The sequence below is a fragment of the Mesoplodon densirostris genome, chromosome 1 (assembly GCF_025265405.1).
Source record: "Mesoplodon densirostris isolate mMesDen1 chromosome 1, mMesDen1 primary haplotype, whole genome shotgun sequence".
Lineage (NCBI taxonomy): Eukaryota > Metazoa > Chordata > Mammalia > Artiodactyla > Ziphiidae > Mesoplodon > Mesoplodon densirostris.
The window spans coordinates 79,308,577-79,452,755 of record NC_082661.1 but is presented as its reverse complement, the minus strand read 5'-3'; the positions used below and the strand labels follow the sequence as shown (position 1 = coordinate 79,452,755).

The window sequence follows — 144,179 nt, the reverse complement described above, 5'->3', positions numbered from 1 at the left end:
TCAGCCTAACACATTAGTTTTTAGCACTAGGATATTTTGGAACCTTTCAGCGTTCAAAATTGAAGTTAAAGAAGAAATGAATTTAAGGTGCCCTTATTACAAGTCTGAGATAACTCAGAGAGGGGTACATATCAATAATCTTTTAACAGTTAGTAACTGTTTTAATTCTCAAAAAATTAATTTTGTGTCTAGCAGTAAAAAAAACAACAAGAAAATCCCTTGCATCGATGGAGCTTACATTCTAGCCGGGGGATAGGAGGGTAGATAGATGTTACAAATGAATATGTATTATTTCAGGTGGTTAAAGGGGCTATGAAGAAAAACAAAGCAGAGTAAAGGCACAGAGAATGACAGGAGAGTGATGGATGGAAACGGTGCTATTTTTAGTAGGAGAATCTGGGAAGTCCTCTTTCATATGTTGACATTTACACAGGGGTCTAAATGAAGTGATGCAAGCTTTGCAGTTATTTTGGGGAAAGAATGCCAGGCAGAGGGAAAGGCAGGGGCAAAGGACCTAAGGAAGGAGCCAAAAGCTAATATGGCCAGAACTGAGTGAACAAGGGTAGATCATAAGGTTAGAGAGATGTGGAGTGGGGGCAGATGCAGAGTCTGCGAGGTCTCTGTGAGGACTTTTGACTTCATTTTGATTGACACTGAAAGTCATTGGAGGTTTTAGAGCAGAAGAGTGAGAAATTCTGAGTCACACTCTTACTGCTTTATGGAGAATAGATTGTAGGCAGCAAAAATGAAAGTAGGGGTGTCCGTTAAGAGGCTATTGCAATTGCCCAGTTGTGCAAGTTTGGTAGCTTAAACTAGGATGGTACCAGTGTAGGTGATGAAAAAGGTCAGATGTGGGTTATTTATGGAGGTAAGGCCGACAAAATCTGGTTGGATGTGAGATGTGGGGAAAAGATAGCAGTTAAACTGGCCTGAATGCATAGGACTTTGTTTTCTTTCATTCATTCATTCACTCATCCTTTCATAGGCTCTGAACTCTGCCACTTGTCCTGTGCCCAAACCCAAAATCGTGCTCATACAGAGTAACCCCTCTTGCTCTTGGGGTTTTTTTGTTTGTTTGTTTTGTTTTGTTTTTTTATTTATTTTTGGCTGCATTGGGTCTTCATGGCTGCGCCCGGGCTTTCTCTAGTTGCAGCGAGCGGGGGCTACTCTTCCTCACGGTGCGCGGGCTTCTCATTGCGGTGGCTTCTCTTGTTGCGGAGCACGGGCTCTAGGCACACGGGCTTCAGTAGTTGTGGCTCGTGGGCTCTAGAGTGCAGGCTCAGTAGTTGTGGCGCACAGGCTTAGTTGCTCCGCGGCATGTGGGATCTTCCCGGACCAGGGCTTGAACCCGTGTACCCTGCATTGGCAGGCGGATTCTTAACCACTGTGCCACCAGGGAAGCCCTCTTGGGTTGTTTTTTGAGTGTTTTGGGTTTTTTTAAGATAATTTTTCCCTTTTAAAAGCAAACTACATCTATAAAAAAAAAATTTTTTTTTGAAGAATATAGGGGGAAAATCAACCTAATTTCATCTCCTTAAATCTAATTTTAATATTTTGTATATTCTTTTCCTAGTACTTTTGCAAAATGCACACATATTTTTACATAATGACATTATTGGGAATAACCTATCATCTGTATTGCGTATTCAACTTTGCCTTTTGTGTACATGATATTCAAAAGTAGCATTTATAATTGTTGTATAATGCAGAGTATATATATTACTATTTCAGTCACTATTTCACTTACAGCTTCTTCTAATTCTTCCTTATTATAAATAGCCCTGAAGGAACGTTCCTATTTTGGGATTATAATATTAGGTCAAATTTTCAGATTTGGATTGCTGGGTCAAAAATAATGAATATTTTGTCTAATATATTAAAATTCATTTAAAATATATCTCTCTATTCAGTAACTGTATAAGACCAAAATTAAACTGAACTTGAACATAAAAATTTTAAAAAGCTTCTAAATTTTCAGTGAAAAATCCCAATATTTCTCAAATTGTTTAATTAATATATGAAAAGGAGTTACTTTTAAATTTTTATTACCATGGCTTTACTGTTTATTTCAAATGTAACACACTTACTTAAAAATTTTTAGAAATGCTGAAAGACAGAAGTAGGAAAAACATGTTACTCATGTCCCATCCTCAAAGTCACTGATAGACTATTAGTGGATTTCCTTCTAATCTTTTTTTAATGCTTAGATTATTTTTATTTTTTAAAAACCTTATTTGTATTCCTACTATAAATACAATTTCACATTCCAACTTATTCATTTAACATTTTTCCACATAATTAAACAGTTTTCATAAATATACTTTTTTTTAAATGTTTATTTATTTATTTATTTTGGCCATGAGGCTTGTGGGATCTTAGTTTCCTGACTAGGGATTGAACCTGGGCCCCAGCAGTGAAAGCACCAAGTCCTAACCACTGGACCACCAGGGAATTCCCATCGCAACATACTTTTTTTTTTTTTTTGCGGTACGCGGGCCTCTCAACTGTTGTGGCCTCTCCCGTTGCGGAGCACAGGCTCCGGACGCGCAGGCTCAGCGGCCATGGCTCACGGGCCCAGCCGCTCCACGTGATGTGGGATCTTCCCGGACCGGGGCACGAACCTGCGTCCCCTGCATCGGCAGGCAGACTCTCAACCACTGCGCCACCAGGGAAGCCCGCAACATACTTTTTTAATGACTGTAATGTTCTGTGGAATTTACTTGGATATTAGTACAATCTATCTTTGACTATTGTTAACCCATCCATCAGAGTTTAATCAGGTTGACCCGTCAAGCTAAGTGGTGGTTTTAGCCCTTCCTTAGTACACCATTAGGGTCCACTGAACAAATTTTCCCAAAAGTTGGTTTATAGACGTCTCCATGCTAGACCCTCTACAGATTTTCCTTAACTCTTCACCTATTATTTTTAGTTTCTTTAATTCTATCTTGGTGCTACATCTGTCCTTATATAGCCTTTCCAATTTATATATTGTTTTCCACTTTTAAATATATTGGTAAGTCATCATATATGCATATTTTAAAATGAAATGTAATCTTCATCTTCTTTATTAAAGAAGCAATACCTGTTTACTAAAGAACATCATAAAATATACAAGGAAAAAAAAGGAAAAAGAAATCCAAGAGATGTATTCCAAGCAACAATGTTAATTCCTGGCATACACCGTACTACATCTTTTTTTTTTAATGTATGTATATATACCCCTTGCACTTCACCTGCACTTGTCTGTGTTATTTATCATCAACAATGGAGAATAACCTAATTTTTCATCTTGGAGGAATAAAAGCTGCCTCCTTGAGCTGAAGTTTCATATTGTTGTAATGTTTTTCTCAGAGGGATTTAGGAAGCCTCACCTATTCATTTCAGGGAACGGAAAACACAAAGTGAGAGAAGGTTGATGCTGGATATAAAAGAAAGTGGAAAAAATAAGTCAAGGTCAAAGAGGAAGGATGGGTTTCAGAGGCCCTGGATCCTCAGCTGCTGTTGCTTCTCATCTTGCACCTGGCCTCCTGCCGGACACCAGTGCCTGCCCTTAACCCCCCTCCTCCATCCTGACCTTGAGGAGACACACATTAAGACATGGTAAGCCTAAACTCCCACTCTCCTGTTCTAACTGCACAATGCAAATGGCCATGACATTTAGGCTGGTACTGTGTGATCCCTTAGGGTTCCTAATGATCAGCATTGCTTTAGGCAACTTCCTTGGGTTTGGGCAACATTCCCACCTCAATAAAAGATCAAAGAGATCTGTCTTGCCATAGGGATACACAATTTAAAGAGTTTACTTATGTTTAATGTTCCACGAAATAATGAAACTATATATGGACTGTATGCTTGATATTTATATTGTATTTTACAAAATGTTATCATTTGTGCTGGTAAAACGTGGGCTTTGATGTCAGATAAACTTGAAATCTTACTCCTGACTTTGCCACTTATTAACTGTGGGAACTTCATTAAGCAATTTTTAATTCTCTAAAGTTCAATTTGTTTAGACGAAATGGAGCTAATAGTACCCAACTGCAAATTTAAGTGCTAAATGAAATAATATATTGAAAAAGACTAATAAAATGCCAGGCAGATAGTTTTTTTAAACCTTTATTTCTTAGCACAGCTAGAATGGTGTCTCATGTGTATTCGTTGCAACTGAATTAAATAGATGAGCACATAAATACATGAGTTTAATTCTTTGCCGGCATAGGCATCTGAGAAGTTTTGCAAGGGAGAGAGAAATTTCCTTGGCCCTTCAATGTCACAAAATGGTGCCCAGCACTGCCACTCACATGTACATACCCCAGGTTATGAAGTCTACTTTGTTCCGTGTCAAAGAAAAGGAAGAGGTTGAGAATTTAAGAGTGGCCAGTAGGACACAGATCCAGGAATTTTCTGCTGTGTTGCCATAGAGCCTGCACTACTGAATTGACAGCAGAGCCACACAGGACTTTGCATTAGCCATCAACTTCAGGGACTCTCAATATAAATCTGGTTCAGGCAGAGAATTTAGAAAAGGAAGAGGAGAGAAATAATGGTCCTGCCTCATCCTAGAAAGAACTTAGGATCCAACAGGAGAGAGAATATGAAATGCTAAGAGTTGGTCAGCATATTTTTATGATGAGGTAGCAATGATGGGTCCCCATCTAATGATGGGTTTATAGTAAGAATAATATTTCTGGAACAATGTAATTTGAAACTTTTCTCTTTATTTCTTATTTTACCTCTTGTCACTAAAAGAAGACCTTCATTCTCACATCGCTACCAAAATTCAGGGTACTACCTTGCTGGTCCTGTCTATAGATAAGGGAAGAGAGAAAATGAGGTGATTTCAGAAAGAAGATATCCCTTGCCCAAAAATATCTTCCTACCCCTGAAATTCTATTTCAGAATCTCCTTGTAAAATGCCTATCACAGTGCCAGCACATATTTATTAATTGTTGAATATATGATGGCTATTTCTATTACCATATAATATATATAATATTACATATTATCTTTAATTTTTTGTGGGGGTCCATGTTGCGTGGCATGTGGGAATCTTAGTTCCCTGACCAGGGATCCAACCTGGGCCCCTTCAGTAGAAGCGCAGACTCCTAACCACTGAACCACCAGGGAATTCCCTATTTTTACTTTATCTCTACAGTTTTGTAGTCTTGGAAGGGACAGTACTCTAAGATGTTTTAGATCACATCATTCTCCTCAAAACCCTCCAGTGGCTTCTCATCTCCCTTTGAATCAAAATAAAAAATTTTTACAGTGACCACACCCCCAAGGCCCTACATCATCTGATCTCCAGCTCCATGCTTACCCTCATATTCTACCACTGTTACCTACTCTGCAGCTGCTCTGCTGACCTTCTTTTTTTTTTTTTTTTTTTTTTTGCGGTATGTGGGCCTCTCACTGTTGTGGCCTCCCCCGTTGCGGAGCACAGGCTCCGGACGCGCAGGCCCAGCGGCCATGGCTCACGGGCCCAGCCGCTCCGCGGCATATGGGATCCTCCCAGACCGGGGCACGAACCCGTATCCCCTGCATCAGCAGGCGGACTCTCAACCACTGCGCCACCAGGGAGGCCCTGCTGACCTTCTTTTTGTACCTCAATATCCAAGGCACACTCCCACTTCAGCGACTTTACATTTGATGTTCCTGGACTTAAAACCTAGATTCCCCCTATCTCACACCCTTCAGGTTCTTTGCTCAGATATCACCTTCTCAATGAGACCAATCCTTCCTGGCTTTATTTTTCTCCATAGATGTCTCATAATCCAAAATAGCACATATGCATTTATACATTGATTGCTATCTCTGTCCACTAGAGCATAGGCTCAACAAGGTCAGATATATATTTTATTGCTGAGGCTTAGCCATTAATAGCTACACAATAAATATTTGCTGAAAGAATAAGTGAATAAATCATATACCTTGCCATTTGAAATGGATTATCTAAGAAAATATTTTCTAAAAGTACAATCATGAGAGGAAGCATGAGAATCAGATGGGACACACATGGAGGTAAAGGGCATGGAACGGGACAGTCTTGGAAGTCTGAAAATAAACTCATCTACCTGATCATTTTGCAGAAAGCCAAGCCTTTTTGGTGGGCCAGAAACAATATTGCATTAATCCAGGCAATTGAAGAAAACCCAAACCTCATCTCAGAAATTCCACTGTATTAAAACTCTTTTGTGGCCATTTCTCATTCATGTTAATAGATCTCTCTTTTTCCTCTAAGAGCAGTAGAGGAAAAAAAAATTTACTTCAAGGGCCCGGAAGGGAATGACTTAACTAAATACAGCCACATCGTACTGTAAGAAATAAAGACTAGGTTCTGCCAAAATTAGATCCTATCAACAAGGAACACATTATGTTATTCCTGGTTGCAACCTTGAGATAGGAAAGTTTAGGAAACTAAGATTTGCAATTCTCTATTTTCATATAATAATTAGAAATTTAAATGGTCTGGTATTTGGACCATCTTTTCCAAGCGCAAACTGGATATTTAAAGGCAGGGGCTACGTGACTCCAGACAAAAATACACTGTATCATATTGGAAGCCATGTATGCCTTCCCAGCAGCTGCAAGAACATTTGTCATGTGGTGACAGCATTCTTCTCACTCCTGATAGCACGCACACTCTCAAACCAGTACCCAGGGCCTCTTCTAGTCTTTGTGAAATCAATTTTCAATAACTCTTTAAGATTAGAACAACGTAAGAAAGGTCTTAAGTCCCCTCCTACTTTTTCAAACCGTTTCAAAATTAAGAATGAGATCAGTAGAGACTACATTTCAATGATATGCAGTTTGGGGCCAGAGGTGTAGTGAAACCAAACACTTCTTCGGCCCTGTGCAGGGTCTCACAACTCTAGGATTAAACATCAGCTTTGGATGCCAACTAAAGCAGAGTCATCCAAAACTTGCTCTGGAAAACTTTTAATTATAGCTCTTTCTTTCTTGGCATAGGTAAGTTAGGAAGCAGTGATGGAAAGAAATGCTATTTAGAGGATGGTAGTCTTTTTTACTTAGAGGGTTTAGGGGAAGAAAAATTAAGTATAAATGAAGAGGGGTTATGTTGGAAGCAGACAATAAGTTACCTCACAAGGGAATACGATGTGGGGTTTAAGCAAGTAGAAGAGCCAAGTGATATGCAAAAATGTATTGTATGGGATAGTAATACACTTCCATGTATAATCATGAGATAATCTCAAGAACAGTGGTCCTAAATTGTGGTCCCTGGACCAGCTGCATCAGCATCACCTGGGAACTTGTTCAAGATGCAAAGTGTCAGTCCCACCCCAGACTTACTGAATTAGAAACCCTGCGGGTAGAGTGCAGCAAGCTTACCCAGCCCCCCAAGGATTCTGCTACACAGTAACGTTTGAGAACCATTGAACTAGTGAATCTCAAGCCCTGGTGCAGTAGTTCTGCAACCTTAATGAACATTAGGATCATCACCTGGTGATAGATCACAGCCTCTAATGCCCTGCCCAGAATAGGCTCTTCATCAATTCTTGTGGGCTTGTGGACAAAAGGAAAGGTGGGAAGGGAGGAACATATTCATAATATATCAAAGAAGCAGAACTTATCAACTTCCATCACTCATCTTTCATGTTTTGATTTTTGTTATACTCAAGCAAAGTTACAAAGAGATCCAAACTACTATGTATAATAAATAAGTAACAAGGACATATTGTACAGCACAGGGAAATATGGCCATTAGTTTACAGTGACTTTAAATGGAGTATAGTCTATACAAATATTGAATATGTTGTATATCTGAAACTAATAAAATATTATAAGTCAACTATACCTCAATTAAAAAAAAACAAATTTACAGAAAATATTAATCTCTAACGCTGTTTACATTGTATGAAGTACACACAATATTTTACCTGAGTTGAAATCAGTGTATATGTACTATTTTTGCAATATGATTTTAATTTTTTTATTTCTGCTTTACCTTTATCTATTAAGGATTTGAGGCTACTGCTTCTTTTTCACTTGTTTTATGTACACACTTCCATGTATCAGTTTAGCCAATATGCTTTTTATTGTTATGCTTTACAGTCTTTCTGTGTGTTTCCTTTTCAGTGGCTTAAAAATAGAAAATAACTAACTCTGATTTTTATGACAAACAGTGGCAATAGCATTTGAATCTCCTGCAGAAAACAGCATTGAATCCTGCCATGTGCTAAATTCAACTCAAGTAACAGAGAAACAAACAATCAGTCCCTGTTCTGTTGAGACAACAGTCAGTGAAGTAACTTAAGGAAATAAGTAAGAAGCACCACAGTACTTAAGTGATTAGAGAATTCGCAGTAAAGAAGTGATCAGAATGGGAAGGCTTCCAGAAGAAAGTTAAGTTTTGGATCCGCACAGAGAGGAAGTGATAGATATGATTGGCAGAGAGTGGGAAAGCCATTCCAGGTTTAAAGAATGGCCTTTCCAAGGGCCAAAAGAGAGGAACTAGCAAGTCATATGCTGGGTGCTATCTGCCAATTAACTTGGCTCAAGAAGAAGGTCATGTTAGGGAATAACAAAAGTTGAGGTTGGAGAGTTGACAGTGAGCCCAGAATGCTAAACTGAGAGATACGGTAACCAGTAAACAGAGAATTTTGATAGATTTACAATGAGGTAGTGATGTGATAAAAACAATAAAAAAAGGTTCACAACCAAAATGAATACTGATATAGAAGTAAAATCCATGGGTTTATATTGTTGGCAATATAAGCCACTTAAAGCAAGAATTGTTGTGAATAAGACACATAATAATTATTTGCACTATTATGTCTTTCTCCTTTTTGTATACTTAATCTGCTTTAACAAGTCCCTGCCCTATTCCCCCCCATCCAAGCATCAAAACAATGTAAAATAATTCTAATGTAAATTTGTGCTGGAAAAAAATAACCTCTAATACACCAAATTTTTATCATGCAAAAGGAGTTCAGGTTTTTTTGAACCAATCCTAACACTGTATTTCTGAACTACATTTCTGAACCTCCACTTGCCTTGAGCTGTAAAGGCTGTACCACTTAACCTTGATCAAACCAGTGAAGTCTCTGCTTGCTATATCATTTGCATACAATGTCAGCTTCATTTAAGGCAACTGCATCTAGACTTGAATTTCACCATCTTTAACTGGAGCAGTAACAAGGCTGAAAATAGCTCTTAAAAACCTTGATATTTTAAATATGTCAAAGATATTAAATAAAAGGGAAAATGTGGTGCTATACTGTCTAGTACTAATCCTGAGTTTTACTGTTCTTTTTAATTTTGATATTCTACATGCATAAGAAGTCATCTATAATTCAGCTCTAATTGTTCACTCTGGGGTCCACATAACTCAAGGATACTGTGGAGAATTTAAATCAAGAGCAGATTTGATGAATAACAAATCAGTGTAGGAATTTTGCCAAGACTTGATAGCCTGGAAGTGATGACGTCAAAGGGAAACTTTCCAAACCTGTCTAGGACTCTAAGAGCTAGGGAGAGCAAAGTATTGAAAAGCAGAACCTGTAGATTTCATTCAACATGTGTTAAGGGTCAACACTAACTTTTGGCCAAAAGTATAGAGAAATGAGTATTGCATTTTGGGAGAGTAAGTCATTGGGATGGCAAGAAAAAACGTGTAAGGATTTCCTACTTGATATAAACCAAAGAAAATCACTGGGTAGTTTCCTCACCAGCAGATGCACATCATTCTTGTATTTTCTTCTCTGTTCCCACTATTTCAGTTCCTCTTGTGGTTCTATGGGCCCATCAACTATGGTAGAGTCAGAAAATATGTACATTGACCTTAAATAGCAAACCATACACACTCAGAAAGAAGATAGGGAGAAAATGAGGGAGAGAGTGAAGAAAAGGAAGGAGAGGGAGAGAATTGAGAGTGTGACCACGATGTAATTAAGTCTCCTTAATTGGGAAATGGGAATATGCTCTTCCCTGACTTTTTAAAAATAAATTTATTTTATTTCTAGCTCAGTTAGTTCCTTGTTGCTGCATGTGGTCTTTCTCTAGTTGTGGGGAGTGGGGGCTACTCTACTGCGGTGTGCGGGCTTCTCATTGCGGTGGTTTCTCTTGTTACGGAGCACGGACTCTAGGTGCATGGGCTTCAGTAGTTGTTGTGCCTGGGATCAGTAGTTGTGGCTCATGGAGTATAGAGTGCAGGCTCAGTAGTTGTGGCACATGGGCTTAGTTGCTCTGCAGCATGTGGGATCTTCCTGGACCAGGGCTCGAACCCATGTCCCCTGCATTGGCAGGTGGATTCTTACCCACTGCACCACCAGGGGATCCTGTTCCCTGACATTTTTTTTTCTCTTTTCCTCACATTCCTCTATGAGTGTGGGCATAAAGCTACACTTAGCATTTAAAGATTCATTTGTTGAGAGGGCAGACAACAGAAGGAAGAAGAACTACAATCCTGCAGCCTGTGGAACAAAAACCGCATTCACAGAAAGATAGACAAGAATGAAAAGGCAGAGGTCTATGTACCAGATGAAGGAACAAGATAAAACCTCCCCAAAACAACTAAATGAAGTGGAGATAGGCAACCTTCCAGAAAAAGAATTCAGAATAATGATAGTGAAGATGATCCAGGACCTCGGATAAAGAATGGAGGCAAAGATCGAGAAGATGCACGAAATGTTTAACAAAGACCTAGAAGAATTAAAGAACAAACAAACAGAGATGCACAATACAATAACTGAAATGAAAACTGCACTAGGAGGAATCAATAGCAGAATAACTGAGGCAGAAGAACGGAAAAGTGACCTGGAAGACAGAATGGTGGAATTCACTGCTGCAGAACAGAATAAAGAAAAAAGAATGAAAAAGAAATGAAGACAGTCTAAGAGACCTCTGGGACAATATTAAATGCAACAACATTCGCATTATAGGGGTCCCAGAAGGAGAAAAGAGAGAGAAAGGACCCAAGAAAATATTTGAAGAGATTATAGTCGAAAACTTCCCTAACATGGGAAAGGAAATAGCCACCCAAGTGCAGGAAGTACAGAGAGTCCCAGGCAGAATAAACCCAAGGAGAAACACGCCGAGACACATAGTAATCAAATTGGCAAAAATTAAAGACAAAGAAAAATTCTTGAAAGCAGCAAGGGGGGGCTTCCCTGGTGGTGCAGTGGTTGAGGGTCCGCCTGCCGATGCAGGGGACGCGGGTTCATGCCCCGGTCTGGGAGGATCCCACATGCCGCAGAGCGGCTGGGCCTGTGAGCCATGGCCACTGAGCCTGCGCGTCTGGAGCCTGTGCTCCGCAGCGGGAGAGGCCACAGCAGTGAGAGGCCCGCGTATTGCAAAAAAAAAAAAAAAAAAAAAAAAGAAAGCAGCAAGGGGAAAACGACAAATAACATACAAGGGAACTCCCATAAGGTTAACAGCTGATTTCTCAGCAGAAACTCTACAAGCCAGAAGGGAGTGGCATGATATATTTAAAGTGATGAAAGGGAAGAACTTACAACCAAGATTACTCTACCCGGCAAGAATCTCATTCAGATTCCATGGAGAAGTCAAAAGCTTTACAGACAAGTAAAAGCTAAGGGAATTCAGTACCACCAAACCAGCTCTACAACACATGCTAAAGGAACTTCTCTAAGTGGGAAACAAAAGAGAAGAAAAGGACCTACAAAAACAAACTCAAAACAATTAAGAAAATGGTCATAGGAACATGCATATCGATAATTACCTTAAACGCGAATGGATTAAATGCTCCAACCAAAAGACACAGGCTCGCTGAATGGATACAAAAACAAGACCCATATATATGCTGTCTACAAGAGACCCACTTCAAACCTAGGGACACATACAGACTGATAGGGGATGGAAAAAGATATTCCATGCATATGGAAATCAAAAGAAAGCTGGAGTAGCAATACTCATATCAGATAAAATAGACTTTAAAATAAAGAATGTTACAAGAGACAAGGAAGGACACTACATAATGATCAAGGGATCAATCCAAGAAGAAGATATAACAATTATAAATATATATGCATCCAACATAGGAGCACCTCAATACCTAAGGCAACTGCTAACAGCTATAAAAGAGGAAATCGACAGCAACACAATAATAGTGGGGGACTTTAGCACCTCACTTACACCAATGGACAGATCATCCAAACAGAAAATTAATAAGGAAACACAAGCTTTAAATGACACAATAGACCAGATAGATTGAATTGATATTTATAGGACATTCCATCCAAAACCAGCAGATTACACTTTCTTCTCAAGTGCGCACAGAACATTCTCCAGGATAGATCACATCTTGGGTCACAAATCAAGCCTTGGTAAATTTAAGAAAATTGAATAAATAAAGATTCATTTGTCATATGACATGACCCACATGTTCACTGGTGTCCACCTTAAGGAACAGGGACTGCTTCTAATAGTGGCAGAAAATTGGCTCTGTTGAGTTTCTTTTGTTTTGTGTTGTTTCATTTTGTTTTGTTTGCTTTTGGTCGCACCACGTTGCACGTGGGATCTTAGTTCCCCAACCAGGGATCGAAACTGTGCCCCCTGCAGTGGAAAGTGCTGAGTCCTAAGCCCTGTCCAGCCAGGGAATTCCCTGTTGAGCTTAAAGAACAAGTTTTTCAGGCTTCCCTGGTGGCACAGTGGTTGAGAGTCCACCTGCCGATGCAGGGGACACGGGTTCGTGCCCCGGTCTGGGAAAATCACACATGCCGCGGAGTGGCTGGGCCCGTGAGCCATGGCCGCTGAGGCTGCGTGTCCGGAGCCTGTGCTCCGCAACGGGAGAGGCCACAACAGTGAGAGGCCCGCGTACCACAACAAAACCAAAATTTTTTTTCCACTGAGGCATATTCGTGGGGGATTTTTTTCCCTAGGATAAATTTGATTATTAGTGGTGTTTCTCCTTTATTATGTTGATATACATTCTTCTATACCTAATTTGTTGAGAGTTTTATAGTGAAAGGATGTTGAATTTTGGTAAATTCTTTTTCTGCATATATTGAGATGACCAACATATTTTTCTTGATGCTTCCTATGCAGCAGGCACAGATCTAGGCACTGAAGAGATCTGGTTTGAAATCCCAGCTCTGCCATTTACTAGTTGTGCAGCCTTGGACAAGTTTCTTAATTTCTCTGATCCTCAGTTTCCTCAAAGGTAAAATGTATCTATCTCATAGGATTGTTATGAGTGAATAAATGCATGTGCTTGTAACAGTGCCTGGCACAGTAAGCAGCTGTGAATATTCTTTTATTGTTAATTAATACAGAAATGTATAATGTAAAAGGTGAAAATCCATACCTATCCCAAAATGCATATATAACCAGTGTTAACAGTTTGGTTTATATGTGTCCTATTTTTATACACATATACAAATTTTACATCTGAATGTATGTGCATAATTGTCTTACATGAGTGGGCCTATTCTGCTCTTGAACTTGTTTTTTCACTTAAATATATTTATTTTATAATCAGAAAGAAATATGTATATATATGTATGTATGTATATATATAGTAGAATTAAATTCACTATACATAAATTAAGCCCCTCCCATACATACTCATAATCAAATTTGGACAGGGTACTGACTTCCAGGCTGCTTTGAACCAAGCTGTGTAGTTTCTGGTTAGAGAGGATAAATGTGTAATAGAGAATATGGTCCTTTGGTAAGCTGGTAAATCTATTTATTCATTGACAATGATTGAGGTCAGCCTTTCTTCTTTAAAAATAATCTAAGAAATCTTGATATGTGATATATTAAACCTGAGACTTATGCTAGATCCAACCAAACCAAAATATGCCCATAGAAGCAGAAAACAGTCCTGAGGGCTGATCTTAGGATCAGTGGGGAATGCACGTGAATAGCGTAATGTGATCAGAAAGTTGCAGACAACTTATTCTTAGAAAAGCAGTGTTTTTAATCAGATTACTAAAACCCTGAACACACAATTGGGAAGAAGGAGCATGTCTGAGTATTCATGCTGGCATCGACAGTGAGCAACAGTTCAGCTGGTGCTCAGAAACAGGACAGGCATACTCAGAGCTAAGAAAAATGTATAGTGTCTTAGAAATTTCTAATTAGGTGTTCCATTCTTCCAGTTTCTCTTATTTCATTTTTTTTTTTTTTTTTTTTTTTTGCGTTATGCGGGCCTCTCACTGTTGTGGCCTCTCCCCCTGCGGAGCACAGGCTCCGGACGCACAGGCCCAGCGGCCATGGCTCACGGGCCCAGCCGCTCCACGGCATGTGGGATCTTCCCGGACCGGGGCATGAACCCGTGTCCCCTGCATCGGCAGGCAGACTCTCAACCACTGCGCCACCAGGGAAGCCCCTCTTATTTCATTTTGAAGATGGAAAGTTAGATTCTTTAAAGTGGTAGGAGAGAGACATGCCCAGATTACTTCAGAATATGACACATATGTCAACTCATCAGGCATTCCAGTCAAGCCTGTGATGAAAGCAGTCCTGCTGGAGAGCCACCCAGGAGCTCAGCTTACTCTGCAGCGACCTATCACCCAAGAGAGAGGATGATGCTGCGTCCAGTGGTACACCGACTGGAGGGACTGGATTCCATCAGGTCAGCACACACGTGTGCCTGTGGCTCTGGTCTAGTCAGTCATGGTCACAGTAGCGAAGTAGGTTCTTGACATGCATGGCACAAACCATATTAACTTTTAGAAATATTTAGCAGGCCCTTACTTAGGACTGCATGGCCCAACCTCCTCCGTACTCCACCAGCTACCTGCCATCAACACTTCCAGGAATTTATCCTAAGCATATACAAACACTTATAATAATCCAAAAATAGAAAACTAAATGTCAAGTAATGATGGGTTGATTAATAAATTATGGCAGATGACATAATGGCACACCAGATAGCTATTAAAAATAAGGATGCTATTTTTAAGAGATTTGATGAATGTTTACCATATGCCATGTATGTGCTAGATGGTAGATAATATTACTATTTCTATTTTGCAGATTAAAAACCTGACTTGAAGGTAATATTTATTGACAGAAAAATCTTTACACTATACTACTCAGTAAACATAGGAAGTTATGAAACAGTGTAATATGTATAGAATTCTGATGACTTCCTTTTCTTTTTTCCACATATATTTTCTAATATTTTTCCTCAGAATTTGTGTTATTTATGTATTTGAATTATAATAACAGGGGAAGAACTTTTTAATAAAAAATTTAAAGTTATTTTCAGTACTTGAGATAATTTAAAAATAAATATATATTCATTCCTATATTTAGTCTTCCTTCCTTACCCTTTATCAAACATTTTTGCTTTTTTTTTTTTTAAATCTAGAGAAAGGGCAAATAAAGTTGGTTTCCTTAGTAATAGCAGCTAAAGCTTCCAAACATTCTTTCTTTTTGTTTTTCCCATTACTTTCTTTTAAAACTGTTTGGATTTCCTGAGTAATAGATATGCATACTAATTATCAGTCTGATTTTATTCTAGGGGTTTGAAAATGATGACTGTGAAAATGGCCTGATTCAAAGTTTAAACCAACAATTGTAACAGTTTAAATAAACAATTTTAAGTGGGTCACCATTTCCTCCTAGAATTTTCAGACACTTTCCAACACTACAATTTAAGTTCAAGGGCCAACGTCTTATTGCACAGATGGCAAGAAGGGTTCTCATATTAAATGTAAGGATTGTAGTCAGAGGATTTTTCAACTTTCTATTCATATTTTTAAAATTAAATACAAGTAATGCATGTTTATTAAAATATGGAAACAGGACAGAAAGACATAAAAATTAAAGTCTTTGTCATTACTTCAGCTCTTCTTCACCAAAGGTATCACTATTATCAAATTTCCTGTGTATTATTCTAAAATGTGTTTAATGTATATAATAGTACATATATGATACATGCTTTTCTAAAGGAGATATATTCTCTTTAATATGTTTACCCAGATGGGCTCGTATAATATTATTGGTTTGTAACATCTTTTCTCCACTTCAATCTTAACTGCTACAGAGCATTCAATTGTATAAATTGTACCATAATGTAAACAACCAGTCTCTTTTTGATGACTTAGGATTTTTCTTTTAGAAACGATCCTGGAATGAGCAAACCAGTGACCTAAAAAGAACATCTAAATGTTTGATTCTGTTTGGATAAAGCACAAAATCATCTGAAACTAATCTACGCTGAGTCCTCCCTTGGTGAAGGGAGTGGGAGTGCCTGGAAGCAGGGGTTTTTCTAGGGTGCTTATCTGTTTCTCGATTGGGGTGCTCTGCTCACCCAAGTGTAGTCCTTTTGTAAAATTTCATTGATCTTTACTAAGCTTTAACATACAGTTTTCAGTATACATATTATACTTCAATAAGTTGAAAAGAGAGTTGTTACTGTAATTGCTATTTATAAGACTTAAACACTGGTGCTTTTTGCAGCACAGCGATTACTTAGGTTACTTTTAAGTTTTAGCTCTGTGCTTTTGCATATTTAAATGACTAAGTATATAATAATTACAAATAAATGATTGACATGTGATCTTATACCCTCTTTTCCAAAATACTGCTCTAGCATCACAGCCTCAATAGCACAGCTGTGTGGGAGAAAACCAAGTCCCTGTATTTGGCCTCTTGCTATTATCTGATCGTGGTTCCTATTTGTCCAACAAACTGTAGGATATTTCCACTTAGAATTCTACCCCCAGATTAGTACATATTAAAAAGCTAGGGCTTCCCTGGTGGGAAGAGAGTCTGCCTGCCGATGCAGGGGATGCAGGTTCGTGCCCCGGTCTGGGAAGATCCCACATGCCACAGAGCGGCTGGGCTGGTGAGCCATATGGCCGCTGAGCCTGCGTGTCTGGAGCCTGTGCTCCGCAATGGGAGAGGCCACAACAGTGAGAGGCCCGCGTACCACAAAAAAAAAAAAAAAAAAAAAAAAAAAAAAAATGCTAACAGTCACACCTCCACGTCACTGGTCTACCTCTTGAAAAATCAACTCTCATCTTAACCTTTTTTTTTTTTTTTTTTTAAATCAACTGCTGTGTTCCGCCATCCAGCCTAAAATCTCAGGCTTTGGCTCTTCAACTTCCATCAACATTTATATCTGATCAGTCACCAATGATTGTCAGCTCTTCCTCAATAATACCCTTTCCATTTTCACTGAACTCCACTTCTTCATGACACAGATATTCTAGTGGCTTTCTAATCTAGTTTCACTGATATCTGTTCTTTCCTTCATCACTTCAAAGAGTTACATATTGATGTTGGTTTTATTAGACTGATATTTTATGATATCTTTCCCGTGTTTAGAATCTTCAGTTGCCTACAGGTCATACCCCTGAGTCTGACATTCAAAAAATTTCTATAGACTGATCCTTATCAACTTATCCCATTCTTTATCTTTCCTACTTTCTTTTTATCAGTCTTTTCAGCTGCTGAGATTCTTTGTTGTGTCCCAAACATGCCAGACAAGTTCCAAATTTATTAATTTTACATATGCTGTTCTCTCAACTTTACTACTATAATAGAATTAGTTAGGTAAATATTCAACTAACAACCTTTGCCCTCTTTAAGAAATACTTCCAAACCTGTAATCAATCCTAGTGTGACTATTCAGAAAATCTACTCCTCTGGCCACAGCTGATTGATCTAAGAATGCACCTGACCTGGGCTTGGTCTGTCAGAGTCTGTCTTCTGGGAATTGGAAATTTGGAATTGAGAGTTACAAGCCTGGAGAGCACTGCTACTGAGTCAAGTGAACAGTTGAAGTAGGCTGTCTAAAAACTCCTATTGTCAAGAGGTCCAGAGCTGCCCAGGGTCCTGCACTTCTTGAGGCTTTATTATTTATCTATCTCTTCCACAGAGTTCATGTGCCTCCCTTGTATTCTGACAATAATTTTTTTCCTTTGCTCAATTTAATGGAGTTATTTTCTGTTTCTTGCAACCAAAAAAACTGTAAATAATAAAATTTCTTTCTCACTCATTCTTGCACACTTATTCTGTAAATATGTTGCTGGGCCCCGTATTGACCTATTCTTACTCTGATTGACAGGTGAAGAAAATCAACAATCACTGAGTATTTATTTCATGAGCTGGGCAAGTTCCAGCACAGCACAAAAGCTCTGGAGTTATTCTTGTGTCCTATGCATGGCCCAGAAGTACCATGAGAACTATTGAGCCAAGTATACAAGAATACCTTTGCAGCTGGAGTGAATTCAAGACTTGTAACTTCATAACTGGAACAGTGGCCTTCTCAGATATATTTCTGGAGATAAATGGTCCCCTCAAACTTCATATTGCATAGCCTTGAGAATTTTGACTCAACATTAAGTGAAAGGGAGAGAACCCTAAATTGACTGAGATTAAGAACATTTGTGGGTGTATCAATTTACATTCCCACCAATAGCGCAGGAGTGTTCCCTTTTCACTACACTCTTTCCAGCATTTATTGTTTCTAGATTTTTTGATAATAGCCATTCTGACTGGTGTGAGATGATACATCATTGTAGTTTTGATTTGCATTTCTCTAATAATTAGTGATGTTGAGTATCTTTTCATGTGCCTCTTGACCATCCGTATGTCTTCCTCAGTGAAATGTCTATTTAGATCTTCCACCCATTTTTTAATTGGATTGGTTGTTTTTTTGATATTGAACTCCATGAGCTGTTTATATATTTTGGAGATTAATACTTTGTCTGTTGTTTCATTTGCAAATAAGTCACAAAGAGAAAAACAAATACCGTATTGTAACACACATACATGGAATCCAAAAAAAAAAAAAAAAAGGTACTGATGAACCTAGTTGCAGGGCAGGAATAAAAATGTAGACATAGAGAATGGACTTGAGGACACAGGGTGGGAGGGGGAAACTGGGGCGAAGTGAGAGTAGAATCGACATATATACACTACCGAATGTAAAACAGTTAGCTAGTGAGAAGCAGCAGCATGGCACAGGGAGATCAGCTCGGTGCTTTGTGATGATCTAGAGGGGTGGGGTAGGGAGGGTGGGAGGGAGGCTCAAGAGGGAGGGGATATGGGGACATATGTATGCATATGGCTGATTCACTTTGGTGTACAACAGAAACTAACACAGTATTGTGAAGCAATTGTACTCCAATAAAGATCTATTAAAAAATATATTTGTGGGATATGGGGCTTGAAATAAAATTGTATTATGGGAAAATAAAGTTATATTTCTTGCATACCTTCGTTTGTGGGCTGATTTCTATTGCAACAGAAATAATGGTTTTGTAATATTTTAGGTAAAGATGTACATTATTATTTTCCATACACATTGGTTCAGAATGTAATTTATCAATTAAATAATGAATTCACTAGTTAACCCACAAGGTATGAAGATTAATTTTTAAACAGCCATCCTATTTTTGTACACTACACTTTATATTAAAATAAGGATTTGGCAGGGGTTTGTTTGAAAGGTTACTTCATAAGTAATTCCATGAAATAAATGTTCTTTAAGTACAGGAAAATAAACTCCTTAAATTGCGACAATTTTTATTTACTCATGCCACTAAAGACTCTTGGAAATACAAATTCAGATCTATTCTAGTTAAAAGATAACAGAGCAAGAGGCTTATCAAATGGACTCAAGGCACAAAAAAGCCTCTTTTTTTTCCTGGCATCAGCTAAGCCTATTGTAGGGATATAAGGATGCTGATATTGTCAGTTGATTCTTTCAAACTGTTCATTGGTATAAGCTATTATTCTAAATACTACCGTGGATTCCAGTTGCATGGTGGTAAAGTTCTATCAATTCACAATACAGTATATAATATTACCCCTTTACCCTTATCCCTGACCATACAGGATAATACTAATACTAATCTTTTTTTTTTTTTTAATTTTATTTATTTATTTATTTTTGGTTGCATTGGGTCTTCGTTGCTACCCACAGGCTTCCTCTAGTTGCAGTGCACGGGCTTCTCAATGCGGTGGCTTCTCGTTGCAGAGCACGGGCTCTAGGAGCATGGGCTTTGGTAGTTGTGGCACACGCCTCAGTAGTTGTGGCTCCCTGGCTTAGTTGCTCTGCAGCGTGTGGGATCTTCCTGGACTACGGCTCGAACCCATGTCCCCTGCATTGGCAGGCGGGTTCTTAACCACCAGGGAAGCCCTAATCTTTTTTATTTTGTCAATCTAATCGACCCATAAAAGGGCAGGGTGCCTCATTTTATTTTCATTTTCATTTTCTTGATTACTAATGAGTTCATGGGTCTGTTCATTATGTTTACTGGCCATTTATACTTCCTAATCCTCATCCATTTTTCTACTAAGTTGTTTAATCTTTCCTCATTGGTTTGTAGGATTAAAAATAAAAACACAACACTTAAGACCAAGCCTTGTTTAGTCAAGATAAAACAAATCTAAAACCTTCCAGTAACATAAATTATATTCCATACCCTTGGAATATAGTTATGATTATAGCTCTAAGTATTGGCTACAGAAAGAATAATAATGAAAAACTAATATTGTCCTATAGTAGGTCAAAATCTCAGGGCAATGGACCACCTTTAGAGATCACTATTTTAATTCCTGTCCCTGAAGTCTCTACTTAGATGATGATTTGGTCTATATTACAAATCATGCCTCTAGGTTTGGATCACCCCAGACCTGGACTACTTGAAATGATTTATAAGAATGTTAGTTTTTTGTTCTGTTTCCTTCAGCAGTGGAAGAATATTCTCAAGTACAAAAAGCTGAACATCCTTGTGCACTGGGCTGCCACGTATGGTGGGCAGATTGTGCACTGCACAAATCCAAGAACACCAAATCCAAGAACATAGGTTCACATTGTAACCTATGCAAATGCTGCCATCAGTGCATGACCTGTGCCTCAATATGAAAAAGGCAGCCTTGTTTGTGTGGTATCATTAAGAAGGTCAACAGACAAGTGAGGACTAAGTACAAGTCATAGCGTTGACTCTTTGCTAGTGTGACTCCTTTCTAGTTTTTCATTCCAAATGCTTTTCTGTATTATAAACTTCCTAAGGCATTTTCAAAAACGTGTGATTTAAAACCAACGGGGACCTACTGTATAGCACAGAGAACTATATTCAATATCTTGTAATAACCTATAATGGAAAAGAATGTGAAAAAGAATATATATATGTACATATAAATCACTTTGCTGTACACCTGAAACTAACACAACATTGTAAATTAACTATACTTCAATTTTAAAAAAATGGTTAAAAAAAAAACTATGGAAATTTTGGGGAAAAATTTTAGATGAATAGTATAACTTGGTCACAGCAGCTCTCTTAAATCCAGAGAGAGGTAAGGAGGCAAGATAGCACAGAAATATGTCTTTAAAAAGACCAAGGATGTGGTTATTAGCATGTGGAATTCTCTGGAATCAAGGAAGTCTACTGAGTTCTTGAGAAATTACTGCCTAAAAACTCATGAACCTAGACAAAAAAAAGTAATTTATTTTTGAAAGAATGATATTCCTTTTAATTAAGGTTATACTGGCTGCAAAGGATGGACTCACTCATGCTAACTCAAGAAAGATCTCTGCTTATGTCTCTATCTTCTGGATATCAAAATCAAACAATGAGGTAAAGACAGGATTCACAGGTTTCAGACTGGGAAATCATGTTCTGTTAACAGCAGATTAAAAGATATGGCTCTGGGAATTCCCTGTCGGTCCAGTAGTTAAGGTCCAGTAGTTAAGACTCGGGTGCTTTCACTGCCACGGGCCTGGGTTCCCTGGTGGGGGAACTAAGATCCCACAAACCATGTGGTGTAGATAAAACAAAGACATCACTCTGTAAAAATATAAAATATCCGTAAAATAAATGTTCTATAAACCAAGTTGAAAGGCAAGAGATTGAATGAGAAAATATTTACAAGAATGTAGTTAACTGTTGCTGGCAGTGAAAATTTGTACAGCGTTTTTGGACTAATTCAGTCATGCTATGTAAAATATATTTCTGCTCTGGCAATTCCTATTCTAGAAATCTATACTGCAGACACACACACGTCAACAAAGGTGGACACACAGCATTGCTTTTGGTAGTAAAATAAAGCAGATAACTACAAGAAATTGCAGTACATCTCTACTATGAGAGGCAAAGCGTTGGTTGAAAAAAAGGAAATAAGAAAGGAAAAAAAGTGGGAAGAGGTCAGGAGAAAGGGAGGTGTTCTAATCATTTAAATATGTGATCTTTAGAGTAGGAGAAACTGAGTTTAAATCCTAGACTGGCTAACTATTTTGACCTTGGGCAAGTGCTTCAGTTTCATTTTTGAAGTGATGATAATAGTGGCACTTACTTCACTGAAGTAACACAGTAAACAGGTTAACAAAAGACAATGACCATGGAGGTTTTCTTTGTGACAGTGGTATTGAGCTACTGCAAGGTGCTTAAATAAAATTAGCATCGCAGTTAAGGAAGGAAACCCCACTGACACGCACAAAGACAGGTATGTAGTAGGCCCTTAAAAAAAAAAAAGGAACATGAGTACTGAGAATCAGCAACTTGAAAGAGAAAACATCCTTTATGCAACTAAATCAGCATCTGATCTTGGGGAACATCCTGAAGCACACATTCAATTCAATTCAACAAATACTTACTAAGCAATTACTAAGTGTTGGATAATGAAGGGAATACACTTACCCAAAGGATCAAAGCTTAGAGACCTTGAAAGGTCATGAAGAATTATGACTTTGCTTTCAGGAACCCATCCCATATCTGGAGTAACTTGTCCTGTCACTTACAGTGTATCACAACTTTATGTTGACTTGCCTGTCTTCCCCAAGGCTGTAAATTCCTCAAGGGTAGGGGACCTTCCTTACCTCTTCTTTGTATCTCTAATGTCTATAGTGTCAGTGTCTGATATATATCACGGGCTAAATAAGTATTCCTTTACTTAAGTGAATTAAAGAATAAATGAAAGAATGAATGAATACGGTTTTCTCCTCCTCCACCTTTTTCCATCTGTCCCTAGGACTTATCTAACCAACTGTGTGATTTTTACTTATTTTTGTTTCTTTTCTCTATCTACTGCTGAAACATAAGCACCACGAGGGCAAGAGTGTCTAAACACAAATATTTGTTGAATGATTGCCTCTCTTGTTTTAAAGACTGCCAAGAGGAGATTTGAAATTTTATCTGATAACCTCTTTGAAGTCACCTTATGACAGTCCTACTTGAGATTAACTCAATTCTTGAGACATACACCTACTTTTGATTATTCTAGATCAACTGGGGCATATTTAGTCACAATCCTCACAAGAGGGTTTAGCAACTATTCACTGACCATTCTTTTCCTTCACAAGTGTGTACGCCAGCTTTCCTTCATGGGGACAGAAAAACTAGTGAGTCAGTGGCAACCTGTCAGTATACCTTTTTTTTTTTTTAAATATATTTATTTATTTGTTTGTCTTTATTTTTGGCTGCGTTGGGTCTCTGTTGCTGCGTGCGGGGTTTCTCTAGTTGTGGCGAGCAGGGGCTACTCTTCGTTGCAGTGTGCGGGCTTCTCATTGTCGTGGCTTCTCTTGTTGCAGAGCACAGGCTCCAGGCACGCAGGCTTCAGCAGTTGTGGTGCATGGGCTCAGTAGTTGTGGCTTGCGGGCTCTAGAGCACAGGCTCAGTAGTTGTGGCGCACGGGCTTAGTTGCTCCATGGCATGTGGAATCTTCCCGGACCAGGGCTTGAACCACTGTCCCCTGCATTGGCAGGCGGATTCTTAACCACTGCGCCACCAGGGAAGCCCGAGCATACCTATTTTTGGTACTGATAAGCTGTTGCCATCCCAACCAGTGATGCAGCCAATCTCCTCAAATTTTTGGCCCATAGGAGTGAATAGATTCTTGATCCTTTGCTTCCCACAATGCATAGAAGGGACAGCCAAATTAGTCCCTCACTGCTGGACAGCGCTGATGGAACTAAAAATGGGTTTGTAGCCCAAGAAAATGAACCCCAGGGCTGTCCAGAGTACTTTCCTGATACCTGGTGAGAGATTAAGATGCCAGTCACGTACATGCCCTGCAGGTTCAGTTCTGGGAAGGCCTTCAACATACCATTCTGTGATTTTCCCGAATAAAATGACAGACTTTGGTTATGCCTAAGGCTGATTCCTAGATTTTTTTTTTTCTGTGTTCACAGCATCTGGTACATTTTATTTTGTCTAACCAAAATAAAATGTTTATTAGCTTCATTTATGAAAACAAACTCACTTAACATTTTAATTGGAAACAGTTCATATGGTATGTTCAGTGGAAGCTCAGATAGGCAAAGTGCAATAAGCAGAATGAAATATCACACATACGTCTCTGCATAAATCAACATGAAAAAGTATTTAAGATGTTTCAAATGGAAAAAGCAAGCTACAAAATAATAAGTACAGTGACAGTTCTCTGTTAAACATTTTTTCCTAAACTATTTATGTATTATTATTTTTGCAAAAATGTCATTGTTTTTGTAATACAAAACAGCAAAATCAATGATGTTTGGAAAAAAAGATAATATTCAAAACACATTTATTTTCTAAAACACTTTGAGGTTGATTTATATCAGATAATTTCAACAAGTACAATATTTAATGAAAAAACAGTAATATAGTGTAATTGTCTCTGGTCAAAAGTCTTGTTTACAAGTTAAGGAACAAAACTATTTCTTTTAATTAAATGTAGGCTTTAGAAAAACATTCATTACACATTACTACCGTTAAAAAAAAAAAAAAAAAAAAAAAAAGAATTCCCTAAGAATAGCTCTAGCATCCAGTGAAATCTTAAGAGGTGAACCAAAATGTTTTTTTCAATCATATTCAGAAAATCTAATGTGTTTACTTGCTTGTTGAGTCTTTTCGAGTCTGATCTTTTCGGCTTTGGTGATTAACTACAGAGAAAGAAATCAGAAATTAGAATGTACTGGATACCTAAAAAGAGAAAGATAATTATGACTAGAAAAATCTCGTAACTATTAGCTTGAATAAAACTTCTTAAAAAGGGGAAGAAGAAAACAAATGAGATAATTAAGCTTAGATCAAATCAGTTACAGAGAGAACTGTCTAGATTATGGCTTATTAAATAGATATTAAATCTCTGAACTACCTAAGATCCTCTCATTTTAGTTCCAGATTACTAAAAAAATTTTCAATTAAAAATAACAATTCCAGGGCTTCCCTGGTGGCGCAGTGGTTGAGGGTCCACCTGCTGATGCAGGGGACACGGGTTTGTGCCCTGGTCCGGGAGGATCCCACATGCCGCAGAGCAGCTGGGCCCATGATCCATGGCCGCTGAGCCTGCGCGTCCGGAGCCTGTGCTCCGTAACGGGAGAGGCCACAGCAGTGAGAGGCCCGCGTACCGTAAAAAAAATAAATAAATAAAAACAACCATTCCACCAACAAGGACCTACTATACAGCACAGGGAACACTCCTCAATATTCTGTAATAAACTAAATGGGAAAAGAATTTGAAAATGAATAGATACATGTATATGTATAACTGAATCACTGTGCTGTACACCTGAAAGTAACACAACACTGTTAATCAATTATGCTCCAATATAAAATTAGGAAAAAAAAAACATTCCACGCTGGTAATTTTTTTGACATTTTAGGAGGCTTAAGGACCAACCTTTGTTGTTTCATAGCCCTTTGGGCCTGAGTATTATTTATCAAGACACTTCTTAAATGATGTGTGGTCTTTAATAATTATATTGTGCTTGAAAATTCATATATTATTTGAATGAGACAGCATATTTTGGGCTGAGTGCTACACAAAGGTTTGCTTACAAATTTAAAAAATATTCCAAATAAGAAACTGCTATTAAGAGTACTTATTAATTACACCCTTATATAAATACTTGAAAATTGTAAAGAAGGCAAATGAAATTATGTGGAATGCAGAAGAACATTTAAAATATCTATATATTCCAGAAGCTTTCTTGATAAAAAAAACTTAAGGTATCTTATTTAGCTTTGGAGGAAATGAAAATTTTATTCTCTTAAAAACACAGATTCTAATGAGTATTCATTAAAATAGCTTATTTAAACTGGTGATAAGTGGCCACTGGCAGGAAATCACTTTCAGATTAAACTAAAAGCCTTTTTATCAGTGAAGTGAGTCAAAATATAAGTGTTTAAAACTGTCACACCGATATGCTCTTCACAAATTTTATGAATTCTACCTATACCTGCTTAATATCTGACCTATCAGTACTTTGTAAAGGAAAGACCATTTTGATAAAAACATTAAAAAATTCAAATATGTTTTAAAAGCTAAAGAGAAATGAGAAAAGCCTTACTGTGTCTCCAGTACCTGTTATCTAATTTTACCAACGTGCTCAAAGTGATAGGGTACACTACAAAGATTTGGTCTAGGTAGAATGAATCAGACCCCTTTTGGCAGATCTTTCCTTCACCTTACTGATCTTTTGTCAGAGGTCTTAATTTAACTTATCTGTACTTGATTTTTATGGGTAAAAGTATCATACATAGAAAATAAAATATTTCTACCAATTCTTTTGTCTTTTAATTCTGTGTAAACTGACCAGAGCTCAGGAAAGTGTCCCCAGTAGCCTTCTCCTCCACAATGTGAAAATAAGAACCAGGATTTTTTTTTTTTTTTTTAATATTTATTTTATTTACTTATTTGGTTGTGTGGGGTCTTAGCTGCGGCAGGTGGGCTCCTTAGTTGCCGCTCATGGGCTGCTTAGTTGAGGCACGTGGGCTCCTTAGTTGCAGCACATGGGCTCCTTAGTTGAGGCATGTGAACACTTAGCTGCAGCATGCATGTGGGATCTAGTTCCCTAACCAGGGATTGAACCCAGGCCCCCTGCATTGGGAGCATGGAGTCTTATCCACTGTGCCACCAGGGGAAGTCCCAACCAGGATTTTTTATTAGTGCTTTTCTTTCACTCAATTATGGACCAAGTATAATGTTAACTGTGGAAACAGTAGGCTGGCATGTCAGTGAGGTATTTATGCTACATTTTTGGCTGCTAATTTTTTCTAAAATACTTAATTTCCATTACTAACATGCTTGCTTCCAGTACTTCAGCTACACTGTCCTCCTAGTCTCACAATCTCCTTTCAAGGCCTCTGCACTTTCTTCTTTTTCTTTTAAAATATTTTTATTTATTTATTTATATTTTTGGCTGCGTCGGTTTTTAGTTGCAGCACGCGGGCTTCTCTCTTGTTGTGGCATGCGGTTATTTTTCTCTCTAGTTGTGGCATGTGGGTATTTTTCTCTCTAGTTGTGGCATGCAGGCTCCAGAGCGCATGGGCTCTGTAGTTTGTGGTACTCGGGCCCTCTAGTTGAAGCGGCGGGCTCGGTAGTTGTGGCACACTGGCTTGTGGTTGCCCCATGGCATGTGGGATCTTAGCTCTCCGACAAGGGATCAAACCCTTGGTCCCCTGCATTGGAAGGCAGATTCTTTACCACTGGACAACCAGGGAAGTCCCAAGGCCTCTGCACTTTCTGTTGCCTCCGACTGGAAAGCTGTGCATCTAAATTTTTTTTTGTGTGTGTGTGTGGTACGCGGGCCTCTCACTGTTGTGGCCTCTCCCATTGCGGAGCACAGGCTCCGGACACGCAGGCTCAGCGGCCATGGCTCACGGGCCTAGCCACTCCGCGGCATGTGGGATCTTGCCAGACCGGGGCATGAACCTGTGTCCCCTGCATCGGCAGGCGGACTCTCAACCACTGCACCACCAGGGAAGCCCTGTGCATCTAAATTTTCCTGGCTTGCTTGCTCACTTCCCTAAGGTCTCCTCTACTGTCACCTTTGCAGAGAGAACTTCCCAGACAATCTCATCTCATGTATCCCATTATACTTTTGAGTTTTCTGTACAGCACATGTCATCATCTGACCTATTAATATATTAGCTCTAAGACTCAACAAAGAAGGGGATTTTGTTACTCACAGCTATATACTCAGTTTCTAGAACAGTGGCTAACACAAACTGGCACCAAAAATATTAATTAAATAAATTAACAAAGAAGTAAACTAAATTATGGTCTAACCCCCTCTCCTCTGAGAAGCTTCTCTGTGTGGTACCTTTTTTTCATTTCATGATATGAGCAAACTAGTTACATCCATAGCTTTAGCTAGGATTCTATACTTTCAGAGGTTTATCACACAAATCATGTGTATGATAAACCTGATGGTGTAACAGGTAAAGGAGAACTCTCCCAATGATAGAACTACTCACTGCTTTCCAACCCAATTTATAAAATTCCCTAAGTCAACGTTTATTTCCTTGTCTCAAATTTAATTTGCGGAGATGGAATCTTTCTGAAAAACAAGCTTTCTGATTTCTAGTTTTAAAAATATATACAATTTAAATGAAATTTCACACCAATTAGAAGGATAAGTATTATTTAACAAAATGATTTCATTTCAGTTGTCAGTTCTGGATTAATGATTTTAACATTTAAATACTCTCAAGCAGGCTTTGAAATTAACACCTCATGGACCTGAAAAAGTCCTTAAGAAGGGAGGCCTCCCCATCTCAGCAAATTCAGTCCACATTCACAGAAACAGAATTAACAAAGACCAGTAGAAAACCTCCTCCTAAATCATCTTAAATTCCAATGAATCCTAGGCTATCTAACGCTGATGAAAAAAACTTAATTTTCCAATTTAAAAAAACCAAAGAATTTTATAAATAGGACCCTAAAGCAACAAACCTAGAACACAGGAGGTATGACCTTTCAAGTGCTAATCAATCATAAAAGGATGTATGTATATCTTTCCATATTTTACCTATTTTCACAATATACATTAAAAAATTGATATTAGTAATATTACTATTATTATGTGCACATAATAGGGCACAGTTATTATGTGCCCTATTTTATTCTTCTAAGCACTTTAAGATGTTCTAACCTTTACATGTATAATAATGTTTTAAAAGAATAAACTAGACAGCTTACTAGCAACAATATCTGATAAATTTAGTGTCATTTAAAATAAAATTATTGAAAGAGAGGCTTGCTTTCAATTATTTAGTGTACTTATTTAAGCTTGTTTCTTTCACTTGTCAGCTAGTCTAGAGAAAAAGGAATAAAGCTTACCATTGCTACAGGGAATGTTATGCATAGTCTCTCAATCTTATCTGTGGAGGCTCATATTTTAAAAAGTACAATCTAAATACATTGTGTTTTTTACCATTAAGACAATCTTTGAATAATCATTCACCACAAAGCCATAAATGAAAGCAGCCAGAAATTTAAATTACATCACTATTTTCTTTTTAAAAAAAGATCAAATTATGTACCCTTGTGTGGAAAATAATTCTAATTTCATATATTTCAAAAGCTAGAGAAATAAAAAAAACAAATATGAATTGATTACCTTCTCAGTGCCTCTTTTCTTTTCACGAGGCTGATTAAGTTTGGCCTGCCTATCTACCAAAATCTTCTGCCAATACCTCTGTTCATGGTCACCTTAAAAAAAACAGAACAAAAAACCCCACAAAAATGCTGATCATAAGGATACAGATGAGGAAACATATTCAAGGCTTTGTATTGTCAACAACAGAACCAGAATAGTCTGATTTTATTTAATGCTACTTTATACATATTAAAGTACCAAAAAACCCCAACAACGTAGTTTCATTAGCCAAACTCAGAAATTATAAAACAATCACCCCACAATAAGAATTGTTAAAAAAGAATGTTCTATAAAGTTTTACCAGAAAGAATCTCTAGTTTCCAGCAGTGTTTCTTTTTAATTTCCGTATATGCATTTATTACTGCTTGAGCATCCTCAGGAGTTTTAAATCTAGCATGGCATTCTGTGTCTCCTTCCAGCAAATCGACATAAACAACTTCTGAGATTACTGCCAAAGTATCCTGCGTTAGAGTTAAGAAAGGCTTAAAATAAATAATAAAAATGTTTCAATATAATTCTAAAATTATTCCAATGGTTGTACTAGAATCTATTATAAAATTGAGCTATATGTCATTTAAAATGAGGAGAAACTATCCTATATCAAACATTTCTTCTAAAATATATACAAATGGGGAATTTCCTGGTGGTCCAGTGGTTAGGACTCTGTGCTCTCTCTGCTGAGGGCCCAGGTTCAATCCCTGGTCGGAGAACTAAGTTCCCATAAGCCACATGGTGCAGCCAAAAACCAAAAAAAAAAAAAAAAAAAAAAAAAAAAAACCGGAAAAGAAAAAGAGAAAGAAACCACCCCCCCCCAAAAATGAATGGTCTTAAAAAGTGACTTGGACAAAGTTGAGAGCCAATTTAACATCAACTCTAATAATAACTTTCCTTCCTTCAACAGCATCCTTAAAATCTTAACTGGAATGGTAATATTGCATAAGGAAAAGAGATTTGTAGAGCAGAATGTAGAAATACAACCCCAAATTCAGAAGAAGGTTTCCAAGTCTGGGTGTAGTTAAAGAGTAAAATTAAAAACAAACAAAATTGAAAAGGGATTAAGGAAGAAGGTGTGTTTCCACTCACCTGTACCAAATCACTTATGACTTAAAATATAGGTAAACTTTTTATAACCACTTGTGAAAAAAGTTTCAAGGAATATACAAAGTAGTTCCCAAGTAGTCTATGGAAATACAGATAGCTCAAGAGCTTTTATTCTCTGATAAAAATACCTAAGCAACCTCTTCTAAACAAGTTGAGTCACACAGCAAGGAAAAGTTTTACCTATACGGCCTGCTGTGAGGGCAAATTAACAAGATTCCTGCATTCCTAGTCTTTTTTTTTTCACAGCAGGTTCTACAGTGTATGCAATGCAATTATGCAGGAATGTTACACTAATTCTTAATTCATCAACTTCCATTCATAAAGCTAAAGAAATAACTGAAGGTTCCCAACTGGGGGAAAAAAGTCTTACCCACCTCACCTCCTTTAGTTTTAACCCCAAATTTCAAGGCACAACTAATTTAGATTACTTTTATTTATTTATTTTAAAACATTTATTATTTTCTTTGGCCCCGCCATGCAGCTTGTGGGATCTTAGTTCCCCAACCAGGGATTGAACCCGGGCCCTCTGCAGTGAGAGCGCGGAGTCCTAACTAGTGAACCGCCAGAGAACTCCCTAGATTACTTTTAGACATTGGATTTTTAAAGTATGACTTACAAAAAGAACTGAGCAAAACCTGGAAATATTTTTTCGTAAGAAAAGTTTATAAAGTAGTAAAAACCTGTGTTTATGTACAAGCCAGGGACTAAATCTTAATTCATCCCAACACTTAAAACACTGCCTATCACAAAATAGGCTCTTAATAAATGTATGCTAATTCAATGAAAAAAAATTAAGAGAACTGGAGAGAAATATACCTGCTGATTCTTACCATTTCTCTATCTAATCAGTATTAAATTTAGACACAAAGCAAGAAACTATGGTTTGAAGTGATGAAATTTTAATGTATTCATTGGTAGTAGTGAGAGTTTTATAATTAATTTATCAGACAGATTAGATTACTACAATTCAAAAGATATTTACTAAATATCCATTATAATGTCAGGCTAATCTCCGGATTTAAAACCCTTCTTAGAATGACAAATTAACCTGGTAATCACATGGGCAAGTCACAGACAGCAGTAACAATCGTAGCTCAGTTTTTGTTACAGCAAAATGTAAGTAATTACTAACTTGGTTAATGCAGTTATTTTACGATTTTGGTGATCATAAATGAAGAATCTGTAATTGACATAATTACTATTTAGATAATAAAAGCTATTTGATAAATATATTTAAACCTATGTCAGTCATTCCAAATAACAAACTTTGTGTAATTTTTCTGTTAAATCTTTTTCAATCTGACTAACCACAACAGCGTTTACATCCTCAATTTTTTATCCTTCTTATTTGAAAGTCTATACTGTGACCAAACGTTGAAATGCAAGCTGGTAATACCAATTTGGGATTGACCAGGTTCTTCATTAATACTGTAATGAGAATCTAAATTTATGTGTTAGTGACAGTTACAGGATTTTAGGGGATAGGGTTTGAGATGAAGAGTGCTTACAGATGGTTACAGTGAGCAACCTTAATGGTTATGCAAGTCAAGAAATGTGACTGCTAAGAGTCTATGCAAAAGCAAAACAATATACTACATGGTGCTGATGTCAGTATAAGAATTTTAAATATATTTCCTATGTTACAGAACATGTTATATAGTTTAAAAAGAAAGCGTCTTACCTAAATGGGTGACAAGGTTTAAAGTAAATAAAATAGGGTACTCCCACTCAAAGGAATATGTGAATAAGAAAGAAATATTGCTGTGCTGGTACAAAATGCTGTAGAAGATAACTTTATAAAGTGAAAAAAGAAGACTAGTACTGTATGAATAGCAATTTAAAGTGTAAATTGTGTAGAAATAAAGATTTATTTGCATATGCATGTAAAATTTTTGGAGCTTTGCAAAATAGTTTACACTTTTCTGTAGTTGTTGCAAATTTTTAAAATAGCATGGATTAAAAATACCAAAATTTTTTAAAAATAAAAATTTTAAAGGTTCTTTTCTCCAAAAAAAACCCCTGCCTTTCTTTCAGGAAAAAAAATTCAATTCCCAAGAGGATTCACTAACAGACAAAAATAAACTAAGCCCATGGTAAGTGAAAAATATGCATATTATCCCTTTTATTCCAAAATAGTTCTGACTTGTTTTAAGTCACAAAATCTTTTAGGAATCTATTGAAAGCTAAGAGCTCTAATGAAAACAAATTACAAATTCTCTAGTTTGCTCCAAACCAGACAATGGCAGATAATTACAATTTTATTTTAAAAATAATTTCAAACCAACTCTAATGTTGATTAAATATTTTTAAAAGTTTTAGCACTAAGTATTTTCCTAAAATCTAGTTTCTCTAGATTTTTCTGAAAACAGAGGAAGTCCCGTAAAAAATGAATACTGGGAAACATTTTACTTTATCTACCCTATTAGTTATAATAACTATATAGTATGGTTTACTCATCCAACTATACAACCACCATTAAGGGCACCAATAAAAATAAGCACAAATTGCACTTTTCCTATAAATGGATTAAACTATGTTCACTGTAAATATGATCCAGTGAGGAATTTCAGTCTTTAGAATTTGCTTCAAGTCAAACTTAAGGGTTATTATGGAATCAAAACCAGTAAGCAGTTTACCACAAGAGAACAAATTCTAATTTGATTTGCTTCATTTTCCACATTCAAAACACCTTCACATGGGGGAGTTTTTTAGAGGAAAGAGAAAAAACTATCCTGGGGATTCAAAAGCATTACCCTGACTTGTTTCCTGCCAGGTAAAGGCTCAGTGCTAAGGATCTTCACAATCACACCACTCACAAACTGTGGTCCTGCTGCATTAACCTTCTCCTGGGGACCACCCTCTTCACTGTCTGCTGTTTGAAAAGAAAAAGACCAGAAATAAATCTTACACTTAATAATTTAACCCATAGGAGGCCCACTTTAGAATAACAATAATGATTTCTCTGCCTGATTTAAATAATTAATTTAAATTTACTCAAAGTCATTATGTTGTAAGTTATACTATTTATTGCAGATTACCATGAAGTAAAATAGAAAAACCTTTATTATTGTAAATGCAAACTTTTACCATTAGAAGAGCACTTGTAAAACCTTAAAAAAAAAAAAAAAGCTCCTTTTCAATGAACCAAGTAACAAAGTGCTTTACTCAGTGAAGAAATAAACAGGCACAGGATAATATATAAGAATATTGTATATAAATTACAATTCAAATGTGAAATTTATATTTTCAACTTACAGGAATTTAAAATATATCCTAATATTGAAGATTTCACAAAAATCTTGTTTTAATTTGTTCCTGCTTGTGGTTAATACCAAGGAATAACATGTCAGGTGAGAAATTATCTTCTTTGTTTCTACAAACCTGCTCAACTCAAACTAGGCACTCAATTACTAAATTTGATTAATAATGAAAACTGTAGAGAAAACTTATATGATTAAAAAAGATTCTGTTTAAAATGAACCCTTCAAATATTCTTATGTTAAGAATAAATCACACGTCTGGACAACTTGACAAATCAGTAATTGTTCTAATAACAATCACTGTATAATCAAGTTTTTAAAACTAAAGTTTATCATATAATAACTCAGAAAGTACATTTAGTGTAAGTACAATATAATGCTACAAAAACTATCATAGTGATGCTTACTTTTTTCATTTTTCATTTCGGACTTAGTAGGTACTCCATGGTTTGTTTCTATTTCTGACTCTGATTTTATTTGGGATATTGTTTTTTTTAAAGAAGCCATGCTAGCTTTCTGCAGTGCTAAATACTCTTTTTTCAAATCCAGCCATTCGGTCCTGTAATGAAAAAAACACTGTACTTTTAAAATAGTGACAACAGATCATTAAATAAAAAGTAAGTTATCTAATACAGACATTCAGTGACTTACAATCACTCCTCCTCCCAACCTTTCTTCCTTTAAACACTTACACTCAAATTATTTCCTGAGTTCTAAGTCCATCTGGCAAACAAGCAAAGGGGAGTTCCCTTTGCCCCAACATTCAGATTAAATGTTTTATATTTGCTGATTCAATTCTTGAGTATGTTTAAAATATTTGAATTGATGAAACTAAAAGTATTGAATTAATTAACTAGTAACATTTACTAGAAAAGTCAGTCAACTCTGGGGAAAAAATGAGAAATTAAAATTTAAAGATTTGTTAAACTGCTTCCAATTTGAGACAACATTCCTTAGTATTTACTTGAATCAAAAGGAATTTCTAAGAAGAAAAAAACACCCCATGGAAGCAATTTATTTATTTACATACATTTAACGTGTAAGATGTTTCTTCAAACAGCTAGAGCTCCTCCAGATAGAAACACAATGCCTCGCCAGGCTCTGCAGGAGCACTCATTGTTACCCTAATCTATGCCATCAAACAAGCAGATAGGGGATTTTTTTTTTTTTTTTTTTTGTTAAAGAGGAGAATATCTGTGGTAATGGTTTTAGCTGTTAACATTGACATCTGTATACTTCAAAAAAAAAAAAGTATCCAGACCCACCCAGGACCCTACATTCCCTGAGAGCTGATACATTAGAATAACAAAGGGCTCTTGTAATGATTCTCTGAGATAAAAAGGCAAAAGGAATTCAGGAGTTAAGAATAGTATAAATAGAAGTACCCAAAGTCCTTGCCTTTTAACCCTCCAAGAGGAAAACTGGATTCTTTGGAAAGTAATCCAGGAAGGTTAAGAAAAACTCTCTTCTAAAAGGTATGCCATTTGCTTTCTTCTACTTATCTCTCATCCCTCGAGTAGATGGACTCCCTTTAACTTTAACATGGAAGTACTTTCTGTGACTTTTAAAATAGTAAGTGCTTCCATGTTTTAGTAGAAGTGAATCCAAATTATGCCTCCGGATTTGAGATGGCAACCTTTCTAATTTACAGAAGCCAAGGGGATCCCCTTTGCTTTAACATGGGGGTACCTGCTGTGTAAAACAAAAGTAAGTGCTTCCATGTTTCAGTGGAGGTGTCCCCAAACCGACACTTTCAAGGATTCAGATCTATTTTTATAGGATAAATTGTCGAAACTGGCTGCTAATGAAGCTCTGAAAATAAAATAATGAAAATACAGCATTGCTTGTTTAATTTTGAATAAAGGATAAAAATATATAATCCTTACGATGAAATTTTACTTAACTTAATAGACCTTTGTCGGACAGGTCCAAACTGACGCGTTTGTTCTGATCCCAGATTATTTTCTAAATTTCCTTTACAGGTCAAAGGACATTCATGATTTTTATTTTTCTTCCCAAGACTGGGCTCCCCACCACTTAAACGTGGATGTACTTGCTTTGAAACTAAAAAAGTAAGTGCTTCCATGTTTTAGTGATGGTAAGTCTTCCTTTTTCATTTTAACTTCAAGAAAACTTCAGGAGTACTTAACTGAATGGCCGGTCTATGGTAATTAAAGCTGTACTTCTAAATCTATTAAGGAACACCCTCTACTTTAACATGGAGGCACTTGCTGTGACTTGATAAAAAATAAGTGCTTCCATGTTTTAGTGCGGTGGTTCCTTTTTAAACCCCAATCGTGTTATAGCAACTTGTCTGCAGATTATGGCTTCAGGCCATTACTGTTGCTAACATGCAACTCTGTTCAATACAAATTGGAATTGCACTTTAGCAATGGTGATGGAGTGTGTCAACTGCCAACAATATAATTTGTACCGCTGACTTACTTTGATAGTACTCGTAATGGTATAACCTCTTCTCCCATTTTATGCCTCTCTTTATGTTTTTTCTTATGCTTTCTTTTTGCTTTCAAGAGGGATCCATCTTTTATATCTCCAGTGTCTTTTTCCTCTTCGGTAGAGACTTCTAATTCTAAATTAAATAACAATAAAGATGTGAGTTAAGAAAAAAAGAAAACCTTATTTATCGAATCGTAAGCTGAAAGTTAGAAATACCTTTGTTTTCTTTACAAACTTCTGAAGCTTCTTTTTTAATGTTGTCTTTCTGAGCTACTTTTCTAAGTTTTGATTTGGGAGTTAGGTAATCGGCATCTTCAGAGCTACTTCTCTTTCTCTTCCCTGTTTTGCCTGAAGGTAAGCTGGATACTTCAGTTCTTTCTCGTTTTTTCTTCTTCTTTGTGGGTGGCTTTTGGGGTTCAGTAACCTCTACCTCAGAGCCCTCAGATGTGGTCCTCGATCTTTTTTTACAGACGCTTTCCTTGCTTGTGTCCATATTTGACTCTTTGGTCTGGATACTGTCGTCTTTCTTCATTCGGCCTTTCTTTTTCTTTTTCTTTTTCTTTTCTTCTGTAACAATTTTATCTTTTTATTATTTATTATTTTACTTCAACTACATCTACTTTAAAGATATTTAATAACTCACCAGCTACCCTAAGGGCAGGAATGGGCTTGTTTTTCACTGTCTTGGGAAATATACCAGGTTTTCTTGGAGCTTCCTCTGGTGGGTTATTAAGAAACTGAAATGAAATAAAATTTTGTTACTATTTAAAACAGTTGGTAATTTTCTTTTCCTTTCTTTTAGGTTCTGGACCTACCTCAATAGCTTTTGCTGCTTGTTCTTTTGTTTCAAATTCCACAAAGGCAAATCCCTTTGGATCTCCAGTAGACTTATAATGTGGTATACTTATATAAACAACATTGCCACATTTCCCAAATACTCTTTCAATCCAGCTGTGATTAACATTTTTGGGAAGTAATTCCTATGATAAATTAGAAGCAATATTAAATAAAATGTTAAATCTAAATAAATTTTTACTTAACTGAATATTAAAATGTTTTTGTTTTTTGGGGACGACACTTCTGAGCTTTTCCAGAAAAATGGCTTACCACATATACAGTCCGCTCATCCTCATCCTTTGGTCTTTCACCCAGAGGCTTTTTTCTCCTGATTCTGGTGCCTTCTAAATCCAGCTTTAAAACAGTGCATACGGTTATTACACTAATACAATATTATGTGACATAATAAGTTGTAACAATTCTTACCTCTACAACAGCTGAATTTTTCAGTGCTCTGGCTATTAACTTTCCATCAGTGGTCAATTTTTTCATTTTGTTGAATGACACAAGAAGTGATATATCAACATCTAATGAAAACAAGTTAAAGTGAATAAATATAATTAAAAAGAAAACATTAAAAAATAAACCAGCAGGATAAATGGTACTTGGGATGAATTTAATCTTCCCCTTAAGTTAGGCACAGTCCTACTGGTCACGGTTATACATTCATAACAGAAAACTGATACAACTTCCCTTCAAAACTAGTCAAAGGTTTTGAAATGCGGACTAGGTAAAATGCCTTTCTGTCTGAATCCTGCACATACCTCCATGCATTCTCAAATAAACATACGTGGTAAATGTTCATCTGCTTTGAAGTTGCTAGAGGCCTAGTGAGTCTTTAAAAATATAAAGGCTATAAAAAGTGATCTACAATAGTTCTCGTAAAATTATACACATTACACAAGTGTAGTGTATTTGATGCTATATACACTATATTATAGAATTACATACACTATCTTAGAAGTAGATACATCTCTTAAAACTAGTTCAATTATACACTGAAGCAAACTTACATCCATCTCTAGATTTTTCTATCTGCTCTCGAAGAAACCTATCCTTGTGAAGATTTGCATCTCCAAACCAGAAGTCCACCTGCTTTGCAATATCTGCAAGCACCTGTTTTACCCGAGACCTTTTCTTTTTTTCTACTTCTTTTTTCTTTTCAGTGTTTTCCTCTTCCAGTGCCTTTTCTTGATTTCCACTTTCAGTTTCCATTCCTGTCAACTGGGAAAAGGTAAATATCAACTCAGTACAAGTAATTAGTAATACAGAAAAAATGTTTAGTTTAGCCTTTGTCTGAAAGGAAATGGACTCAAATTTGACTGCCAGAGAACAAACTTCAGGGGAACACTTCAGACATTTTCACCATCAGCTCAGGAGACTTTCATTGGCCTTCAGTGTTTAATTTTTTTTTTTTTAGTTCTTTCTCGTTCACTTCTCATTTGGCCTTGTTTTTACTTTTAAAATAATTTACCTCCTGTGTTATGGAGCATAGCTTCAGTATTTTATGTCTTAAACTGCAGAACCAGATTAGCCTAGTATAATTTATGTCTACATTTATATCTCAAAGTATAACATTAGGAACTGAAACATTCTTCGTTTTGAGAAACCTCAAAAAAGTTATTCGCATTTTAAAATACAACTTCTAATGAAATAAAAATTGATTCTTGATTTTTAAAAATGTTAATTTGTTTACTAGAAGCAGAATTCAACTGGTAAGTCACAGAATCCACCATCTCTTTTTCAGGTGACCTTCCTGTCCCAGTGTTTATTTCTTGGGCAGCAACTTTCAACCCCCTCATTCCGCAAGTCACTGTGCATGCCTCTCTGCTCCCTCCGCTCCAGCCATGCTGCTTTTCTAGCTGTAGGTACAACCCATCTGGCAAACTCAACTGAGGGATTTTTGATCTTGCTACTCTCTCTAAAATTATCCCCTAGATAACATGGCTTGCTTCCTCACTTGCTGAAGTCTTGTTCAAATGTCACCTCAGTGAGATCTCCCATAACCCTATTTAAAACTGCAAAGTTCTGGACAGATTCTGTATCTCTTCAGTCTTTTTTCTATTGCACTTACAACCTTCGAATATTACTATACATTTGTTTATTCTTTATCCTTCCTAGAATGTAAGATTGATGAAATCAGATTTTTGTCTCTTGGTTACTGGTGAACCCCCAGTCCCTGGTACACAGTACTCATTCAAAAATTCGTTGAATGAATTGTGTCATCTTAGTTGAATCACTAAAGGTATGCACACAAAAATGAGTAGATGAGCAAAGGCTTAACATGAGGCCTGGGGTGATGCAGCCTTGCAAAAGAATAACCTCAGTCTCCCATAACATGTTTTTTTTTTTGAAACAGGAGCATTAAGACAAATGGGGAGAGTTTCATCTGTCTCCTCTGTCACACTGGGTTGGGAGCTGCTTTAGTTGGTATGCAGTCCTTAAGGCTGTGACCAGAATGACACAATAGATTGGTGGGCAAAAGGGCTAAAGCTTTTACATATCAAGGTGACCCAAAACACCGTTTGCCTTTATCTGTGGAAGCCATACTTGTCTACTGTAGATGGGGGGGGGGGGCTGGGGGCAGCGGAAGCAGTGGACTTGGGTAAATGCTGGGGCTAGGCCTCCAGATGAGTTGAAGATTCTGTCCCTACTGTATCTTCTGCCTTGTATCCTTTAAAGCTCAGTAAACACAGTATTAGATTAAAGCCTATTTGTGTCTCCTGAGTCTGACTGTCAGCTAAAATCTGTCACTGCAGCAGTGATGCTGCAGACAGTAACAGAAATAGTGGTTCAAAGTGACATCCAGTAAGAGGGTACAAAGCCATTAATGCTTTCACTTCAATCTCCAAGTAAATGTGCATTCTCACCAAAGTCAATAGAAGAGTATTCTGGTATTTTTAGAATAGGCTTCTGCTGATTGGCTAAGCACCAATTTTTTAAATATACAAGTAATGAAGTATTTATTTAGATGATGCTAGCATAACTCATAAAATGGAGGAATGTGTCAGAATTAATCATTAGAAAGACAATCAGTTGTCATTCAGTGCTGCATAACCACAGTCCTCACCTTGTACTCCCACTCCAACCCATCCTGTCAGGCTTTCCTTTCCACCTTTCTAATAAAACTGAAAACAATTATCTCCGCTGTCTACCAGACCTCTCAGCAGCATCCGCAGTTGGTAACTCCCTCACTGAAAACATTTTCTTCCTTTAGCTTCCAGGCGTATTCTTCTCAATTTCCTTTTCTGGACCCTCCTACTCTGCTCTACCTTTACATGCTGCCTAGGATTGCATTCAGTCCTGAGCCCCCTCCTTATCTACACAGACCTCCTTTCAGAGGGCGTCTGGTTTTAAGCTCCTTGGCTCTATGCTGATGTTTCACAAATCTATCTTCTCCCTGACTTTTCCCATTAGCTCCCCCTTCCAACATGGAACTGTCCATTTGACCTCTTCACTTGTTTACTTCTTGTGTATCTCAAGCTTAAATTGGCAGAAATTGAACTCTAATTTTAACAAACCTATTTTTTGCCTAGTTTTCCCCACCTCAGAAAACACATGTGACAAAATTGCTGAGAGGGCAAAAACACTGAAATCCTTAATTCTTCTTTCCTCACTCCCCACAGCCAATTAATTAGCATTTGTTAGCTCTACTTTTTCGAAATACATACTGAATATGAATCTTTCTTATTTCTTCCATCACAACCACCTGTTCCAAGCTATCATGGTGTCTTGCCTGAACTTCTGCAAACACACCCTAACATTTGCTTGCTTCTACTCTTCTTCCATTATCATCAATTCTCCAGATAGCAGCTGGAATAATCATCTAAATATGTAAATAAAATGTCAGTCTCTTGAACAAAATCCTCTACAGGTTTCTTATCACACTCAGAATAGAATCCGAAATCCTTACTGTGGCCTATAGGCCCTATTTCATCTGGCCTGGGGATCTCGCTCTAACTTCATCACTCGCAACTTCTTCCAGGGTGCTCATTCCAACCACAACACACCATCTTTTTGCTCCTTTTTAAACAAGCTAAGGCCATTCCCATATCAAGGCTCCTGTTGCTCTCTAACTTCCCTGCCACACCTGCAAGGATTACTTCCTGGTTCATTCAGGTCTCTGCAAATGACACTTTCTCAAAGAGGCTTTCTCTTTCACCCAATCTAAAATATCCTCTCCCGGCCAACCTTAACCCTACCCGCCCCCTCAGTCACCACTTACTACACTTGTATCCTCCTAGCCCTACCTGGAATTATAATTCTATTGCCTGTCTGCCTCACTAGAATATAAACACTATGAAGGTAGAGACTTCAGTCTGATCACAACCTCAGCATTTGTTGAATAGTTAAATAATATATCTAAAAGGATCTAATAAACTGTAAAGTGTTAAGCATTTCAAGTTATTTTGTTAGGGGGTAGAATTATAAACAAAATACAAATGAAGGGTATGACTGTCACTACAGCAGGATCCACGCTAACTTTCCCTTCTGAAAAAACTACAAATTATAGAGGGCAGCTCTCCCATTTCTTTGCATTGTCAAAGCCACCATCTAAGGAAATAGTGGACAGAACTGCATAAGCACAGAAAGTCACAATTCTCCCAGAAATCAGACTCTTCCCATCATTCTCATATCTCAGCCCAGATACTCTCCTTCTTTCTTTCTCCTAAAGATTTTTTTGTGGCTTGGAGAATTTACTTCAGAAAATCTTGCCTAGTGTGAATAACACTCATCTGCAATTTTCGATCTTAAAAATATATTCTATAGATAATCAAATATACCTTCACTTTAGGGGAAGACATGAATTAAACAGGAAATAACAAGCCATGGTACAAGTTAGCTTCCCTACACAATGGTTGCAGAAGATCAGGAAGTTACATGGCAGTACTTCTGTTACAATTTTGATCTTCATAGTTTACTTTCTCAATGTCCTATGATAACCTATGATAACAAATATGTGTGCTGTCATTCCATACATTCCAAATCAAACTTATTATCTTTCCTACCCATGACTGTTCTTCTCACCATCCTCATTTTATTTAAGGATGACATATTCCACTTAGTTAACCAATCAAGCTATTTACTAGCTGTATGGATTTTGAGCAAGTTACCTCATCTTTCTATGGTCTATAAAATGTGAATAAAAATTATACCTGCATAATAAGAGTTGTAAGAATTAATCAAAATAAATAAACCACTTCCCATTGCTGCTATATAGCACACACTCAATAATATGTAAGCATTATTATTTATTATCATTTTATCATTTACCAATCTGTTATTAAGTCCTATCAATTCAACCTTTGGAATGGCTCTTATCTCCATCCAGTGTTGTCCACAACTACTGTCACTACAATATGGAACTAGTTTATAAATTGTTCTAGAAGTCATCCATCTTTCACAGAAGCTGTGTAACTTGTCTAAAACACAGATCTAATTTTCTGACTGTGACATTAAAACTTTCAACATTAGAAACTCCTCAGTACCTTCTAGTAACATAATCTGTAGTTTTAAAAAATTGTTAAATGAATGAACTGGTTTCATGGGCTTTAAACAAATAAAAGTTACTGTGTAACAATGCCAGTTACTTTACATACATTGTTTTAAACCCTCATAATCCTTCTAGGTTCTTTTAACTTATTTTTACAAAGGTTCAAAGATTAAGTGACTTGGCTAAAGCTAGCTGGGTAAGTAAGCTCAGGTATTGCTTGACTCCCACACTGCCTACCTTTTAGTAGACCTTCTTGCAACCTGTTACCATGCACTCTATGTTCTGACTCAGAAATCCTTAATCTGAAGTCCATGGAATTTGCGATGGATTTCAAGAATTCATGTGAATCCCATGAAATTTTCAAAAGATAAATTTTAAAGAAAAGGTGAAATCATGACTCTTCTACATATATAAAATGAACACGTGTCCAAGATTTTATTTAAGCAATCAACCAGGGAACTAGCCAAGTGTTAAAAACCAGGAGTTTTTAACTCCTGGTTAAAAGGAGTTACTCAAAAACTCCTTTTCAAAGGAGAACTCAAAAATTAGACACGCACAAGTACAAGCAATCAGGAATGTTGAAATGAATTTGTTAAAATAGATTGCAATACTAATCAAGGCAATAATTGCAAGACTGATTTCCATTATTGTTTTCTACAACTTACACAATTGTAAAATAGCTCAATGACGATGAAAGGCAGAGATAACCTGGAACAGTGAGCTAGACAAGACACCACATATATGTGTGTGTGAATATATATATAGGCCATTTCAACGTCTTCCACAATTTTTCTTAGAAAAAGTTGTAGCAAAATGTTTTGACACGTACATGCATTTTCCTGGGATGCTCATCCACAGCTTTAAAATAATGTTTTAAAAGGAAATGGTGTGCCCCAAAAGGTTAAGAACCATTGTTCTAGTCACTGCTGACTATTCAGCAGTACCCAAACACTTTCTTGTCTCTTGAGCCTTGGCTTTAAATGAGTCTTCTCGTCTTCCTTGCCTTATAAACTCCTATACAATTTTCAAGGCCCAGGTTAAATGGCATCTTACTCTTTCTAGCCTTCCACTACCACATCTCCCGTAATCCCTCCTCATCTGTTTTCCCTTAAGTAAGTCTATTAACGTACTCGGTACACTATTTAACGCTTATTATTTGTTCCTTCCATAACTGGATTTTCAGCTCTCTGAATGACAAGGACTAGAGTTCTGAGAAAGAAAATGACTTAATTTTAAAATACAAGTCCTCACATTCGCTTTTAGCCAGCAAAACTCGAACCTGTGAAGTAAAGCAATTTCACTTTTGACTACTGCCCCTCTCGGTACCCGTCCTTCCGCACGGAAGCCGCCAAACGCTGGACGGCCCCGAACCTTCCAACACCGGACAACACGCGCCCCCAATCACTGAAAATTGGGAACTACAAGGGCTGCCGGAGGACTTTTGCGCGTGCGCACAGAACACTAGGTAGGACAAGCGAACTGATGGGTTGATGGGAGGGGGCGGGGTGAGGACAGATGATAGAATGGGCTGCATAAAAAAGAACTGAGAGGATTCAGACCTCACCCAACCTGGGCGACCCTATAGTCCACTTAGAACTTACTCCGTCCAATTCCCAAAATACAGGGCCAGAGACTGCGTCCTTCAGTCCTTCCCGTCTCCCGATCCTTAAAGTCGTAGTTGTTTTCGCGTCATAGGAGGAGCGACAGCGTTCTTCCGTACGCCTCGGAAAAGACAGGCCCAGCGACTGTGCGTCCGTCGTTTACGTCACAGGCGTGGGCTGCCTCAGCCTGCGGGGCGGGACATCGGAGAAGGCGGCCGCTACGGAGGCTCGCAGACGATAAAGAATTTGATTGGCGGTTTGAAAACGGCGGTTTGAAAACGGCGGTTCTCGCCGGAGCGGTGGTGGGCGGGCTAAATATTGGAGCTTGATGTGGTGTGGTCGCGAGTGGATGACGTTACGGCTTTTCGCGGGAAACGTTCGAAAATGGATTTTGTGCAATAGATGGGTGAAGTGAGCTGTTTCACGGAGTTTCCGGGGAGTAAGGAGGGTTAGGCTGGAGTTTTGAGCGAGAGGTGGTGTTACTGATTTTGGCGCGACTGGACGAAGGAATTTGCTCCGCCAGAAGCGGACCGGTAAGGAAGCCGTGTGGAACCAGGATTGGATCACAGGGTTCTCGGACAACTTGTAAGAATTGGTGTCTCCTCTTCACCGCTTTTCCCAGCCCTTGCTTTTCAGTTCCCACATACGTGTGAGAACCAGAGATGGTTTTGCTCTTTGTTTTTAGGACTGACAAAGGGTCAATTCTCCACTGTCATTTGGTTACACAGGATCATGGTAATTAAACTTTGGCAAATGAAATATGAGCTTCTTTTGGTTATCTGGACTGGATGCTTTCTTAAAAAGCTATCGGGTTCGTGACTCTTAAACTTTTAAATCTGTGAATCATTTAGGGATTCGAAAGATCTTGCTTGTTCCAAAAGAAAAGGACCAAAGATATCTCGTACTTAACAGAAAACATCTCATATTTTAGTGATAACACAGAATTTTATACATAAGTCTATAAAGCAGCACAATAATGTATGTGTGAAGATATGTATGTATTTCTGTACTTAAGTATCACAGAACATCTGGGGTCTCCATGCCAAAAACTTATTTGCATATTAAGCTTTCACCCACTAGAGGTGGGTCAACACTTGAATTGTTTTAGAGATATGGATAGATGAATACTTTCAGAAAGTTTTTTATCTTTGTACCTCACTGAAATATATGATGCTTTTCGCTAAAAACGTTTTCCCTGTTTAATTGTAAGAAAGGGGTGTTGACTCACCTTTGAATGTGGGAATTAGGGCTTCTTCTAAATATTTTAAGATCCAGTTAGCCTTTTTTTTTTTTCGATGTCTAGTCCTATAAACTAACTTACCACATATATGAGTTTGGACCTCCTCAGTTCCTTTTAAATTTTAAACAAGTAATATTTCTAATTTAGGAAAACAATGGGAAATTTTATTTTGCAATTTGTAAATAGCATATAAGCAATCCTAAATTAGTAAATACTGGATTTCTAATATGTAAATTGTGATGGTAATAACTACTTTTTAGGATTATGAGACTGATAAATATATGTAAAGTATCTAGTCCCATTCCGGCCTGATACAGTAGGTGTTCAACAAATAGTCACATAATGTAGTTTTTGTGAATATGAGCACCATAATTTAGACTACTTAATTTTGAATTCTGAATCTGCCATTTATTTACTTCATGATCTTAGGCAGATTACATACCTATTATACCTATTCAGTTTCCTTTTTTGTAAAATGAATATAAAAAATAGTATCTATACCATAAGGTGTGAACATTTAAAGCATTTTAACAGTGTCTAGCATATAATTGCACTGAGTAAATAACAACTGTTATTAAAGGGACCTAATGTTAACAACTGCCACATGCCAAGCATTGTTTTGACACCATGTAGTCTTACCTACATGTATAGGATGTCTAACCCATTTAGTGGCTAGAAGCAAGTTGCTATAAAAGCAGCAGTGAATGATGTATTTCTCTGGACCTCTCTATTATCTTCTTGGCATTCATTGGGCATCTAGCAATCCCGTGGGCTGCAGGGGAGGGATATCGGATATGGGAGTTGTATTTCTGAAACGCAGTGCCTCTGTAGGTCTGGGTCCTGTCCTGTGCACTGTGTCATGGGGCAAGTATTCACATCTCATTTGCGTACCCCTTGCCACACCCTTTCTCCATTTGGCAGCCAGAGCAATCTTTGTAAAAGCCAAGTCACATTATGTAATCTTATTCTTAAAATCCTACCTTGGCCTCCTACTGTTTTTATAGAAAGTCCAGACAACTTAGCATAAAACGGAAGGCCCCTTGAATCCTGTTATTGCTCACTTTTTCAGTGTTATCTCTCACAACTCACTATCTTACACTTGATTGTACTGGAGTTCCTTGATTATGCCTTGCTGTGTCTTCCACAGGCTTTTGGACATGTTGATTCCTATTTGGAAATACCTTCCCTGGCATTTTTCCTTGGTTAATGATTATTTCAGTTTACAGCTTAGATATTATGTCTTTCAGGAAACCTTGTTTAATACCCTAGACCGAGTTGGGTGCCTCTCCTGTGCTTATTCCTGACACATTTTATTGTAATTACCATTTATTACCCTGCTATACTGAAAATTCCTTGAGACTAGGAATAGTATTTTGTTCAGTTTAGTATCTCGGCCTAGCACAATGTCTGGCACGCAGTAAGTACAAATATATGTGATTTATAAATAATATGTAGGTGGCCTGTTTTTATATATTTTATATGTATATAGGATGAATTTAATCCAGAATTGCAAATTATAGCTTTATTGAATCCTTCTGGGTTTCAAATTTGAGCATGTATCACTATCACCTGCAGGGCTTGTTAAATTACAGGCTATCCAGCCCCAACCCCAGACTTTATAATTTAATAGGTCAAGACCTAAGAATTTGCATTTCTAACTGGTTCCCAGGTGATGCTAATGCTGTTGGCCCAGGGACCTAAGGCAGTGGTTAAAAATAACCTTCTTGGGGCTTCCCTGGTGGCGCAGTGGTTGAGAGTCCGCCTACTGATGCAGGGGACGCAGGTTCCTGCCCCGGTGCGGGAAGATCCCACATGCCGCGGAGCGGCTGGGTCTGTGAGCCATGGCCGCTGAGCCTGAGCGTCCGGAGCCTGTGCTCTGCAACAGGAGAGGCCACAACAGTGAGAGACCCGCGTACCGCAAAAAAAAAAAATAAGAAGAAGAAGAATTTTCTTTGGCATCTCTATTTACTTCTTCAATTCACCCTCTGATTTTAGATTTCCAAATTTGTCCACAGTAACAATTTTATCCAATAGCGTAGGATAACTACAGTAGTCACTGCAATGATATTGGAAAGGTTTTTCCTTGGAGAGGTATTATAATGTATATTTGGTCTTAGATACTGCGTTATATTGACTTTAAAATGTAAAATGAAAAATTTGAAATGCAAGAGGGCCATCTTGTGGTGATGGTAGCAATTCAGAAAATTTTAAAAATTGAAGCTTTTTCTGTAAAGAATCAAGCTTGGGGGGAAGGGAAGAATCATATTTTCTGATACATATTATGGCAGCTGGAAAAATGTTTGCAGCCTACGGATTATTTCATATATTTTACTTGGTTTTCTCTTTACTTGGCAAATTCTTTTTCCACAGTGTAGTGTCACTATTCTATCGTGTCCTCAGTGGCAGATAATTTGATTAAACCTGTGGGGTTTTTTTTTTTTTTTTTTGGCCGTGCCACATGGCTTGTGGGATCTTAGTTTCCTGACCAGAGATTGAAGCCGGGCCCTCGTCAGTGAAAGCGTGGAGTCCTGACCACTGGAGCTTCAGGGAATTCCCTATACCTGTGTTTGCCTTGTTAATTACATAGTCTCAGGACGCTTAGATGCCTCTCTCTGGTCAAGAGTTTGTGGGGGAAAAATTGTATTTGATACTTACTCTGTTCATCAGGGTTGAATATTCTTTGTCATTTTTCATTTTAGGTGATATAAATTGTTGAATGACCACTGATTATTTTCTGGATCTGACTATATATAATTTCAGAAGAAACAATGGAAAGCCAAGAATTTATTGTAAGTCTTATCAGTTTTCACTCTTTCCTTTTTTCTTCCTAATTTCCATGTTTCACAAATGTCTTGCCAGATTTAGCAAAAAAACCTAAAAAAAAAAACAAACCTGAAACCTGAAAGGACACTCAGTTAAATTTGAATTTCAGATAAACAGTGAATAATTTTTTAGTATAAGTATGTATGTCCCAAATATTGCCCTATATTGTGTCTGGCAACCCTACACATTGGTTATACAAAGTCCTTTGGAACAAATTCTTTGGAAGTTTGGGACCAGGAAATAATTTCTTTCTCTTGAAGGACTGGCATGCGTCTTCTAGATTAGTGGTTTTTAACCTGTTTGGTCTCAGGACCCTTTTATACTCTTAAAAGTTATTGAGGACCCTAAAGAATTTTTGATTATGGGGCTTATATCTATTGCTGTCTTTCATATTAGAAATTATAATGGAATTTTTTTAAATGTTTATTAATTCATTAAAAATAATAAGCCCATTACATTTAACATAGATTACATTTTTAATGAAAAGTTTATGGCCCAAAAACAATAACAGAAACATATTGTAAAGAGTAGCAATGCTATTCATTTTTTGCAAATCCCTTTAATATTTGACTTAATAGAAGACTGCTAGATTCTCAGATCTGCTTCTGCATTCATTCAGAAATTGAATCTTGCAATATTGCATATATATAACCTTGAGAGCTTCTACTAAGTACATGACCAAAGGAATGAGATTGAAATGCATACAACATCATGAGAATAGCTTTGACTTCACAGACCCCTGAAAAAGTCTTGAGGGGGGCACCTTCAGGAGTCTCTGTACTCCTGGACTTTGAGAACTGTACAATTTTTTCCTTCCCACAAATGACTAGGAAGCTCAAAATAGTTTTTGTTGCTCAGTTAACTTTTCAGTTTCTTCCTTAGATTTTACCTCTCCTTTCTCCCCTCCCTTGCCTTTTGCTACCAGGTTTCTTTTGTTGTTGGTGTTTGTTGTTATTGTTATGATATCTGTGCCTTTATTTTGATAAAAGATGTCTTAAATATTTTTTGTACATAGGAAGGGTATAAAAATATATAACATTTAATACTTGTAAATGGAAACCATTTCTTTCCTTTGTACTTTTGGAAATAAGGTCCTATATACTCATCAAAAGATGAAGAAGTCGAAAGTGTGGCAAGATGGAATTCTGAAGATCACTCACTTAGGAAACAAAGTAAGTGCAAAGCAGTTGACTGCAGAGTCTAAGAGTTGGGTTCTTGCCTTCTGCTTGAATATTAAGAAAACTCTGTAGATGATAAAATCTTAGATATGTCCATAAGCTGATGTGATATGAAAACAGAAGTTGTCAAATGATTCCCATACCACAGTGATTCATTTGTGCATTATAAAAGTTCAGTTAATACTATTTAATTTCTTCTGATTTTTTTTTTCTTTTTTTTTTTTTTTTTTTTTCTTTTTGCGGTATGCGGGCCTCTCACTGTTGTGGCCTCTCCCGTTGCGGAGCACAGGCTCCGGATGCGCAGGCCCAGCGGCCATGGCTCACGGGCCCAGCCGCTCCGCGGCATATGGGATCCTCCCAGACCGGGGCACGAACCCGTATCCCCTGCATCGGCAGGCGGACTCTTAACCACTGCGCCACCAGGGAGGCCCCTGATTTTTTTTAAAATTAGATTTTCTATGAAACTTTTCAGGAATTTTGGCACACTTTTTTCTTTCTTTGTTTTTTAAAAAATTTGTTTATTTATTTATTTATGGCTGTGTTGGGTCTTTGTTGCTGCGTGTGGGCTTTCTCTAATTGCGTTGAGTTGGGGGGCTACTCTTCACTGCAATGTGTGGGCTTCTTATTGCAGTGGCCTCTCGTTGTGGAGCATGGGCTCTAGGCGCACAGGCTTCAGTAGTTGTGGCACGTGGGCTCAGTAGTTGTGGCTCATGGGCTCTAGAGTGCGCAGACTCAGTAGTTGTGGTGCACAGTCTTAGTTGCTCTGTGCCATGTGGGATCTTCCTGGACCAGGGCTCGAACCCATGTCCCCTGCATTGGCAGGCGAATTCTTAACCACTGTGCCACCAGGGAAGTCCTGGCACACTTTTTTTCTTTGCAGGTAATAAGAGTTTAACTATACAGAAAAAACTACTATTAAAATATATTTCTAACACAATAATGCTCACAGTGTAATGGTACATACAGAGTTGACATACCATTTTAGAAAAGCTGCCAGTTTCTGAAATTATGTATAGAATTCTATTTTTGGATTTTCTTTGAATCTGTTATTTTATGATATGATCCTATCAGTCTTGAGAAAATTATTTACTAGGATAATCTTTGACCCTACTAGATATGGTGATCCTTCCTTGGGCTTCTTTTCCCACCCTGATTATCTCCATCTGTCAAATTTTCATGTTCTCTTACCAGTTCTTGTGACCTCATTTAACACCCTTGTCTCTTCCATTCTTCACAACACCTCTTCTTCATTTGACTTCTGTGACACCATGCTCTCCTGATGTTGCTTACTGCCCACTTCTGAGTATTTTCTGTGGGCTCATTCTCTTCCCATACTTAAAATTTTTACTCAGGGGCTTCCCTGGTGGCGCAGTGGTTGAGAGTCCGCCTGCCGATGCAGGGGACACGGGTTCGTGCCCCGATCCCGGAAGATCCCACATGCCGCGGAGCGGCTGGGCCCGCGAGCCATGGCCGCGGAGCCTGTGTGTCCGGAGCCTGTGCTCCGCAACGGGAGAGGCCACAGCAGTGAGAGGCCCGCGTACAGCAAAAAAAAAAAAAAAAAAAAAATTTTTTACTCAGGACTCAGGCCTACATGCTCTTATATATAAAGATATATAAATTATCTCTCTCTCTCTTTGTCACTCTCTCTATGGAGAAGACAGAGATTTATTGTAAGGAATTGGCTTATGTGATCATGGAGGCTGACGAGTCCCACCATCTGTAGTTGGCAAGCTGGAGACCCAGGAGAACTAATAATGTGGTTTTAGTGTTTATGCCAACAGGCTTGAGACCCAGGAAGAGCCAGTATTTCAGTATGAGTCAGAAGGTAGGAAAAAACTGATGTCTCAGCTCAAAGACAGTCAGGCAGGAGGAGTTTTCTCTTACTTGGCAGTTGTGTTCTATATAGGCCCTCCACTGATGGGATGAGGCCCATCCACAGAGCAATCTGCTGTAGTCATTTATTTTATTGAGGTATATTTTTGACATGTAACATTTAAGTTTCAGGTGTACAACTTACTGATTTGATATTTATATACATTGCAGAATGATCATAATAAATCTAGTTACCATCCATCACCATCCATAGTTAGAAAAATTCTTTTTCTTTTCTCTTCCTTGTGATGAGGGCTTTTAAGATTTACTCTCAGCAACTTTCAAATATACAATACAGTGTTATTAACTATAGTCACCATACTGTACATTATATCCCCATGATTTATTTATTTTGTTAGTGGACATTTGTATCTTTTGACCCCCTTCACCCATTTGGCCCATCACCCTGTTTTGATTTCTTTAAAAAAAACTTATCAAGTGCTTACTATGTACCAGGCATAGTGCTTTAAATGTCTCAACTTACTTAGTCTTTATAACTCCCCTATTAGTTAGGTACTATTTTTATCTTTATTTTATTGATGATGAAGCTGAGGCTCAGAGAGATGAAGCCCATAGATCTCACAGCTAGAAAGTAGAGGAGTCGTTTATTAATTTAGATTTTTTGGCTCCAGAGCCCATGACCTAACCATTCTATTGTTTCTTTTAATATTACTAATTTAAAAGAAGAACTTTATTATAGATGAGTTGATAACATATAGGACACATTGACAAGATTGTGGCCTCCTGAATGATGCCAGCAGTTAAAAGATCTCTATATTCTGTCCTTATTCTACATATCTATCACTCTGAAATTATCACTAAGAGAAAATTTTATCATTTTTTAAATTAACATTTGATTTATTAAAACAGAAAAGTAGGAATTCCCTGGTGGTCTAGTGGTTAGGACTTTGTACTTTCACTGCCGAGGGCCCAGGTTCAATCCCTGGTTGGGGAACTAAGATCCCGCAAGCTGTGCGGCATGGCCAAAGAAAAGAAAATAAAAGAGATGGTGGGGGGGCTTCCCTGGTGGCGCAGTGGTTGAGAATCTGCCTGCCAATGCAAGGGACACGGGTTCGAGCCCTGGTCTGGGAAGATCCCACATGCCGCGGAGCAACTAGCCCCGTGAGCCACAAATACTGAGCCTGCGCTCCGCAACGAGAGGCCGCGATAGTGAGAGGCCCATGCACCGCGATGAGGAGTGGCCCCCACTTGCCGCAACTAGAGAAAGCCCTCACACAGAAACGAAGAGCCGACACAGCCATAAATAAATAAATAAATAAATAAATAAATAAAAATTAAAAAAAAAGAGATGGTGGGGAAGGAAATGAGCACTATTCTTTAAAAACAAAAACAAAAACAAAAAAAAACAACAAAAAACCAGAGAAGTAAAAGAAAAACTAGTTTTGCCTTAAGCCTTCAATTTCAGCTTACAGCTCCTATTCAGTTTATAAACCTAGTTTAGTTTAACTTTTAGTTGAGTCCTAGCTTAATATTTAGTCAACTTAAGTCAAACAGGCTAGATACTTTTAAACTAATTAATCCATTCACTGTCCAGTGCTGTTCTGTAAAACTCTGGGGTTTTTTTATGGGTGTTCTTCCTATTCAGTTAAGGCCAAGTCTTTAAAATCTTACAGAGTTTTTGTTGTGTTAAAAAGACATATGATTGGATTCTGCCTGTCTTTCATGTCTTCTTTTGGTACAAAATCATAAGTATTAAGGTTATGCTAGTGGTATTATCCAACTTTATCTTCAACTATAGCTTATATTTATTGAGTGTCCATTATATACCTCACACTGATAGGCTACAGGAAAGCAAGATAAATACAAGTTAGTCCCAGAGAGTTTTTCTATGATCCAGGAAAATTAATAATCTCATATCCTAACCATTGTTCCCAAATCCAAGCTATTGCTTACAGTATTTTTCTTGCTAGTAATGCCTTTTATCTATGTATTCACATTCTTACTGTCAGGGTTATTCATCTTCCATTAACTGAGTCATCATTCAGTAAACGTATATTGCTGCTGGGCAGTGGGAAAATTCAAATAAGACGTATGGAAGCAGTGTAGAAGAGCAGTTAATGTCAAATAGACATTAGCCTGAATCCTGCTCTTCACTTACTAGATGTGTAATCTTGGCAAGTTATCTAGTTCCTCAAGGCGTATGGTCTCTTCTTTGTAAAATGGGGAAAATGATACTTCATAAAGTTTTCTTGAGGATTAAATAAGGAAACAAATAAACCTCTTAACGAAGTACCTGGCACATTTTAAGCATGCAATGGATAGTAACTGTTATAGTTTTTGTCTTCAAGGGAATTTTATCTAAGGGCCTAAGGATTAGAGTATATACAGAGATATGCTTAAGGGTCTTTGAGATTACAAATGAGAGATATCAAAACTGGACTCTGGTTCAGAGAAGTCTTTCCAGATGAAGAGTATTTTTTTGAGTATTTGTTTTGTTTTGTAAACAAAATTGATAGGTCGGTAGGAGGGGAGCTGAAGATGGTGTCATTGCTGTAATGGTGTCGAGGTGTGGAACAGTGTGAAATATTTCTGGGGAACTATAAACAATTGACTCTGGCTGGAATGAAGGTCCCATGTGGGGAAACTGTAGAATACACAGCTAAAGAGGTAGGCAGGAGCCATATCATGAAGGACTTTGTATGCTCAGCTTGAGGAGCCAGTGAAGAATTAGGAGCAGAAGAATGACATAATCATGTCTCTATTTTAGAAAGATCACTCTGGCATCAATGTCTAACATACCTTTTAAGTTATGTAGGATGAAAGACTGGATTTCGGAAGACAGTTATAATAAAGAGGCTATAGAATAATGTAGATGAAAAGTGATGGGGGTCTGACCAAGGAGGCCTTAGCACTGACAATGGAGAGAAAGGATGATGAGAGCGAAATTGTGAAAATATTATAGAATCTTAAGGTCTTGGATATGGAAGGTGTAGAGAATCCAGAATGACTTTCAGGTTTCTGTATTATGATTATGGTATTGAGTGAGATAGGATATCTGAAAAAGAAAAGCAAGTTTAGGGGGAACAATGAAGATCTGCAGTTTCATTTTGAACATACCGAATTTGCAGTGTCATCAAAACACTCAAGTAATTGGCGATAGGGACCTGGAACTCAGGAAACAGTTTTGGGCTACTGATGTAGATTGGGAGTACTTGGCATTTAGATGATATTTGAAGCTCCTGGAGTGGATTCGTTCATTCATTTATTTAACAAATACTTTTTGAGCACCTGTTATGAGTTACACACTGTTCTAGCGGATGCAGCAGGTAACAAAACAGTTAAATCCCTGGCTTTGTGGAAATAACATGGAGGAGATAGACCAGTAAACTAAATGAAGATGTATGTCTAGTGAGTTAGGCGAACAACAAGTAGAGTGAGCAAGGGTAAGAATGAAGATAAAGGGGACTATGTAGGCCTTATTGGCTAATGTAGGGACTTCTGTCTTATTCTTTGGTAGCTGTGGAGACATTTGAGCAGGAGTGTGACATGAATTTTGTGAATAATATGCTCAGGGATGGAGAATAGAATGTAAAGAGTAGAGAAGAAAAGGTAGGAGACCTTAGAAATACCAAAATTTTTAACTGCTTTATTGAGATAATAATTCACACATTTTTCATTACACCCATTTAAAGTATACAACTCGATATATTCACAGAGTTTTGCAACTATTACCGCAGTCTAATTTTAGAATATTTTTGTCACCCCAGAAAGAAATACCATAAAGACACTACTCAGTACCCAACCCCCAGTCCTAATCTACTTACTGTCTCGACACATTTGCGTATCCTGGACTATTCACATGAATGGAATGATACAATAAGTGGTCTTTTGTGAACAACTTTTTTCATTTAGCGTGTTTTCAAGGTTCATCCATGTTGAAGCATGTACCAATACTTTATTCCTTTTTATTGCTGAATAATATTCTACGTTATGGATATATCCCACTTTGTTTATCCATTCATCCATTGATGAACTTTTGAGTTGTTTCTACTTTTTGGTATTATGAACAGTGCTGCTCTGAACATTTGTATGCAAGTTTTTCTGAAGACATGTTTTCATTTCTCTGTACGTATATCGTACTTAGGACTGGAATTGCTGGGTCATGTGGTAACTCTGTGTTCAATCTTTTAAGGAACTGCTAACTATTATCCAAAGTGATGGAAACAGCAATGTTTAGGGGGCTAGTAGAGAAGCTGCTATGAAAAATGGCTAGAGAGCTAGAGAGACACGAGGAGAAAGCCAGAAAATGATAATCACCTTGGTTTCCTTTTTCTCCCATATCCTGCACGTTCGATAAGTTTTACTCTTTTTTTAAAAATAAATTTATTTATTTAATTTTTTTATTTTTGGCTGCATTGGGTCTTCGTTGCTGCGCACAGTCTTTCTCTAGTTGCGGCAAGTGGAGGCTACTCTTCGTTGCGCTGCGCGGGCTTCTCACTGCTATGACTTCTTGTTGCAGAGCATGGGCTCTAGGCGTGTTGGCTTCAGTAGTTGTGGCACGCGGGCTCACTAGTTGTGGCTTGCAGGCTCTAGAGAGCAGGCTCAGTAGTGTGGTGCACAGGCTTGGTTGCTCCGTGGCATGTGGGATCTTCCCGGACCAGGGCTTGAACCCATGTCCCCTGTATTGGCAGGCAGATTCTTAACCACTGCGCCACCAGGAAAGCCCAAGTTTTACTCTTTTTTTTTTTTTTTTTTTTCTTTTTGCGGTATGTGGGCCTCTCACTGTTGTGGCCTCTCCCGTGGCGGAGCACAGGCTCCGGATGCGCAGGCCCAGCGGCCATGGCTCACGGGCCCAGCCGCTCCGCGGCATATGGGATCCTCCCAGACCGGGGCACGAACCTGTATCCCCTGCATCGGCAGGCGGACTCTTAACCACTTGCGCCACCAGGGAGGCCCCCCAAGTTTTACTCTTTATGCCTCTTATACAACTGTCTTATCCCAGTGCTAATGACTTATTTCAAGCTCTAATTATCTCCTTGATCCTTCATATCCACCATTACAATAATCTCTTTACTGATTGTGTTTCCTGTTTTGCCTCCTGTAACTCATTCCAGTTCTGTCTTCTTCCTGATTCCATTCCAAGATTCTCCTGGTAGGGAATAAGTTGTTGAATTTATGTGTATGCCTTTGCTCTCTTGTGCACACTGAATGGATGCTTAGTAAACATTTGAGATAGATGCACTTTCTAATCCAAGTTTACAAAGTGGGTAATCCTTTCATTACATGATTTACTTATATAACAATTTTTGATTTGCTTTCAAGATGCTTAAGTAGAATTGTGTTGTGTCCCTTTTTAACATTTTAACACTTTTTTTGTTTTAATATAGGCAATTCTATACGATGACAAAGGAGAATGTTTGGAGAGTTTATTTCTTAAGTGCCCTGAGGTATTTTAATTTATCTTATTTTTAAGTTATTGTTAAGTCTTAGTTCCTTTGTGAATATTGTTAAATAGTATTGTAATGGTACTAATACTAATAATTATAGCTAGTATTTATTGAACATTTATTATTAGCCAGACTCTACTAAAAGCTTTTAGGTATTGTTTCATTTAATCTTTATACAACCCTGTGATTTTTATAGATTAGGAGTATAGTACTGAAAATATAAATAACTTGCCCATGCTTATAGAGTTAAAGTGGTAAGGCTGGGATTTGAACCCAGAAAGTGACTCTAAATCTATTATGTGGTTTTGCTAAGCAGAGACCTACAGTGGGATATATTTTGTGAAATTATTCCTATTTAAAATATTTTCTCAAATATTTATTCCATGTTTTCCTCTGTTGGAAAATGGAAGGGAATATTTTAGTGTAAAGAACAAGGATATTAGAATTTGTTTGTTCTTGGTTTATTTCCCACTTTCACATACTTCCTAGCTAACCTAACCTCTCTGTGTTCAGCTTCTCAGCTGCCAAATGTAGACCGGAGACAGACTACTTGGTTGGTGGGAAAGTTAGAAATAGCTTAGGCAAAGTGCCTAGCAGTTTAGTACAGTGATTCTCAAAGTGCTAAAATGCATATTCTTATTATCACTGTGTTGATTTTGGCCATGGTACTTAATCTTTTTTAAAATTTTATGACAGTAGTGGTTGTGGAATTTTTATACTTACCAAAAGAGGGTCTTGGAGAAGCACTGTTTTAGTAGATACTTAGTGATGGTAATGACTGTTGTTATTATTTCCTTTAAAATTATTTTATGAGTAAAGATTGAGCCCATTATCTGTGATAATACAGATTTTGTATATTATCAACTAGGTTGATAATCTTTTTATGCTGCAGTCAGAAGTGGTGGCAAGTGTTGTATTTGTTTATTAAAGTGATTAAAAATGCTTTCTTGGGAATATGATTAAGTAACTAACAATTTATAATAATTTGTGGTAATTATGAGTATGTATCTAATTCACAATAATTTATAAAGATATATATAACTGATTATTTAATAGCTCTAATTGTTTTTTAATTAATTTTTTTTAGCTGCATTGGGTCTTTGTTGCGCACGGGCTTTCTCTAGTTGTGGCGAGCGGGGGCTACTCTTTGTTGCAGTGTGCGGACTTCTCATTGCAGTGGCTTCTCTTGTTGCGAAGCGCGGGCTCAGTAGTTGTGACTCACGGTCTCTAGAGCGCAGGCTCAGTAGTTGTGGCGCACGGGCTTACTTGCTCTGCAGCATGTGGGATCTTCCCGGACCAGGGCTCAAACCCGTGTCCCCTGCGTTGGCAGGCAGATTCTTAACCACTGCATCACCAGGGAAGTCCCTAATAGCTCTAATTTAAACATTACATTTAGTTTTATGAATTCTAGGTGAATTGAGAGGAGGCATCTTTTCCTTGCTTGTCTTTGTATCCCCAGCATGTAACAAAAGTTCTCATATAGGTCCCTAATATGTATTTTTTTAATATAAATTTATTTATTTATTTTTGGCTGTGTTGGGTCTTTGTTGCTATACGCGGGCTTTCTCTAGTTGCGGCAAACGGGGGCTACTCTTTGTTGCGGTGTATGAGCTTCTCGTGGAGGTGGCTTCTCTTGTGGAGCATGGGCTCTAGGCACGAGGGCTTCAGTAGTTGTGGCTTGCGGGCTCTAGAGTGCTGGCTCAGTAGTTGTGGCGCACGGGCTTAGTTGCTCCGCGGCATGTAGGATCTTCCTGGACCGGGGCTCGAACCCGTGTCCCCTGCATTGCCAGGCAGATGCTTAACCACTGTGCCACCAGGGAAGTCCCCCTAATATATATTGTTGAATAAACAAATTAGTGAATTTTTTTGTTGTATTACTTTTTTTTGTGCTTGTTGATAGTTAACTAGTGCATAGTAATCAATAATTTAGTCTTTGATTCATTCATTCAACAACTATTTATTGAATATCCATTGTGTCTTTGCTTGTGCTAGAAGCTTATTGGAACACATAGGTAATCAAATAATTAGACGTATATGATTTTGATGTTAATTCTTTAAAATTTAGGTGAAACCTGGAGATGATTTAGAAAGTGATCGATACTTAATCACAGTTGAAGAGGTTAAAGTTACTGGAAGCACAGCTGTCAAACAGGATGTTGTTAAAGAAGCACCAGCATTGAATTCAAAGAGGTTTATATCTTCTGGCCGGTCCCTTGGGTGTCAGCCTGCTGGTTTAAAAAGGAAGTTTGCTGTAAGTTTCTCTGTTGAAAATAATAAAACAATATATATTTATAAAATTGTTTTAAGAAGTAGTGAATTGTGAAGCTATTGTACTGTATGATTAAAACAGTGCTTCATAGTATATGCTTAGGTAGAAAGGAAGTAAACCTTAATCTTAATACAAATGAGTGTTTGCATTTTAGCTTAGCAAACTTTGTATCTTAATTATTACTTTACCTCGTAAAACATCCACATTCCTTTTTCTTTTTTTTTTTTTAGTCAGTTCATTTTACATTTTCTTTATAGGTTATAGAACAGCTAATAATTGTTTAATATTTTTAGGGTTTTCAAGGACCACGTCAAGTGCCAAAGAAAATGGTTATTACAGAAAATAATGAATCAGCTGCTTCATTTGAAGCTAAGAAGCCTGGTCCTATTTTTCTTTCTCCATTCTACAGCACATCTCCTTTGTTTTCTACAGTTGGCAAGAAAGATATAAATAATATACCAACAGACCCTGAGAACATTGCCACTTACGAGAACAGAGAGAGAAATGGCATAGCTTTTTCTTCACTTGTCTCTACTTCATCCTTCAAGCTTAACCCAGAAATGCTATGTGAAGAAAATTATTTTTCCTCTCCTGTCAATTTTGTAAATAAGCATTCAGATTCTTTACTGACCAATGAGCCCATGAAAAGAGATAGTTTGGTATCTCACAGTTTAGGAGTTTCACAAAATACTAGAAGCAAAGCCCAAATATTAGCTCTTCTGAAGTCCAAATCAACTAGTACATCTAAGGAACTAAAATCTGAGATTACAGGACATTGCCCTCAGATGCAACCACAAGGAAGTTTAAAAATTCCTACTAAACCAAAGTGCTTAATTGCACAGGAAGAGTATGCTGAGGTGAAGAGCACAGAAAGTTTACACTACCAGCATCAATCAGAAAATACCATGAGAAATAAAAGCCGGTGGGCCATGTATTTATCCTCACAGAGTTTGCCTATACATTCCTCTACTGTAGATGGAAATGATACAGAAAAAAACCCCAAGGCCCGAGTTGGTAATTTAAACTTGAAAGACCTTTTGGTGCAAAAAAGGGTACAGTTCTTTGAAACAGGTGCTGAAAATGGAAAAAACTATAACGAAGACAAGCCAGTAGATGATAATGATCAAACCTGGGATCAAGAAGGAAAATTAGAAATTCCTTCATTCTGTGAACGCAGCAGCTTACCAGTTACCTGTAGTAACGCAGAAAATGATGGCTTGTTATCAGAATCTGACATTCAAGAAAATAATAAAAGACTTCTTAATCCAAATGACCAGTTGGGCATAAAAGGATCAATTCTCATTAGAAAAAAAGCTCAGGAGATAGATATACGTGGAACACCAGAAAAGGAGTATAAACATCTACAAATTGAATCTTCACTAAGTAACAATTCTGGGATCTCTGATGATAATACTGACATATTTTCTAAAAGTAGTACTAATAATGAACTCCTTAATAATATTCATGAACCTATGAGTAATGTAACACAGCCACTTGTGGAAATCACATTTAATCTAAAGAATTTTGAAACCAGTGACACTGAGGAGGAATCACAGGAAAGCAACAGAATTTCCCAGGATTCAGAGGGTTGGGTGAAAGAAACTTTGGTTAATGACGGCAATTCAAGATGTGAGAATATAAGCTGTAAAGAAGTTGGCAGTGAACACTTGCCTCTCTTAACATCTACTGGGGGCAAACTATCAGAGACATTTCCTGTGAAAGAGATTCTGCCATCACAGTTTTGTGATAAAACGTGTGTAGGTTTTGACAGAAGACCTTGGAAAGCTGGAAACACTGGAAAAGAAACAGAGGAGGAGTGGAGTGACACATTAAGCAATTTTGACTCATCCTTAGAGTGGACTGATGATGTATATGCAGAAAATAATGAAGGCAATAATAAATCTATTAGTGCTTCATTCCCAAATAAATCTGAAAGTATAAACACAAATTTACATATTCCTCATTTTTTAAACATAGCCACTCATCAGAATCCTGAAAAAATCCTATTTTCAGAACAAGCTCAGCCTCGGCCTTTTATTATGGGAAGTGGCTTGGACAAAAATACCAACCAGGTTTTACCATTAACCTCTAGCAGTGACAACAGTATCCAGCTATTAAATGCCAGTCAGATTCACTCTGAAGAATGTATTGCACTTGATAAATCACATACCCAAGTTTCCAATTCTTTGTTTTACCCTTTGGGAGAAAAACATCCTATTTCCAAAGACACAGAATCACATATTCCTGAATCTGAAAACTTGGAAAGGACTAGAAGTTTACCCCAGGACCATATTGATGTAGAAACTGCTGGAGAAAGCAAACAATACTGGAATAATCCTAGACATTCTTCAGAACTTTCCAGATTAGTAAATAGCATTTCCCTATTAAAATCATTGTCTGAACACAGTACGGCTTTGGAAGGCTTGGAAGTATTGAAAAAGAGGAATACCGCTTTTAAACAACAAGGAACTCAGCAGACAGATGAGCCAGATAGCAATCCTGAAGGTTAGAATGTCATGTCTGTTTTGGATTGTTCTCTTTATAGTTCAAAGGATGAGAAGATATTTGCTCTGGAGGCTACATTAAGAATTACATGGTATTTAAATAGGTAATACATGTACTTGATAAAATCAACTCTAATAGAGGATAATATAGTGAAAAGTAAGTCTCCTTCCTACCACAGCCCTTCAGTCCACTCAGAATTAGCAATCTTCTTCCAGAGTATCCTTTCAAAAATATGTGTATATAAGCATATATAGGCACATCTAAGCAAATATGTGTGTGTGTTATAATCCATTCCTGTCGTTATACATTTTTGGTCATGTGCTAGGAGATACTTTTTTAAGAAAAAAGTCATGAGCTCATATTGATATCTCTTAACTCCAGTTCTAAACCACAGGGTTCTTCCTTTCTTCCCTTCATTCCATAATTGTGTTTCTTTATTCTCAGAGTGGAAAGGGTCCTGGTGCCCAGCAGCCTCAGTATATTTACTTCCTCAATTCTATGGTGCACACCAAATGGTTTCCAAATTGTTAAACCAATATCACTACTGGCAAAAAAATTTGTAAATTTGTAAAGCTTACCAATTCCTTGGAGTTTTTCTTTGTTTGCATTTTTTTTAAAAACTGGTTGTGTTTTGTTTCTTTGTGTTTAGAGTACATCCTGAGAGTATCGTCTGTATTTTGTATGAGGATATAGTTGATTTATTCTTAAAAAAATTTTTTTTCTGACTATGTAAAATATTAACTGAGTACAAAAATCAAAACTGTATAAAGACATATACTCAGATTCCTTCCTTATGCCTTCCATCCTATTCCTACCTGCTGTAGGTAACCAATATATCATACTTGTGGTCTGGTTTTTATTTTTATTTTTTTTTGCAAAAGTAAACACCTCCCTGTATATATTCTTGTTTCCCCTTTTTCAACATAAGATACCGTGCTCTGTATTTTTTAGCACCTTGCTTCTTTTCACTTAATAATATATCCTGGAAATCACTACCTATCACTTCATAGGACTCATCCTCATTTTATTTGTTTATAGCTATATAATATTTTACTGTGTGGATGAACCATCATTTTTGCAAGCAGTCTCCAGTATTTTGCTATTGCAAATAATGTGACAATAAGTAACTTTATATATCTGTATCTATATAACTATATGGACTTTTTGCATGTTACTGCAGGTGTGCCTTCAGGGCAAATTCCTAGCAGTAAGGTTGTTGGGTAAAGGTGTGTCTTTGTTAGATACTTCAAAATTCTCTTGAAGGAATCATACCATTTCTCATTCCCACCAATAATGTATGAGAGTACCTGTTTCTCCATAGCATTGCCAGTAGAGTATTTTGCCAAGCTTTTGAATTTTTACTAATCTAATAAATGAGAAATGAGAGTGTATTATAAATTTGTATTTCTATCACTACAAGTGAAATCGAGCTTTTCATATGTTTAAGCATCATTTGTATGTCTTTTTTCATGAATTGTCTGCTCTACTCTTTTTTCCAGTCTTTTAATGGTTGTTGGTCTTTTATTCTCTTTTACTTGGAAGAGCTCTTTATATATTAGAAATAGCAGCCCTTTGTCTATGTTGCAGATATTTTCTTTCAGTATGTCATTGATTGGTCTTTTGACTTGGCTTGTGGTACGTTGCCAATAGCATTTTTTTTTAAGAAAAATAATATTATAGGACATAAATATTATGTGCACGTGAATGTGAATGAACAGTGTACTCAAAAGTTAAAATTGAACTCTTCTTTGAATATCTCAAGGAATCCCTGAGAAAAATAGGAATAAATTATTGTACCTAGTAAAATGTTTCTTTCAAATGTAGTTAAATATGATGACTATTATTACAGTTTATTTTCTTTTTTAAAAAAATAAATTTATTTATTTATTTTTGGCTGCATTGGGTCTTCGTTGCTGCTTGTGGGCTTTCTCTAGCTGTGGCAAGTGGGGGGGCTACTCTTCGTTGTGGTGCGCGGGCTTCTCATTGTGGTGGTTTCTTCTGTTGCGGAGCACGGGTTATAGGCACGCAGGCTCAGTAGTTGTGACGCATGGGCTTAGTTGCTCTGCGGCATGTGGGATCTTCCTGGACTGAGGCTGGAACCTGTGTCCCCTGCATTGGCAGGTGGATTCTTAACCACTGTGCCACCAGGGAAGTCCCTACGGTTTATTTTCTAAAAAATTAAAAATAAGAAGAAACCTATTGAAAAATAAATATGGGTAGATGTAGTTATGCAATGTCATATAAGGATATAAATTCCTAATATGAAGGTTTAGAAATTACAGAATTTAGTTTTGGGAAATTTATTCTTTTTTCTTATCAAGTTGGAAAAGAAGATTACAGTTGATTCTCATTATTTGTGGTGGTTGTGTTCTATAAAGTTACCAAACAGTGGATTAGTGAAAAATAGGCCATTGCTTTTTGGAGAAATGCAGGGTTAGTTTCCTTCAGACCTCTGGTCAGAACATTTTCATCAACTGATCAGTACAAAACCTTGTTTTATGTGTGTTTTCATTTAAAGATGCCTTATTTAATATATATTGGTGATTGATTAACACTGAACTTATGACCAATAGCACTGTAACTAACTCATGCCTGAATGAAACTTACCACATGTTTCCTACATAAGGGACATCAGAGCCTTCTTGCACTTAGGAACACTAGGCAGCACTATGCTTAGGGAACATTTTAAATAGCAAAGTCACCAATAAAAAAACCCCAAATATGAAAAATGTACTAAATAGATCACAAAAAGGACACTTGTTTGTAGCATGAGGGCTGGAATTAGAAGGCAGAATGTCGCCTTGTTCTACCTCAGCTGGGAATGTGCATGTCAAACAACTCATTTTTTGTAGCTCTGCATGTCTGTAGATGACCTCAGAAACACAGTATTGATTTGGGGGTTACAGATAAATTTTAGCAAGTAGGCGGAATCTGTGAATAATGAGGATTGACTGTATTTTCTGACATAAATATATTTCTCTAAAAAGGATTAAGTTGGTTTTCTTGAGACAATTTGAGAATTGGAATTTTTTTTATTGGAATATAGCAAATGACTTCATGGATTTTAATACAGAATTAGAGAAGAATCTGTTTTACCACCATTTTAGAATGTGTGAAAGTGTTAAAAAACATTTTCTCCATTATCTTCAAGTTTTTGTGAGATGACTGGATATATTTTAGAAATGTTAATTTAGAATTTTATTCTTGAGTGAAGGCAGTAAAGGGAAAAATAATTTTCATCCAGTGCCTTTTTAAAATTCCTTTTATAAATAACCTCGTTCCAAAATCCACTTATTTTTGTTTCATTTGGTACAGTCTGAATGTTTACAGGAAAATAATGAAACCAAAAGTAACAATTGGCAAAAAGTGAAGTTTGCACTCGATATGGCTATTTTTATTTTAAGTTATTGAATGTCTTTTTAAAAAATTAATGAATTATTTATGTTTGGCTGTGTTGGGTCTTTGTTGCTGTGTGTGGGCTTTTCTCTAGTTGTGGCGAGTGGGGGCTACTCTTCGTTGTGGTGCATGGGCTTCTCATTGCGGTGGTTTCTCTTGTTGTGGAGCACGGGCTCTAGGTGTGCGGGCTTTAGTAGTTGCGGCACACGGGCTCAGTAGTTGTGGCTTGCGGGCTCTAGAGTGCAGGCTCAATAGTTGTGGCGCATGGGCTTAGTTGCTCCACGGCATGTGGGATCTTCCTGGACCAGGGCTTGAACCCATGTCCCCTGCATTGGCAGGCAGATTCTTATCCACTGCGCCACCAGGGAAGCCCATGGCTATTTTTTTTAACGGTAGTTATCACTAAAATTATAGTCTTATTGGTGACTTTGCAAGAAACTGAGATTATTGAATTTCTTTTAAGGGAAAAATCCCATTTTAAACAGATACCTGATAAGGTGGTTTGGCCTAGCCACCCTGTCCTCCTTTTTTTTTTTTTTCCTTTATGCACTTTCCTTTCTTTTTTTTTTTTTTCCTTTTTTCCTTTAACAGCTTTATTGGAGTATAATTGCTTTACAGTGTTGTGTTAGCTTCTGCTGTGTAACAGTGAATCAGCTATATGCATACGTATATCCCCATATCCCTTCCCTCTTGCGTCTCCCTCACACCCTCCTTATCCCACCCCTCTAGGTGGTCTCACAGCACCGAGCTGATCTCCCTGTGCTATGCAGCTGCTTCCCACTAGCTATGTATTTTACATTTGGTAGTGTATATATGTCATTGTTACTCTCTCACTTCGTCCCAGCTTACCCTTCCCCCTCCCCGTGTCCTCAAGTTCATTCTCTACGTCTGCATCTTTATTTCTGCCCTGCCCCTAGGTTCATCAGAACCATTTTTGTTTCTAGATTCCATATATATGCGTGAGCATACCATATTTGTTTTTCCGTTTCTGAATTACTTCACTCTGTATGACCAACTCTAGGTCCATCCACCTCACTACAAATAACTCAATTTTGCTTCCTTTTATGGCTGAGTAATATTCCATTGTATATATGTGCCACATTTTCTTTATCCATTCATCTGTTGATGGACACTTAGGTTGCTTCCATGTCCAGGCTGTTGTAAATAGTGCTGCAATGAATATTGTGGTACATGACTCTTTTTGAATTATGGTTTTCTTAGGATATATGCCCAGTAGTGGGATTGCTGGGTCGTATGGTAGTTCTATTTGTAGTATTTTAAGGAACCTCCATACTGTTCTCCTTAGTGGCTGTATCAATTTACATTCCCACCAACTGTGCAAGAGGGTTCCCTTTTCTCCGCAACCTCTCCAGCATTTATCGTTTGTAGATTTTTTGATGATGGCCATTCTGACTGGTGTGAGGTGTAACCTCACTGTAGTTTTGATGTGCATTTCTCTAGTGATTAGTGATGTTGAGCATTCTTTCATGTGTTTGTTGGCAATCTATATCTTCTTTGGAGAAATGTCTATTTAGGTCTTCTGCCCATTTTTGGATTGGATTGTTTGTGTTTCTGATATTGAGCTGCATGAGCTGCTTGTAAATTTTGGAGATTAATCCTTTGTCAGTTGCTTCATTTGCAAATACTTTCTCCCATTCTGAGGGTTGTCTTTGTCTTCTTTATGTTTTCCTTTGCTGAGCAAAAGCTTTGAAGTTTCATTAGGTCCCATTTGTTTATTTTTGTTTTTATTTCCATTTCTGTAGGAGGTGGGTCAAAAAGGATCCTGTTATGTTTTATGTCATAGAGTGTCCTGCCTACATTTTCCTCTAAGAGTTTTATAGAGTCTGGCCTTACATTAAGGTCTTTAATCCATTTTGAGTTTATTTTTGTGTATGGTGTTAGGAAGTGTTCTAATTTCATTCTTTTACATGTAGCTGTCCAGTTTTCCCAGCACCACTTATTGAAGAGGCAGTCTTTCCTCCATTGTATACTCTTGCCTCCTTTATCAAAGATTAGGTGACCATATGTGTGTGGGTTTATCTCTGGGCTTTCTATCCTGTTCCATTGATCTATATTTCTGTTTTGTGTCAGTACCATACTGCCTTGATTACTGTAGCTTTGTAGTATAGGCTGAAGTCTGGGAGCCTGATTCCTCCAGCTCTGCTTTTCTTAAGATTGCTTTGGCTATTCGGGGTCTTTTGTGTTTCCATACAAATTGTGAAATTTTTTGTCCTAGTTCTGTAAAAAATGCCATTGGTAGTTTGATAGGGATTGCATTGAATCTGTAGATTACTTTGGGTAGTATAGTCATTTTCACAATGTTGATTCTTCCAATCCAAGAACATGGTATATCTCTCCATCTGTTTGTATCATCTTTAATTTCTTACATCAGTGTCTTATAATTTTCTGCATACAGGTCTTTTGTCTCCTTGGGTAGGTTTATTCCTAGGTATTTTATTCTTTTTGTTGCAGTGGTAAATGGAAGTGTTTCCTTAATTTCTCTTTCAGATTTTTCATCATTAGTGTATAGGAATGCAAAAGATTTCTGTGCACTAATTTTCTATCCTGCTACTTTACCAAATTCATTGATTAGCTCTATTAGTTTTCTGGTAGTATCTTCAGGATTCTCTGTGTATAGCATGTCATCTGCAACAGTGACAGTTTTACTTCTTCTTTTCCGAACTGGATTCCTTTTATTTTTCTTCTCTGATTGCTCTGGCTAAAACTTCCCAAACTATGTTGAATAATAATGGTGAGAGTGGGCAACCATGTCTTGTTCCTGATCTTAGAGGAAATGGTTTCAGTTATTCACCATTGAGAATGATGTTGGCTGTGGGTTTGTCATATATGGCCTTTATTATGTTGAGGTAGGTTCCCTCTATGCCCACTTTCTGGAGAGTTTTTATCATAAATGGGTGTTGAATTTTGTCAGAAGCTTTTTCTGATTCTATTGAGACGATCATATGGTTTTTATCCTTCATTTTGTTAATGTGGTGTATCACATTGATTGATTTGCATATATTGAAGAATCCTTGCATTTCTGGGATAAACCCCACTTGATCATGGTGTATGATCCTTTTAATGTGCTGTTGGATTCTGTTTGCTAATATTTTGTTGAGGATTTTTGCATCTGTGTTCATCAGAGATATTGGCCTGTAGTTTTCTTCTTTTGTGACATTTTTGTCTGGTTTTGGTATCAGGGTGATGGTGGCCTAGTAGAATGAGTTAGAGAGTGTTCCTCCCTCTGTTATATTTTGGAAGAGTTTAAGAAGGGTGGGTGTTAGCTCTTCTCTAAATGTTTGGTAGAATTTGCCTGTGAAGCCATCTGGTCCTGGACTTTGGTTTGGTGGAAGATTTTTTTTTTTTTTTTTTTTTTTTTTTTGCGGTATGCGGACCTCTCACTGTTGTGGCCTCTCCCGTTACGGAGCACAGGTTCCGGACGCGCAGGCTCAGCGGCCATGGCTCACGGGCCCAGCCGCTCCGCGGCATGTGGGATATTCCCGGACCGGGGCACAAACCTGTGTCCCCTGCATCGGCAGGTGGACTCTCAACCACTGCGCCACCAGGGAAGCCCTGTTGGAAGATTTTTAATCACAGTTTCAATTTCAGTGCTTGTGATTGGTCTATTTATATTTTCAATTTCTTCCTGGTTCAGTCTCAGAAGGTTGTGCTTTTCTAAGAATTTGTCTATTTCTTCCAGGTTGTCCATTTTATTGGCATGTAGTTGCTTGTAGTAATCTCTCACGATCATTTGTATTTCTGCAGTGTCAGTTGTTACTTCTCCTTTTTCATATCTAATTCTGTTGATGTGAATCTTCTCACATTTTTTCGTGATGAGTCTGGCTAATGGTTTATCAATTTTGTTTATCTTCTCAAAGAACAAGCTTTTAGTTTTATTGATCCTTTTTTTTTTTTTCTTTGGCGGTATGCGGGCCTTTCACTGTTGTGGCCTCTCCTGTTGCGGAGCACAGGCTACGGACACACAGGCTCAGTGGCCATGGCTCACGGGCCCAGCCACTCCACGGCATGTGGGATCCTCCCGGACCGGGGCACGAACCCGTGTCCCCTGCATCGGCAGGTGGACTCTCAACCACTGCGCCACCAGGGAAGCCCCAGTTTTATTGATCTTTGATGTTGTTTCCTTCATTTCTTTTTCATCTGTTTCTGATCTGATCTTTATGATTTCTTTCCTTCTGCTAACTTTGGGGTTTCTTTGTTCTTTCTCTAATTGAGTTAGGTATAAGCTTAGGTTGTTTATTTGAGTATTTTCTTGTTTTTTGAGGTAGGATTGTATTGCTATAAACTTCCCTCTTAGAACTGCTTTTGCTGCATACCGTAGGTTTTGGGTTGTTGTGTTTTCATTGTCATTTGTTTCTAGGTATTTTCTGATTTCCTCTTTGATTTCTTCAGTGATCTCTTGGTTATTTAGTAGTGTATTGTTTAGCCTCCATGTGTTTGTATTTTTTACAGTTTTTTTCCCTGTAATTGATATCTAGTCTCATAGCGTTGTGGTTGGGAAAGTTACTTAATATGATTTCAATTTTCTTAAATTTAGTAAGGCTTGATTTGTGACCCAGAATATGGTCTGTCCTGGAGAATGTTCCATGAGCACTTGAGAAGAAAGTGTATTCTGTTGTTTTTGGCCAGAATGTCCTAAAAATATCAGTTAAGTCCATCTTGTTTAATGTGTCATTTAAAGCTTGTGTTTCCTTATTTATTTTCATTTTGGATGATCTGTCCATTCGTGAAAATGAGGTGTGAAAGTCCCCTACTATTACTGTGTCACAGTTGATTTCCCCTTTTATGGCTGTTAGCATTTGCCTTATGTATTGAGGTGCTCCTATGTTGGGTGCATATATATTTATAATTGTTATATCTTCTTCTTGGATTGATCCCCTGATCATTGTGTAGTGTCCTTCCTTGTCTCTTGTAACATTCTTTATTTTAAAATCTATGTTTTCTGATATGAGTATTGCTACTCCAGCTTTCTTTTGATTCCCATTTGCATGGAATATCTTTTTCTATCCCCTCACTTTCAGTTTGTATCTGTCCCTAGGTCTGAAGTGGGTCTCTTGTAGACAGCATATATACGGGTCTTGTTTTTGTATCCATTCAGCCAATCTGTGTCTTTTGGTTGGAGCACTTAATCCATGTACATTTAAGGTAATTATTGATATGTATGTTCCTATTACCATTTTCTTAATTGTTTTTGTAGATCTTTTCCTTCTCTTGTATTTCTTGCCTAGAGAAGTTCCTTTAGCATTTGTTGTAAAGCTGGTTTGGTGGTGCTGAATTCTAATAACTTTTGCTTATCTGTAAAGGTTTTAATTTAACCATCGAATCTGAATGAGATCCTTGCTGGGTAGAGTAATCTTGGTTGTAAGTTTTTCCCTTTCGTCACTTTAAATATGTCCTGCTACTCCCTTCTGGCTTGTAGAGTTTCTGCTGAAAAATAAGCTGTTAATCTTATGGGGATTCCCTTGTATGTTATTTGTTGCTTTTCCCTTGCTGCTTTTAATATTTTTTCTTTGTATTTAATTTTTGATAGTTTCATTACTATGTGTCTCGGTGTGTTTCTCTTCGGGTGTATCCTGTGGGTGGTACTCTCTGCTTCCCGGACTTGATTGACTATTTCCTTTCCCATGTTAGGGAAGTTTTCGACTAATCTCCAAATATTTTCTCAGACCTTTCTCAGAACGCTCTTCTTCGTTCTCAAGCTGGCTGAGTTCCCCCCATCCTCCTTTCCATTCTGCAGGCTTGCCAGCTTTTTCTGTCTCAGAGTCTTTACACTTGTTCTGCCTTTCACCTGAACACCTTTATCCCTGCATAGCTGGTTTTTTCTTGTCTTCAGGTTTCAGCATAAATGTTACTTCCTGTGAGAGATCTCTTCAGATCATCCTGCTAACGTTACTCTCTCTCATATCACCCTGTGTTATGAAACCCTTTTGTATCACAATCTGAATTTATGTATCTTCTGTGTCCCTTTCTTTTCAAGGGAGCTTGTTTGTTTTGTTCACTGCTGTTTCCCCAGTGCCTGGCATACTGTATTTTGGAAATAATTGTTATATTCCTTGTTTCACTCAGTTTTAGAAATACGTTTTTAAAAATTTTAGAGCACTACTATGTTTATGATGAATAAGATCATTGGATTTTGTCCATTCTAGCTAGGAAACCATTGACTGCAGTAGTCTCACAAGCTATACCAAAGTCTCCTCATCTGAACCAGGATCCACAACAGGTACATTTTTTTCTGTCAGTATATTTATTATTTTGATATAGAATGTTCTATAATTTGTAATGATACTATAGAAATACAGGGGTCTGAAGCTATGTTGGTTCATGACCTCTCCTGTATCTTAGTGTGATTTTTTTTACTGCATCGCTTGGCCAAAAGAAACATAGCAGTACCATTTATTTAGTTAGTAGTATTAAAAACTTAGTAATTTGGTCAGCATTTTGTCTTTTTTTTCCTAGTGTTATTGAGATATAATTGACAATGTAACATTGTATTAGTTTAAGATGTACAACATCTTAACATTAGTTAAGATGTACAACATAATGATTTGATATATGCATATATTGTGAAATGGTTATGATAAACATTTTATTTTTAAATAAACACAGTTACTAATGGAATGCATGCACTTGTTGGGCACTGTCCAACTTCTCAAAGCTTGGAATAGATTCAGTTTCTGGGTCCACATTGATTTTTGTATGGCAGTTGATTTTTATCATAGCAGTTTCCTAAAACCCAGCTTCACAAAGATATGATGTCACTGACAGAAATGACATGCAATCTGATGTTGAAACTGAGCTACCTTGAGTTTGCAGTTTGTTCAGTTTCTGACAGATGTCTAATGACCCTCTGTTTCCCTCAAATTTAAAATATCTTGTGGAGCCTCTGTTGAGTTCACTGTGGCATCCCAAAGTACCTTGTTACACCAGTTTGGGAAACATGGAAATAATATAAAAAATAATAGTACTAATTAGGATGAAATGAAATTCTAGAATAAGTTATCTAGATTAGTGTTTCTCAGTGAAGATGCTTTTAGCACTTTTTTTTTTTTTTTTTTTTTTTGTGGTACGTGTGCCTCTCACTGATGTGGCCTCTCCCATTGCGAAGCACAGGCTCCAGACGCGCAGGCTCAGTGGCCATGGCTCACGGGCCCAGCTGCTCCGCGGCATGTGGGATCTTCCCGGACCGGGGCACAAACCCGTGTCCCCTGCATTGGCAGGCGGACTCTCAACCACTGCGCCAGCAGGGAAGCCCTAGCACTTTTTTTTTTTTTTTTTTTTCCTTTTTGCGTTATGTGGGCCTCTCACTGTTGTGGCCTCTCCCGTTGCGGAGCACAGGCTCCGGACGCGCAGGCCCAGCGGCCATGGCTCACGGGCCCAGCCGCTCCGCGGCATATGGGATCCTCCCAGACCGGGGCACGAACCCGTATCCCCTGCATCGGCAGGCGGACTCTCAACCACTGCGCCACCAGGGAGGCCCAGCCCTAGCACTTTTGAAGAGACAGTTCTTTCCTTGTTTCATTTACCCCCAGTTGGTATCATATTCTAATTTCCATGTTACTGTTTTTTTAATAATATCAATTTTTTCCTCCTTTTTTTTTAAATACAGAAAAAGGTAAAGAAAAAATAAAACTTACCATACCACCTGGAGATAATGACTATTAACATTTCCAACATTTTGGCCTAATTTTAAAAATATGGTTAGATTGATGGGTACAAAGAGTTTTATATCCTTTATCCCTAATATCATTGTATTTTCTCACATTATTAAGAACTCTTACACATACCTTTTAAAGGTTACTTATCATTCCATCTCGTGGATATCCTATGCTTTGGACACACAGTTCCCTATTTTGTACATTTAGATTATTTCCAGAATTTTGCTTTTGTAAATAAAACTTTAGTAGATGTTTTTGCACATAATTTTTTTTTTTTTTTTTTTTTTTTTTTTGCGGTACGCGGGCCCCTCACTGTTGTGGCCTTTCCCGTTGCGGAGCACAGGCTCTGGATGCACAGGCTCAGCGGCCATGGCTCACGGGCCCAGCCACTCTGCGGCATGTGGGATCTTCCCGGACCGGGGCACAAACGCGCGTCCCCTGTATCGGCAGGCGGACTCTCAACCACTGTGCCACTAGGGAAGCCCTTGCACATAAATTATTGTTTACGTTTAGTTATTTCCTTAGATTTGATTCTTAGAAGTGGAACTGATAACTTGAGAGGCCAAGAACAACTTTCTTAGATTGTTGATATAAGTCAAATCAAAATATCTTAATGTTTTACAATATGAATATTTGTTTCATTTCATATTTAGCAGTACTGAGATCTTTTAAACTTCTTCCTAAGTGAAATCGTATTTAATCAACACTTAGTTTTTATTTCTTTGATTATTAGTAATGGTGTCCTTGTATTTCTTAAGTCTAAAAAAATCTATATTTTATTTTCTAACTTACTGTTACCTTTCGGCTTACCTTATATTAATGTTCTATTCCTAAGATGATAAAAGAAAATGAAGTTGAACCAAGTGAACTTCAGTCTTTGCAGGTGAGTTAACTTTTAAAATGTAACATAGCCAGAAATTGTATTCGTACATATAGGTACGGCATGTAATTATATGTTTGTATTCTATATTGCCAGTTTTCAAATTTATTTGTAATTAATTACCCTTTTATACTCATTTAGATGAGCCTACTGCCTTGTATAAGTGTCCTGTGTAGTCAGTAGAATTTGGGTAAACAACAAATATTTTATCATAAAGCTAATTTTTCAAACTTGCAAGCATTACCTAATCCAAGAATTGTCATTGACAATTACAACTGCATCTGCAGGCTCTGTTGCCTAGAACAGTACAAAATAAAACAAAATCCATTGTGGTGACTCAATCAGTTTTCACCCTTATATTACAACATGAAGTGTATAAAATAATGAACAGTCAGCAGCTGCTTACAAATGATCACATTCTTACTGGGTTTTTTTCACTTGAAAAAAATACGGTTTAAACTTTTTCAAGGATAATTATCACAAAGTATAAATTGCAAATTAACACTACTACTGTTTTTCCCTCCAGGATGAGTTGCCATTTAAATAAATGTCATATATTTTTAAAGCAGAATATTTTATAATCTCACAATAATGTAAAAGATCTTAGAATCTTTTGCAAAAAAATAATTTAAATCTTTTTAGCATTAATATCAAAGCACGTTTGTGTTTTTATAATAGCTTTCTTGCTACAACTCTCTGAATCAAACTCTTCATACACACCTAGTGAGTGATAGAAGGAACTTTCAAAACTTAAAGTTAGGGTGCTCTTAATACTTAATGCCACCTTCACCTTATTTCTGTAAGTGTCATTAGTCACACAAAGCAAAGGAGCTAGAAGATACTGTATGCTAACTAATTTTTTAAACTCACTATATTCAAAAATGCTAGTTCTAAAATATGAGTTGAATGTTTTTAAGAGCTACCTGATTGGCAGTTGTGCTTATGTATATTGTTATAAAAGGAAAGTGACTATTATTTGAATAAATACACGATTTAACCTCTTTTAGTGACAAATTTTTTCTCCATATTTATTAAGCATAAAGAAATTGGGGCTTCCCTGGTGGCGCAGTGGTTGGGAGTCTGCCTGCCTATGCAGGGGACACGGGTTCGTGCCCCGGTCCAGGAAGATCCCACATGCCGCGGAGCGGCTAGGCCCGTGAGCAGTGGCCGCTGGGCCTGTGCGTCTGGAGCCTGTGCTCCACAGTGGGAGAGGCCACAGCAGTGAGAGGCCCGCGTAACGCAAAAAAAAAAAAAACCATAAAGAAATTACTTCTACAGTTGAGTTCATTTTCTGAGTCTGTAGTTCATTTTAGAAATTATAGCTATTTTATATAGTTACTTGATGAACTAAAAATGACTAGTTGCTGTTGTCTGTATCTTGTGTTTTATGGCTGCTAGAAGATGATTCACTCGTTAAATAAACTATTACACTTCTTTAATTTTACACTAATTTTTGAATTAAATAATCTGCATTAACATAAATATTAGTATGGGATTTATAACATACCCAGCAATGTTAAAAAAGAATTCAATTAAAAGTTTAGAATTCCAATTTTCTAATATGCTGAGTTTTTAAATTAACTAGTATAGTACTTTGCTAGAGCACTCCTTTGCCAGAGGTAGCTTATTGTATGTATGTATATAGAGAAGCAAGATGGAGATGACAAGTATCATCATTTTCAAAGGGCAGACTTAACTTTAAGTTTGAGGAATATTTTCCCATCAAACTCATAAACACCTACAAAACTATTTTAGCTAACATACTTATTGATATTTTATCCTAGTTCTTTTCCTTAGGCAGTGAAGAAGAGACTGCTTTTCTAGCTGTTATTCCTAAACAAATGGAGAGAAAAACCTGTGACCCCAAGATAAAATTTGTGAAGAATTGATTTTCTAAACCACATTGTTTTCCTGCTGGTTTTTTTTGTTGTTGTTTGTTTTTGTTTTTTTTTGCTGTACGCGGGCCTCTCACTGTTGTGGCCTCTCCCGTTGCGGAGCACAGCTCCGGACACACAGGCTCAGCGGTCATGGCTCATGGGCCCAGCTGCTCCGCGGCATGTGGGATCCTTCCGGTCCGGGGCACGAACCTGTGTCCCCTGCATTGGCAGGTGGACTCTCAACCACTGCGCCACCAGGGAAGCCCTTCCTGCTGTTTTTTTACACAACTATCAGAGTTTTCATAAGCAGAAGGTTAGTGAGCAAAATGAATTAAGCTGGTTTTAAGAACAAGAGACACTAATGACTCCTACCCCTTTTTTTTGGTCTTGAGCCCTCTCTCTGTTACTAATGAACTAATAATGCATTATGTATGCATAGGATATCCTAGGGATTGGGCACAAAGATATGTAAAGTACAGTTAATGAATGTTCTGTGTAGAACAAAGTGAAGATGTTTATAACTTTTAATTCATTATAGTTTCCTCCACCACTTTTACTTCAGGCTGAAGGGATAGAAGTGTATATAACCCAAGCTCTAAGTAATGCTACCCACTCCACAGCAAAAATTGATAGAGACAACAGCATATAAATGGTTGGGTTTTGTAAATAGTGATTCTATTCTTAAAACTGAACAGATCTCTGGAAAAGATCTACATAACATCAAAGAAAGCAAGGCATCTGTTTGCTTGTAGAGAATTTGTATTCCACATCAAACAAAGCAGAAATACACAGTCTTTAAAGGTTTAGCCTTTTTTTTATTGATATATGTTATGTTTTAAAATTCAGAATAATGTTTTCAACAAAACTCCTGTTTCAGAGGCAATTTAGTTCCTTTCAAATGTGTGATTTAGAATCCTCATTTTTAAATAAGAGAATATTCAGATATGTATTTTTGTCATTCTGTTAATCAGTTAGAAATAAATTCATTATGTACATCCTTTGACTCTATGCACTCTTATTTTTCCACATTCTGGGTAGGCTTTGTCACCCTATGCAGAGTAAAAATCCTAGAACCCTCAAGGGGGCAGCAGAGAAAGCCATCTGAAGTCTGAAAGCAGACCAAGTTTCTGAGGGGGTGAAAGCACCCCTCTGAGGTACATGTCTGTCTTGGTACTCTTAGGCCTTTGTTCTCAGAGCTGTAGGATCAGATCATCTGGGAAGCTGGGAACCCAGTATCCCTCTTGTTAATATCCTGATAGTTTACAAAACCCTTAAAGGAAAATGCTTCCTCTGTTCCTTCTCTTTCCTTCCTATTATCATGTGTTTATTGATTGTCTCCTGTATTCCAAGCATGGTATTAAATGCAGGTGATATCCTGATGAAGCAGAAGAGTCTTTGCCCTCAAGGAGCTTGCCGTACAGTTAGTATACGGATAAGAAGAAACTTCATTGTAGTGTAATGTGATGTCTATAATGGAAAGTTGTGGGGAATTCCCTGGCAGTCCAGTGGTTAGGACTCCACGCTTTCACTGCAAAGGGCCAGGGTTTGATCCCTGGTCAGGGAACTAAGACCCCACAAGCCATGCAGCATGGCCAAAGCAAAAATAAAAAACCAAAAAGTTGTGTAATGTATAGTGGAAGCATAGAGGAAGGAGTACCTGTGTCTTTCTGGCTTAATCAACCCATTATCATTACACTCCTTGTGTTTGTAAAAAAACAACAAAAAAATCATACTTATTAATGTTGACCTTGAATGCAGTTAAGTCACTGCACTTTATTTATTTTTTAATGTTTTATTTATTTTTATTTATCTTTGGCTGTGTTGCTGTGCACGGGCTTTCTTCTAGTTGCCATGAGCAGGGGCTGCTCTTTGCTGTGGTGCTCTGGCTTCTCATTGCAGTAGCTTGTCTTATTGCAGAGCATGGGCTCTAGGCGCATGGGCTTCTGTAGTTGTGGCACGCGGGCTCAATAGTTGTGGCTTGTGGGCTTTAGCACGCAGGCTCAGTAGTTGTGGCACATGGGCTTAGTTGCTCCATGGCATGTGGGATTTTCCCAGACCAGGACTGAAACCCATGTCCTCTGCATTGTCAGGCGGATTCTTAACCACTGTGCCACCAGAGAAGCCCCAATCACTGCACTTTAAATTAGTCTCCCCTTAACATATTTTAGGATAATAGGAATATTTCCTGGTTTTCAGTATTAGTCTCTTAGTAATTATTTACATTAACTAATATTCAATAGAAAGCCGAATTATGCATTATTTTCTTGTATATGTGTATTATAAATATGTATACTTATGTAATACTCATTTTTAATAATTTACTATAGCCTGTTGAATTTCAAGGGCATCAAGTGAAAGGATCAGCTGCTAGTGCTGTGATGGTGAGAGGACACAGCTCACAGCTTGAATGCAGTCAGTTTCCAGATAGCATTGTGTATGAAAACTGCACAACAAACAGTTGTTTTTTGACACCAGAGTTGCCTAGCACTTTTATGCAGATTGACTTCTTTCAGGTAAAAAAAAAATACATATATATATATATATATATTTAAAATTAATTTATTTTATTTATTTAGTTTTGGCTGCATTGGGTCTTCAGTTGCTACGCATGGGCTTTCTCTAGTTGCAGCAAGTGGGGGCTACTGTTCGTTGCAGTGCGCGGGCTTCTCATGGTGGTGGCTTCCCTTGTTGTGGAGCATGAGCTCTAGGCACGCGGGCTTCAGTAGTTGTGGCACATGGGCTCAGTAGCTGTGACTCATGGGCTCTAGAGTGCAGGCTCAGTAGTTGTGGCACATGGGCTTAGTTGCTCCGTGGCATGTGGGATCTTCCTGGACCAGGGCTCGAACTTGTGTTCCCTGCACTGGCAGGTGGATTCTTAACCACTGCACCACCAGGGAAGCCCTTAAAAATATTTTTATAGCTGCACCTTGCCAAATCATTTTCTTTATGTCAATACTAAATTTTGTAAAGAGAGTATATTTAAATCTTTGTACAGTTGTAAGTTAAAAAAAAGTTTAGTAAATTGACAAGAAATATCATATCTTAAACTAAATGAGACAAAAATATTTGAAAGATTTACTGCCTTTTTAGGATCAGGAATTTAAAGGATTACTTTTCACTTCAGAGAATAGTAGAAATTTATGACAAGAGCAGAGAGGCAGATTACATATAGAAAATATATTTAACAGCTAGAAGATTTTTTTCCTTCTAATATCCACCCCTCTCCCTGCTAAGTATGACACCAAGTACCTCTCATTGCTACCCAAATAGAAAAGGTTATGGAGAAAGGATGTATTCATGTATTTGAAACAGTATCTGTTAAAGAGACTTTTTTAAACTTTTCCCTTTTTTATTAAAGCATAATGCACATACAAAATAAGTGCACAGACTGTAAGTGCTCAGCCCAATAATTACCACAAAGTGAACACACCCATGTAACCTCCACCCTTAAGAAACAGAGCATTACCAGCATCTCAGAAGTACCCCTTCTGCCCCCTTTCAATCACTACCCCTTCCATTCTCCCCAAAGATAACCACCATTTTGACTTATAATACCATATATTAGTTTTGCTTTTAAAACTTTAAATAGAATAATACACAGTGGTTTTTTTGTGTCTGCCTTCTTTTGTTCAACATTGCAGTTTTGAAATTCATCCATGTTGTTGCTTGTGGCTGTAGTTTATTCATTTTCATTGCTGGTGTAGGATTCCATTGAGTAAATACACCCCAATACATTCTTCAGTTGTTTGGGTCGTTTGCATTTGGAGGTTATTACAGATAATACTGCTGTGAATAATCATGTACTGTCATGAATGTGTATACACATGACATGCTTCTGTTATTTACACTACCTAGAAGTGTGATTATTCAGTCACTAGATATGCATGTCTTTACTTTTAGTAGATAATGCCAAACTGCTTTCCAAAATGGTTATTAGAGTTTATATTTTCTATCAGGAATGTATGAGAGTCCCCATCACTCTACATCTTCATTAACACTTGGTGCTGACAGTTTTTTGTTTTGAATTTTAGCTATTCTGGTGGGTATGTAGTGCTATTTCATTGTGGCTTTAATTTGCACTTTCCTGCCTGATAATGAGGTTAGGACCTTTTTGTACATTATTAGCCTTCTCTGTATCCTCTCTCATGAAGTGTTTGTTAAGCTTTCTTCCTCAGTTTTTTTTTTTTTTTTTTTTTTTTTTGCGGTAGGTACGTGGGCCTCTCACTGTTGTGGCCTCTCCCGTTGTGGAACACAGGCTCCGGACGTGCAGGCTCAGCAGCCATGGCTCACGGGCCCAGCCGCTCTGTGGCATGTGGGATCTTCCCAGACCGGGGCATGAACCCACGTCCCCTGTATTGGCAGGTGGACTCTCAACCACTGCACCACCAGGGAAGCCCTCTTCCTCAGTTTTTAATTGGCATGCTTATCTTCCCTGACTGACTTATCTTTCATTCTTAATGATGCCTTTGATGAATGGAAGTTTATAATTTTCAATACAATACAATTTATCTGTTGTTTCCTTTCTGATTATTGCTTTTTTGTCTTATTTTAGAAGTCTTTCTCTACCCTAAGGTCATAAAGATACTCTCATGTTATCTTGTAGAAGTTTTATTATTTTGCCTTGCATGTTTTGATCTGTAATTCACCTATAATTGATTTTTTTTTTTTTTTTTTTTTTTGTGGTACGCGGGCCTCTCACTATTTTCGCCTCTCCCGTTGCGGAGCACAGGCTCCAGATGCACAGGCTCAGCGGCCATGGCTCATGGGCCCAGCTGCTCCGCGGCATGTGGGATCTTCCCAGACCGGGGCATGAACCTGTGTCCCCTGCATCGGCAGGCATACTCTCAACCACTGTGCCATCAGGGAAGCCCAGATAAGAGGTTTTTGAAATAAGTGTGACAGATTGCTTTCACACAGCAGTCTCTGAACTTTAAAACAGTCTTGTATTTCATCAGATCCTAAGATACTATCATTGATTGTAAGAAGCACCATTATAATATATACCACTAAGAAAGAGCAGTCAATTAGCACTACACAATGTTTTTCACTGCCTTTTTTATTAACGTGGTAAAAAACATATATGTACTTATATCATAAGATTTTCAGTCTTAACCATTTTTATGTGTACACTTTGGTAATGGGAAGTATATTTACAGTGTTATGAAATAGATCTCCAGAACTTTTTCACCTTCACTTGGATTTTTAATGTTATATTTAGTGGAAGATTCTTTTAGATTTATTTGAGCATAGTGTTTTATTGTATATCACACTGCTTTGTTTTCTTGTCTTTCTGTGAACACAATACTTTTTATTAACCTTTTTTAAATTTTTAAATTTTATTTATTTTTTTTATACACAAGATTCTTTCTTATTAGTCATCAATTTTATACACATCAGTGTGTACATGTCAATCCCAATCGCCCAATTCATCACCCCCCCCCACCCCCCCCACGGCTTTCCCCTCTTGGTGTCCATACGTTTGTTCTCTACATCTGTGTCTCAACTTCTGCCCTGAAAACTGGTTCATCTGTACCATTTTTCTAGGTTCCACATATATGCATTAATATACGATATTTGTTTTTCTCTTTCTGACTTACTTCACTCTATGACAGTCTCTAGATCCATCCACGTCTCAACAAATGACCCAATTTCGTTCCTTTTTATGGCTCAGTAATATTCCATTGTATATATGTACCACATCTTCTTTATCTATTCGTCTGTCGATGGACATTTAGGTTGCTTTCATGTCCTGGCTATTGTAAATAGTGCTGCAATGAACATTGGGGTGCGTGTGTCTTTATGAATTATAGTTTTCTCTGGGTATATGCCCTGTACTGGGATTGCTGGATCATATGATAATTCTATTTTTAATTTTTTAAGGAACTTCCATACTCTTCTCCATAGTGACTGTATCAATTTACATTCCCACCAACAGTGCAAGAGGGTTCCCTCTTCTCCACACCCTCTCCAGCATTTGTTGTTTGTAGATTTTCTGATGATGCCCATTCTAACTGGTGTGAGGTGATAACCTCATTGTAGTTTTGATTTGCATTTCTCTAATAATTAGTGATGTTGAATAGCTTCTCATGTGCTTCATGGCCATCTGTATGTCTTCTTTGGAGAAATGTCTATTTAGGTCTTCTGCCCATTTTTAGATTGGGTTGTTTGTTTTTTTAATATTGAGCTGCCTGAGCTGTTTATATATTTTGGAGATTAATCCTTTGTTGATTTGTTTGCAAATAATTTCTCCCATTCTGAGGGTTGTCTTTTCATCTTGTTTATGGTTTCCTTTGCTGTGCAAAAGCTTTGAAGTTTCATTAGGTCCCATTTGTTTATTTTTGTATTTATTTCCATTACTGTAGGAGGTGGATCAAAAAAGATCTTGCTGTGATTTATGTTAAAGAGTGTTCTTTCTATGTTTTCCTCTAAGAATTTTATAGTGCCCGGTCTTACATTTAGGTCTCGAATCCATTTTGAGTTTATTTTTGTGTATGGTGTTAGGGAGTGTTCTAATTTCATTCTTTTACATGTTGCTGTCCAGTTTTCCCAGCACCACTTACTGAAGAGACTGTCTTTTCTCCATTGTATATCCTTGCCTCCTTTGTCATAGATTAGTTAACCATAGGTGCGTGGGTTTATCTCTGGGCTTTCTGCCTTGTTCCATTGATCTATCTTTTTGTTTTTGTGCCAGTACCCTATTGTCTTGATTACTGTAGCTTTGTAGTATAGTCTGAAGTCAGGGAGTCTGATTCCTCCAGCTCCGTTTTTTTCCCTCAAGACTGCTTTGGCTCTTTGGAGTCTTTTGTGTATCCATACAAATTTTAAGATTTTTCTAGTTCTGTAAAAAATGCCATTGGTAATTTGATAGGGATTGCATTGAATCGGTAGTTTGCTTTGGGTAGTATAGTCATTTTCACAATATTGGTTCTTCCAGTCCAAGAACATGGTATATCTCTCCATCTATTGGTATCATCTTTAATTTCTTACATCAGTGTCTTACAGTTTTCTGCGTACAGGTCTTTTGTCTCCCTAGGTAGGTTTATTCCTAGGTATTTAATTCTTTTTGTTGCAATGGTAAATGGGAGTGTTTCCTTAATTTCTCTTTCAGATTTTTCATCATTCGTGTATAGAAATGCAAGAGATTTCTCTGCATTAATTTTGTATCCTGCAACTTTACCAAATTCATTGATTAGCTCTAGTCAGTTTCTGGTGGCATCTTTAGGATTCTCTATGTAGAGTATTATGTCATTTGCAAACAGTGACAGTTTTACTTCTTCCTTTCCAATTTGTATTCCTTTTATTTCTTTTTCTTCTCTGATTGCTGTGGCTAGGACTTCCAAAACTATGTTGAATAATAGTGGTGAGAGTGGACATCCTTCTCTTGTTTCTGATCTTAGAGGAAATGCTCCCAGTTTTTCACCATTGAGAATGCTATTTGCTGTGGGTTTGTCGTATATGGCCTTTATTATGTTGAGGTAGGTTCCCTCTGTGTCTACTTTCTGGAGAGTTTTTATCATAAATGGGTGTTGAATTTTGTCAAAAGCTTCTGCATCTGTTGAGATGGTCATATGGTTTTTATTCTTCAATTTGTTAATATGGTGTATCACATTGTTTGATATACGTATATTGAAGAATCCTCGCATGTGCTGTTGGATTCTGTTTGCTAGTACTTTGTTGAGGATTTTTGCATCTATATTCATCAGTGATATTGGTCTGTCATTTTCTTTTTTTGTAGTATCTTTGTCTGGTTTTAGTATCAGGGTGATGGTGGCCTCGTAGAATGAGTTTGGGAGTGTTTCTTCCTCTGCAATTTTTTGGAAGAGTATGAGAATGATGGGTGTTAGCTCTTCTCTAAATGTTTGATAGAATTCCCCTGTGAAGCCATCTGTTCCTGGACTTTTGTTTGTTGGAAGATTTTTAATCATAGTTTCAATTTCATTCCTTGTGATTGGTCTGTTCATATTTTCTATTTCTTCCTGGTTCAGTCTTGGAAGCTTATACCTTTCTAAGAATTTGTCCATGTCTTCCAGGTTGTCCATTTTATTGGCATAGAGTTGCTTGTAGTAGTCTCTTAGGATGCTTTGTATTTCTGCAGTGTCTGTTGTAACTTCTCCTTTTTCATTTCTAAATTTATTGATTTGAGTCCTCTCCCTCTTTTTCTTGATGAACTGGCTAATGGTTTATCAATTTTGTTTATCTTCTCACAGAACCAGCTTTTAGTTTTATTGATATTTGCTATTGTTTTCTTTGTTTCTATTTCATTTATTTCTGCTCTGATTTTTATGATTTCTTTCCTTCTGCTAACTTTGGGTTTTGTTTGTTCTTCTTTCTCTAGTTCCTTTAGGTGTAAGGTTATATTGTTTACTTGAGATTTTTCTTGTTTCTTGAGGTAGGCTTGTATAGCTATAAAATTCCCTCTTAGAACTGCTTTTGCTTCCTCCCATAGGTTTTGGATCATCATGTTTTCATTGTCATTTGTCTCTAGGTATTTTCTGATTTCCTCCTTTATTTCTTCAGTGATCTCTTCATTATTTAGTAATGTATTGTTTAGCCTCCATGTGTTTGTGTCTTTTACGTTTTTTTTCCTGTAATTCATTTCTAATGTCATAGCGTTGGGGTCAGAAGGGATACTTGATATGATTTCAATTTTCTTAATTTTACTGAGGCTTGATTTATGACCCAAGATGTGATCTATCCTGGAGAATGTTCCGTGCGCACTTGAGAAGAAAGTGTAATCTGCTGTTTTGGGATGGAATGTCCTATAAATATCAATTCAATCTATGTGGTCTGTTGTGTCATTTAAAGCTTGTGTTTCCTTATTAATTTTCTGTTTGGATGATCTGTCCATTGGTGTAAGTGAGGTGTTAAAGTCCCCCACTATTGTTGTGTTTCTGTCGATTTCCTCTTTTAGAGCTGTTAGCAGTTGCCTTATATATTGAGGTGCTCCTATGTTGGGTGCATATATATTTATAATTGTTATATCTTCTTCTTGGATTGATCCCTTGATCATTGTGTAGTGTCCTTCCTTGTCTCTTGTAACATTCTTTATTTTATAGTCTATTTTATTTTTATCTGATATGAGTATTGCGACTCCAGCTTTCTTTCTTTTTTTTTCTTTTTTTTTTTTTTTTGTGGTACATGGGCCTCTCACTGTCGTGGCCTCTCCTGTTGTGGAGCACAGGCTCCGGACGTGCAGGCTCAGTGGCCATGGCTCACAGGCCCAGCCGGTCCACAGCATGTGGGATCTTCCGGGACCTGGGCACGAACCCATGTCCCCTGCATTGGCAGGCAGACTCTCAACCACTGCGCCACCGGGAAGCCCCTAGCTTTCTTTTGATTCCCACTTGCATGGAATATCTTTTTCCATCCCCTCACTTTCAGTCTGTATGTGTCCGTAGGTCTGAAGTGGGTCTCTTGTAGACAGCATATATATGGGTCTTGTTTTTGTATCCATTCAGCAAGCCTGTGTCTTTTGGTTGGAGCGCTTAATCCATTCACGTTTAAGGTAATTATCGACATGTATGTTCCTGTTACCATTTTCTTAATTGTTTTGGATTTGTTTTTGTAGGTCCTTTTCTTCTCTTGTGTTTCCCACTTAGAGAACTTCCTTTAGCATTTGTTGTAGAGAGCTGGTTTGGTTGTGCTGAATTCTTAGCTTTTGCTTGTCTATAAAGCTTTTGATTTCTCCATGGAATCTTAATGAGATCCTTGCCGGGTAGAGTAATCTTGGTTGTAGGTTCTTACCTTTGATCACTTTAAGTATATTATGCCACTCCCTTCTGGCTTGTAGAGTTTCTGCTGAGAAATGAGCTGTTAATGTTATGGGAGTTCCCTTGTGTGTTGTCATTTTTCCCTTGCTGCTTTCAAGAATTTTTCTTTGTCTTTAATGTTTGCCAATTTGATTACTATGTGTCTCGGCTTGTTTCTCCTTGGGTTTATCTTGTATTGGACTCGCTGCATTTCCTGGAATTGGGTAGCTATTTCCTTTCCTATGTGAGGGAAGTTTTTGACTATAATCTCCAAATATTTTCTCTGGTCCTTTCTCTCTTCTCCTTTTGGGACCCCTATAATGTGAATGTTGTTGCATTTAATGTTGTCCAGATGTCTCTTAGTCTGTCTTCATTTCTTTTCATTCTTGTTTTATTCTGTTCCGCAGCAGTGAATTCCACCATCTGTCTTCCAGTTCATTTATCCATTCTTCTGCCTCAGTTATTCTGCTATTGATTCCTTCTAATGTAGTTTTCATTTCAGTTATTGTATTGTGCATCTCTGTTTGTTTGTTCTTTAATTCTTCTAGGTCTTTGTTATACATTTCTTGCATCTTCTCGATCTTTGCCTCCATTCTTTGTCCGAGGTCCTGGATCATCTTCCCTATCATTTTTCTGAATTCTTTTTCTGGAAGGTTGCCTATCTCCACTTCATTTAGTTGTTTTTCTGGGGTTTTATCTTGTTCCTTCATCTGGTACATAGCCCTCTGCCTTTTCATCTTGTCTATCTTTCTGTGAATGTGGTTTTTGTTCCACAGACTGCAGGATTGTAGTTCTTCTTGCTTCTGCTGTCTGCCCTCTGGTGGCTGAGGCTAGCTAAGAGACTTGTGCAAGTTTCCTGATGGGAGGGACTGGTGGTGGGTAGAGCTGACTGTTGCTCTGGTTGTCAGAGCTCAGTAAAACTTCAATCTCCTTGACTGCTGATGGGTGGTGCTGGGTTCCCTCCCTGTTGGTTGTTTTGCCTGAGGCGACCCAACACTGGAGCCTACCCGGGCTCTTTGGTGGAGATAATGGCAGACTCTGGGAGGGCTCACACCAAGGACTACTTCCTAGAACTTCTGCTGCTAGTGTCCTTGTCCCCACAGTGAGCCACAGCCACCCCCCGCCTCTGCAGGAGACCCTCCAACACTAGCAGGTAGGTCTGGTTCAGTCTCCCCTCGGGTCACTGCTCCTTCCCCTGGGTCCCGATGCTCACACTACTTTGTGTGTGCCCTCCAAGAGTGGAGTCTCTGTTTCCCCCAGTCCTGTCGAAGTCCTGCAATCAAATCCCACTAGCCTTCCAAGTCTGATTCTCTAGGAATTACTCCTCCCACTGCCGGACCCCCAGGTTGGGAAGCCTGGCATGGGCCTCAGAACCTTCCCTCCAGTAGGTGGACTTCTGTGGTATAAGTGTTCTCCAGTCTGTGAGTCATCCACCCAGCAGTTATGGGATTTGATTTTACTGTGATTGTGCCCCTCCTACTGTCTCATTATGGTGTCTCCTTTGTCTTTGGATGTGGGGTATCTTTTTTGGTGAGTTCCCGTGTCTTCCTTTCGATGATTGTCCAGCAGCTAGTTGTGATTCTGGTGTTCTCGCAAGAGGGAGTGAGAGCACCTCCTTCTACTCCGCTATCTTGGTTCAGGGCCACAAATTTTGCTTCTTCCTTAATTTTCTCCCACCAAAAGTATCAGCTTTTGTGAAGGCACCGTCAGTGGCTGCTTGTTTGTTGTATTTCCAGTGCCTTGCTGTGTGCCTGACAAATAGAAGCTATCAATGAATACCTTTTTTTTTTTTAATTGGAGTATAGTTGCTTTACAATGTTGTGTTAGTTTCTGCTCTTTATTTTTGGCTTTATTGGGTCTTCCTTGCTGCATGTGGGCTTTCTCTAGTTGCGGTAAGTGGGGGCTACTCTTCGTTGTGATGTGCAGGCTTCTCATTTTGGTGGCTTCTCGTTGCAGAGCACAGGCTCTAGGTGCCGGGCTTCAGTAGTTGTGGCACACGGGCTCTGTAGTTGTGGCTCGTGGGCTTCAACAGTTGTGGCTCGTGGGCTCTAGAGTGCAGGCTCAGTAGTTGTGGCGCACGGGCTTAGTTGCTTCACGCCATGTGTGATCTTCCCAGACCAGGGCTCAAACCCATGTCCCCTGCATTGGCAGGCGGATTCCTAACCACTGCACCACCAGGGAAGTCCCCACAGTACATTTTTTTCAATGCTAAATCCTAGTGTGATCTTTCTGAAGACATTTAAACAGCAGAATTGCTTAATATGTCTAATGTTAAGAATGCACAAAGTCAGGGCCTCCCTGGTGGCGCAGTGGTTAAAAGTCCGCCTGCCGATGCAGGGGATACGGGTTCATGCCCCGGTCTGGGAGGATCCCATATGCCGTGGAGCGGCTGGGCCCGTGAGCCATGGCCGCTGAGCCTGCGCGTCCGGAGCCTGTGCTCCGCAATGGGAGAGGCCACAACAGCGAGAGGCCCGCATACCGCAAAAAAAAAAAAAAAAAAAAGAATGCACAAAGTCATATTTAAGTCATCATTATTTGAATAGTATGACTACTTTGCATATAGTTGCACTTGCACAGGCAAAGACAACTATGTCACAGATGTTGCCTGTGCTATAGAGATGTAAAAATGTCATTTTTGAGGTGCATCCCTATATCAAAGATGTTAAGATGTAAGAAACGTGAGTCATAAGAATTGATGAAATATAATGTACCCTGCTTTTCCAGAATGGAATTGGCTTTATAACATATTTCTTATAACATATTTCTTTCTGTTTGTCTGTGTCTCAAGTTATAACTATTAGCTATATGTGTAGAGAGAGATAGGTAAAGATATGGATATGCGCACACATTTTTTTCTGAACTGATAAGTGGATCTCTATTTTCTAGTTCCCAGATGAAGAAAACTTTTCAAAAGGAGGTATTAGCTTTAATATTGAAGAGAATTTTCAAGTGACAGCTGAGTCTAATAAGGACTCAGTTGAAAATGATTGTAAGTAAATTATAAATAAAATGTAACATTAAGATGTTATTTGACATTGAACAAACTATGTAAAGATCCATGCTTTTGTTTCCCCCACAGCAATTTTAGATTTCCCTCCTAAAGATTCAGAACATTTATATAATTATTTGGATTATAATTTTAAATCAACAGAGAGGACTTCGTGGGAAGCAAATAAGGTATAATGTAAACAAAGGTTTTTTTGTTGTTTTTTTTGCCTGCACCCTGCGGCTCATGGGATCTTCGTTCCCTGACCAGGGATTGAACCCAGACCCCAGCAGTGAAAGTGCTGAGTCCTAACCATTGGCCCACCAGGGAATTCCCTAAACAAAGTTTTAACAGTTGTGAGTAAAAAATATTGGTGGTCTTATAAGAAATGACTCTACTAAAAAATAAAATGATAAAAATCTTAAGACTAGATGATTTTTTAACATGGTCAAGAAAGTTTATGAACAACCAACCATGATTATTTTAGTAATGAAACAGCACAGAATAATTTTTGTTAGAATAAATAACAAAATGTGGATGACTGCTATCTTTATTATTCAGATGTTTTATGTTTTGCAATGTGACATGAACTGAGAGGCATACATAATTCGAAAGGAAAAAATAGAATTAGATGAATCAATTAAAAATGAGGGCTTCCCTGGTGGCGCAGTGGTTGAGAGTCCGCCTGCCGATGCAGGGGACACGGGTTCATGCCCCGGCCCGGGAGGATCCCACATGCCACGGAGCGGCTGGGCCCGTGAGCCATGGCCACTGAGCCTGCGCATCTGGAGCTCCTCAACGGGAGAGGCCACAGCAGTGAGAGGCCCGCATACCACACACACACAAAAAAAAGATGTTTGAAAAGAATTTTGTAAAGGAGCTGAAGATAAGATAAACTTGAAAAGTTTAAAGCTTTCTTAAACCAAGTAGAAAATATAGCAGAAAAAGAGTCCCAAGAGTAGTAACAAATGATATACAATGAAGTGCCTAAGCATGATCTTAATTTGAAATGTGTGGAACATGTGTGAAATGAGCAATGAAATTTTACTGTGAAATATAAAATTTGTGAATAAATAGGAATTCAGCAGTGTTTACTGAATGCCTTCTATAGGTCAGGAACTTGTAAGACTTGGATATAGAGTATTGGACAAAACAGGAATGATCTCTGATTTTAAAGGCCAGAAGGGGAGAGAGATGTTACTCAGGAGAACAAACAAACTGAGATAATTGCTGTACAGAAAAGTTGTGAAGATACTCTGAAATTATAGGGGGGATCTACTTTATAGATGATTAGGAAGGCTTCTCCAGCTGTGGCAGCAGTAGGGGGAAGAACATACCATGTACATAAACAGCAAGTGTAAATACCCTGCGATTGAAAAGAATTGGGTGGGTTCAAGAATGTGAAAGGAGACCAAAGTAGCTGGATTGTGAAAAGTGACAGGGAAAGTGGTAATTAAATGAAATTGGGAAAGGGAGCAGGACCAGACATACAGAGCCTTGAAGGTCAGGTTAAGAACTTTGATATTGCTCTGTGTTCCCCGGGGAAATCACTGAAGGGTTTTCAGCAGAACACCCGTTACATTTACATTTTTAAGAGATTTTGCTGGCTGCTGTGTGGAAGATGCATTTGACGGGCACTGTGGTGGAAGCCAGGAAACCAGTCAAGAGGAGGCGTAGACAATAGTGATTTGAAGTAGAGATTGTGGCAGTGAAAGTACAGAGCAGTTGATAAATAGATTTAAGATAAATTTTGGAGTTAGAAGCATGGATGTTGCTGGATTGGATGTAGAGAATAGGGTGAAAGAAGGGCAGTAGAAAGACTCCTGGCTTTTTGACTTAACAACGTGGACTGAGGTGGGCTTTAGTGAGTGGAGTAAGATGCAGGACTCTATTAGTTAACTAGGGTTGCTGTAACAAAATACCACAGGATAAGTGGCTTAAACAACAGAAACTTATTTATTTATTTATTTATTTATTTATTTATTTATTTATTTATGGCTGTGTTGGGTCTTCATTTCTGTGCGAGGGCTTTCTCTAGTTGTGGCAAGCGGGGGCTACTCTTCATTGCGGTGCACGGGCCTTTCACTATCGCGGCCTCTCTCGTGGAGCACAGGCTCCAGATGCGCAGGCTCAGTAATTGTGGCTCACAGGCCCAGCCACTCTGCGGCATGTGGGATCTTCCCAGACCAGGGCTGGAACCCGTGTCCCCTGCATTGGCAGGCAGACTCTCAACCACTGCACCACCAGGGAAGCCCCCAGAAATTTATTTTGTAATAGTTCTGGAAGGTAGAAGTTCAAGATCAAGTTTCTGGTGAGAACTCTATTTCTGGCTTACAGATGGCTACTTCTCACTATGTCCTCACATGTCCTTCCTTGGTATGTGCACATGGAGAGAGAGCAAGAGAGAGCACAGCAAGTGAGAACTCTTGTTATAAGGACGCTAATTCTGTCAGATCAGGGCACCACTCTCATGACCTCATTTAGCCTTTATTACCTCTTAAAGGCCCTGTCTCCAAATACAGTCACACTGGGGGATAGGGAAAGGAAGAAAGCAATAATAAAAGGTGTTGAGTCCTGCTGGGAACCCTCTAAGAGACCTATAAAACAAAACTCAGAATTGTCCTCCCAAAGAATGAGGAAAGTAAGGTATTTATGCACCAATTTCCACCCCTCTTTGGCTGAAGATTACTCCTGGATATATTAACCAACTGGCACTTCTGACCTGCCCTACCTGCTGTCCCAGCCCACTGTCCCAGCCACTGTCCTCAGGCAGAATGATGCAGATGCTAGAGGTAGGAAACCTGAGACAGGTAGGGGAGCAATTCCCCAACTGTAGATGACCTCATAGATAGGCCAAGGAGACACGGCCAGGACAGCAACAGCGTCTGCTACAGTGGTTAATGGAAAGTTTAGGAAGTTTTCAGTGGGCTGTGCTTCCTGCCACATGGAGGAATCTGGTCTACAGGGAAAGAGAGAGAAGCAGACTTTCAGAGAAAGAGACGGAGTTAGAGACAGAAAGCTGTCCTTGGGTCTTCAGGAAGTTTTACCTTCACAGCTCCAAACATAAGATCTGATTAAGCCTGAGACCCTTAGACTGGAAACTGATCTTCACAACCAAATCCCCATAAACCAGATCAATCCAAATCAGAATCTGACCCATTTCAAATAAATCCAACAGGTTTTATGTTCTGTATTTCACTTTCTATTATTCTTGTTTATTTTAGTGAGTTTATTCTGTCCTGCCCCTTTTGGAAGAAGCTTTGCCCCACTATAGCTCTACACAATGTACTTGAAAGCATTATTTTTACAGTAGTTACTAGAATTCATTCAAACTATAGGGAAAAAGATTTTGATCTGTAGTTTTGTCTCTTCTTTCTGGATAGGTGACATCACCAGAACAAAAGATCTCAACATTAAGCCCTGTTTCTACTTTATCTTTGAACTCAAGAGATGAAGACTTCATACTGGAATTCTCTGAGGAGTCCCTGAAAGCAAGAACTTTACCTGGTGATTTTCACTTTCTCAACTTAGACAGTTGCTGCCATATGGCTCTAATCTGTCTGTCCATGTAAAGTGAAGTTTTTTATTTGAGAGACTGTTACTAAACTAAAAATAATCTTGAAACGAGATTCAATGTCTTACGCCCTCAAGCCTTCCCACACCCTCTCTCCCTTTTGACTTTTTCTATTGGAGATGGCTCTTATTTCCAAATACAATACTCCCTTCCAGCTTTCTAGTTCCTTCTTATTTCTTCTCTCATCTTCTCATCACAGACCTCTAAAAGTGTCTTCTACCATTGCCAACACTTCTCACAGCTGTAACTCCAGAGCCCGGCCCCTCTATAGCGCCTTCCCCTCCCAGGGAAAGGATTCATTGTGAATGTCTGGTCATGGTTGACCTTAGCATAACCTCTTAGTTCCCCTCTTTTGCTTTGGGATCCTGGCAATATCAGGGAACTCTTCAGTTGCTGCTACCTCAATTGCATTCTCAGGCCTCTGTGTTTTCATACATTTTGACTCTTCCCTGTGAGTAATTTCCTGCTTCTTGATAAGTATAATACATTCTGTAGGATCCCTTTCACTAACTTCTCTTTTTCTCTCTCTTTTCTTGTAATCTCACCAGTGTATCTTCCCTTGATTCTGAAGTTATGTTGGGTGAGGGGTGAAGTTGTAGATAATTTTTTGGTCATGGGTGGATGATATAAAAATAAAAACTAATGTGTCTGGGTAGCTGGGTTGAAGAAGGTTTAGTAGGTGTGGTTGATAGAGGAAACAAGGTAGGAAAGAGTCAGTACGGGAGCTGTGGGTATCTAAAACAAGTGAGGTGACAATGGCCTATATATGATTTACACAGTTATACCATGAATCTTTTACTATTTAATGAGGTTTTAACTTTTCTGTCAGTGTTGCTTGATCAGCTTGTTAGAATTACAAGGTAACAGTTTATAAAAGAATATCATTGACTCACCTGCTGTTCTACTACCTTCCCAAGTGACCTCCAGAGTTTATTCCCAACAAAATAGAAACTCTATCAAGAAGGTACATTATTATAAAATAGGAAACCATAGCATTTCAGAGAAAAACTTTAAGCCTATATAGTTCCCATGCAGTATTATTCATTCTTTATTTATTCAACAAATATTACTGCTTTTTACATTTTCAGGAATATATCAATTACTAACGATGCTGACAGAAGGAATTATAAAACTCAGCCAAAATCTGCCATAACATGAGTTTACCAGAGTTGAACTCTTATCACATAACAATATATCAAAATAAAGCTAAAAGTCTTCTTTACCCTGAAGGCCAACATATTAGTCTGTGAATGTAATAAATATATAAAGGAAGTTGCAACACATCGATAAGTAAACCTTGAACTTCAGTCTCTGGAGAATATAAAGTTGAGAACAAAAAACTAGTTCTGGGTTCTTGTCTTAACTCTGCCAATTGGTAGTCATGTTACCTCTAGGCCTTGTTGGCAATCTTGTCTATAAAATGAGAATGATGAATCCCTTCTCGGCTATAAAATACTTTGAAAACTTCAGTGTTATGTAAATATAATATAGTAATTGATGGGGCAGTGGTGAGTGGAAATCCTTAGCTAAGAGGGAAAAGAAAAAGAGAAGGATTTCAAGTTTATCAACCTTGGAAAAGTTTCTTTATTTTTTGGAGACTAAAACCATTAAATTTTTTTAAAGGAAATGTGATTTTTTTGTTTGTTTTGGTACAAGGCATGTTGGTACTTTTTGCTTTTTTGTATGGATACCCACTGTTTTCTAGAGATTGGGTGATGTCCATAAATACATTTTTATTTAACTAGCTTTTGTTTTTTTTTTTAGTAATGAAAAAATCGAGTTCTCTGGAGATTAAGAACCTTCAAAGGCTTTCATTAGTAAGTGGAACCCGAGTTCCACTTAATACTTTGCCACCTGCCAGTGGGCCACCTGATGTAGATTCTTGTTCATATGTGATCGACTGTGACAGGCAAGAGTCTTCTGGTTCTCCCATATTCAACTTCTGTGAAGAGTCAGAAGTTCCTTCTTTTAGCTTTGGGTCAGAGGACCAGAGCGAAACTTCTTTCTCTAAAGAATCTAAGGAAGTGACTCCGAGGGACGTTTCACTTTTTGATAATATATCTACTCAAAGCAAGTGGTTGAAATATCAAAACATACTCCAGTGCAACTTGACTACTCCAAACAGAGTTGATCAGAAAGTAACAGATGGCTTCTTTGCTGAGGCTATTTCTGGGATGCATTTTAGTGACACGGGTGAAAGACAGAGTGGTGCTGTGAAGGAAAGTTCTGTAGACTCTGTGCATTTGCAAATCATGAAACACATGCTTCAGCAACAGCAGCAGGATTTTAGCAGTCAAGATTTGGTTTCCAGAAAGAAAGCGTTTTCTTTGAATTTAAAGCAGACTTCTAAGACTGAGGAAATTCAAAATGTGTTAAGAGGGTATGCCTACTACAACTGCAGTGTAACAGGAGATTTTCAGGTGAGGAAATGTACCAGCGTTTTGCATCTTTTTTCCAGTAGTTATTATCTGAACTTCAACAAAAGAATTACCAAAATCATGTAGGTGCAATGATTTTAGTCTCGAAGCCAATGGCTTTGTTATTTTTTTTTAGAGTTTTCCAAAACTCTTGCTACACTCACATTTTCTTTGACTTAAGATCTTTCCTAGAGTTTGTGAACTTTAAATGAAATTAATATTTGAAAGTGTCTGGTGCAGTATCTGGCACATAATAGGTACTTAATAAATTATAGCTCTGTTTCTACCATCACTTCCACTACTACTGTTACTATGATGGTTTTCATTTTTCACTCTCAGCTCAGTTTTGCTGATCAGATCATCATTAGGGTAAAGATACATCTTATTATACATTGGTTACGAACAATTCTTACTATAGTTGTAACCAGAAATAGAGATACATAATGATTCACTCACATCAGTTAAGTTTTTCCCAGCAAAAATATTTAAAAACTTATTAAGGGGCAGACAAGAAAAGTTAGTCTTATTTATCATTAAAAGTGCCATGGCATAGCCTTTCTTGCTATACTTAGTTTCTCATTTAAAATTAGAAAATGGTTTTCATGGATTCTGGAAATCAAAAGAAAAATTTGTTTATTTCCTTTAACATATTTATGGAATTTGCTTATTAGTAAACAGTATTTTTCTGGAGTTGTTATAATAACTTGAATTATTCCATTTCAGGAGATAAATGACTCCGAGCTATGCTTCCCAAGTAGGCAGAAAATAAAATCTGCATATCTTCCCCAAAGGCAAATTCACATACCAGCTGTTTTTCAGTCTCCTGCTCATTATAAGCAGATTTTTACATCTTGTCTCATAGGTATGACTGTTATCTTTTTATTTTATTATGATTGATTGCTGCTTAATGTAAAGAGTTTAGCTGTAAGAAAGTGTAGTATCTTTTATGAATTTTTACATTAAATTGTCTACTTGAGATTTGTTATTTTCTATATATTTAATCCAGTTTTTGACAGCAAGTTGTATTTTAATTTCAGATCGAAATTGAGTTTCAAGTGGGAAATGACAGCATTATCTTTTTCAAGGTGTAGTTTAAAAAAATTTTTTTAACTGGAAGTGTTACAGATGGTTTTGTTAAATTAAGTAGGAAATTTTAAGTATGGTGCATAGTTTGTTTTGTTCAAGAGTAAAACTGGACTTTTAAAAAATGGATGTTAGTATTAGGTTATAGTTTACTCTGTCAAAAGGCTATTTTCAAATTTAGCTAATACATATCTGATACAAACGTGAAATTATTTTGTATTTAATTTTCATCTGTACCTATGTATTTTTTAAAATTATCTTAAAAATTTTTTTTGTAGAACATTTAAATATATTGCTGTTTGGGTTGGCACAAAGGTTGCACAGAGCTCTTTCAAAAGTTGACGTATCATTTTACACATCATCAAACAGAGACAAACTGAAAAATGTAGAAAATAATGTGCCATCCTGCCATCATCGTCAGCCTGCAAAACTTGTCATGGTTAAAAAGGAAGGTCCAAATAAGGTATTGTTCCCTCTTCCCCTCCTTTTATGAGACAAGTAAGTCTCATAAAAGGCTTAGGTACCTATTGCTTTACAACAAGCTTAAAGAGTAAGTCTTGACTGGGAGCCTTCTGCTTGAGACATTAGTAACTAACATATAGTAAACTCTCAATACATTTTTCCTGAAAGATGATTTGCATTCGATGATACAAAAATATGAGTTAAAATCAACCTTCAAGTTGCTTAGGAACTTGTTGCACAGTAGTGGATAAATAGAGATATATAAAAGGAAATTTTATATAATACTGTAATTGATAAAGTAGGAGGGATATGCCCAAATTACAGTGAGAGCACTGAGAAGGGAATATGTCCCAACCTGAGGGCTTAGAGAATGCAGAGATGAGCCTGAAGGAAGTAAAGGATAAAACTGGTCTACTATGTGATCCCTAGTATGAGTAGCGTAACTGATAAGGCCAGGGGAATAGAAAAGCATACTGATTTAATTTATACTGCTGATAACATTATTATGGAAGAAGTTAAGTTAGTAAAATGTTTGTAATATTGACCGATGGTTTGTACTCATAAGACTGTGCTTTCACTCATAATAATACAACTTTCCTCCATTGCTTGCATATTCCACTTCATCATTAGTTGAGTATGTAAATTTGGTTTTAAATTTAGTTTTCAAAAGCAAGAATTCATAAAAATATTATAACCATAGAATAAAATATTATAGAGCCACTAAAAGTCTTTTTTTTTTCTTTTTAAGATTATTTGATGACATGGTTGTCATGCTCATAGTATGTTGTTGGGTATAAGAGTTAGGTTATAGACTAGAAAATGTATTGTTATCTGAGTTTTATTAAAACAATATACATGTGTATATCCTTGTGTGTGTGTGTGCATGCTTGCATTTACATGAGTGAGAAAAAAGTCCAGAAAGAAATGCACGAGGGACTTCCCTGGTGGTGCAGTGGTTGGGAGTCCGCCTGCCAATGCAGGGGACGCGGGTTCGAGCCCTGATCCGGAAGGATCCCACATGCCGCGGAGCAGCTAGGCCCACGAGCCACAACTCCTGAAGCCCGGGCGCCTAGAGCCGGTGCTCTGCAACAAGAGAGGCCACCTCAATGAGGGGCCCACGCACTGCAGCGAAGAGTAGCCCCCGCTCACCGCAGCTGGAGAGAGCCCGCGCACAGCGACAGAGACCCAATGCAGCCAAAAATAAATAAATTTAAAAAAAAAAGTAAATGTTAAAAAAAACAAAGAAATGCACGAGATGTTCCCTGTAGTTGTTTTGAGGCAGCTTTCAGGTTTTCTATAGTGAACATGTTAAGTCAGAGATCAATAAATATTATTTTTCAAATAAGATTGAATTTTCAGAATAGTGTAATTTTTGATAAAAAGTAAAAAATGAAGAATAGGTGGTTTTAAGTTTTAATTTATTGTTTAAATTAATAAAAAGATTAAGTTGTATAGCGGCTAATTTATTGGAGTACATTAATGCCAAGCAGCCTTTATAAAAGTCTTGACAAACATGGTACAAAAATAGTAAAATAAATAAATAAATAAAACCATTATTTTTCTTACTAAAGTTTCAATATCTTTTTCCCCTTAGGGTCGTCTCTTTTATACCTGCGATGGACCCAGAGCTGACCGATGTAAATATTTCAAGTGGCTTGAAGAAGTGACCCCAGGATATTTAACACAGGAAAAATCTCTACCTAGCATGGTTTTAAATGATATAAAAAGTATTGGCTTGTACTTAAGAAGTCAAAAGATACCCCTCTATGAGGAATGCCAGCTTTTGGTGAGGTATGTTTTATGGTGCCAAGTAATTGCCTCTAATTATATCAGAAAATAGTAACCTCACAGAATTATGATCAGTTTTCAAAGAGATTGAGATAGGAAGAATATCTAAAAGATAGAGTACCTCATTTTTTATGACTATAAAATGGGAATAATTCCCTAAAGCTATTTTTGGCCCCCTCTAAACATTGAGCGGTGTCAGCAATATCAGGATTACTGGCAGGAATGCCATTTTTCTAACCATTTTTACATATAATCATAATTCTAAGGGAAACCCTATCAAACAAATCACAAGAATAATTTTTATCAGCACAGGATAATACATATTGGTCATTCACAAGCCTGAACTACATAGTTTATAGGATGATAGAATGCTACTTTTTGGAAACATGTCTTACAAAAGTTGGATTACCCAAAAAATAAATATAATGAGCATTTGCATGGTAATTTAATAATAACAGCATTTATTGGGAGCTTGTACATGCCAGGCACTTGTCTAAGCACTTTGCGTGTATTATTTCATTTAATCATCATAATTTATAAGAAATGGTAATATGATAATTTATTATTCCATTTTTACAGTTATAGAAACTGAAGTACCCTGTCTTTTAGATACTGTTCCTATCTCAATCTCTTTTAAAACTAATGATGTTTCTGTGAGGCTTGCTATTTTCTTCCTTTGACACAATGTATTTTTATTGTGTATATATGTATGAAAGTATATAAACATACACATTCCCTGGTTCTTTCCTCTTCATACTGTATTTTAAAGTTTAAAAAAAAAATTTGTACCTTCAAACTTCCAGTTATAAAATAAATAAGTCCTGCAGATGTAATGTATAGCATGGTGACTATAGTTAATATTACTTTACTGTATATTTGAAAATTGGTGAGAGAGTAAGAGCTCATTACAAGAAAAAATTTTTATTTGAAAAAAATTTTATACACGCAATGAGTTCTTCAGTGCTTTTTTAAAAAATTCAATTTATTTAAAAATAAAAACAGTTCACCCATTTTCTTCACAAGAAGAAAACTTTGTGTGGCAATGGATGTTAACCAGACTTATGCTGATACTTTCACAGTATATACATATATCAAATCATTATGTTGTACACCTGAAACTAATATAATGTTATATGTCAGTTATATCTCAATTCAAAAAAATCATACCTTAATATTCAAATTCACTTTTGTCTTTTACTCATTTTGCAGAAAAGGGTTTGATTTTCAAAGAAAACAGTATGGTAAACTAAAGAGGTTTACTACTGTAGATCCTGAATTTTATAATGAACCTAAGAGCAAACTTTATCTTAAGCTGAGTCGGAAGGAAAGTTCTTCGACTTACAGCAAAGGTAAGTTGATCTGATTATGTTGTGTCTGAGTCTAGCCTTGTATCTCAGTTACATACAGCCCTGTAAATTCTTTATATTAAAGAGATTTTTAAGAGTACAGTTTCATAGTACATATTGTGAATTATTGTATAATAAATTAGACCATTTCTAAAAAGCATATTTTATTTTATTCCCCCCACCCCTAAAAAGCATATTTTAAATTTTAGTTTTTTTAAAAGCTTTATTATAGGCTACCAAAAACTGTTTAATTTTGGTTAAAGAGTCACACCAGTTTATTGGCATCATAAGTACACTGAATGAACTGTACCCTGAACCTAATATAAAGAATAAGCTGAAAATGTAATGAGTTTAGTGATACTTCTGTCATTGCTGCACAATATGACAACATTGGACCCCAAATTTTGTATATTTGGAAATAAAATCCTTAAAATTTTTTTTCTTTTTTTGGCTGCGTTTGGTCTTTGTTGCTGTGCACGGGCTTTCTCTAGTTGCAGAGAGCGGGGGCTACTCTTCATTGCAGTGCACGGGCTTCTCATTGCGGTGGCCTCTCTTGTTGCGGAGCACGGGCTCTAGGTGCGCAGGCTCCGGTAGTTGTGGCACGCAGGCTCAGTAGTTGTGGCTCGCAGGCTCTAGAGCGCAGGCTCATAAGTTGTGGTGCTCGGGCTTAGTTGCTCTGCAGCATGTGGGATCTTCCTGAACCAGGGCTCAAACCCCTGTCCCCTGCCTTGGCAGGCGGATTCTTAACTACTGCGCCACCAGGGAAGTCCCTAAGTTGGGTTAATTTTTATCTTTGGTTTCATGACCTACTCTTGTCATTGATCCTAACCTAGCTTGCTTTTGTTATTTGATTAGTTATTTTAAATGATATAAGAAACTTTGAATCAACAAAGCAAAGCTAAATCTAGTACCTTATAGCTACCTACTTTTTTTTTTTTTTTTTTGCGGTACGTGGGCCTCTCACTGTTGTGGCCTCTCCCGTTGCGGGGCACAGGCTCCAGACGCGCAGGCTCAGCAGCCACGGCTCACGGGCCCAGCCGCTCCGCGGCACGTGGGATCTTCCCAGACTGGGGCACGAACCCGTGTCCCCTGCATTGGCAGGCGGACTCTCAACCACTGTGCCACCAGGGAAGCCCCTTTTTTTAAAAAAATACATTTATTTATTTATTTTTGGCTGCGTTCGGTCTTAGTTGCAGTGCGTGGGCTTCTCACTGCGGTGGCTTCTCTTGTTGCGGAGCACAGGCTCTAGGTGCATGGGCTCAGTAGTTGTGGCAAACGGGCTTAGTTGCTCCGCAGCATATGGGATCTTCCTGGACCAGGGCTCGAACTTGTGTCTCCTGCATTGGCAGATGGATTCTTAACCACTGCACCACCAGGGAAGCCCGGATGTAGTTTTCTTTAAACAACAAGTTTTTTCCTTCATACTCATAATGGGTCAAATAATATGTGATTAAGTTATATAATTATAATAGCAAATACAACTAGTATAAATAAGTTTTAGAACAAATGCAGTTGACTCTGTAAGTGTAAACTCCACTGATTGTAGAAATAGTGCATAGATATTCTGGAAAGCAGCCTACTAGCTATGAGTGCTCAGTGTACTATGGAGAAGAAAGGAGAACGTTAATTAATCTGGAACATATGTTAAGTGGAAGTCTGTTAAGAGAACTTGTATTCTATCCACGGATTGTCAACTTTATTTAAGCATAGAAACCTTTACATGGTGGAGCATCTTTTTTTTTTTTTTTCTTTTTCTTTTTTTTGCTGTACATGGGCCTCTCACTGTTGTGGCCTCTCCCGTTGCGGAGCACAGACTCCGGACGCGCAGGCTCAGCGGCCATGGCTCACGGGCCCAGCTGCTCCACGGCATGTGGGATCTTCCCGGACCGGGGCACGAACCTGTGTCCCCTGCATCAGCAGGCAGACTCTCAACCACTGCGCCACCAGGGAAGCCTGGAGCATCTTTTTAGACTAATATTCTACCTTGGGAAAATCAAATGTAGCTGTAAGAGAAAAATGAGTTAGATGTTGTCTTTGCTTTATTTACAGTGTTTTTTTAAAAATAATTATAAAGTAACTTTAAAAACATTAAACTAACTGAGTTAAAAACATGGAAATGAAATGTTATGTGTTTGGGTCTCTGAGTGGAATCTTGTTGGTGATAATAACCAAGTTTGTTTTTTTTGAGAAATAATGTAGGACTGAGCATCAGAGAAATCCAAGGTAGCTTTGGATGGAGCATAGTTCTGAATCCTTTAAAAGTGTTTGTCTTTTCAGATGATCTTTGGGTGGTTTCAAAAACCCTAGACTTTGAATTGGATACTTTTATTGCATGTAGTACTTTCTTTGGTCCATCATCTATCAATGAGGTAGAGCTACTACCTTTGAAAGGTTATTTCCCTTCGAATTGGCCCACTAACAGTAAGTATTATTATGCCCATATTAATTTGTATTAAAAAAAGAATGAAAGACATGTGATACACTGTAAGCAAGAATTCTAACTTTGTGCGGGATTGTTTGATTAAAGCCAACAAAAAGCATCCACCTCTACTTCCTATTATTGTGTACAGTATTCTTGAAATGTGTATGAAAGTTGAATATCTAAATTTTCTGCAGCTCAAGTCCTAGAGGGCTAACAATATAATAAAATCTTGACCCCTCACTTAAGTATTTTGTTAAAGTTGAATTTTACATGGTATATATCTGATTTCTAAAAATATAAATATTAAACATATAAATAAGAATTGTCTTAAATAATTTCTTACATCAAGTTCCAGTTCTTGATTTGTTTAATCCTCTTGGTTTATTATTCTAGTAGTATACATTTAGTAAACAAATCATTTATTTTTACATTGAGAAGGTCTTGTAGATTTTGCAAGAGATTTCGTGAGCAGTTGAGCAAGAGGTTATGATTTTCATTTGAGGCTGTTTTATCATCTGCCTTGAGAAATTCTTAATAAGACAGTAGGCTATGAGCCTTACTTTTCTTTTAATAAAGGAAGCTTTAGTAAGGTGAATCCCTATCCAGTTCTATGAATCTGTATACTTCTCTATACATTTTGATCTCTGGAGTAATTTCTGATGGTCGAATTTGCTCCATATCTAATTAAGACACAGCATTTAATGACCCATTTCAAATATTTCATAGACATTTTTTACTTGATTTTTTTTCTTTTAGAACTGAATAAACCTAGTCAACCAGTTTGAGTTCAATAAGAGCCGAATTAAGTGAACATTTGTCATTTTTTGAATGCATATTTTCATATTTGTTGCAGTTTCCTCACCAATAAAAGCATTCTAATTTTCTGCTTTCCATATATTCCTAAAAAATAATTGAGGAAGAAATGCAAGAAAATGTTAAAAAATTCCACAAACACTACTGTACAATGTATGCTGATTAAATCGAACTGGCTGTTAAGCAGTGTCACCACACCCTAACTCAAAACAGTTATTCTTATTCATTAACTGACATATGGAAGTCCAAATTTGATGTAAGTTATGCAATTTATAAAGTATGAATGAGCAGGTAGTATAGTGTAGTAATTTAATGGATAAAAGGACCTCTGCATGTCCTTAAGCATTTATTTTATGTTGTGTGATTAATTCAGTAGCTGAACTCTGAGTTATGTGTACATTTAATAGATTTTTTTAATGGTTCATTTCATTTACATTAATGTTTATTTTCTGCATTCTGTCTACAGCAGTGGTCCATGCATTATTGGTTTGTAATGCTAGCACAGAGCTGACCACTTTGAAAAATATTCAGGACAACTTTAATCCAGCTACTCTACCTCTAACACAGTACCTGTTAACAATGTAAGTCACTATTTACCCTTGGGTCATTGGTATTAAAAAATGATGACTAATTGTAAATATGAAAATGTAATAAAAGTACATTACATAAATTTTTGCCAACAAAGTGTTAATTTTCTTTCAGGGATTATGAGGTTACTGTTTGTCAGTGGTTCAAAAGAAAAAGGGGAATACACATCATTTCCCAACAATCCACCCATTCATCTATCTGTTTATTTATTTATTGTGGTAGAGTCTAGTAAGGGTTACTGCAAATTTTTTTCTTTTGTCAAGGAATAATTTCCTAAGGATCTTTTGAGTGTTATTTATTTATTTATCTGTACTTTTATGCTACAAATTATTTAAAATTTAAAACATTTAAAATTATGTAACATTTTACAGCTTGAATCCAGTATATATATTGATAGTAATTTTATTCTTGACATAACCTATATCTCATTTTTGATTTCTCAAGCACCATGACCCTTTTTTAAAAATTGGGAGCGACATTATATTGAATTCACTAAAATGATAGAAAAAGTCTAGTTTCTAATTTGTAATATTATGATCTAACTTGTGGTATTTCATTTTTTTCACCATAATAAAGTCCTAGGTAAGAAAAATAAATATCCTTATCCATTATGTCATTTATCTACTTTGAAAGGAATGCAGTCTTTTTTTTTTTTAATTTTATTTTTGGCTGCTTTGGGTCTTCATTGCTGTGTGCCAGCTTTCCCTAGTTGCATGAGCGGGGGCTACTCTTTGTTGTGTGTGGGCATCTCATCGCAGTGGCTTTTCTTGTTGCAGAGCACGGGCTCTAGGCACATGGGCTTCAGTGGTTGTGGCTCACGGGCTCAGTGGTTGTGGCTCGCGGGGTCTAGAGCACAGGCTCAGTAGTTGTGGTGCACGGGCTTAGTTGCTCCGTGGCATGTGGGATCTTCCCAGACCAGGGCTCGAACCCTTGTCCCCTGCATTGGCAGGTGGATTCTTAACCACTGCACCACCAGCAAAGCCCAGGAATTCACTCTTAATAGAAATAGAAATAAAACCAGTTTATTGCAGTTTTACCTTAAATGGAGGTTATATTAATTATCTAAGTCGGTTTTGTTTAATAGAACTTGGGCTTTAAGTCAGTATACGACTTATTAGCTGTGTGCTTTGGGGGAAAATTGTTAATATTTCTGTACCTCTATTTGGGATAATTAACTACTTAGTACTGTTGTGAAGATTGCATCAAGTAACATGTAAAATGCTTAGTATAATGCCAGCACATAGTAGGTTTTCAGCAAATGTTAGTTCTCTTCCACCTTCCTCCAAATTGGGATATATGTTTATTTGTGTCTCCAAAAAAATGTTTGCTGTGATGCTTATAAAGTGAAGGCTAAGTTATGACTAGGTCTACTCACCTATATCAAAAGCCTCTCATTTAAAAAAATTTTCATTTGCTTAGGTCTTCATCAACTACAGTGAGCAACAAGAGAGTCAATAAGAGAAAATTTATCCCACCAGCCTTCTCAAATATCAGCACAAAATTTGAACTACTCAGTATAGGAGCAACATTGCAGTTAGCTAGTGAGTTAATTCAGGCACACAAGTTAAACAAGGATCAAGCTACAGCTCTAATTCAGATAGCTCAAATGATGGCATCACGTGAAAGTGTTGAAGAAATGAAGGAACTGGGAATTCATACCCTCCCTATCACGATCATACATGGTAAGAAGCAAGAAAAGAAAATGGTTCTAGTAATTACATTGTCATATAAGCTTTTGTAACTCAATCTGCTCGCTTGTAATTTCCTAGTCAGACAAGATTCCAGAATAACTACATTTTTCAAATCTGGACCCATTTTAGTAAACTATTAGATGAGAGCAGAACTGACCACCCTAAAAGGGAGAATAGGCAGCATATCTGATGAATGGGTAGCATTATACTCTCATTATCAAAGTATCCAGATTTGATCTAGACATCTACGTGTTGCTCTCTATTAATTCCTAGTCAGCTCACCCTTCATCCTTCATAGTAGCTATTCCAAACCTTCATCCTTCCCATAATACCATCCTTGCCCCTGCCCCACTCTCTCTCTCTGAAATTGATGTTGCTTCTAAAATAGGAAATGGAGGTCATTAACAGAAACTCCTTTCAATGTCCTGCCTTCCTTTTCCAACTTACCTAAGTATGGACCTATTCTTACTCTTCTGGTTCTGTCTCAGTGAAGGAGCTTTACTTTCTCCTCTTCAGAGCTACTACTTTTATCTGGAATCTGTTCCCTCTTTAACTTATTTCCTCTCACAGACCTTTTCCCTGAAGCTGATCCTACTTTTCGTCCTATTTTGAGGATTTGCTTCACATCCACTCTGTTGACCAAGCTAGACACTTGGGAGTCATCCTAGATTATTTTTCTCCCTAGATTAAGTGACTTTCTCTTAATACTCTTCCATCTCTCTGTTTCTCACCCCTCATCAGATCAGTCACTGAGATGTCCCTTCTAGTTTGTACCCACTTTTCATATTGATTCTCTCTCCTCGCCAACTCATTTGCACCTCCTCAATCCAAGCCTTCATCATGCCTCCTTATTATAGCCTAGTTGGTGAGACTACTCTGTAAAATGGGGTTTGATAATAGCATCTGTCTCATAGGTTTGGAGGATTAAATGAGTTAACATAAATAAAGGGCTTAGAGTGGTGTCTGGCACATGGGAGGCACTTAGTAAAGTTAGCATGTATTATTGTTATGATCATCTCACACAGCTTTCTAATTGACCTACCTTTAGTTTTACCTTTCTTCATATTTTCACTCAAGTAGTTTTTCTAAAAAAAGTCTGATTTAGTTCCATTACTTAAAATCCTTCATTGATTTCCCCTGGTCTTTAAGATAAAATTCAAACTTTTAGCCATAGCAAGCAGAACTCTTGTGATTTATCCCCTTGCCTACCTTGTGAGACAGCCTCATCTCTTGCCTATTTGCTATAGGCTGTATGGAAATACTTGTCAGCTACGTGCTTTGTTATGCCTCTGCCTAGAATGACCCTCTCTTTAACAGGATATCTTATCCTGGAAGATTTAGTTCTGTTACTCTTTTTATTTTTAGGAAGCATTCCCATGTCCACCAAAGCAAAGAGAGATTTTCTTTCTCTGATACCAATAATGTTACTTACCATATTGTTTTATCATTGTTCTTTGCTTGTCTATCTTCCTAAGTAGACTATGGTCTCATTAAATATGGAGGTCTTTTGAATAGTTATCTATGTATTTATCCCTTGTCCTAATTAAGCACATAGTGAGCACTCAGTTAATATTTTTTAATAAATTACTTAAATGAAGGAGAGAGGGATGAAATATTTCTTGTGCTTTTCAGAAATTTATTTATGATATTGCCTTTATTTTTTTCCCTTTCAAAATAATTAGGTGTTTTTGGAGCAGGAAAGAGTTATTTGCTGGCAGTGGTGATTTTGTTTTTTGTGCAGCTATTTGAAAAGAGTGAAGCTCTTACAGTTGGAAATGCAAGACCATGGAAACTTTTGATTTCTTCTTCTACTAATGTAGCTGTTGACAGAATACTTCTTGGGTAGGTATCACAGGTATATTTCAGTACCTAATGTTTTAGGTTATTGTTGAGAGAGGTAGATCACCATAGGCCCTGAGTGTCCATGCACATTTTTCCTGGGTATGCCAGACATGCAAGGCCTTTATCGCTGACTCAAGAACCAGCATCCATGAAATAGTAACAGGCTAACTTATTAGTTGCTCGTGTAAAAATTTGAGTCTAGCCCAGAACGTGTATTGTTGGGGGAGGAATCTACCGTGCAAGGCCCTGACCACTCTTACTCAGCACATTTCTTAGGGTTGTGTCTGCAGTGAGCAACCTTGACTGATGAGGTAGTATCTCCCTCCAGGACAAAGAGCAGGGTTACTTACTGCTTGTTATAAAAATAGTGGATTCCCAAGCTCAGTGTTCCTTTCCTACAACTCAATCCACTGCAGTGCAGGCATCCATCTGGATTCTCTGTGTCTCCTCATAGGACATGGGGACCAAGGGAAACCACAGTAGATATGTTGGTGCTTATGCTGTTTCCTGTGCCATAAGTAAAAGTCCTTTGTCTCTGACCCAGGAGCTTTGGGTTGTTACCTTGGAAGTAGGCTAAAATTGCAAAACCAAGTCATGGGTTATTCTCTTATCCACCTGCCTATATGAACAAATAATAGTAAAATAGCTGAACAGTTTGATTAAATTATGTTTTTGGTTTCAATAAGAGGGATCTACCTTTAGTTTTACCTTTATCCCATCCCTGTACCAAAATTGTCAGGTTTTGTATTTGATTTTATCCTACTTACAGACTAATAAGTTAGCCTGTTGCTGTTTCATGGAAGGCAATAGCACAATCTGTTTTACAGGTGTAAAATTTTTGTGTAAATTTTATTAAAAATTGGGACTTCCTTGGTGGTCCAGTGGTTAAGACTCGGCGCTTCCACTGCATGGGGCAGGTTTGATCCCTGGTTGGGGAACTAAGATTCTTCATGCCGCGGTGTGGCAAAAAAAAAAAGCAAAGAAAGTATTATGTAATGTTTTACCAATATTCCAGTGTTTAATTATCTGAATTTCACATAAATGATAAAGTTTGATTAGGAGAAATAATCTGTTATTTATAAGTGTAGACTTTTTAAAAATTAACTTTTATAATTACATAAGTTAATGCTTATGGCAGAAAATATGCAGACAGTAGAGATAATATTTTATTATATTTCTTTACAGACTTTTAATACCTATACACACACTCATTTTGTTTTCCAAACTTAGTATTCAACAGTATATATTGTTTTGTGTCCTGCCTTTTTTTTTTTTTTTTTTGCGGTACGCGGGCCTCTCACTGTTGCGGCCTCTCCCGTTGCAGAGCACAGGCTCCGGACGCGCGGGCTCAGCGGCCATGGCTCACGGGCCCAGCCGCTCCACGGCATGTGGGATCTTCCCAGACCGGGGTACAAACCCCTGTCCTCTGCATCGGCAGGCGGACTCTCAACCACGGCGCCACCAGGGAAGCCCTGTCCTGCTTTTTTTTTACTCAGTGATTATTTCTCTATGGTATTAAAGCTTAGAAACCAAAATTTTTCATAGCTCTATTTTTTTTTTTTTTTTCCCAGTACGCGGGCCTCTCACTGCCGTGGCCTCTCCCGTTGTGGAGCACAGGCTCCGGACGCGCAAGCTCAGCGGCCATGGCTCACGGGCCCAGCTGCCCCGCGGCATGTGGGATCCTCCTGGACCGGGGCACGAACCTGCCTCCCCCGCACTGGCAGGCAGACTCCCAACCACTGCGCCACCAGGGAGGCCCTATAGCTCTATTTTTTTTTTTTTTTTTATTTAAGTCTAATTTTGACATTTGGTATGAAGTAAGTGTCCAGGCTCACTTTTTTTCATATGTATATCCAACTGTTTGGGCACCATTTTTTTTTATAGCTCTATTAAATGCAATGGTTTTCTTATACGATAAGCAATTTTTGATCAGTAAGTTCTTACCAGATTTTTGCCACTATAAATAATATTGCAACCAAGTTCCTTAAACATAAATCTTGGTCTCCATTTCTTATTCTTTCCTGAAGAAGAAGTCCTAGGCCTAGAATAAAAGATATGAACATTTTTAAGCTTCTTAATATGCTTTGCAAGATTGCCCTCCAGGAAGGCTTTACCTGTGTGTACTCTACTGAGTAATCGACAACAGTGGCTGAGGACATTTTTGATTCAAGATAATGACAAGTTACCTGGAGACTAAACAGCAAAGAACTTTAGATTGCTTAGCCTAAGATTAAAATTTAACTGTAGACTGTTAGAAAAGAAAAATCAAGAAGCTAGAAGAGTAAGTACTAACTACTGAAAAGTAACAAAAAACACGTAGAAGAGATTCTTTAGGGCTGTAATGAGTATTAAACAAGATAAGGTATGATAAGAAGCTAACACTCTTCCTACTAAATCTCGATGCTAAATATATGGTAGCTATTGCTTTCCATATTATGTCTTTAGGGGCAACTTTGTTTTTTTGTAGTTTTGTTTTGTTTTGTTTTGTTTTTTGCGGTACGTGGGCCTCTCACTGTTGTGGCCTCTCCCATTGCGCCACCAGGGAAGCCCTGTTTTTTTGTAGTTTTTGTTTTTCTTTTTGGCTGCGCGACTTTTGGGATCTTAGTTCCCTGACCAGGGATTGAACCTGGGCCACAGCAGTGAGCCAAGTCCTAATCACAGGACCGCCAGGGAATTCCCAGGGCAATTTTACTTGTGATAAATTCTAACATAAATATTTTATGAACGTTTCATGAGCCCTCAACATAAGATGATATATATTTTTGGGCTTCCCTGGTGGTGCAATGGTTAGGAATCCGCCTACCAATACAGGGGATACAGGTTTGAGCCCTGGTCTGAGAAGATCCCACATGCTGTGGAGCAAATGGGCCCGTGGGCCACAACTACTGAGCTGGTGCTCTGGATCCTGCGAGCCACAACTACTGAGCCCACATGCCACAACTGCTGAAGCCCGCATGCCTAGAGCCCATGCTCCACTACAGGCGAGGCCACCACAGTGAGAGGCCCGCGCACTGCGGCAAGGAGTGGCCCCCACTTGTCGCAGCTGGGGAGGGCCTGTGCACAGCAACGAAGACCCAATGCAGCCAAAAATAAATAAATAAATAAAGTTAAAATAAAAGAAAGGCATGCTTTAAAAAAAAAGATAGGCTTCCTTGGTGGCGTAGTGGTTGAGAGTCCGCCTGCCGATGCAGGGGACACGGGTTCGTGCCCCGGTCCAGGAGGATCCCACGTGCTGCGGAGCGGCTGGGCCCGTGAGCCATGGCCATGAGCCTGCGCGTCCGGAGCCTGTGCTCCACAACAGGAGACACCACAACAGTGAGAGGCCCGCGTACCGCAAAAAAAAAAAAAAAAAAAAAAAAATTTAAATTCTCTGAAACACATTTTATAAAAAAGTCAACTACATTATATTTACTTTGAGTTTAGCCATTTCACATTGAACTACATATATAAAATATACTGTTATGCAAAGTTAATTTTAATAATGTAAATATTATGTGAAACTTTTAGATTCCATTTTCTAAATAATCAGAATCTATTTTGCCCTGTTTTCTTTAAAGGCTTCTTAGTCTTGGATTTGAAAAGTTTGTCAGGGTTGGGAGTATCAGGAAGATTGCCAAGCCAGTTTTACCTTACAGGTAAGAATGCTAAATTCCAGAAGTCACAGAATGTTCACAGAAGTATAATTTTGTATAAGTCTTACCTTAAATCTGGTTTCTGAAGAAGACTAGAGAAAGCTGTATCTTTTTCTTGGTGTTAATTTAGGAAATCTGTATTTTACTTTTTTGTGATGCTGTGAAAATGGAATCAAAGGGTATTCTTTTATGTAATTCTTTTTTAAGTTTGCATGCTGGCTCAGAAAATGAAAATGAACAATTAAAAGAACTACATGCACTCATGAAGGAAGACCTGACTCCTGTGGAAAGAGTCTATGTGAGGAAAAGTATTGAGCAGCATAAACTGGGGACCAATAAAACCCTGCTGAAGCAGGTGAGGGGAAACAGCTTCAGTTTGTCTGTTTATTTAACTTATATATACGATTCAGATCCGTTTTATTCCTGTTGATAGGAGTATTATTCCTATTTATTTCCCTTAAATAAAACAAATGACTGTGAGCTCAGATTCAACTGAAGTGTGCCTGTCTATCCAGTGCACGTTTTATTTTATTGCAAAGCGTTCTTCAAATTTGTGAACACATCCAACTCTCCATGACAGAGTCATCTTTTCTCTTTCTCCCTATATGTATATCTTTTTATAGGCTTAAGGGGAAAGTGAAGAGGTGGGAATAGATTCCTGGGAAGTTAAACGAAACTTGGCTTTTTTCTAGGAGAAACAGAGGAAGAGAAAGTCTGACACTGGGCAAAATATCCAAGTTCATTTTTATCTTTGGTGCTTTCCTAGAAAACCAATCCTTTCAGGGTCTGTCTGATATCTATCCTAAGAATCTAGGAGGCTCAGACACTTAATCCCAGGTATTGGGAACCAACACTGGACACATAGCGTCTCCGGCTGCAACAAGTAGCATCATCTCCTTCATCAAGTTCTGATCCAGGCCAGTCTGGGCATCAGCTGGGAGGAGAGAAAGAAGTCATTTAGTAGCTTTCTCCTGTGAAAGGAGAGCCTGGGGGAAAGAAAAGGGAGTGGAGGAAAAGAGGGTTGTTGGCTTGTTGGACAATGTGGACATGGGTCCACTTTTTCTGCGAGAGATTTAGGGTAGTCAACCTGTTTGGGACCCTGTCTTGGTCAGCTATTGCTGAAATAATGTTGCTTAACAAACAAAATCTCAATAATTTAAGACAACAAACTTAACAACTCTACAGGTCAGTTGGTGTGGGTCAAGCCTCTCGTTCTGAGAACAGTTGTCTGTGGCATGATGCCCCTCTCCTGACAGACAGCAGAAGTGCAAGAGGGCAGGCAAGATCATACAAATACGTGTAAAGCTTCTTTTTTTCTTTTTATTTATTTATTTATTTATTTATTTTATTAGTTTCTGCTTTATAGCAAAGTGAATCAGTCATACATATACACCTGTTCCCGTGTAAAGCTTCTGTTCACAGCATGTCAGCTAACATTCCATTGCTATAACAGGTCATATGGCCAAGCCCGACATCAGGGGGCAGGGAAGTATACTCCACCTACTTCTGTGGTGGGAGGTACTGCAGAGGCACGCAGCAAAGGGTGTGGATGAGTAATACTGTCACGGGGAAGGAGGGAATTGTAAATAATAATCTACAACAAGTTTGGATTCTAGAAGTCCTCGGAAGCCTTCAGACCAGCTTTTTATTATCTGAGTTATAGACTTACCTTGCCTCTCTTCTCCCCAACCAAATCCAGAGGGGCTTAGTTTGACTACATTCAATTAATGCCAATTAGTCATTTATGTAAACTACTTACCATTTTATATCCTTATCCAGCATATTGATATGTAAGATTAATTATTAATGGTTTCTTTGATACCTTTCTAAGTGAAAGCCCGGTTTACTATAAACTTGCTCATTGGTATCAACTGTTCATAAATAAAACTCTTAGAGTAATTTCCATTTCTTATGTGGGAATGATGAAAATGTAAAGTGGCCCATGATTTCTGATTGCCAGTGATTAAATTAGGACCTGCTCATTTCTGATTTTAGCCTGTAAGTTCTTTGGTAAATATATTCTCTTAATTTGTTTAATAGTTGTTAATGAATAACATTCTTACTGTAATAAAGGTCCGAGTAGTTGGAGTTACCTGTGCAGCCTGCCCATTCCCATGCATGAATGATCTTAAATTTCCTGTGGCTGTCCTGGATGAGTGTAGTCAAATCACAGAACCGGCTTCACTCCTTCCCATTGCAAGGTAACCTAAAAAGTTCTTTTCCAGGGCCTCCCTGGTGGCGCAGTGGTTAAGAGTCCGCCTGCCGATGCAGGGGATACGGGTTCGTGCCCCGGTCTGGGAGGATCCCATATGCCGCGGAGCGGCTGGGCCCGTGAGCCATGGCCGCTGGGCCTGCGCATCCGGAGCCTGTGCTCCGCAACGGGAGAGGCCACAACAGTGAGAGGCCCGCATACCGCAAAAAGAAAAAAAAAAAAAAAAAAAAGTTCTTTTCCAAAGATGCTCAGATGTTACAATTATTTCAAACATTTCCTCAGTTCAAACTCTTCCCAAACTTTTGTGAAAATTCCTAGCAACACAAGTACTAAACTGATTTTTTGAAAGAATCCAGAGGGAAATTTGAGGGAGGGGTTAATGTATCAAAATTTTGTTAGATCACAGTTGAGGCAGTTGGATCACGTACTTGGATCACAGTTTAGACATTCTTAAAGCCTTGAAAGTTCTAGTGCTAGGATTCTACTAGAACACTGCAGACTTCTCAACCAGACTAAGGTGCCTCTTTAGTCAGAGTTTAAGAACCTAACTCTACTGAAGAATGTTCTTTAGTTCCTTACCTTGATATAATTCCAGTGTTTAGGTTCTGAAAATATTTTTTAGATTATGAAAGTAGATAAAGAAAAATAAGTTGAAAATGAAAATTTGTCTACTAAAATTTAGGAAACTATGAAATCTTCTAAGGTGTCTCAGCCAATTGAAACACTGTGCTTTCAAAGCATCTCTTATTGAGGAATCCTAAAGGTAGGAAGGAGTACTAGACCAGATTCAGTAGGCTTCAGTCCTAGGCCTTGTTCTGTCCCCCTTGTTGTTCCGTTTTCTTTCTTCTTTATAGTAAATATTTAATCTTCTGATTTCCAGTTTGTAAGTGTTGAAAATGCACAAGAAAGATTTTACTTCACAAGTACTTTTATGTTAATATATTTTGATTCAATATATATGGCAATAAATCTCCACACATCATAACCAAAAGTATGTTTTTTTCCCCTTAAAAAATGGGGATGTAACATTAACAACCACTGTAAAATAAAGCACACAATTATTTTGGTGAATTTACAGTTCTTTTTTCCCAGGTGTAAGGATGAGGGAGTAGGGCATCCACTGTCACGATCTGCCCGGGACTTGGGAGGTTCCGGCATCATGGGGTCTTCAGTGTTTAAACTGGGACAGTCCTGGGCAAACCAGAATGAGTTGGTCACCCTACTCAGGAGCCAGGCATGGAGAAAGAAAGGCCCTGCATGGGAGGGTGGAGGGTTAATACTGTGGAACACCTACTGTCTACAACACATTACATACTTTATTAAGTCCTTACAACAGCCATGCATGGTATTAGTATATCAAGGTTACTGATAAGAATAGTGAAGCTGTAGAGATTAAATAACTTGCTGTGTCCACACAATATAACAAACAGAGCTAAAATTTGGATATAGGTTTTTCTTCAAAACTTGGACTTTTCCCCACTATATTCTATTCCTATTTAGAAAGACATTTTACCCCTGAGAGCCTAATTTGCTTCATCTCTAAAACAAGAGTTTAAGGCAGATGACTTCTAAGAACGTTTCTAAGTTTACAGATTCTAAAAATCATTGTTTCTCAAAGTGTGTTCTGTGAAATACTAAGTCCTTGCAGAGGCAGGGGACACTTACTAGGTTTTATGTGGAAAAAAGTAAAGTTATGTAAAGGATTCTTTACTGCACAACTTTTGAAAGCCTTTTAATACACTTATTATCACTGTTAAGCCTTGTTAGTTCTGAGAACGTGTCATGGTATTCAAATTCTTTGAAATACATTTTAGAAAATAGTGCAGTAAATGATGTTAATGCATGTTTCTCTCATTGCTTAGATTAATTTTTAGAATTCTGTTTTTAGGTTTGAGTGTGAAAAGCTGATTCTTGTTGGAGATCCCAAACAGCTCCCTCCTACTATTCAGGGTTCTGATGCAGCTCATGAAAATGGATTGGAACAAACTCTTTTTGATCGACTTTGCTTAATGGTACTACTGCTAAATTCATACAGAACTATCATTTATTGATTATACACTGTGTAGGTTGATAGAAAGTGAAAATATTAGAAGAACAAGTCCTTGCCCTAGAATTATTTTAATTGGAATTGTTTAGAAAGTACTCATCTTAAAGATAAGTTGAACCCTAATAATTTAAGAATGAAATGAATCTTTTCCCTGTGTACTTTCGTAGTGGGTAGTAAGTATATTGATTTTGCTGTAAAATAAAAAAAATCGATATGTCTGTTATCCATGTCCCCTATTGTAGAGCTGTTGTAGAGTTCTACTTCACATTTTTTTTTAATTTAAAAATTATTAATATAGTCTTAAGTTGAGGTGACATTCACATAACGTAAAATTAACCATTTTATAATTGCTGTCATTTAGAGGCTCATTCTTCCATTTTTTTTCACTGGGATGGATGCAGATTTGGGGGGCCTGGGTTTATACATTTTGGAGTTCACTTTCAATGATGCAAAAATTAAAATTCAAAAGTGAATATTTATTTAAATGTGGAAAGCAATCATAACCAACAATAAATTTTACAAATCATCCCCCCCCAAAATTAACCATTTTAAATGAATAGTTCAGTGGCATTCTAGTACATCCACAATGCTGTGCAACCTCTGTCTAGTTCCAAAACATTTTCATCCCCCCAAAATAAAAGTGTACCCATTTAGCAGTTACTCTGTATTCCCTCCCTCCAGCCCCTGGCAAGCACCAGTCTGCTTTCAGTCTGTATGGATTTATCTTTTCTGTATTTCATATCATACGGTCTTATAATTTTCGTATCATACAGCTTGAAATCATACAATATGTGACCTTTTGTGTCTGGCTTCTTTCACTTAGCACGACATTTTTGAGGTTTATCCACACTGGCAGCATGTAACAGTACTTTTACTTTTTTTTAAGTACATTTACAATGTAGTGCAACCATTACCCTATCCTCTTCCAGAACTTTTTCATCAACCCAACAGAAACTTTGTACCTATTAAACAATAATTCCTCATTCCCCTCTCCCCTGAGCCCCTGGTGACCCCTATTCTACTTTTGGTCTCTATATTTGCCTATTACAGGTGCTTCATATAAGTAGAATCATACAATATTTTCCCTTTTATGTCTGGCTTTATTTACTGAGCATAATGTTTTCACAGTTTGTCCATGTTTTAGTATGTGTCAGAATTTTATTCCTTGTTAAGGCTAAATAATAGTCCATCGTTTTATGTGTACACCACATTTTAGTTATCCACTCATCTGTTGATGGACATTGGGGTTGTTTCTGCCCTTCAGCTATTGTGAATAATGCTGTTAGGAAAATTGGTATCAATTATCTGTTCAAGTCTCTGCTTTCAGTTTTTTTGAGTATACACCCAGAAGTGCAACTGCTGGATCTGATGGTAATTCTGTGTTTAACTTTTGAGAAACTGCCAAACTCTTTTCCATAGCTGCTGCTCCATTTTACATTCCCAATAGCAATGTACAAGGGTTCTCATTTCTTCACATCTTCACCAACACTTGTTATTTTTCAATTTTTAAAATAACAGCTATCTTAATGGGTATAAAGTAGTATCTCATTGTGGTTTCCCTAATGTCTAATCATGTTGAGCATCTTTTTATGCACTTATCTTTGGAAAAATGCCTATTCAAGCCTTTTGCCTATTTTTGAATTGGGTTGTTTGTTGTGTTGTTGAGTTGTAGGAGTTCTTTATATATTTTGGATATTAATCCCTTATCAGATATATGATTTGCAAATATTTTCTTCCATTTGGTGGGCTGTCTTTTCACATATTTATGCCCTAAAAGAGTACTGGGGATTGATTTTTTTCCTCACATATTTCTCCCCCATAGAAGATCCTTTGTCCATGTGATCACTAATCCTGCATTTTATTACATATTATTAGAGTGCCTTGTAACTATTCAAAATGTTCAAACAATATTACAGAACATTTTGTGAATAAAGAAAGAACATACTCAAGGAAAGCCCTGAAGTAGATGGGAGTTGGTTTATGATGTATTAAGAAAATCTGACACTTCTTTGAAGATTCAGAATGAAAAATGGCTTGTACCTAAGGAGGATAGTTAATGAGTTATCAACAACAGTTTCTAATTTTTTAAAAGATTTATTTCCGGGCTTCCCTGGTGGCGCAGTGGTTGAGAGTCCACCTGCCGATGCAGGGGACACGGGTTCGTGCCCCGGTCCGGGAAGATCCCACATGCTGTGGAGTGGCTGGGCCTGTGAGCCATGGCTGCTGAGCCTGCGCGTCCGGAGCCTGTGCTCCGCAACGGGAGAGGCCACAACAGTGAGAGGCCCGCGTACAGCAAAAAAAAAAAAAAAAAAAAAAAAAGATTTATTTCCAATTTAGTGTTAGGCCAATTCCATATAGATTATGAAAGCATGATGTTAGGTACCATACCTATTAGATAGTCTAAGATTTGTTTATATTTTATAATTTTCTGGTATAAAAAGTTTACTATAAAAATATTTTTAGTAAATTCAAAAAAATTCTTTTTATTCATTTTATCATGGTTGTAATTAATTTACTAAGAGCACAATATGGCAGTATTTTTAAACTTTAAAATATTATTGTGGATTTTTTTTCACTAAGGAAAAAAATACTGTTTTAATTCCTTATTTTTCTGCACTTAAATTTCTTAGGGTCACAAACCAGTTCTATTGAGAACCCAGTACCGTTGTCACCCTACAATCAGTGCTATTGCTAATGATCTGTTTTATGGAGGAAACCTCATGAATGGTGTTTCAGAAACAGAGAGGAGCCCTTTATTGGAATGGCTCCCAACCCTGTGTTTCTATAATGTTAAAGGACTGGAACAGGTAAATGACATTAGTGTTGATAAGAGTCAACACAGTTTAGTTTCCTGTTTTAATTTTATTGTTGTTGTTGGATGCTTTTCATGGTCTTTCTGTAGTGTTTCTGGGAAATGTAATTTAGGTTCTGTTTCTTATTCCAGATTGAAAGAGATAACAGCTTTCATAATGTGGCAGAAGCTGCTTTTACACTCAAGCTGATCCAATCACTGATTGCAAGTGGAATAGCGGGCTCTATGATTGGGGTGATAACATTATACAAATCCCAAATGTACAAGGTTTGTATTACCTATTATGATATTTATCGTTATTAAATATTATAATTTCATAATATTTTATATTACATTTGTAGTAGTTTGGTTTGTGTTGGTTTGGTGCTAGAAAAACTTTGGGGACTGTTGTTAATATATTAAAAAAGCAGCATTCAGACTTTTGTCTAGTCTGGCTGTTTTTCTGTATAATTAAATGTAAACCTAACAAGATTTAATTAAATTCAGTTTACAGCTGTTGGGGCAAAAATGCAAATAAACAAATTAGAGGGAAGGAACTATGGTATATGCTTTGTGTTTTGGGACAGAGGATTGAATCTGTTTTCCAAAATGTTCTTTCATTATTATTACATTTTATCAGTAAATCAAAGATAGATACCAGATATTAATCTACACACAAGCCAGTTACTTCTAACTAGTTTTCATTTATATTTATTTATTTTTAGTATTTTTCATTTGTTTCATTTAGTTTATCAGCTCTAAGTTAGCATATCTAAATAAGTGTCCTAGCAAAAGATAAATCATCACTTTGATTTTGTTTCATAACTTTCATTATCATTAGTTATTTATCATTTCAGAAATTAGCCAAATCTCTGTGAGTAATAAAAAAGAAAATGAAAATTACCCACTTTTAGTTAAATGATGATGGCTGCTGTGGGTAGGTTGAGAGGTGTAGGTTCTTCATGACGTCCGCACTGCATGAGCCTTGTCTTCTTTCCACAGCTCTGTCATTTACTCAGTGCTGTGGACTTTGAACATCCTGATATGAAAGCTGTGCAGGTGTCCACAGTAGATGCTTTTCAGGGAGCTGAAAAGGAGATCATTATTCTGTCTTGCGTAAGGACCAGACAAGTAGGATTTATTGATTCAGAAAAAAGAATGAATGTTGCATTGACCAGAGGAAGGAGGCATTTGTTGATTGTAGGAAATTTAGCCTGTCTGAGGAAAAATCGACTATGGGGGCGTGTGATCCAACACTGTGAAGGTAAAATAAAAATGTATTTAATTCAAGCATTTTGAATTAAAACTGACTTTTGGGTTAGTGCTTGGGGTGGTTCAGATAGGAACAGCTCTGAATTTGCCACTATGGGAGATGAGTGAAATGATAATATGGAAACTACTGTAAAGTATAGTTGTCTCATGTTTTGTATCTTTCTAAGGGAGGGAAGATGGATTGCAACATGCAAGCCAGTATGAACCACAGCTGAACCATCTCCTTAAAGATTATTTTGAAAAACAAGCAGAAGAAAAACATAAGAAAAAGAGTGAAAAAGATAAATCTAAAGATAAATCTTATTCGCAAAAAGACATGATATAGTTTGTATTTATATAATTTCAAATTCATTTTACACTATACATTTGTATATTTTTATTACCCCAAACCCATTATTGAAATAAAAAAGATATTTAAACAAAAGTAAATAAACATGTAAAATTTTGCTCTTCAGAAAAAGTATAGTTACTTATATTAAGATAGGCAGATGTTGAAAGTAATATAAAATCTCACTAATAAAAATAATTTTTTTCTAAAAATTATGGCTTCTGTTTGCTAAAGAAATGAATTTTACAAGGAGCAGGAAAAAGCCTTTATGGGGAATACCAATGTTACTTCAAAAATAAGTGAATATCTCAAAAGCTCATCTGTTAAAACATGTCTACACAGTTATACCAACACACTCCTTTCTGAACTATAGCTCTAGCTGAATCTTTTAAAAATAATTATAATGCCCTGTCAGTCATTTTATAACTAAAAACATATTCACAATAAAACTTTTAAGCAGTACAAAAGAAAGAAGAAAAATGAACTAAAAGTTCATTCCTGAAGACAGCAGTGCTCAAAACTGGCCATGACCCTGGTATAGTAGGTGCTCAGTAAGTATCTGTTGGATGAATAAATGAATGAATGGATGGGTGAAAGACTCCCTTTGGCTCATTTCATTCTATGGTCTTTTTCCTGTGCATTTATTTGCATAGTAGTTATTGGTATATATAGTATATAATGGATTTTAAAATATTATAAAAAGAAAACATTCCCCTTATAGGAAATCTGCAAAATACAGAAGAGTATACAATAGAAAATAAAAAGCACCTGGAGATTCACTACCCAGAGATAATAATTGCTAACATATTGCTTCAGTCTTTTTTCTATGCCTATATTCCATATGTAAATAAGTTAAACCATTTGTTGTATGATTTTTAGCCATTATTAACAAAGGAACATTTATTTATCCTACATGGGAAAATGGCAAGGGCTTGATAATAATTAATGCCAATGAAATATTGTCTTTACCAATTAAAAACTCATTTTTTTGTGAGTGATTCGAGTCACTTAATATTTATTTTAAAGATGCAGAAAATTGCTTACTTGAATTACTTCACTGTAAAAACATGACCAGTCTACCTCTATGAAACTCTTCTTTTGTTTGGGAGAAAAATAAATCTAACGAAGAAACAAAAGTTGTAATTCTCCAAGCCTTGTCCACAATGTGTTAATGATTGCAACAGCATTTGCTCTTTTAATGTAAGTGAAAGATGTGACTCTCGAGTTCCAGGCAATACCTGACTGGATAGGAGACACCTCAGAAATTACTCATTGCCCCTTGGGGACCCTGGTGGGGCCCAAAAGCCCCTTGAGCCCAGCACATCCTCAGTAGATTCACTAGGACAGAGACCCGGGCCTGAAGATAGCATGTGAGATGCCACCTGTAGGCTAGACGGGGTGGGTGTCCCAGCTGAGCTCCGCATCACCATCTGGGGAAACAGGAGGGGAGAGAAGCCTTTAACAATCTGCCGTTACCCCAAAGAGGTCTTGCTTAGTTGAAAGTTACTTTTCTACCCTGGAATTGTGTGTCTTACAACCAGAAGAAAAGGAGTAACCTTAATGGACCAGTTTACTTCCCAACTCTACTGAGAATGCAAACTTGAGTGCCACCTTATGTCAATTACATGGACAAGAAAGGAGTCACATTTTCACAAAACAAGATGGCAGAACAGAAGGACCTTGAGCTCATCTCCTCTTACAAGGAGATTAAAAATTAAAAAGACTGGAACCTACCAAAAAAAGATGTTCTACATACAAAGATGTAAAGAAGAAACCCAACAAGATGGTAGGAAGGATACACACATGATATAATCAAATCTCATAACCCCCGGGTTGGCAACCCACAAACTGGGGAACAATTATATGACAAAAGTTCTACCACAGGAGAGTTCTGAGCCCCTCGTCAGGCTCCTCAGCCTGGGGTTCTGGCATCAGGAGGAGGAGCCCCCAGAGCATTTGGCTTTGAAGGCCAGCAGCACTTGAGTGCAGGAGCTCCACAGGACTGGGGGAAACAGACTCCACTCTGGGAGGTTGCACACAAGGTCTCATGCGCACCAGGACCCAGGGCAAAAGCAGTGACTTCATAGGAGCCTGAACCAGACCTACCTGCTGGTCTTAGAGGGTCTCCTGGGGAGGTGGAGGGCAGCTGCTCACTGTGAGGACAAGGACACCAGTGGTGGGCATACTGGGGAGCATCCATCAGTGTGAACTGTCCTGGAGACTGCCATTTTGGGACCAAGACCTGGCCCATCTCAAAAGCCTGTGGACTCCAGTGCTGGGATGCCTCAGGTCAAACAATAGGGCAGGAACACAGCCCCACCCATCAGCAGACAGGCTGCCTAACAACTTCCTGGGCCCCCAGCCACCTCGACATGCCCCTAGACATGTCCCCGCCCACCAGAGGGCCAAGACCCAGCTCCACCCACCAGTGCCCAGGCACTGGCCCCTCCCACAAGGAAGCCTGCACAAGCCTCTAGACCAGCCTCAGCCACCAGGGGCAGACACCAGAAGCAAGAAAACTAAGATCCGGCAGCCTGTGGAACCAAGTCAGCAGACATAGATCATAACCTACCCTGGGACCAGCTGGTCCCTGGCCCTTGGGTGACAAGAGGGAAGTGAACTGCTGGGACTCATAGGACACCTCCCACAGAGGGCCCCTTATCCAAGGTTGAGAAACATAACTAACCTTCCATATATATATAAATACAAATATAAATGTAGACAAAATGAGATAGCAAAGGAATATGTTCCAGACAAAAGAACAAGTCAAAACCCCAGAAGAACAACTAAGTGACATAGAGATAGGCTATCTACCTGAGAAAGAGTTCACAGTAGTGATCATAACGATGATCCAAGAACTTGGGAAAAGAATGGATGCACAGAGCGGTAAGCTAAAAGAAGTTTTTGTTGTTTTGTTTTGTTTTGTTTTGCAGTAGGCGGGCCTCTCACTGCTGTGGCCTCTCCCGCTGTGGAGCACAGGCTCTGGACGCACAGGCTCAGCAGCCATGGCTCACGCGCCCAACTGCTTCGTGGCATGTGGGATCTTCCTGGACCGGGGCACAAACCCACGTCCCCCACATCGGCAGGCGGACTCTCAACCACTGTGCCACCACAGAAGCCCCTAAAAGAAGTTTTTAACAAAGAGTTAGAAAACATAAGGAACAACCAGAGTTGAAGAATGCAATAACTGCAATGAAAAACACACTAGAAGGAATCAATAGCAGAATATATGAGGCAGAAGAATGGATAAGTGAGCTGGAAGACAGAATAGTGGAAATCACTGCCATGGAACAGAATAAAGAAAAAGAAATGAGGACAGTTTAAGAGACCTCTGGGACAACATCAAATGCATCAACATTCACATTATAGGGGTCCCAGAAGAAGAGAGGGAGAGAAAGAGCCTGAGAAAATATTTGAGGAGATAATAGCTGAAAACTTCCCTAACAACAGAAAGGAAACAGTCACCCAAGTCCAGGAAGTGCAGAGAGTCTCATATATGATTAACCCAAGGAGGAACATACTGAGACACATAGTAATCAAACTGATGAAAATTAAAGATAAAGAGAAAATATTAAAAGCAACAAGGGAAACCATAACATGTAATGGAATCCCCATAAGGTTATCAGCTAATTTTTCAGCAGAAACTCTGCAGGCCAGAGGGGATGGCACAATAAATTTAAAGTGATGAAAGGGAAAAACCTACAACCAAGAATACTCTACCCAGATTTGATGAAGAAATCAAAAGCTTTACAGATAAGCAGAAGCTAAAAGAATTCAGCACCACCAAACCAGCTTTATAACAAATGCTAAAGAACTTCTCTAGGCAGAAAAGCCCACAACTAGAAACACAAAAACTACAAATTGGGAAAGCTCACCAGTAAAGGCAAACATATAGTAAAGGTAGGAAATCATTCACATACAAATATAACATCTAAACCAGTAATCATGAGAGGAGAAGACTGCAAATGCAGGATATTTGAAATTAAGAGACCAGCAATTTGGGACTTCCCTGGTGGTCCAGTGGTTAAGACTCCACACTCCCAATGCAGGGGGGCCCAGGTTCAATCCCTGGTCAGGGAACTAGATCCCACATGCTGCAACTAAGAGCCCGCATGCTGCAACTAAAGATCCCACATGCTGTGACTAAAGATCCTGCATGCCGCAACGAAGATGCTGTGTGCCGCAACTAAGACTTGGCGCAGCCAAATAAATAAATAAATGTTAAGAAAAAGAGACCAGCAACTTAAAACAATCATATATATATACAGACTGCTATATCAAAACCTCATGGTGACCACAAACCAAAAATCTATAATAGATATACCACCACACACAAAAGAAAAAGGAATCCAAACACAATACTAAAGATAGTCATCAAATCACAGGATAAGAGAATAAAAGAGGAAAGGAATAAAAAAGACTTACAAAAACAAATCCAAAACAATTAACAAAATGGCAACAAGAATATACATATCGATAATTACCTCAAATGTAAATGGATTAAATGCTCCAACCAAAAGACACAGACTGGCTGAATGGATACAAAAACAAGACCTGTATATATGCTGTCTACAAGAGAGGCACTTCAGATCTAGAGACACACATACAGACTGAAAGTGAGGGGATGAAAAAAAAGGTATTCCATGCAAATAGAAATCAAAAGACACCTGGAGTAGCAATACTCATATCAGACAAAATAGACTTTAAAATAAAGACTGTTACAAGAGACAAAGAAGGACACTACATAATGATCAAGGGATCAATCCAAGAAGATATAACAATTGAAAATAACATGCACTCAACATAGGAGCAACTCAATATATAAGGCAAATGTTAACAGACAAAAAAAAAAGAAATTGACACCTATACAATAATAGTGGGGAACTTTAACAACCCATTTTCATCAAAGGACAGATCATCCAGACAGAAAATCAATAAGAAAACACAGGCCTTAAATGACACATTAGACCAGATGGACTTAATTGATATTTATAGAGCATTCCATCCAAAAGCAGCAGAATATATATTCTTTTAAAGTGCAGATGGAACATTCTCCAAGATAGATCACATGCTGGGCCACAAAGCAAGCCTCAGTAAATTTAAGAAAACTAAAATCATATCAAGCATCTTTTCTGACCACAACACTATGAGATTAGAAATCAACTACAAGAAAAAAACTGCAAAAAACAAACACATGGAGGCTAAACAATATGCTACTACACAACCCATGGATCATTGAAGAAATCAAAGAAGAACTCAAAAAATATCTAGAGATAAATGAAAATGAAAACACAGTGATCCAAAACCTATGGGATGCAGCAATTCTAAAAGCAGTTCTAAGGGATGTATATAGCAATACAAGCTTACCTCAGGAAACAAGAAAAATCTCAAATAAACAACCTAACCTTACACCTAAAGCAACTAGAGAAAGAAGAACAAATAAAACCCTAAGTTAGCTAAAGGAAAGAAATCATAAAGATCAGAGCAGAAATAAATGAAATAGAGATGAAAAACACCATAGAAAAGATCAATGAAACTAAAAGCTGATTCTTTGAAAAGATAAACAAAATTGATAAACCTTTAGCCAAACACATCAAGAGAAAAACAGAGAGGGCCCAAATCAGAAATGAAAAAGGAGAAGTCACAACCGGCACTACAAAAATACCAAGGATCATAAGAGTCTACTACGAAAAACTATATTCTAATAAAATGGACAGATTCTTCACACCGATCTTCACATACTTGTCTGCTGATGCAGTCACAAGACAGCCCTTGATTTGACTGCTTAGATCAAGATGAGAAATTTCATCATTGTGTGCATTAAGTGTAAGAATTGGCTGAACGTGCATCCAAATTATACACAAAACCATCATCTGTACTGGCCAAAAAATGACAAGGTGAAAAGTGATTCCAAGTCACTCTCAATCTGCCCACTGAATCGCCACATTTGATGGCTTTCCTCTGGACTTCGGCAGTCATACAAAGCCACTGACTTATCATATGATCCAGAAATCAGAGTCTGTGCTTCAAATGGGTGAAACTGGAGAGTCTGGATCTTGTCTGTATGTATGGCAAGGCTGGCTGCTGTTTTCCCCAAGGACATATCCCACAGAATAACAGTGTTATCAGCTGATGCACTGGCCAGCACATTTCTGATCAGCTTATTCCAAGAAAGGTCAAGGACAGCATCGGTATGCCCATCTGCTGAGGAATTCATCTTTCCTTTCTTTTTCTTCTTTTTTGATAGCTTACTTCTAAGTGTAAAGACTGGCTCTAAAGAGTTCCACTATATCAAAATCCCACACTTCAATAATGGGGGTCATGTTTCCCACAGCAATGTAATTTCCAGTTGAATCATCTGGGCTAGGATCAAAATTCAGCCATTCCACACTCAAAAGGTATGCAGACAACAGGATATCATGGTGGACATAAAAAGAATCTTCTTCTTGATTATAAACATGTACCTCTAAATTGCATTGGTCCTGTTCAGCTCTGCCACAAACTATGAGAATGTCATTGGGCTTAATCAAGAAAACTTCACATTCGTACTGCTCCGTATCTTTCAGAGTAACATAAGGATCTTGATCATTACTCCCATAGACTGTAAGACCCAAAAGAGATTCACCAAGAGTTTCAGTATCTGGGTCACCTTCTTCATTATATTTATCTAAGTCATACTCGGCCAGCTCATCATCATCAAGCGTCCTGTCATCCTCTGGGTCACCATCCTCCATGGGCTCCCGAGGTCGGGCCTGGGTACAGGCACCCTGCATGCCATCTTCTGAAGGATCGCCTGTCTCCTCTTCATCACTGCCACCTTTTTCTTGTAATTTTTCCTTTGCTTCAGCAATGAGATGTTTCACTTCTTTTTTACTAAGCTCTACAGATTCTTCTAGGTAGAAGAAATGGACAGGGGCTTCCCTTGTGGCACAGTGGTTAAGAATTTGCCTGCCAATCCATGGGACATGGGTTCGAGCCGCAGTCCAGGAGGATCCCACATGCCACGGAGCAACTGAGCCCATGTGCCACAACTACTGAGCCTGCGCTCTGAAGCCTGCGGGCCACAACTACTGAAGCTCACGGGCCTAGAGCCCATGCTCTGCAGCAGGAGAGGACACCGCAGTGAGAAGCCCGCACACCAGAACAAGAGCAGTCCCCACTTGCCGCAACTAGAGACACCCCCTGTGCAGCAACAAAGACACAACACAGCCAAAAAAAAAAAAAATCTTAGTAAGAAAAGAGTGTAAAGTAACCTAGTAATAATTTTTTTTTTTTTTTAAAAAGAAGAAATGGAGAGATTCTTAGAAAGGTACAATCTCCCGAGACTTAACCAGGAAGAAATAGAAAATATGAGCAGACTAATTACAAGTACTGAAATTGAATCTGTGATTTAAAAACTCCCAACAGGGCCTCCCTGGTGGCGCAGTGGTTGAGAGTCCGCCTGCCTCTGCAGGGGACGCGGGTTCGTGCCCCGATCCCGGAGGATCCCACATGCCGCGGAGCGGCTGGGCCCGCGAGCCATGGCCGCGGGGCCTGTGTGTCCGGAGCCTGTGCTCCGCAACGGGAGAGGCCACAGCAGTGAGAGGCCCGCATACAGCAAAAAAAAAAGATAAATAAATAAAAAAAATAAAAACTCCCAACAGGGCTTCCCTGGTGGCGCAGTGGTTGAGAGTTCGCCTGCCGATGCAGGGGACACGGGTTCGTGCCCTGGTCCGGGAAGATCCCACATGCTGCGGAGCGGCTGGGCCCATGAGCCATGGCCGCTGAGCCTGTGCGTCCGGAGTCTGTGCTCCGCAACGGGAGAGGCCACGGCGTGAGAGGCCCGCGTACCGCAAAAAAAAAAAAAAAAAAACTCCCAACAAATGAAAATTCAGGACCAGATGGCTTCACAAACGAATTCTACCAAACATTTAGAGAAGAGTTAACACCTATCCTTCTGAAACTATTCCAAAAAATGGCAGAGGAAGGAACACTTCTGAACTCATTCTACGAGGTGAGCATCACCCTGATACCAAATCAGACAAAGATATCACAAAAAAGAAAATTACAGGCCAATACCACTGATGAACATAGACGCAAAAATCCTCAACAAAATACTAGCAAAGCGAATTCAAAAATACATTAAAAGAATCATGCACCATGCTGAGTGGGATTTATCCCAGGGATGCAAGGACGTTTAAAATTTATTTATTTTTATTTTTTTATTTTTTTGGCCATGCTGCCCAGCTTGTGGGATCTTAGTTCCCTGACCAGGGATCGAACCTGTGCCCCCTGCAGTGGAAGTACAGAGCAAGAACTTTTCAATATCTGCAAATCAATCAGTGTGATGCACCACATTAACAAATTGAAGAATGAAAACTATAAGATCATCTCAATAGATGCAGAAAAAGCTTTTGATAAAATTCAACATCCATTTATGATAAAAACTCACCAGAAAGTGGGCATACAGGGAAACTACCTCAACATAACAAAGGCCATATAGGACAAACCCACAACTAACGTCATACTCAGTGGTGAAAACATGAAACCATTTCCTCTAAGACCAGGAACAAGACAAGGATGTCCACTCTTGTGACTTTTATTCAACATATTTCTGGAAGTCCTAGCCATGGCAATCAGAGAAGGAAAAGAAATAAAAAGAATCAAAATTGGAAAAGTAGTAGTAAAACTGTCACTGTTTGCAGATGACATGATAATACACATAGAAAATCCTAAAGACGCTACCAGAAAACTACTAGAGCTCATCCATGAATTCAGTTAAGTTGCAGGATACAAAATTAATACACAGGAATCTGTTGCATTTCTATACACCAACAATGAAAGATCAGAAAAGAGAAATTAAGGAAACAATCCCATTTACCATCACATCAAAATGAATAAAATACCTAGGAATAAACCTACCTAAGGAGGCAAAAGACCTGTACTCTGAAAACTATAAGAAGCTGATAAAAGAAACTGAAGATGACACAAACAAATGGAAAGATGTACCGTGTTCTTGGACTGGAAGAATCAATGTTGTCAAAATGATAGTACTACCCAGAGCAATCTACAGATTCAAGGCAATCCCTATCGAATTACCAATGGCATTTTTCACAGAACTAGAACAAATAATTTTTAAATTTGTATGGAAACACAAAAGACCCTGAATAGTCAAAGCAATCTTGAGAAACAAAAACAGAGTTGGAGGAATCAGGCTCCCTGACTTCAGACTATACTACAAAGCCATAGTCATCAAAACAATATAGTACTTGCACAAAAACAGAAATACAGATTAATGGAATAGGATAGAAAGCCCAGAAATAAATCCATACACCTATGGTTAATTAATCTATGACAAAGTTGGCAAGAGTATACAGTGAAGAAAAGACAGTCTCTTCAATAGGTGGTGCTGGGAAAACTGGACAGCTACATATAAAAGAATGAAATTAGAACATTCTCTAACACCACACACAAAATAAACTTAAAATGGATTAAAGTCCTAAATGTAAGACCAGATACTATAAAACTCTTAGAGGAAAACATAGGCAGAACATTCTTTGACATAAATCACAGCAATGTCTTTTTGGATGTGTCACCTAGAGTAATGGGAATAAAAACAAAAATAAACAAATGGGACCTAATAAACTTAAGAGCTTTTGCACAGCAAAGGAAACCATAAAACGAAAAGACAACACACAGAATGGGAGAAAATATTTGCAAATGATGTGACCGACAAGAGATTAATCTCCAAAATATACCAAAAAAAGAATACAGCTCAATATCAAAAATACAAACAACCCAATCAAAAAATGGGCAGAGGATATAGATACACATTTCTCCAAAGAAGACATACAGATGGCCCATAGGCACATGAAAAAATGTTCAACATTGCTAATTACTAGAGAAATGCAACTCAAAACTACAACAAGGTATCACGTCACACCAGTCAGAATGGCCATCATCAAAAAATCTACAAATAATAATTGCTGGAGAGGGTGTGGAGAAAAAGGAACCCTCCTACACTGTTGGTGGGAATGTAAAGTAGTACACCACTATGGAGAACACTATAGAGGTTCCTGAAAAAACTAATAGAGTTACCATATGATCCTGCAATCCCACTCCTGGACATATATTCAGAGAAAGCCATAATTCAAAGAGATAATGTGCACCCCAATGTTCATAGTATCACTATTTACAATAGCCAAGACGTGGGAACAACCTAAATGTCATTGCCAGAGGAATGGATAAAGAAGATGTGGTATATTTATATAATGGCTATTACTCAGCTATAAAAGACAATGAAATAATGTCATTTGCAGCAACATGGATGGACCTAAAGATTATCATCCTAAGTGAAGTAAACCAGACAAAGAAAGACAAATATATCGCTTATATGTGGAATCTATATAAAAAAATGATGCAAATGAACTTATATACAAAACAGAAATAGACCCACAGACACAGAAAACAAACTTATGGTTACCAAAGGGGAAAAAGGGGAGGAGGGACAAATTAGGAGTTTGGGATTAACATATACACACTACTATATATAAAATAGATAACCAACAAGGACCTACTGTATAGCACAGGGAACTATACTCAATGTTTTGTAATAACCTATAAGGAAAAAGAACCTGAAAAAAATAGATATTTATGTATGTATAACTGAATCACTTTGCTGTCCTCCTGAAACTAACACAACATTGTAAATGAACTATACAAAGGAAGGAAGGAAGGGAGGGAGGGAGGGAGATGTGATTCTCAACAGTTCCTTACATTGGGTAAGGAATAGTTAAAGGAAGTACTACAGAGCCACTCTTTACCTCTGAGCTGTACAATCTGACAACACATATTTAAACTTTATTCCTGAGTTTTGCTACCCAAACTTCCCCTATTTTTCATTTCTTGAGTCAATCCATTCTTGGCCATCTGGAGCTAGGTCTCAAGTAATTTTTTTTCCGAGAAGAGTGTATAAATGACATAACTTTTGAGGCTTGGTATATCTGAGGATATATTTTTGTTACATATACTTATGAGAGCTATCTAAACACCATGGGAATTGCCCTTGGCCTCACTTCCTGTTCATTTGGATGACAGTTGACTTTCCATCTCAGATCTACACCTAGATGGCAGGCTGATTTTGCACAGCTCGTCACAGCTCGTCGTCTAATTCCTACTGGTTTTCATCTAGTACTACTCAAAGACCTTGATACAGTCTTCCCCACCTGTGCTCATACTACCATTAGTTCCCACATCCAGTCTCTCATTTTGTCAGTTTTCAAGAAATTTTGATTTCTGCAACGATGTAGGAAGAGGTCTTGATGGTGTAGAGCAGGATCTCTCAACTTCGGTGTTCTTGACATGCGAGGGTAGATAATTCTTTGCTGTGGGGGGCTGTCCTGTGCCTCACAGGATGTTTGGCAGCATCTCTGGCCCCTGCCCCTTAGATGCCAGTTCCACCTTCCCCACACGCTGTGACAACTAAAAATGTCCCCAGCCATTGCCAAATATCCTGATGCAGAGTGGGCCCAGCATCCCAGCTATCTCCGAAAGAGGCAGCTGCACTTAGAAGTATGGCTGCCCCATTTCGTGGTTGGTGTCCCTCTTGTATTTTTGATCCAGGCAACAGTTAATAAAGGAGAGCGGAGAATCTTTTTATTTTTAGGTAGGCGTGCCTGCCCATTTCTAATGGCATTATACAGGGAGTCCACCAGGCATGTTCCCAGTCCACTGCTGTCAGCCTTACAGCTCATGACTCTTCCTCCCAACTTCTGAGCTTAGGTCAGCTATGAGTGTCAAATACTTATCTTATGTGTCTTCACAGTTATTTTAATGTGACAGAGACTACTGAAACCTTTTAAACAGGAACACATCAAAATCTTTAGAAGAACTTCTGATTCATTTAGCAATATTCTTATATAGAACATAATAATAGGTATAAATGTTAATAGGTATAGTAGGTGGTTAAGAGATTGATAGTATGGTATATGGTATTCTACTTTTGCTAAGGGGTAGCTATATCTTATAATTACATACCTAATTTTTTCTCTAATTTATAGTATATATATATATATATCTTTTTCCTTAATGGCAATACTTTTTTTTGATAAGTTGACATTCTGTTTTTTTTCTTTTTACCTTTTGACCCCCTTCACCCATTTCTCCTGCCCCAGCCCCCCATCTCAACACTGATCTGTTCTCTGTTCTATGAGGTTTTTTGTTTTGTTGTTTTTGTTTTTTAGATTCCACATATAAGAGAGACAATATGGTATTCGTCTTTCTCTGTCTGACTTATTTCAGTTAGCATAATGTCCTCAGGGTTCATTGATGTTGTCGTAAATGGCAAGATTTACTTTTTTTTAATGGCTGAATAATATTCCATTGTATATATACAGTCATCCTTTGGTATCCGAGGGAGACTGGTTCCAAAACTCCCATTGGATAACAAATCCATGGATGCTCAAGTCTCCTATATAAAATTGTGTAGTATTGCATATAACCTATGTACATCCTAACATATACTTTATTTTTTAAATAACAATTTTATTCAACACTACAATGCGATAACCTTGCTTCTGCCAGAGATTTGTGTTTAATTCTTTTTTAAAATTTTTATTGGAGTATAGTTGATTTCAATGTTGTGTTACCTTCTGCTGTACAGCAAAGTGAATCAGTTATACATATACATATATCCGCTCTTTTTAAGATTCTTTTCCCATGTCATTATGGAGTATTGAGTAGAGCTCCCCGTGCTATGCAGTAGGTCCTTATTAGTTGTCTATTTTATATATAGTAATGTGTATATGTCAATCCCAATCTCCCAATTTATCCCTCTGCCCTTTCCACCCTGGTAACCATAAGACTGTGGTGACTCTATTTCTGTTTTGTAAATAAGTTCATTTGTACCATTTTTTTCGATTTCACATATAAGTGATATGATATTTGTCCTTTTCTGATGTACTTCACTCAGTATGACAATCTCTAGTTCCATCCACGTTGCTGCAAATGTCATTACTTAATTCTTTTTTATGGCTGAGTAATATTCCATTGTATATATGTACCACATCTTCTTTAGCCATTCATCTGTTGATGGATATTTAGGTTGCTTCCATGTCCTGGCTTTTGTAAATAGTGCTATGAACATTGAGGTGCATTATCTTTTTGAATTATGGTTTTCTCTGGGTGTATGCCCAGGAGTGGCATTGTAGAATCATATGGTAGTTCTATTTTTAGTTTTTTAAGGAACCTCCATAGTGGTTGTACCAATTTCCCACCTACAAAGTAGAAGGGTTTCCTCTTCTCCACACTCTCTCCAGAATTTATTGTTTGTAGATTTTTTGATGATGGCCATGCTGACCGGTGTGAGGAGATGCCTCATTGTAGTTATGATTTGCTTCCCATATACTTTAGATAATCTCTAGATCACTTATAATACCTAGTACAATGTAAATGCTATGTATGTAAATAGTTGCCAGAGTGAGGCAAATTCAAGTTCTGCTTTTTGGAACTTTCTAGAATTTTTTTTCAAATATTTTTGATCTGTGTTTGGTTGAATTTGTGGATGCAGAACTTGTGGATTAGAGGGCTGACTGTATACCACAATTTCTTTATCCACTAATCCACTGATGGACACTTAGGTTGTTTCCATATCTTGGTTATTTTAGGTAATGCTTCAGTGAACATGGGGTTGCATATATCTATATAATTTACAGTATATTAAAGTTAACAGAGTTCTAAAACCTAATTAACAGAAAACACTGGTGTTGCAGAATTGCTTCTGGGCCAACCTTTTCTCTTTTTTCTAGCCCACCTGCATAATTTACCATATTAAGCAGTCCTTTACACAAGGCTCTTTAGAAAAGAAAAAGAAGTAATAGTGGTGTGAGAAAAAAAGGGAAGAGATGGAAATGGCTCAGTCTATCTTCTTTTGCTTTCCTCAGCCCAGGGTGGAGATTCGCAGTTTAGGCTTTCTTTCCCTCTGGGTGGACATGACTTACAGTGGATATGGTGTTGGTGTCTTTTTCTCTGGTTCTCATCTTTCCTATCCTGGAGAGAGACTATCTGGATTGGCTCACAGAGCACCATCCCAGGGTGTACTGTCTGGTGCAGCAGGTCTGGTGAACATGCAGGGGTCAGAGCCTACACAGTGTTCTTGCCCTAGCTCCTGCCCATCAGAGCACAATGAGGCTTCACTCATTCCTTCTCCCCAAGGCTGTTACAACAGAAATGGGGTGAGGGACAGTTAGCTCTCACTTCTTTATTTCCTTCAAAAACTCACTCAGTAAGAGGAGCTGGGGAATCTATTGACTTTCTCAAAGATTAATTTAATAAATCAAAACATTCTTCTGATTGGGTGGTGTTGACCACTGTAGAGTTGTTTTTGGTTCATGATCTATTCTGAGCAAAAACATACTGTCTGAACCCTGAATATTAGTAGGGCCTTATTTTCTATTTTCAAGAAGAAAAGGGCCATAACAATTCTTGATAAAGAAAAATCTCCAAAATCCAGACTAATGCCTGCTTTATCTTTTTCATCTCAAGTACCAAGGTTAGATAGACACAAATTGAACTTTAAGGAGTATCCCATTCAATAAACAACAAATATTAAAATTTCTCATGATTTTACAATATACTCAAAGTAGTAGGCCAGTTTTACAACTAGAGCCATCATATATCTACAGATAGCAATAATATATATATATATTTTTGGCCACGCTGCTTGGCATGCAGGATCCTAGTTCCCCAACCAGGGATCGAACCCATGCCCCCTGCAGTGAAAGCACAGAGTCCCAACCACTGGACCACCAGAGAAGTCCCCAGATAGAAATAATATTAAAATAATGTTTCCCACCTTGTGCTCAGTAAGTGATAGAATTAAATAAGAATGTTCTCTAGATTTTTATTTATAAAAAAGGTCTGTTAGTTTAGGCATCACATAATGAAACAATGAAATTTCTAGGCTTTAATCCACTCACCAATTGCCTTTGCTTTACACAGGGTATGTGTGTGAGGTTTCTTCCAAGATTCTTTCACAAACATCACAATGATCCCTAGGGAGGAGAACAGGTATTTCCCCCATTTTATAAATGATGAAGCCAACAGTCAGAGAAACTGAAGTGATCCATCTAATCTACCATACAAGGCAGGATACAGGCAGGGCTGGAACCCAGACTAATCCAGTGGAGTCTTTTCTGCTACACTGCACTGCCTGCGTGGTAAGTCACTTCACTTTATCAAGCAGTGAAAGACACTAAAACCAAAAATCGTCTTTGACTGAACCAAACAGGCTCATTTCCTGATAATTTAACTTGGTTAATTTATTATGCAAAACTTTATTAACATTTATTTGTTTGAAAAATCTATACCTTCCTGGTAAATAAATTTTGCTAGAAAATGGGATTGTTGATTTTTCTTTGAAGGTCTTCATTTGCTACTAGAAGATCTGTTTAGATTTAATGCAAGAAAAACTGATTATTAACAAAAATGTAGTAATAGCTGAGCTGGTGATTCTGTTCTTATTATCAAAAGTCAGTTAAAAACTAATAATTATGTTTCATACTCTGCTCCACTCTGCAGCCAACCCCTGTCCTTAGAAACATACATTTCAATATTTGAGTTTCTTGTGAAAAATCACAAGTTAAAATCTGAGATTACGAAGCCAGGCTTAAAACTTCAAAATAAAACATAACTATTCGTATTGTTCTTTAATATTTGAACAAAAAGAATGTTTGATTTGGAGATGCCAAAGCAAGCCCCAAATGCTGCATGCTCTTGATTATGGTTTAATTTAAAGACAGCTGTGAAATAGCTTTATACTAATTTGATTTTTTTATATTAAATAAGAATGAAATGGAAATTGGTGATTTACTCGACAGATATTGGACACTGAAAATTAAATAATTGTTCTAAAAGCATTAGCTCAACACTGATTTGAAATGCATGCTTTGTAATTAGTCATGAGTGAAATGTATGTTTAGTTCAAGTTATGTTTTTGGTTTATATTAGCATGACTTGATTATAAAGTAAAGGAAAAATACAATCCAAATATCTCTGCAAGCCCCTGAGTTCCTTTCATCCTGGAACACTAGTTAGGTTGATTTTTTTAAAAAAAAACTCTTCTTGTTAGTCTCTTAATTATAGATATTCCTTACTATTCTACTTTCTAATTGGGCAAATCTGATCTTGATAATACAGTAAATGAAGGTGTGTGTGTGTGTGTGTGTGTGTGTGTGTGTGTGTGTGTGAAAAATCAGGAAGCAGTCAACTTTCAGGTTAAAAAATTAGTAAAGAAGACTTCCTAAGTGAAAGTTTTAAGGTACCTATTGCTTCTTTTAAACAAAAACTTCCAGTACATTGATTTTATTGGCTGAATGATGATGGATTTGTGGCTTCTTGGAATAGATTCTTTGGTTCCATTGAAGTCAGTGCATTCATTGAGCATCTACTCTGTGGCTGGTCCTGTGTAAATGGAGAGTAGTCTGGTTCAGTCTGGAAGACATGTGCAGCTTGTTTTATTTCTCAGCCCAGGCGTGGAGTATAGGTGAACTAGTTACATATCACTCTACCCCTACATGGGGCAAGCTAAAGCTCTCCCTGATGGAGAAACTTGGTGGAATTCTTGAGGTAAGAAAATTGGGCTTATTTGGCCATTCTGTTGGAATGTACACTTCTAAATGAAACAAGAACCAACATGGCCATGATGCTCTGGGAGCTCAGACACATTGTCCTCTACATCCTTAGGTTCCTTATCTCTAGAGTTAATGTCAGGCTTTCAGGCTTTGGGTTGTGAGGCAGAGACCAGACCTTTGAGGACCAAGTAAGGCAGTGAGAAGTAAAAGAGGGACGAATATGCACGGTGAGGAAGACACATGGTTGACAAATTCTGAGGCATGAAAAGATTGTAGGTCTTTCAGCACAGATGGTGTGTGTGGGGGGGGATGTGGGTGTAAAATCAGATCATCTGTGACTTCTTTTAGGTCTCACAGGCCTATCTAGTGTTTTGAATGGATAATAACCTTCTCAACCCGCATGGTGACATCACATGAGTACAGGATCAGGGCATCAGGCAAAGTGTAATTGCTGATTCTAGATGTTGTATTAGACTTGCTTTTTTTTTTTTTAATTATTGCCACAAGGTCAATCTTTTCTTTTTTAAAATATATTTATTTATTTATTTACTTTTGGCTGCGTTGGGTCTCTGTTGTTGCGCCCAGGCTTTCTCTAGTTGCAGCGAGCGGAGGCTACTCTTTGTTGAGGTGGGCAGGCTTCTCATCGCGGTGGCTTCTCTTGTTGCGGAGCATGGGCTCGAGGCGCGGGCTTCAGTAGTTGTGGCACATGGGCTTAGTTGCTCTGCGGCATGTGGGATCTTCTCGGACCGGGGCTTGGACCTGTGTTCCCTGCATTGGCAGGCGGATTTTTTTTTTTTTTTTACATCTTTATTGGAGTATAATTGCTTCACAATGGTGTGTTTCTGCTTTATAACAAAGTGAATCAGTTATACATATACATATGTTCCCATATCCCTTCCCTCTTGCGTCTCCCTCCCTCCCACCCTCCCTATCCCACCCCTCTAGGTGGTCACAAAGCACCGAGCTGATCTCCATGTGCTATGTGGCTGCTTCCTACTAACTATCTACCTTACGTTTGGTAATGTATATATGTCCATGCCTCTCTCTCACTTTGTCACAGCTTACCCTTCCTCCTCCCCATATCCTCAAGTCCATTCTCAAGTAGGTCTGTGTCTTTATTCCTGTTTTACCCCTAGGTTCTTCATGACTTTTTTTTCTTAAATTCCACATATATGTGTTAGCATACGGTGTTTGTCTTTCTCTTTCTGACTTACTTCACTCTGTATGACAGACTCTAGGTCTATCCACCTCATTACAAATAGCTCAATTTTGTTTCTTTTTATGGCTGAATAATATTCCATTGTATATATGTGCCACATCTTCTTTATCCATTCGTCTGATGATGGACACTTAGGTTGTTTCCATCTCCAGGCTATTGTAAATAGAGCTGCAATGAATATTTTGGTACATGACTCTTTTTGAATTATGGTTTTCTCAGGGTATATGCTCAGTAGTGGGATTGCTGGGTCATATGGTAGTTCTATTTTTAGTTTTTTAAGGAACCTCCATACTGTTCTCCATAGTGGCTGTACCAATTCACATTCCCACCAGCAGTGCAAGAGTGTTCCCTTTTCTCCACACCCTCTCTAGCATTTATTGTTTCTAGATTTTTTGATGATGGTCATTCTGACTGGTGTGAGATGATATCTCATTGTAGTTTTGATTTGCATTTCTCTAATGATTAATGATGTTGAGCATTCTTTCATATCTGTATATCTGTATATCTTCTTTGGAGAAATGTCTATTTAGGTCTTCTGCCCATTTTGGATTGGGTTGTTTGTTTTTTTGTTATTGAGCTGCCTGAGCTGCTTATAAATTTTGGAGATTAATCCTTTGTCAGTTGCTTCATTTGCAAATATTTTCTCCCATTCTGAAGGTTGTCTTTTCATACTGTTTATGGTTTCCTTTGCTGTGCAAAAGCTTTGAAGTTTCATTAGATCCCATTTGTTTATTTTTGTTTTTATTTCCATTTCTCTAGGGGGTGGGTCAAAAAGGATCTTGCTGTGATTTATGTCATAGAGTGTTGGCAGGCGGATTCTTAACCACCGCGTCACCAGGGAAGTACGAGACTTGCTTTTATGTGCTGGCATACTCTAAGCAAGCTGACTGAATATAAAGGACCAAGGACGAAATAGACAATATATTGTGAAGAAGCTACATGAATAACTTTAGTGCCAATGGCTCTTCAGAATCATATTTTGCATTAATAATTTGGGATCAGCACCAGCATAGTAGGGGCTAAGTGTTTAGCTATTAGATAATATAATCTAGAATGTCCAGTGATCTGCTTTTTTTTTTCTTTTTTGATTGTCTTCTTTTTAAGCATTTTTGTCTTTATTCTAAAACAAATCAGGGACTTCCCTGGTGGTCCAGTGGTTAAGACCCTGTGCTTCCACTGCAGGGGGCACAGGTTCGATCCCCGTCAGGGAACTAAGATCACACATGCCACGTGGCTAATAAACAAATAAATAAACACATCAAATAGGGCTTGTTTCTCTTACCATCTAGTACTGGTTCACATGTGTGCCTAAGTGTATATATATATTTGAAGCATACCTTTATATGTGAAGCATGAATACCTCACTTTGCGTTCTGTTTTTATTCATTATCTCACATCTATTTTCTTTTTCCTTGTTTTTAAATTTTTATTTATATATTTTTAATAGGTAATAACATACACATGGGTCAATATTCAAGAGGAGCAGAAGGGAAGAGAGCGAAAAGTCTCCTTCCCTCCTGTGTCCCCCAGCTACCTAGCTCTCCTCCCCAGAGTCAACTGATACTATAAGGTTCTTATATTTCTTTCCAGAAATAACTTACTAACATGCAAGTACATACATATAAATGGTCTCCCCTTTTACCTGGTAGCCTACTATACACATCTTCCTGTATCTGGTCTTTTTCACTAAACAGCGCATCTTAGAGTTCATTCCATGTTGTCTAGACTTCTAAAGAACTGCCTGGGATTTGTCAGCCCCTAGATTACTCCAGCACGCCACTGACCACAGCCTCTCCCTCACTTCCCCTACACATACTTTCCAGCCCCATCGTGATCTCGCATCTCCTGACTCCTTACTATTCTATCAGCTGCCTTTTATCTCTTCCTGTCACCATTATTTTGAATCATTCTCAGTTGCCTTGGTGCATTGCCTCTTTGCTACACGTTTTTCCATGGATTAGTCCAAACATCCTTTTCCATTTTCTTACACCTGGGCTGCTGGTGCTCTAGGGAAAAGTATACTAATGTGCAGATTAGTGCCACAACACATTTATGATAACTGATCTCACAGGTCCCACAGGCCCAGAAGTTATACGTCCCTAATAAGCTCTTCAACTCATTGCCTCAAGTCATTCTTCCCACCAGAATGATTTTTCAAACATGCAAAAATCCTACTAATTCAATCAATCCCTCCACCCAAGGTAACCACTAATCCACTCTGTCACCACAGATCAGTTTGACCTGACTTAAAACTTCATGTAAATCAAACCATACAGTATCTACTCTTTCAAGTCCTTTTACTCAGCATGTTTTCAGGTATATCCACGTAATTACATGTCTCAGCAGTTCATTCCTTCTAATGCTGAGTCATATTGTCTTGTATGAATTTTGTTGTTGTTTTAAATCTGTTCACCAGGTCTTCACTTCTGAGATACTTTCATCTTCTCTATTTTCTCTATCCTCTCTGAAACTCCTACTGCTCAGATGATGGACTCTTGGACTGATAAATATCAACATCTTTTCCTTACTGTTGTTTAATCTTTGACTTTTTTTTCTATACTCTGGGAGATTCCTTTGAATTTATCTTTTTTTTTGAAAGGACTTTATTTTTTTAGAGCACGTAGGTTTACAGCAAAATTGAGAAGGAGGTACAGAGATTTCCCATATACCTTCTGCTCACACACACGCACAACCTCCCCATTATCAACATCACTCATCAGAATGGTACATTTTTTTTTAACAAGGATGAACCTACATTGACACATCATAATCACCCAAAGTCTAAAGTTTACCTTAGGGTTCACTCTTGGTGTTGTACATTCTAATTCTAGGGGTTTGGACAAATGTATAATGACATAGAGCCATCATTATAATATTACACAGAGGGACTTCCCTGGTGGCGCAGTGGTTAAGAATCCACCTGCCAATGCAGGGGACACGGGTTTGAGCCCTGGTCTGGGAAGATCCCACATGCGGCGGAGCAACTAATCCCGTGAACCACAGCTACTGAGCCTGCACTCTAAAGCTCGCAAGCCACAACTACTGAGCCCGTGTGCTGCAAATACTGAAGTCTGCGTGCCTAGAGCCCGTGCTTCGCAACAAGGGAAGCCACCGCAATGAGAAGCCCACGCACCACAACGAAGAGTAGCCCCTGCTCGCCGCAACTAAAGAAAGTCCGTGCGCAGCAATGATGACCCAACACAGCCAAAAATAAAAATATATATATATATAGTAAAAGAAAAAAATCATACGAGTGTTTCCCCTTCCCTAAAAAATCCTCTGTGTATACATTATTTGTAGACACTTAATGATAGCCAAATGACACTGTCCTAAGATTTCTCAATACATCTAAAAGAGAAAAGTGGTGGGCATCATCATATAATGCTGATGTGATACTTAAGACACCCAAACTTGAAACTTCACAGTGGCAGGCTGTATAAAATTTGTGTTGTGAGGTCCTTAGGGGGAAAAAAATATAAAATCTATCACATCAAACTAATATTGATTTGGATGGAATTGCCTTTATAGTTGTTCTTATATTTAATTAGTAAATTTGTTGGTTTCCATGGTTTCATAAGAGATATAAACATAAGAAATATACACCAAGATTTTTGTTTATAGATCTTTAAATAACATCATAACAATAGCCATGGTCTACACTGAGGGGAACACAGAGAATCTTTTCCTTTACAGAAGGATCAACATATTACTCAAAGAAGGGGCACAGGCCTGGAATTGTCAAGTCTTTGTAAACAGTGTGACAGGTCTAGACAGAGATCGGGATCCTGACCTTTAGCCAACATGTGACCTTGGGCAATAGTTTCCTCATTTGTGAAGATGGTAATGGCAACAACGCTCTCCTTGGGATTTGTGTGAAGACTAAGCAAAATAATATATTGAAAATTCCTACCTGGTACAGGGCCTGGCCCACTGTAGGCCTGCTTCCCCTCCACAAGAGGTAGTTCCTATTTCCTCAGTTTTCATCAGGTATCAGCCACAGATAAGCTTATGAGAAAGCACTCCAGAAAACGCTGCCTCCTTGGCCACTCACTGCAACCTAAAAATATAGGGAAAGACTAAATGAAGGCAAAACTGCAAAAGAAATCATTCCTGTAAAAGACAGTTTTGGGAATTCCCTGGGTGGTCCAGTGGTTAAGACTCAGCGCTTTAACTGCCAGGGAACTAAGATCCTGCAAGCCGGGCAGTGTGGCCGAAAAAAAAAAAAAAAAAAAAGACAGTTTTGTCAAGAGCGCTGATATTGGTCTGCTCAGCCTTAGCACAACCATGAACTATGTACCATCCAATCAGTATTAATTAATTAAGAGGAGGAAGTGAAAAAAGTGATGGTCCTCATTCCTATGAATGCCTTGTTGACCTAAATTCTGACTTAGCTCCCCTACAATGATTACATTCACTCTGTGTTCTATAGATACAGATTTATTTCTTCTTAAATACTGAGTTAGAATTTCCAGTTGCCCACAAATTATGACTGAAATCACCATCAAGGTATTCTTTCTTGGCCAAATGCTGGGAACAAAGGAATGTATTACTGACTTCTTATTGGACTGTATGCATATGTTTTAATCTATTATTTTAAAATTCTGTGTGGTATATTTTATTTCACCCCTCTTTTGTGTGGAAAAGAAAAACACTTTGAGCTTTTGGGATAAGAGGAAAGGGAAAGGCTGCTATTTTAATAAGATGCTACTTCATAATTAGCTTATTCTGAATAAAGGAATTGTTTCCAAGCACCAGCTCTAGGGAAAAGTAAGCATTGTTGATGCCAATTTCATGAGACTGAGGACCAAAGGAAGATTCAGAGAAAAAAACCAAAATACCATGTGATTCTTTGGGAGTGGCCAGCAATTTACCCTAAGGAACAATGCACAAAGCCCCAAAAAAGTCCTTAAACCGCCAATGACTCATTTTCTGAGAAACAGTGTTAGTCTCAAATCCAGTGTAACTCAAATAATTTGTAGTGTAAGAGTAGAGGTCACTAGATTCATGAAAATAATAAAACTGTACTTTCGTCTCATTTTTAGTGGCACATTAGATTCTCCACAGCTGGGAAATTTTTAAAAAGGAAGGGAAAAGCTATGTTCTATTTAAGGCATTAACAGGAGTTCAAATTTGGGTTAATATTGACATGAAGTTTTAGTTTTTAATTCTAGCCTGTTTTATGATTTCAGAATTTCTTAGTAAACATTTACCACGAAAATGTATTGATTTTTCTGTACAATACTGTATTGTGAGATTATTCTTTCTTTTCCTTCAAGAGAAAATGAACTCTCAAATCCTCAAAAGTAAAAACCCTGGAGAAAAAAGAATTTGCTTAGAAGCATGCCATTATCCTCTTGTAAATCCTTTCCTTTCTCTTATTGAGTCCTGCTGTCTCATGCACTGACAATAATACAACATAGTTTCAGTGTGGTGATTGGTGCTATAAACATGCAGAGTTAAACAGAAACCCACAGTAGCCTCCTTCAGTGTAAAGTTGGCTTCTGTCAACAGAGAAAGCCAAAAGCCTAAAAGCATAGGAAAGCAAAACTCAGAGCTAAACATTTTCTGGATCCTGATTATTTTTAAAATAGAAGCATCAGATGTTATATTTTCAAGCACAGAATGACAGAGGAGGAAAGTTTGTAATCACTACTGAGGAGTGGTCAAGAAACGTATTTAAGAAAGATTAGACATAAATAATTTCCTGTTACCAAATATTATTAAATAAGGGAACATATTACCTTAAGACATTGGTAAAAAATCTTTCTTTAAAAATCCATCAAGTCGGGCTTCCCTGGTGGCGTAGTGGTTAAGAATCTGCCTGCCAATGCAGGGGACACAGGTTCGAGCCCTGATCTGGGAAGATCCCACATGCCGCGGAGCAACTAAGCCCATGTGCCACAACTACTGAGCCCGTGCACCACAACTACTGAAGCCCGTGCGCCTAGAGCCCATGCTCCGCAACAAGAGAAGCCACCGCAGTGAGAAGCCCGCTCACCGCAATGAAGAGTAGCCCCCGCTCACCACAACTAGAGAAAAGCCAGTGCGTAGCAACGAAGACCCAAGGCAGACAAAAATAAAATAAATAAATAATAATAAAAAAAATATCCATCCAGTCCCTGGGATGTGATCTCACATCTCCGGGAAAATTAGATGTGATTTACCCAGAAAAGAGAAAATAATAGCACGGAGGAGCTTTCCTTTCTCTGTCCAATCCCAGGAATTGTGATTTGACAAAAATTAAATTAAAAAATTAGCCCTGAATGTTTCTCTTCTTTACAACGTTTCCATTATAGTTAAATGTTCTTTTTTAAGCTATAGTATCCTATGTCAACACAAATGGTCCAGCTCCTGGGGCCTTAATTTTAACTGTGAACAAGGGTTATGATATAACTCACCCCACTTCAGACACCTCTGATCTGAAATTTACTCCCAATCTTTAATGAAGACTAAAAAAGACAAAGGCATTTCCAGAAGGCCATTTTTTTTTAAATAAAAATTTCTGACTATAAATGTTCCAAAATTTACTTGGAAAACACAAAAAAGAAAATTTAAATTACCAATAACAAAAAGATAAGTACATATGTGTTTATATTTCCCTCCAATCATTCAGAGATATAAATCATCTACATATTGGGGTCATACTAAGCATTATATCAAATTTGAAAAAAATTAAATATCCATCAAAAATATGATTTTAAAGTCTGCACGACATTTTGTTACTGTAGCAGTATTATATTTATTATTAGTTAGTCTCTACTGTTGGTAAATGTGGACAGCTTAAAAGATTCACAGGTAAAGTGCTAAAATAACACGTCCTTAGGTTGCCTTTGACACTTGGGAAAGCACAATTTCCCTGACAAAGTTAAGAACAAGCAAACTTAAGCAAGAAAGAGATGAAGCAGAGCGGAAATAGTAATTCGGGCGTCTGGATCCAGGGGATGAGGCCTAAGGCGACTGGCACTTTGAGCCTCTTAGACTCCTCCCCCAACATTTTACACACATGACATCTAGCTCAAATGAGCATTAAGCACCAATTCGGAAGAGAATAAAAAATACCAGGGGAGGGGGCTTTCCTGGTGGCGCAGTGGTTGGGAGTCCGCCTGCCGATGCAGGGGACATGGGTTCGTGCCCCAGTCTGGGAGGATCCCACGTACCGCGGAGCGGCTGGGCCCATGAGCCATGGGCGCTGAGCCTGCGCGTCCGGAGCCTGTGCTCCGCAATGGGAGAGGCCACAACAGTGAGAGGCCCGCGTACTGCAAAAAAAAAAAAAAAAAAAAAAACCATGGGAGCGACAAGCACTCTGGAGAATGAATCTGGAAGTGGCTCTGGGTGTGAGGAGAATCACAGATCTGTACTGATATAGTATACACCCGCTAAGCATATGAGGTCCTTTTAACAGTCTGGAGTCTAAGTCTTTCCCCCAAACTATTGAGTCTTGGCGTCGCTTCTAGCGGCTGAACAGCTAACTCCTCAAAACAAAAGTCTTGGGACCGAGGCCCGCTCGTTCTCAAACTTGGCAGCCATCAGAACCACTGGAGGAGGTGTCTTATAGGTCAATTTATTTCGGCTCCGAGGCGCACACCACTGACGCTTTTGAGCCTGAAGGTTACAGGTGGCCGCCTACCTGAGTTCGAAACCCGAGCCGCAGGGGAAGGCCCCAGGGCCGGTCCCGGGACGGACTGCGAAGCGACGCCCAGCCCAACACGGTGTCTGCGGCCGGCGGGCCGGGCAGGGGGCTTGTCCGCGGACCCCGCCAGAGGGCGCCAGGACCTCGCCGCGCGCCCAGCGGCCCCGGACCTTAGGCGAGACCTGAAAACGCTCAGGTGCGACAGAAAGGGCGCGTGATCCCGGGCCGCGGCGGGCTGTACGGGCGCCTGTTCCAAACCCATCAGCACTCCGGCTCCCTCGGCTATCGCCCGAGCCGTAAGACCTTGTTTTGTGTTTTGTTTTAAAAGCCTTCTCCGCCCCCGTACTGCTTGAAGGCGTAAATGAGAGAGGGTGGGAGGGGTGAGAGGGGGAAACGGAGAAAAGAGGCGCTGGAAGGCTGAATGCCTTCTTTAAATTACTGCTGACACCTCGGTTCCAGGCCCCTACAATCTCAATCAACAATCCATTAGAACTC

At 38.0% G+C, this 144,179-nt stretch overlaps 2 protein-coding genes, 1 long non-coding RNA gene and 1 pseudogene across 8 annotated transcripts; 1 reads left to right on the top strand and 3 right to left on the bottom strand.

The window, feature by feature from the left end:
* Positions 1–24,523: 24,523 nt before the first annotated feature.
* Positions 24,524–44,208, bottom strand: LARP7 (La ribonucleoprotein 7, transcriptional regulator). Of its 2 annotated transcripts, none has more exons than XM_060088641.1 (13): positions 44,065–44,208; positions 37,983–38,193; positions 37,396–37,496; positions 37,240–37,323; positions 36,948–37,112; positions 36,776–36,869; positions 36,349–36,699; positions 36,121–36,265; positions 34,083–34,234; positions 33,169–33,287; positions 29,616–29,775; positions 29,276–29,367; positions 24,524–24,811 (listed from the first exon to the last, which is right to left on the bottom strand). In XM_060088641.1, the coding sequence occupies exons 2-13, from the start codon at positions 38,182–38,184 to the stop codon at positions 24,731–24,733; spliced, it is 1,746 nt and encodes a 581-aa protein (XP_059944624.1). In that variant the 5' UTR covers positions 38,185–38,193; positions 44,065–44,208; the 3' UTR covers positions 24,524–24,730. The 2 variants fall into 2 exon arrangements, with proteins under 2 accessions (XP_059944624.1, XP_059944632.1); XM_060088649.1 differs by having other exon boundaries at positions 36,349–36,696.
* A 234-nt stretch (positions 44,209–44,442) lies between these two features.
* On the top strand, positions 44,443–118,280 carry ZGRF1 (zinc finger GRF-type containing 1). Of its 5 annotated transcripts, none has more exons than XM_060105086.1 (28): positions 44,443–44,597; positions 48,004–48,093; positions 49,219–49,299; positions 56,526–56,585; positions 58,651–58,836; positions 59,148–61,359; positions 70,920–70,993; positions 73,264–73,311; positions 87,821–87,923; positions 88,014–88,111; positions 91,304–91,427; positions 93,259–93,914; positions 94,635–94,773; positions 95,273–95,457; positions 97,051–97,247; positions 98,454–98,593; positions 100,868–101,011; positions 102,292–102,406; positions 103,833–104,095; positions 105,787–105,946; positions 109,504–109,581; positions 109,786–109,933; positions 111,652–111,779; positions 113,679–113,802; positions 116,468–116,644; positions 116,782–116,916; positions 117,631–117,892; positions 118,068–118,280. In XM_060105086.1, the coding sequence occupies exons 2-28, from the start codon at positions 48,073–48,075 to the stop codon at positions 118,223–118,225; spliced, it is 6,216 nt and encodes a 2,071-aa protein (XP_059961069.1). In that variant the 5' UTR covers positions 44,443–44,597; positions 48,004–48,072; the 3' UTR covers positions 118,226–118,280. The 5 variants fall into 5 exon arrangements, with proteins under 5 accessions (XP_059961069.1, XP_059961088.1, XP_059961078.1 ...); XM_060105105.1 differs by having other exon boundaries at positions 44,443–44,649; positions 87,821–87,851; XM_060105095.1 differs by having other exon boundaries at positions 44,443–44,649; positions 102,295–102,406.
* On the bottom strand, positions 112,027–143,892 carry LOC132494090 (uncharacterized). The gene is made up of 4 exons (XR_009533039.1): positions 143,682–143,892; positions 139,965–140,111; positions 117,537–117,715; positions 112,027–113,043 (listed from the first exon to the last, which is right to left on the bottom strand). It is a non-coding gene; the product is annotated as an uncharacterized LOC132494090 (long non-coding RNA).
* LOC132490611 (periodic tryptophan protein 1 homolog) lies at positions 123,913–125,016 on the bottom strand (annotated as a pseudogene).
* Positions 143,893–144,179: the final 287 nt, after the last annotated feature.

Excerpts from the sequence above, each read along its gene's own strand:
- LARP7 (XM_060088641.1), bottom strand. The coding sequence starts at position 38,184 with ATGGAAACTGAAAGTGGAAATCAAGAAAAGGCACTGGAAGAGGAAAAC. Across the intron at positions 37,497-37,982 it reads AGAAAAATCTAGAGATGGAT|ATGTTGATATATCACTTCTT; the intron begins GTAAGTTTGCTT and ends TGTTTTCATTAG. Across the intron at positions 29,776-33,168 it reads CTGGCAGGAAACAAGTCAGG|GATACTTTGGCAGTAATCTC; the intron begins GTAATGCTTTTG and ends ACTCTAACGCAG.
- ZGRF1 (XM_060105086.1), top strand. The coding sequence starts at position 48,073 with ATGGAAAGCCAAGAATTTATT. Across the intron at positions 93,915-94,634 it reads GTGTAACAGGAGATTTTCAG|GAGATAAATGACTCCGAGCT; the intron begins GTGAGGAAATGT and ends ATTCCATTTCAG. Across the intron at positions 102,407-103,832 it reads ACACAGTACCTGTTAACAAT|GTCTTCATCAACTACAGTGA; the intron begins GTAAGTCACTAT and ends TCATTTGCTTAG.